Source organism: Coregonus lavaretus (assembly GCF_964263955.1).
Source record: "Coregonus lavaretus genome assembly, chromosome: 14".
Classification (NCBI taxonomy): domain Eukaryota; kingdom Metazoa; phylum Chordata; class Actinopteri; order Salmoniformes; family Salmonidae; genus Coregonus; species Coregonus lavaretus.
In genome coordinates this window covers 29,160,740-29,304,918 of record NC_140001.1, presented here as the reverse complement: position 1 = coordinate 29,304,918, position 144,179 = coordinate 29,160,740, and the positions used below count along the sequence as shown (strand labels likewise).

The window sequence follows — 144,179 nt, the reverse complement described above, 5'->3', positions numbered from 1 at the left end:
AAGGGGGGACTAACTCTATATTAATGCCGATGATTTTGGAATGAGATGTTCGACGAGCAGGTGTTCACATACTTTTGGCCGTGTAGTGTATCATCGCGTGACTCCAAGTTGACTTTGATATGATGGTTATTATATCAATATTTTTTCATAAAGGCACCACCATTTCTCACATAATACATTTTACAGACACAAAAAGATCCCACCATGTCGAACGAACAAATTGTTTGTCAACATTTATACAATTTTGCCACCATGTCGAACGAACAAATTGTCTGTCAATATTTATACAATTGTATAGTCATTTCCTGTTTCCATCAGCCCGGTCGTGACTTTTTTTAATAGGTCAGGTGATTCATCCACGTTAAATGGTTGGATGGAAATCTGGTTAATGATTCTAATATTTTAGCTAGGGCGATAGTTATTTTGGTCACAAGGGTATAACCAACTGTTCCGAGACACCAAGACTACCCCATGGCTATTCTAAATAATACAAAGTTCCCATAGAGGAGTGGAATAATGGAACACCAAATACTATCCACGGTAGGAATTGTAATAAAAACAGGAAAACAATAAAATACAACAACTGACAAAGAAATAAACTACAAATACACTCTACCATTCAAGATAGGGAATGTTGTAAAATAATTTGTATTCGACTTTCTATTTATAGTATTTATAAATAGATAAAAGACATCATTAGAAGAAAGGACAATTATTGAAATAATACATCTTCAAAAATAAGGTGGAATTCTCGGATGATGTTGGGATCTAGAATGCTCCTCTGGACCGTACTCCTCCCAGTCCACCAGGTTCTTGAGCCGACCCCCACTGCATAGGCGGGGCTCCCCTCAATGTCCAAGGGAGACAGAGGGGTGTCGTGGGGGACGACATCAGCCAGGGGACCAGGAACCACCGGCCTGAGGAGGGAAACATGAAAAGATGACGAGATCAGGTAGTTAGCGTGGAGTTACCTCGTTGACCCTCCGGAGGACCTTGAACGGCCCCACAAACCGGGGACTCAGCTTCTTACAGGGCAGGCGGAGTGGGAGGTTCCTGGTGGAGAGCCAGACGCAATCACCAGGATGGAACACGGGAGCCTCACTGCGGTTGTGATCCGCCTGCTCTTTCTGACGGCGAACGGCTCGCTGGAGTCTCATGTGGGCATCGTTCCATACCTCTTCTACACACCTGAACCACTCGTCCACCGCAGGAGCTTCGGTCTGGCTCAGAGTCCACGGAGCCAGGGCCGGCTGATAACCCAGAACACACTGGAAGGGAGTCAGCCCGGTGGAGGAGTGTCGCAATGAATTCTGGGCGTATTCAGCCCAAGGAAGGAATCTTACCCACTCCCCCTGCCGGTCCTGGCAGTGACTCCTCAGGAAGCTCCCCAGCTCCTGGTTCATCCTCTCCACCTGCCCGTTAGATTGAGACTGATACCTGGAAGTGAGGCTGACCGTGACCCCCAGCTTCTCCATGAAAGCCTTCCATACACGTGATGTGAATTCGGGGCCACGATCGGAGACGATATCCTCCGGAAGGCCATAGTGTCGGAAGACCTGCTGGAACAGTGCCTCAGTGACCTGGAGAGAGGTAGGGAGACCAGGGAGAGGGATGAAACTGCATTATTTTGAGAATCTGTCCACAACCACCAAAATTGTGGTGAAACCATCAGAGGAGGGGAGATCAGTGATGAAATCAATGGACAGATGAGACCAGGGACGCTGAGGCACAGGAAGTGGTAGGAGTTTACCTGCTGGAGCGTGCCGGGGAGATTTAGATTGAGTACATACTGAACATGAGTTGACATAGTGTGCAACGTCCTGTGCCAAAGTGGGCCACAAGGCTATAACTCAGAAAGGGATTGAGTAATGCGGGGGATACCTGGGTGTCCAGCGGCGAGGGATGTTTGTACCCAGGTCAGCAACCGATCTCTGACCCCCGTGGGGATGTAGATGCGCTCCGTAGGGCAGGTGGCAGGAGCGGGTTCCCTCTCCAGAGCCTGGCAGATGTCCACATCTACGTCCCAAAACACGAGGCTACAATACGGGAGGACCGATTGATGGGCTGGCGGACACTCACAGGGCCCTCCACCGACGTGTAATCACAGGGTGCGGGAAAGCAGGTCCTCCGACATCCTGGTCCCCAGGCGGTAATCCTCGTCTCTGAACAGGAGATGGTGGGATTATGGAGTTGGAGCCACGCGAGGCCAAGGATGACTGTGCATGGGTGCAAAGGTGATGAGGAAGGGAAGGCTTTCCTGGTGCTTGGGTCCCACGGTGAGGGTGAGTGGAGCTGTGACATGCGTAAAAGTGCCGGATCCCAATGGTCGCATATCCAACGCTTGGACCGGAAACGGAGATGAGAGAGGGTATGAGGTGATGTGCAGGGAGGAGGCAAGGGCCTGGTCAATAAAATTCCCTGCGGCACCGGAATCCACTAGAGCTGTAGAAACAATAGATGAGGGACAGCCAGCTAGTGAAATCGATACAAAAAAGGTTTGGCGGAAAGTGATGTACTCATGCCTAACCCAAGAGACGGATGATCACAGGGCCGTCCCTCTGCTCTTGTGGATTCCGGGTTGGGATGTACCGGACACTGCTGAAGCTGGTGCCCCTCCTGGCCACAATAGGGACAGAGCCCCAACTGTCTCCGACGGCGTTGCTCAGCCGCGGGGAGGCATGTAACCTCTACCTCAATGGGTTCAGGCTCTGACTCAGAACGGTCAAAAAGGAGGGAGAGAGGCGATGGGGGTGCCGACACTCCCGAAGAAAGTTATCCAGACGGATGGCCATCACGATGAGAGCGTCCAAGGTTAGATTGTCGTCTCGGCACGTCAACTCCGTCTGGACCTCTTTGCGCAATCCTCTTCTGAATAGGGTGCAGAGCACCGGCTAATTCCATCCGCTGGATGCTGCCACTGTCCGAAAGGTGAGCGCGTACTCCGCCGTGGTCTGGCCATTCTGCCGTAGTTTGAGTAGGCGCTCACCCCCCCCTGAACAGAGCCATGAACCCCTCATAGGAACCCAGCTCCTCCTTTCCTCTCTCCAAGACATCCATAGCCCAATCCAACGCCCGTCCGGTCAGCAGGGAAATAACCGTGGCAACCTTGGACCTCTCGGTGGTGGGGGCTCCCATCTGATGAGTGAAATAGAGGGAGCAATGGAGTAGGAAGCCACGGAATTTGGCTGGAGACCCGTCATATTTGTCCGGGAGGGACAAACGGGGATCGCTGACCTGGGCAGACTGTTGGATGGGCTGGGGTGCTGGCTCTCTGGGTCGACTTGTGGTAGAGAATCCTCCGCTTGTTGGAGGTGACGCCCCACTGGGAAAGTAGAGACGTTGAAGAACGCGGAGGACCTCATCCATAGCCGTCCCCAGTTGTGCCAGCTGGTTGTGGTGTTGTGAAGTAGGTGTCCCTGTTTGCTGACCATCTCGGAGATGTCTTGATTAACTGCTGCTTCCAATTGTTGATGCTGGGAGTCAGGAAGCAGGTGCAGTTAGTGAGTTTAATAATAATGAACGTAGAACGATACACAACAAGAGAACCATCTGACAAGGAAACATAATCAATGCTGCCTGAAGAGTGATGCTAGGGAGTACTAGATAAAGGGGGAGTAATCAGGGTAGTGATGGAGTCCAGGTATGTCTCATGATGGGGCGCAGGTGTACGTAATGATGGGTTGCCACGACTGGTGGTTGGTAGACAGGTGACATCAAGCGCCGTAGATGGTGAGGGGGAGTAGACGTGACAGTATGAAGTGACTACATTATTACGCATATTATTAGTTAATTGTGGAAATAAATTAAAATATGCACAATTTTTTAATATATATTTTTTAAATAACTCTATACAATACAATCGAGGTGAGGTTGTTGGAAATGCTTTTGGCTGTTAATCTGCTTCTGTTCTGTAGGTGGCACTGTGTGCTCTTTTTAAAGGATGGGTCCCAATCTCTCAAAGGTGCTAGGATCCAGGTGGACAGGGGTTGTCTGCCAGTCACTGGGACAACAACCCAACTTGGGATGGGGAGTGGTTTTTGTGAGTGGAATAATGGAGAACAATTGGAGGTTTACTCAGTAGCAGTGCAAATATCATGGTACAGCTACAGTGCATTCGGAAAGTATTCAGACCCGTTGACTTTTCCCACATTTTGTTACGTTACAGCCTTATGCTAAAATATATGTATTTTTATGTCTCATCAATCTACACACAGTACCCAATAATGACAAAGCAAAAACAGTTATACTTTATTTACAAGTATTCACCCTTTGCTATGAGACTCGAAATTGAGCTCAGGTGCATCCTGTTTCCATTCATCATCCTTGAGATGTTTCTACAACTTGATTGGAGTCCACCTGTAGTAAATTCAATTGATTGGACATGATTTGGAAAGGCACACACCTGTCTATATAAGGTCCCACAGTTGACAGTGCATGTCAGAGCAAAAACCAAGCCATGAGGTTGAAGGAATTGTCCGTAGAGCTCTTAGACAGGATTGTGTCGAGTCACAGATCTGGGGAAGGGTACCAACACTTTTCTGCAGCATTGAAGGTCCCCAAGAACACAGTGGCCTCCATCATTCTTAAATGGAAGAAGTTTGGAACCACCAAGACTCTTCCTAGAGCTGGCCGCCTGGCTAAACTGAGCAATCGGGGGAGAAGACGCCTTGGTCAGGGAGGTGCCCAAGAACCCGATGGTCACTCTGACAGAGCTCCAGAGTTCCTCTGTGGAGATGGGAGAACCTTCCAGAAGGACAACCATCTCTGCAGCACTCCACTAATCAGGCCTTTATGGTAGAGCGGCCAGACGGAAGCCACTCCTCAGTAAAAGGCACATGACAGCCCGCTTGGAGTTTGCCAAAAGGCACCTAAAAGACTCTCAGACCATTAGAAACAAGATTCTCTGGTCTGATGAAACTAAGATTGAACTCTTTGGCCTGAATGCCAAGCGTCACGTCTGGAGGAAACCTGGCACAATCCCTACAGTGAAGCATGTTGGTGGCAGCATCATGATGTGGGAATGTTTTTCAGCGACAGGGACTGGGAGACAAGTCAGGATTGAGGGAAAGATGAACAGAGCAAAGTACAGAGAGATCCTAGGTGAAAACCTGCTCCAGAGCACTCAGGACCTCAGACTGGGGCGAAGGTTCACATTCCAAAAGGACAACAACCCTAAGCACACAGCCAAGACAACGCAGTAGTGGCTTTGGGACAAGTCTCTGAATGTCCTTGAGTGGCCCAGCCAGAGCCCGGACTTGAACCCGATCGAACATCTCTGAAGAGACCTGAAAATAGCTGTGCAGCGACACTCCCCATCCAACCTGACAGAGCTTGAGAGGATCTGCAGAGAAGATGGGAGAAACTCCCCAAATAAAGGTGTGCCAAGCCTGTAGTGTCATTCCCAAGAAGACTCGAGGGTGTAATCGCTGCCAAAGGTGCTTCAACAAAGTACCGAGTAAAGGGTCTGAATACTTATGTAAATGTTATATTTCCGGGGGTTTTCTCCATAAATTTGCAAAAATGTGAAACAACCTGTTTTTGCTTTGTTATTATGGGGTATTGTGTGTAGATTGATGAAGGGGAAAAAAACATTTAATCCATTTGAGAATAAGTCTGTAACGTAACAAAATGTGGAAAAAGTCAAGGGGTTTGAATACTTTCCGAATGCACTGTATGTATATAAATACATATGGGGGATACAACCATCCCACCTCTGCAGATTTTGCTGTGAAGAGACAGAATCATTCGATCATTTGTTTTGGTACTGTCTGTATGTAGCTTGTTTTTTGGTCGCAGGTTCAGGAATGGCGGAAGAATTGCAGCATTTACCTGGAGCTAACTCTGCAAATAGCACTGCTGAGTGATTAGAAAAGTCATAATCAATCAAATCAATAATATTATAATATTCTTAGCAAAACATGTTATATTTAATTTACAATCTGTAAAAACTATGAGAATAGAAAGGTTCAGAACTTTTGTGAAACATCACAGCACAGTTGAAAAATATATGGCAAATACAAATCAAAACTGGATGGTCTTCAGAGATAGATGGGAGGGGTTGAGGGTTGCTGAAGGATGGGACTAAAAACAAACAAAGTTAACTAATGTAAAATATACTGTGTCCGTAAAATGTATATAGTATGTATAAGCTGGAAGTAGAAGTTGTTGTCCCTTAGTTTACTCCAATTAAGGGAGGGGTGGTAGGGTTAGGGGAAAATAATAAAGGAAAATATATTTAAACAAATATATATACACTGCTGGTCATAAGTTTTAGAACACCTACTCATTCAAGGGTTTTTCTTTATTTTTACTATTGTCTACATTGTAGAATAATAGTGAAGACATCAAAACTATGAAATAACACATATGGAATCATGTAGTAACCAAAAAAGTGTTAAACAAATCAAAATATATTTTATATTTGAGATTCGTCACAAATAGCCACCCTTTGCCTTGATGACAGCTTTGCACACTCTTGGCATTCTCTCAACCAGCTTCATGAGGTAGTGACCTGGAATGCATTTCAATTAAACAGGTGTGCCTTCTTAAAAGTTAATTTGTGGAGTTTATTTCCTTCTTAATGCGTTTGAGCCAATCAGTTGTGTTGTGACAAGGTAGGGGGGGGGGGGGGGGGGGGGGGGGGGGTATACAGAAGATAGCCCTATTTGGTAAAAGACCAAGTCCATATTATGGCAAAACAGCTCAAATAAGCAAAGAGAAATGACAGTCCATCATTACTATAAGACATGAAGGTCAGTCAATACGGAACATTTAAAGAACTTTCAAGTTACTTCAAGTGCAGTCTCAAAAACCATCAAACACCATGATGAATCTGGCTCTCATGAGGACCGCCACAGGAATGGAAGACCCAGAGTTACCTCTGCTGCAGAGGATACGTTTATTAGAGTTACCAGCCTTAAAAATTGCAGGCCAAATAAATGCGTCCCTCAACCGATCTGTCTTGTAGGACGTGGAACTCATCTCTAAGTAGCAAGACAGAAGATAGCCCTATTTGGTAAAAGACCAAGTCCATATTATGGCAAAACAGCTCAAATAAGCAAAGAGAAATGACAGTCCATCATTACTATAAGACATGAAGGTCAGTCAATACGGAACATTTAAAGAACTTTCAAGTTACTTCAAGTGCAGTCTCAAAAACCATCAAACACCATGATGAAACTGGCTCTCATGAGGACCGCCACAGGAATGGAAGACCCAGAGTTACCTCTGCTGCAGAGGATACGTTTATTAGAGTTACCAGCCTTAAAAATTGCAGCCCAAATAAATGCGTCCCTCAACCGATCTGTCTTGTAGGACGTGGAACTCATCTCTAAAAATAGAGATTTTGCCAATCCGCCTAAAATGAGTTGCTAATTTAAAAAATCACTCCGCTCTCGGTAGCTATGACACACTGGCTACGATGGCAAACCATGCTTCAGCTAGCAGCCTAGTGCAAGCTTGTTTGAACAGCCATACAGTAGCTAGTTTGCCAGCTTGTTGATGAAGTTGTAAGGCACCAAAGTTATGGGACTGTTCTCAGAAATCAGCATGTATCTGACTCTGACAGCTGGCACTGGGTCTTGCTACTTTGTAACATTTAGCCAACACGATAACGTCACAGAGCGCAGTCAGCTTTGCTGATCCTCTGTAGCTCAGCTGGTAGAGCACGGCGCTTGTAACGCCAAGGTAGTGGGTTCGATCCCCGGGACCACCCATACACAAAAAAATGTATGCACGCACGACTGTAAGTCGCTTTGGATAAAAGCATCTGCTAAATGGCATATTATTATTATTATTACTGTAGAACTCAACGCACTAATCCCGGCAGAAGAACAGATATTATGAAAACGAATTTGTGCATTAGCTAGAACTTCACTACACTAGCTAGCTAGCGAGCTATAGGGGTATTCAGCATTGAGTATGTGAACTGGCTTTGTTGGCATCACTGCCTTTCATTTCATATGGATTGATTAGAGACGGGTTCAGCCAGCAAGCTAGCTAATTTTCTAGCACATTTCAAATTTCAAAAATACTGATTCTACCACCACAAAACACATTAGCTAGATGTAGAATTAGGTAGTGAAGACTTGCTCATGAAAAAAAAAATAACATCAATATTAGCTACAGGTTTCTCGTTTTTGGTAAGATTAACTCTGACTCTTTTGAGGATGAAAGGGGGTTCAGTGGACAATGTCACCTTGGTAACATTTCTGAATTTTAGGACAGCATGTTGTAGCCAAACTTATTTTTAGCTATCCCATGAGTGTTTGCGAGTTATCAGACAGATAAGTGCAGACGGTTGTCGCACTATTTGCCGTGAGACAATGAGTTCCAGGTAGAACCCTTTTTGGTTCCAGGTAGATAAAACCCCAAAGGGTTCTACCTGCAACCAAAAGGGTTCTACCTGGAACTGAAAAGGGTTCTTCAAAGGGTTCTCCTGTGGGGACAGAACCCTTTTAGGTTCTAGATAGCACCTTTTTTTCTATGTGTAGTTCTCAAATTTCAGACGGTATCTCTGGAAAAGATTGGCTTTAGAATGTATGGTGGAAGTTGATGAAAACTGTATAAAAGCATCTGTAGAAAAACATAACAAATGGGTAGATAAACACACTTAGTGTACAAAACATTAGGAACACCTGTTCTTTCCATGACATAGGTGAATCCAGGTGAAAGCTATGATCCCTTATTGATGTCACCTGTTAAATTCACTTCAATCAGTGTAGATGAAGAGGAGGAGACAGGTTGAAGAAGGATTTTTAAGCCTTGAGACAATTGTGACATGGATTGTGTGTGTGTGCCATTCAAAGGGTGAATGGGCAAGACAAAATAATTAAGTTCCTTTGAAAGGGGTATGGTAGTAGGTGCCAGGCGCACCCGTGTCAAGAACCGAGTGTGTCAAGATCTGCAATGATGTTGGGTTTTTCACGCTCAACAGTTTCCCGTATCTAGAATGGTCCACCACCCAATGGACTTCCAGCCAACTTGACACAACTATGGGAAGCATTGGAGTCAACATGGGCCAGCATCCCTGTGGAATGCTTTCGACACCTTGTAGAGTCCATGCCCCGACAAATTGAGACTGCTCTGAGGGCAAAAGGGGGTGCAACTCAATATTAGGCAGGTGTTCCTAATGTTTTGTACACTCAGTGTATGTTTGAGGGGCTTTTATGTTTATTTTTGTGAGTTGTAATCTAATACAGTCATCCCTGTAGTGGTAGGTAGGCTAAATGAAAGTTCATAGATATAACAGCCAAACTACACCACGTATAATGACCCTGGCACAAGCCCCCAAGTCTCCAGGCTTTCAAGCCCCAAAAGAGAACCATGTTTGGGGTGAGAAAAGACAATGCATATTGACATGAAATATGGCAAGCCCTCGACTTGTCTGGAATGTTTCCCAGACTGTCTCCTCAAGAACAAGCAGTTCAAGGCCAACCAGGAAGTCGAGCCTGAATCCCCCACCACACTTTTCCCAAGGAGAGACCGCCTGATGACTTCTCTCTATGAGAAAACCAAGCCATTGTTGTGTCTGTGTGCACTGTTTCATTATTTATAGCTAGACCTTCATTAGGAAATCTAACCTGCAGGGTAAATGAGCGGGCCTCCAGGTACTCCGAGGTGAAAGTGACTTTGCTGAAGTGCGTCAAAGTGGGTCAGATAGGCTGTTCCATGAGGGGGACAGTGCTGCTGCTGTACTGAAAAATGTACACACTTGGCAGGCACACAGCTACTGCCCCAGGTTTAGGTGAATGATTTACATGCATTGGCGAGACTGTTCCCATGAAACATCTGTTAACAACATAGTGTAGAGGGAAAGGGATGTGAAAGTTTTCAAAAGACAAAAATAACATTGTATTAACATTCCACAATTAGGTAATATTCTTAGGCCGGCATTAAATCAATTGCAGATATAGCTTTGACATACGTTCGGTCGACTCTATTACTTAATAACACAGTGTCAACAGGGAAATCTTATGAAAGAGATCTGCGATTTTAGTTAACTGTGTATTCATTCTGTTCCCAGGCTCTGCAGACCTTCAATACTCTGGAGAGCAGTAGCTCTCTTTATCTCAATAGAAATAATGAATACAATAAAGGAAGGTTTAGCAACGAAAACATCTAGATAAATGGGTCATCGTGAATTTGTACCTTCCAGCTACGCCCAAATGATTGCAGTCTTGTTGAAATTGTTTGCTATGGGACATGTTGAACATTAGACAACGTTAGACACGGACACGAATGATCTGCTTGTGTGTTGATACACTGGTGGTTGTTGTGGCTGAGTATTGGCGCTAAACCCTGCTGTTGGAGACCGGCATGCTAGCTGGCTGTGGCGTCTTATGACGAGGTGCCCGGACGTTTTTCACGGAATAATACTGCACCTAGTTAGCTAGCTGAATAAACTAGGTTAGTCTATTCCTAGAAAACATTGAACCGCTGTAGTTTACAACAATTATAGTTTCTGAGGTGGAAGTTGGGAGAGTTATATTTGGGAGTTGTGGTGAGGGAGGCCCCGCTCTCTCCTTTCCCAGATGTTTAGTTAATTTTATTCCGATCTCCTCTGCATTATTGTAGCCATCTGCTGCAGCCTGTCAACTATGCCTCTGCCTATCCCTGTTCTCTCCTCTCCGCACAGGCTACACAAACGCCTCACACCGCGTGGCTGCTGCCTCTCTAACCTGGTGGTCCCTGCACGCACGACCCACGTGGAGTTCCAGGTCTCAGGCAGCCTCTGGAACTGCCGTTCTGCTGCCAACAAGGCAGACTTCATCCCAGCCAATGCTACCCTCCAGTCCCTCGACTTCTTGGCGCTGACGGAAACATGGATTACCACTGAAAACACTGCTACTCCTGCTGCTCTCTCCTCGTCTGACCATGTGTTCTCGCATACCCCGAGAGCATCTGGTCAGCGGGGTGGTGGCACAGGAATCCTCATCTCTCCCAAGTGGACATTCTCAATTTTTCCCCTGACCCATCTGTCTGTCTCCTCATTTGAATTCCATGCTGTCACAGTCACTAGCCCATTTAAGCTTAATATCCTTGTCATCTATCGCCCTCCAGGTTCCCTTGGAGAGTTCATCAATGAGCTTGACGCCTTGATAAGTTCCTTTCCTGAGGATGGCTCACCCCTCACAGTTCTGGGGGATTTCAACCTCCCTACGTCTACATTTGACTCATTTCTCTCTGCCTCCTTCTTTCCACTCCTCTCCTCTTTTGACCTCACCCTCTCACCGTCCCCCCCTACTCACAAGGCAGGCAATACGCTTGACCTCATCTTTACTAGATGCTGTTCTTCTACTAATCTCACTGCAACTCCCCTCCAAGTCTCCGACCACTACTTTGTATCCTTTTCTCTCTCCCTCTCCTCCAACACTACTCACTCTGCCCCTACACAGATGGGAATGCGCCGTCGCAACCTTCGCTCTCTCTCTCCCGCTACTCTCTCCTCTTCCATCCTATCATCTCTTCCCTCTGCTCAATCCTTCTCCCTCCAATCTCCTGATTCTGCCTCCTCAACCCTCCTCTCCTCCCTTTCTGCATCCTTTGACTCTCTATGTCCCCTATCCTCCCGGCCGGCTCGGTCCTCCCCTCCAGCTCAGTGGCTTGATGACTCATTGCGAGCTCACAGAACAGAGCTCCGGGCAGCTGAGCGGAAATGGAAGAAAACTAGACTCCCTGCAGACCTGGCATCTTTTCACTCCCTCCTCTCTACATTTTCTTCATCTGTTTCTGCTGCTAAGGCCACTTTCTACCACTCTAAATTCCAAGCATCCGCCTCTAACCCTAGGAAGCTCTTTGCCACATTCTCCTCCTTGCTGAATCCCCCCCCCCCCTCCCTCTCTGTGGATGACTTCGTCAACCATTTTGAAAAGAAGGTTGACGACATCCGATCCTCGTTTGTTAAGTCAAATGACACTGCTGGTCCTGCTCACACTGCCCTACCCTATGCTTTGACTTCTTTCTCCCCTCTCTCTCCAGATAAAATCTTGCGACTTGTGACGGCAGGCCGCCCAACAACCTGCCCGCTTGACCCTATCCCCTCCTCTCTTCTCCAGACCATCTCCGGTGACCTTCTCCCTTACCTCACCTCACTGATCAACTCATCCTTGACCGCTGGCTATGTCCCTTCCGTCTTCAAGAGAGCGAGAGTTGCACCCCTTCTCAAAAAACCAACACTCGATCCCTCTGATGTCAACAACTACAGACCAGTATCCCTTCTTTCTTTTCTCTCCAATACTATTGAGCATGCCGTCTTTAGCCAACTCTCTTGCTATCTCTCTCAGAATGACCTTCTTGATCCAAACCAGTCAGGTTTCAAGACTGGTCATTCAACTGAGACTGCTCTTCTCTGTGTCACGGAGGCTCTCCGCACTGCTAAAGCTAACTCTCTCTCCTCTGCTCTTGTCCTTCTAGACCTGTCTGCTGCCTTTGATACTGTGAACCATCAGATCCTCCTCTCTACCCTCTCCGAGCTGGGCATCTCCGGCGCGGCTCACTCTTGGATTGCGTCCTACCTGACCGGTCGCTCCTACCAAGTGGCGTGGCGAGAAGCTGTCTCCGCACCACGTGCTCTCACCACTGGTGTCCCCCAGGGCTCAGTTCTAGGCCCTCTCCTATTCTCGCTATACACCAAGTCACTTGGCTCTGTCATATCCTCACATGGCCTCTCCTATCATTGCTACGCTGACGACACACAACTAATCTTCTCCTTTCCCCCTTCTGATAACCAGGTGGTGAATCGCATCTCTGCATGTCTGGCAGACATATCAGTATGGATGACGGATCACCACCTCAAGCTGAACCTCGGCAAGACGGAGCTGCTCTTCCTCCCGGGGAAGGACTGCCCGTTCCATGATCTCGCCATCACGGTTGACAACTCCGTTGTGTCCTCCTCCCAGAGTGCGAAGAGCCTTGGCGTGACCCTGGACAACACCCTGTCGTTCTCCACTAACATCAAGGCGGTGACCCGATCCTGCAGGTTCATGCTCTACAACATTCGGAGAGTACGACCCTGCCTTACACAGGAAGCGGCACAGGTCCTAATCCAGGCACTTGTCATCTCCCGTCTGGATTACTGCAACTCGCTGTTGGCTGGGCTCCCTGCCTGTGCCATTAAACCCCTACAACTCATCCAGAATGCCGCAGCCCGTCTGGTGTTCAACCTTCCCAAGTTCTCTCACGTCACCCCGCTCCTCCGTACACTCCACTGGCTTCCAGTTGAAGCTCGCATCTGCTACAAGACCATGGTGCTTGCCTACGGAGCAGTGAGGGGAACGGCACCTCCGTACCTTCAGGCTCTGATCAGTCCCTACACCCAAACGAGGGCACTGCGTTCATCCACCTCTGGCCTGCTGGCTCCCCTACCTCTGCGGAAGCATAGTTCCCGCTCAGCCCAGTCAAAACTGTTCGCTGCTCTGGCACCCCAATGGTGGAACAAGCTCCCTCACGACGCCAGGACAGCGGAGTCACTCACCACCTTCCGGAGACATTTGAAACCCCACCACTTTAAGGAATACCTGGGATAGGATAAAGTAATCCTTCTACCCCCCCCCCCCCCAAAAAAAAAATAATAATAATAACAAATACATTGTAAAGTGGTTATCCCACTGGCTATAAGGTGAATGCACCTATTTGTAAGTCGCTCTGGATAAGAGCGTCTGCTAAATGACGTAAATGTAAAATGTAAATGTAAATTAGAGCCAGTACCCACTTTCTGTTGAAACATGTCCATTCTGTACCACAATGTGTGTCAAGTTCATGCAAAATGATTCAGAATGTTTTTCATTCATAGTACAAAGTGCTGCTATGTCTTTATCCAGGGTTTGAGGATGAGATCATGCATTCACACAATGTACAGTAAATAGATCCCTATTTCTGAGGTCTGCTCAACCAACCATGGGAAAATGTAACTAGCCATTCCATATTGTGCTCAGAGTCTATTATATAGTACAGTATGATTACAGTATATTAGTTATTTAAATATGTATTTTATGTGTATTTGAGTATTTTCCAATACTGAGGCCCGATTCAAAACGTATTTTCTGTGTATTTAGGTATTTTCAAATACTGAGGCCCGAATCAAAATACACATGCATGCACACACACGATAACATACGCACTATACACACACATGGATTTTGTGTTGTATATATGTGGTAGTGGAGCAGGGGCCTGAGGGCACACACTTAATGTGTTGTGAAATCTGTTGTGAAATTAATTGTAATGTTTTTAAAATTGTATAACTGCCTTAATGTTGCTGGACCCCAGGAAGAGTAGCTGCTACCTTGGCAGGAACTAATGGGGATCCGTAATAAATAGAAATACCTATTACTTCTATTGGAACTACAGTACTTCTCCGAGGCCCTCGTGAGTAAGGCTTTTTAATCTGGTCAACACTCGCCAGGCCGCGGGGCAGGCCGGTATTCCAGGGCACGTTCTCAGAGCATGCGCAGACCAACTGGCAGGCATCTTCAAGCCCATTTTCAACCTCTCCTTGTCCCAGTCTGTAATCCCCGCATTTCAAGCTGACCACCATCATTCCTGTTCCCAATACCTCTAAGGCTATCTGCCACAATGACTACTGCCTTGTAGCTCTCACATCTGTTATCATTAAGTGCTTTGAAAGGCTGGTTATGGCATCAACTCCATCATCCCAGTCACCCTAGACCCACTCCAATTTGCATTCTGCCCCAACAGATCTATAGACGATGCAATCTCAGTTGCACTCCACACTGCCCTATCCCACCTGGACAACAGGAATACCTATGTGAGAATGCTGTTCATTGACTACAGCTCAGCGTTCAACACCATAGTGGCCTCCAAGCTCGTCACCAAGCTCGGGACCCTGGGACTGAACACCTCCCTCTGCAACTGGATCCTGGACTTCCTGACGGGCCGAGCCCAGGTGGCCCAGGTGGTGAGAGTAAGCAACAACACCTCTGCCACGCTGACCCTCAACACGGGGTCCCCCAGGGCTGTGCGAAATGTCCTTTCCTTTCGGGGCCCTGGGTCTGAACCCCGCCCGGAGTATGATTCTATTGCATTGACACGCACGACTCAGCCCTTACTCTACACGGACCGGTGCGGCATAACCATTCAGAGCTGCAGCAGGCCTATATGCAAATAGGTAAGCCTAAATTATGATCAAATAGCCACAGTAGCCTGCTTGACCACTGTCTGAAACTGTAACTTAAAATGGGTACAGCCTCAGTGTTCACAGTAAACGCGTGCTGGAAGTTGCACAGAATTTTAACAACATTCAAGTTCAGCAGACATTAAATTTGCTCAATGCTGCAAAACATTTGAGGGAACATTACCCATGACTGCATGGTCACGCACGTCTCCAACTCAATCATCAAGTTTGCAGATGACACAACAGTGGTATGAGCATTTTTTTTGTCTTAAAGTGACAGTGTTGGATTTTGAGACAGCCTTGAAAAGTGGTTTCTTGCATCAAAAACACAAAAACATTTTCAGTCACCTCCTTGTTTGAAGGACAAGTGGGTAAACAGTTTAATGTCAAGCCCAGTATGTATTTTTTTCTCCAAAAGTCTCATGAAATGTAGGCCTACATTGAACACCACACATTGGCTGCTACTGTAGGCTGAATGATAGAACAGCTATGTATGTACAAATGTTATGGAATGTATTTTCTCCATTATTTTTGATGGTAGTCCACTCTGGTAAGCCTAAATTATGATCAAATAGCCACAGTAGCCTGCTTGACCACTGTCTGAAACTGTAACTTAAAATGGGTACAGCCTCAGTGTTCACAGTAAACGCGTGCTGGAAGTTGTACAGAATTTTAACAACATTCAAGTTCAGCAGACATTACATTTGCTCAATGCTGCAAAACATTTGAGGGAACATTACCCATGACTGCATGGTCACGCACGTCTCCAACTCAATCATCAAGTTTGCAGACGACACAACAGTGGTATGCCTGATTACCTGGTGAGCACCCTGGCGGAGTGGTGCCAGGAAAATAACCTATCACTCAACAAAGGGGGCTGCAGTGGAGAGGGTCAAGAGCTTCAAGTTCCTCGGTGTCCACATCACTGAGGACCTTTCATGGTCCTCTCACGCTAGAACAGTCATGAAGAAGGCACAGCAGCGCCTCCTCTCCCTCAGGAGGCTGAAACGATTTGGCATGGGCCCTCAGATCCTCAGGAACTTTTACAGCTGCACCATTGAGAGCATCCTGACTGGTTGTATCACCATCTGGTATGGCAACTGCACCACCCTCGATCGGAAGGCCTTACAGAGGGTGGTGCGGACGGCCCAGTGCATCACTGGGGGTGAGTTCCCAGCAATCTAGGACGTATATACCAGGCGGTGTCTGAGAAAGGCCCTAAAAATTAACAAAGACTCCAGCCACCCGAGACATGGACTGTTCTCCATGTACCTGTCGGGATGTACAAAACGTCAAAGGTTGAGTAGGGGGTGCTTATATTTTTTTATTTATTTTTTTATTTCACCTTTATTTAACCAGGTAAGCCAGTTGAGAACAAGTTCTCATTTACAACTGCGACCTGGCCAAGACAAAGCAAAGCAGTGCGATAAAAACAACAACACAGAGTTACATATGGGGTAAAAAACATAAAGTCAAAAATACAACAGAAAATATATATACAGTGTGTGCAAATGTAGCAAGTTATGGAGGTAAGGCAATAAATAGGCTATAGTGCAAAATAATTACAATAGTATTAACACTGGAATGCTAGATGTGCAAGAGATTATGTGCAAATAGAGATACTGGGGTGCAAAAGAGCAAAATAAATAACAATATAGGGATGAGGTAGTTGGGTGGGCTAATTTCAGATGGGCTGTGTACAGGTGCAGTGATCGGTAAGGTGCTCTGACAACTGATGCTTAAAGTTAGTGAGGGAGATAAGAGTCTCCAGCTTCAGAGATTTTTGCAATTCGTTCCAGTCATTGGCAGCAGAGAACTGGAAGGAATGGCGGCCAAAGGAGGTGTTGGCTTTGGGAATGACCAGTGAGATATACCTGCTGGAGCGCAGACTACGGGTGGGTGCTGCTATGGTGACCAATGAGCTAAGATAAGGCGGGGATTTGCCTAGCAGTGATTTATAGATGGCCTGGAGCCAGTGGGTTTGGCGACGAATATGTAGTGAGGACCAGCCAACAAGAGCGTACAGGTCACAGTGGTGGGTATTATATGGGGCTTTGGAGACAAAACGGATGGCACTGTGATAGACTACATCCAATTTGCTGAGTAGAGTGTTGGAGGCTATTTTGTAAATGACATCGCCGAAGTCAAGGATCGGTAGGATAGTCAGTTTTACGAGGGCATGTTTGGCAGCATGAGTGAAGGAGGCTTTGTTGCGAAATAGGAAGCCGATTCTAGATTTAACTTTGGATTGGAGATTCTTTATGTGAGTCTGGAAGGAGAGTTTACAGTCTAACCAGACACCTAGGTATTTGTAGTTGTCCACATACTCTAGGTCAGACCCGTCAAGAGTGGTGATTCTAGTCGGGTGGGCGGGTGCCAGCAGCGTTCGATTGAAAAGCATGCATTTAGTTTTACTAGTGTTTAAGAGCAGTTGGAGGCTACTGAAGGAGTGTTGTATGGCATTGAAGCTCGTTTGGAGGTTTGTTAACACAGTGTCCAATGAAGGGCCAGATGTATACAAAATGGTGTCGTCTGCGTAGAGGTGGATCTGAGAGTCACTAATAAGGATATATCTTGTCTAGTAGCCTAGTAATATTGTATTGTGCAGGGTAATCAAATCGCGTTGCTCAGACACGTTGCCTAGTGCTCGCTGGCATAGTTATGTGTTGTAGCCTACATGTGAGCTGAAATTTAGTAGGCTAACTGTGCAAATGATTGAAGGAATTATAGGCTACTGTTGATCGTGATCATTGTACGGGGCTTTTATCCTCACCATTATAGGAAGCTTAGTCCATTGTGGCGCATAGGATGTGTTTTCACTGTCTTGGATGGCTGGCTGTGTGATGTGCAACACTGGTTGTATGAGGACAAGTGGTACGTTGGAACGCAAACCTTATGCATAATGCAGATAACAGTATCGGAAGTACATTTAGACTGAGAATTAATTTGAAATGAAAGCTGTCAGGTGATCGTTTTGATATGCGTAAAATATGTTTTTGGTGAGTATTTGGTGAGGAATGTTGGCGATGTGAAACGATTGTTCTTGTCAATGGTCGTTTGATGTGACAAATCGATGCAGACTGTAAATATAGGTTGCTAAACCCCCATTCATATTTGTCCTGTTTCACTGCATGTACAAGTGTGAGATGTGAAATGGGGAAGGGCTTGCAAGTTAAGTATTTCACTGTACTTGTGCATTTGACAAATAAAACTTTACAAAATAATTTCAAATAATTTCCTATAAATAGCCTACTATTTGAAAGTATTGTCAAATACTTATTTCAAATACTATTTTCAAATACCTGGGTTAAATGCATGGGAGTGTATTTGAGTCAATGAATTTGAGTATTTTCAAATACTTTCGATGTGTATTTCCAAATACATTCCAATATAAAAATATACTTACTTACAAATGTCTTTGAAAGGAATTAAAATGCCCTAAATAGTATTTAAACCCAGGTCTGTACAGTATACCCAGTAAAGGGCTGAAAATAGCCCATATCAATTTATAATGATAAATATAAAACGTAACAATGTATGTTGCAATTCATACAAGGAAATCAGTCAACTGAAATAAATAAATTAGGCCCTAATCTATGGATTTCACATGACTGGGAATACAGATGTGCATCTGTTGGTCACAGATACCTTAAAAAAAAGGTAGGGCCGTGGATCATAAAACCAGTCAGTATCTGGTGTGACCACCATTTGCCTCACGCAGTGCGACACATCGCTTCTCATAGAGTTGATCAGGCTGTTGATTGTGGCCTGTGGAATGTTGTCCCACTTCTCTTCAATGGCTGTTCAAAGTTGCAGGATATTGGCGGGAACTGGAACACGCTGTTGTATATGTTGATCCAGAGCATCCAAAACATGCTCAATGGGTGACATGTCTGGTGTGTATGCAGGCCATGGAAGAACTGGGACATTTTCAGCTTCCAGGAATTGTGTACAGATCCTTGCGACATGGGGCCATGCATTATCATCCTGAAACATGAGGTGATGGCGGCGGATGAATGGCACGACAATGGGACTCAGGATCTCGTCCAGGTATCTCTGTGCATTCAAATTGCCATCGATAAAATGCAATTGTCTTCGTTGTCCGTAGCTTATGCCTGCCCATACCATAACCCCACCCCACCACCACCTTGGGGCACTCTGTTCACAACGTTGACATCAGCAAACCGCTCGCCCACACTACGCCATACACGTGGTCTGCGGATGTGAGGCCAGTTGGACGTGCTGCCAAATTCTCTAAAACGATGTTGGAGGCGTCTTATGGTAAAGTAATGAACATTCAATTCTCTGGCAACAGCTCTGGTGGACATTCCTGCAGTCAGCATGCCAATTGTATGCTCCCTCAAAACTTGAGACATCTGTGGCATTGTGTTGTGTGACAAAACTTCACATTTTAGAGTGGCCTTTTATTGTCCCCAGCACAAGGTGCACCTGTGTAATGATCATGCTGTTTAATCAGCTTCTTGATATGCCACACCTGTCAGGTGGATGGATTATCTTGGCAAAGGAGAAATGCTCACTAACAGGGATGTAAACAAATTTGTTCTGTATTATGTCATATTTCATGTTTTGTGTGGACCCCAGGAAGAGTAGCTGCTGCTTTCGCAAACAGCTAATGGGGGATCCTAATAAATTACCAATAAATACCAATAGTTCACTTACAGTGCATTCGGAAGGTATTCAGACCCCTTGACTTTTTCCAGATATTGTTACGTTACTGCCTTATTCTAAAATGGATTAAATTGTTTTTTCCATCATCAATCTACACACAATATCCCATAATGACAAAAAAACTGAAATATCACATTTACATAAGTATTCAGACCCTTTACTCAGTACTTTGTTGAAGCACCTTTGGCAGCGATTACAGCCTCGAGTCTTCTTGGGTATGACGCTACAAGCTTGGCACACCTGTATTTGGGGAGTTTCTCCCATTCTTCTCTGCAGATCCTCTCAACCTCTGTCAGGTTGGATGGGGAGCATCGCTGCACAGCTATTTTACATTTACATTTACATTTTAGTCATTTAGCAGACGCTCTTATCCAGAGCGACTTACAGTTAGTGAATACATATATATATATATATATTTTTTTATACTGGCCCCCCATGGGAATCGAACCCACAACCCTGGCGTTGCAAACGCCATGCTCTATCAACTGAGCTACATCCCTGCCGGCCATTCCCTCCCCTACCCTGGACGACGCTGGGCCAATTGTGCGCCGCCCATGAGTCTCCCGGTCGCGGCTGGGAGGTCTCTCCAGAGATGTTCGATGAGGTTCAAGTCCGGACTCTGGCTGGGCCACTCAAGGACATTCAGAGACTTGTCACGAAGCCACTCCTGCGTTGTCTTAGCTGTGTGCTTAGGGTTGTTGTCCTGTTGGAAGGTGAACCTTCGCACCAGTCTGAGGTCCTGAGCGCTCTGGAGCAGGTTTTCATCAAGGATCTCTCTGTACTTTGCTCCGTTCATCTTTCCCTCGATCCTGACTAGTCTCCCAGTCCCTGCCGCTGAGAAACATCCCCACAGCATGATGCTGCCACCACCATGCTTCACCGTAGGGATGGTGCCAGGTTTCCTCCAGACGTGACGCTTGGCATTCAGGCCAAAGAGTTCAATTTTGGTTTCATCAGGCCAGAGAATCTTGTCTGAGAGTCTTTAGGTGCCTTTTGGCAAACACCAAGTGGGCTGTCATGTGCCTTTTACTGAGGAGTGGCTTCCATCTGGCACTTTACCATAAAGGCCTGATTGGTGGAGTGCTGTAGAGAGGGTTGTCCTTCTGGAAGGTTCTCTCATCTCCACAGAGGAACTCTGGAGCTCTGTCAGAGTGACCATCGGGTTCTTGGTCACCTCCCTGACCAAGGCCCTTCTGCCCCGATTGCTTAGTTTTGCCTGGCGACCAGCTCTAGGAAGAGTCTTGGTGATTCCAAACTTCTTCCATTTAAGAATGATGGAGGCCACTGTGTTCTGGGGACGTTCAATGCTGCAGAAATGTTTTGGTACCCTTCCCCAGAGCTGTGCCTCGACACAATCCTGTCTCGGAGCTCTACGGACAATTCCTTCGACCTCATGGCTTGGTTTTTGCTCTGACATGCACTGTCAACTGTGGGACCTTATATAGACAGGTGTGTACCTTTCCAAATCATGTCCAATCAGTTGAACGTACCACAGGTGGACTCCAATCAAGTTGTAGAAACATCTCAAGGATGATCAATGGAAACAGGATGCACCTGAGCTCAATTTCGAGTCTCATAGCAAAGAGCATAGAGTCTGAATACTTATTTTTACAGTTTGTAAAAACCTGTTTTCGCTTTGTCATTATGGGGTACTGTGAAGATTGATGAGAAAAAAAATATATTGAATCCATTTTAGAATAAAGCTGTAACGTAACAAAATGTGGAAAAAGTCAAGGGGTCTGAATACTTTCCGAATGCACTGTATACATTGACTGTGACCAACATTACTGGAAGTTGTTAACTACTTTTGTTAAGAGTCATTCCTGCTTTCCTGGAATGTTGACAGGTCTCTTCATGTTTGTTTTTTTAGGATAGGGGAGGGTAGGTTCATTTCTGATGGAGCTCAATGATAACAACACTTCAATGCTATTTGGAAGCTGCACATGTTCTCAACAGAATATTTTTCATAAGGTAAGATTAACTTCTGTTGGAATCTTTACACCAACAGCATGTGTTTGTCGATGTCCTTTAAAATGCAACAATTTTCTGGTGTGTTCCTTTTAACGCTTATCTTTCTCATAAGTTATCAGCCACACTTCTGAACTGTCAGCCGTTTGCTTCCAGACATTAGGACCATCACTATTGCCACTTATAGGCTACAAACAACTTGTTTAATGGCTTTTTAGTTAGTATAACATTTTCTTAAACTAATTGTTTGTTTCTAGGTTGTGAATTTAGTAGCTGAAGTTAAATTGATGTACAGTGCCTTCAGAAAGTATTCACACCCCTTGACTTTTCCCAAATGTTGTTGTGTTACAAGGTGGGATTCAAATGGATTTCATTGTAATTTTTTTTGTAAACGATCTACACAAAATACTCTGTAATGCCAAAGTGGAAAAAAATTATACACAAAATCTACATTTATTCCATTTTAAATTCAGGCTGTAAAACAACAAAATGTGCCCTACCACCTCGATTCAGTCTTATGTTGCAACATTTGAAATTGTGTTTTTTTACATTGGATAAAAGTAGAGACTCAGAGCTGCAAAACAATGGGGAAATGATTCTGCTTTGAAAGTTGTTGAACTTTGAGAAAGTGGCCCCTTAATGTTTTAGTAAACCAACTGTTGCTCTTTGTTGTCTACACCTCTTCAGCATCGTTCACACCCTCTTAAGCCTTAGCCCCACCCATCTCTCTAAGGATTCATATGTGAGGCCATGTGCTAAACAGTGTAAGTAAGGTAGTGTATTAAACAACCGAAGATTTCAATACTAAAAGTGGTGAAAGTAGTAGCCTAACTTCCTAAAACAGGTCGCAAATGTGGAAAAAGTCAAAGGGTGTGAATACTTTTTGAAGGCACTATATGTGTTGCAACATTGAATACGTCCAGTCTTAAGAATAAGTTGTAATGGTCAAGTATGGGCCTACCTACAGCGCATGATGCATGTTTTTATTTTATTAAATATTATTTACTGAATAACTGGAAGGACAGAGCATGTCATGTTCTTTTAGTTAGCATGCAGATGCAGTCATTACATACAGGACCTGTTCTGACTGAATCATTGCATTCCTTTTTTTTAGGGTAAAAGAACAACAAATCATGGTTGACTCACTCAACACATCTGACTATGATGACTACAATGATTCAGTGGCAATACCTTCTCAGTCCCCAGTCATCTATGAGATGTATAAGGTGAAGACTGGCTTTAGATACATGTATGTGTTTGTGTACTCAGCCACCATTCTGTTGGGTCTACTGCTCAACTGTGCTCTTATCTTCATGACTGTAAAATGCAGGTCCAAGAAGAAACGTAGCAAACAAATGTTAATCCTTGGCTTGGCTGTCACCCACCTCGTCTTCTGCCTCTTCACCCCACTTTACCTGATCACTGCCTGGAACAATTTCTCCTGGACATTTGGCAACGTTGTCTGCAAGCTGGGGTCCTACGTGATGTTTATGAACATGTTTTCTGTCTCACTGATGATCACCTTCTGGAATGTGTGTTGGTGTGTCCCTGGATCCTTTGAACACCACATGTCCACCAACATGGTCCTGCTGTCCTGGTTCACTGGGGCCATACTGAGCGCCCCCTCTCTACTGTCCAGGCAGGTTCAGTACACTGCCGATGGACACGTCTGCCTTGACAACTATGATTATACTGAAAGATCCCAGATCTCTGAAGAGGGAAGGGTAAGAATGATGGCAGTGGTGATCTGTCGCTTCATTTTTGGGCTGCTGCTCCCTTTGGGTGTGAGATGTGTCAGCTGTTGCTGCATGAACAGCAGGGGAAACAACCAAGTGAGGTCACAGGTTATTCGACCTGTGACTATTGCCCATTTCCTATGCTGGGCTCCTGTCGTCTGTCTCTCTGTGCTGCAAGTCACAGTGAGGACAGGCAGCAGCTTGTTCACATACGCATTGCCCCCGGCCACTGCCCTGTCAGTCTTAAACAGCTGCATCTCTCCTATCATCTGCATATGGCAGGAGAAGAAGGAACTTAAACGTAACTCTTGCTCACAGCCTGAGAGGACCCCTCAGATGGAGGACAACAAAGAGGAGGGTGAGGAGATGACTTGCCTGAGACACTGACCATAAGGAGGACAATATCCTTGAACAGTGTCACGCCCTGACCTTGGAGATCCGTTTATTCTCTAGTTGGTTAGGTCAGGGTGTGATTTGGGGTGTACTGTCTAGGTTGTCTATTTCTATGTTGGCCGGGTGTGGTTCCCAATCAGAGGCAGCTGTCGATCGTTGTCTCTGATTGGGGATCATACTTAGGCAGCCATGTTCCTACCTTTGTTTGTGGAATCTTTTTCTGGTTTGGCTTGTTGCTGTGCAGCCTGTAGAACTTCTCGTTCTGTTGTCGGTGTTTCTTGAATAAATTAATATGTACGCATACCATGCTGCACCTTGGTCCGATCCTTCACTCAACGTTCGTGACAAACAGTAATGGGAAAACAACATACTGTAAACACAATTTGCAATTTAAGAACAGCTTGAAATGTAGTTGTAAATAATGATATCATGCAAAATATATATTTTTAAATAATTGTAATAAATACTTTTTAAAATTGGGTTTTGTTAACAACTCACTGTATGTATAATTCATTACACATTGTACAGTGAGGGAAAAAAGTATTTGATCCCCTGCTGATTTTGTACGTTTGCCCACTGACAAAGAAATGATCAGTCTATAATTTCAATGGTAGGTTTATTTGAACAGTGAGAGACAGAATAACAACAAAAAAATTCAGAAATACACATGTCAAAAATGTTATAAATTGATTTGCATTTTAATGAGGGAAATAAGTATTTGACCCCCTCTCAATCAGAAAGATTTCTGGCTCCCAGGTGTCTTTTATACAGGTAACGAGCTGAGATTAAGAGCACACTCTTAAAGGGAGTGCTCCTAATCTCAGCTTGTTACCTGTATAAAAGACACCTGTCCACAGAAGCAATCAATCAATCAGATTCCAAACTCTCCACCATGGCCAAGACCAAAGAGCTCTCCAAGGATGTCAGGGACAAGATTGTAGACCTACACAAGGCTGGAATGGGCTACAAGACCATCGCCAAGCAGCTTGGTGAGAAGGTGACAACAGTTGGTGCGATTATTCGCAAATGGAAGAAACACAAAAGACCTGTCAATCTCCCTCGGCCTGGGGCTCCATGCAAGATCTCACCTCGTGGAGTTGCAATGATCATGAGAACGGTGAGGAATCAGCCCAGAACTACACGGGAGGATCTTGTCAATGATCTCAAGGCAGCTGGGACCATAGTCACCAAGAAAACAATTGGTAACACACTACGCCGTGAAGGACTGAAATCCTGCAGCGCCCGCAAGGTCCCCCTGCTCAAGAAAGCACATATACAGGCCCGTCTGAAGTTTGCCAATGAACATCTGAATGATTCAGAGGAGAACTGGGTGAAAGTGTTGTGGTCAGATGGGACCAAAAGCAAGCTCTTTGGCATCAACTCAACTTGTCGTGTTTGGAGGAGGAGGAATGCTGCCTATGACCCCAAGAACACCATCCCCACCGTCAAACATGGAGGCGGCAACATTATGCTTTGGGGGTGTTTTTCTGCTAAGGGGACAGGACAACTTCACCGCATCAAAGGGACGATGGACGGGGCCATGTACCGTCAAATCTTGGGTGAGAACCTCCTTCCCTCAGCTAGGGCATTGAAAATGGGTCGTAGATGGGTATTCCAGCATGACAATGACCCAAAACACACGGCCAAGGCAACAAAGGAGTGGCTCAAGAAGAAGCACATTAGGGTCCTGGAGTGGCCTAGCCAGTCTCCAGACCTTAATCCCATAGAAAATCTGTGGAGGGAGCTGAAGGTTCGAGTTGCCAAACGTCAGGCTCGAAACGTTAATGACTTGGAGAAGATCTGCAAAGAGGAGTGGGACAAAATCCCTCCTGAGATGTGTGCAAACCTGGTGGTACTAAGTTATGTTTTGCAGAGAGGTCAAATACTTATTTCCCTCATTAAAATGCAAATCAATTTATAATATTTTTGACATGCGTTTGTTGTTATTATTCTGTCTCTCACTGTTCAAATAAACCTACCATTAAAATCATAGACTGATCATGTCTTTGTCAGTGGGCAAACGTACAAAATCAACAGGGGATCAAATACTTTTTTCCCTCACTGTATATAAAGCCCTCGAGGTAATACATTACTTCTTGTTTTTAACCTGTGTTTATTTTCAATTCAAATGCTTGTTGAATAAAGATTTGATGAAACACAACCATTAACATTTCTGAAAATAACTATTTTGAATAAAATGTTACAATTTGCCATAGTAAAAATGTGACAAACAATGTGGCATTGTGTGACACAATACTCACAAGGGGCTACCAAGCCAAAATAGAGTACTGAAAGTAGTGGAGTGGAATGGAAATTTTTGGGAAACTGCACAGTCAGCCAGTGCTGTTGTATTGGTCAAAAACGGAGAGGAGTGTTAGGATAGTATATCACAAGTGACAGTCAATGCGGTATTGACAAGCACCACTGGACAGTGACATGTCAGCACCATCAATTGGTCTGTAAGGTAGGCTATTGTCTTTTCCTTCATTTTGGAACCATTGTTTCAGATCATCTAATGTTATGTTTGTGCTATAGATTACATATTAACTTAATTGATTGGATAATTGTCAAGTACTGATTTAGTGAATATAGGCAATATCTAATGCATCTGTAATTGAGGATGTTTTCAACGCTTGCAAAACATATCTTACATTTTCACGTAGGCCTAAAGACATCTATATTTTGTTGAACAGAGGGAGAAATTGACGAAGGTCATTGAAGAAGGCCAAAATGTTAAGCTTTTAACTTTGCTTAAAGATAATGTTTTTAATGGTGAGCGAGCGTTGCGCCTTTTCAATTTTCATTGAAGAAAGGGAGGACATAGTAGTAGGAGGATAGTGAGGAGAGAGTTTGTGACAAAGTAACGATGGGTCTGGAACTCGAACCAAAATTATAGGCACCCTTGATAAAGATTAGCAAAAAAATACTGTAAAACAAATAATGCAAAAACAGAGTTATTTTGTATGCAATTTTTTTGTTGAAAATTATATTATTTTACACTAATACATTTGCTCATTTTACATTTAGATTTGACATTTTAGTCATTTAGCAGACACTCATATCCAGAGTGACTTACAATTAGTGTATGAATCTTAAGATAGCTAGGTGAGACAACCAAATATCACAATCATAGTAAGTACATTTGCCCTGAAAGTATTTATCAGCAAAGTCAGTGCTAGTAGGAAAAGACACGTTTAAAAAAAATTGACTAAAAAATGAGGACCAGTGGAAGCTAAATAGCCCCATAAGATCCACCACAATTATGTGACCGACCGCCTTGATTCGGCCTTATGTAGCAAAATTTGAAATTGTGTTTTTTTACATTGGATAAAAGCAGAGACAGAGCTACAAAATGGTATATCATACACTGCATTTGAGGAACAATGGGAAAGTAATTCTGCTTTGAAAGTTGATAACCCCTCTTGAGAAAATGGCCCTTGAATGTTTTGGTACACCTACTGGAGAGCTCTTCTTTGTCTATACCCATTCAGCATTGTTCACACCCTCTTAAGCCAGCCAAAATTCAAAGTAAACAGAAAGTGTCCAGATACAAATATTTTATAAATATTAGTTGACATTGTAGCAAAAATAGATAGTGTCAATATATATATAAAAAAAGAACAAGTGTCAATGCCAGTAGAAAAATAACTACATAATATACAGTATGTACAATAACAATATCAATGATACTGGTGATAGATCAGGTAGTTATATGCATACAATAAGGGGTAAAGTGGCTGAGCAGCAAGAAAAATAAATAAATAGTAACAGCAATGTATGGCGTGTGTGTGTTAGGAGAAGAGCCATGTGAATAGAGGCACTGCAGATAGTGCTGATGACTGGGAACTCGCCCCCAGTGATGAACTGGTCCGTCCAAACCACGCATGAACAAGGGAATCTATATTTGGAGAGCCTGTTTCTGTCCTGCCCTTGGTGCAGGGCATGTGATGTCCATGGCCTCTTCGTCACAGAACTCCCTGATCTTCTCAAAAATATACATTTGTCTAGCTGTGTCCAGTCCAGGTGATGCTTACACAGGTAGACCATCTATGGGAGGAAGGATGTCAGCGTTGCGCAGCAGCTGAAACCTGGTCCTGACTGAGTCCGAACGCTCCTTGGTGACAACAACGCCAGGCACCAGAGCATCGAAGCTGTAAAACAGGAAATAACAAAAAACACTTAAGACATTACAACCTTGCATAACATCAATTCACCTCCCAAGTTTAGATAAGAAGAATAACCTCATACAATGCAATGAACATGATGTTCACCTGAAGTGCTGGTACTGCTTGATCTGTGGCAGCGGCCTGAAGTATGGAGTCAGGTGTTGTTGCCAGACATAGCTTTCCAACAGCACCATACCATCCTCCAGTCCAACCAGCTGTGGGACGTTGACCCCTGTCACAGTGCTGTCCTTCACAACACCAGCAATCTCAGACAAAGTGTTCACTCTGGTCTTTCTGAAGCGCTGCTTGATGAGGCCAAAGCACCAGTCGGGGGCAAACTTGGTGTGGCCTGTGATCAGGAAGTGAAGGTCCAGACTGTGGTGGAGCTTGTGCATGGTCCACCAGAAACAATACCAGAGCAAAAACTTGTTCTTGTTTTGTTATCACAATTCAGGTCCACACGCGTTTCCCCATCTCTGTAGTTGGTGAAGGATAGTGCACCTGCAAACAACAACAAAAGAACATTAAGATACATTTAAATGAGCTAGTTAGCTATCTAAACAATGAACCATAATCCCAACCCATAGAATACTAGCAATACAAACCGATTGTCATAGCTAGCTAAAGTTAACCAAATAGGTTCAGTGTTAGCTAGTTAACGTTAGGCTATAACTAGCAATGCAAATGGCTTTCTGAGATAATATTACTACACAGATCATACACGTAAATGTTAGCTAGCGAGCCAGCCCCCTAACGTTAGCTAGCTAGCTAACAGTAAGCTTTAACTTGCAATGAAAACAACTTTCTGACAAAATTAGAAACGTATAATATCTGAAACTGTAGCTAGTTGCTTACCCGTATACATGGATGAACGCTTCATGGCAGACTGCAACCCCTTTCATTAAATATGACGTCCTGTGTCATTTCCGTTTGGTTTGTACAGCTTGCTTGGCCCGTTGTGTCAAGTCACTCTGGTTCACACTGATCGTGTGCAATGCCTTAAGAATCATCAGATCTTTCTCCCTCTGTCACGGATGCCATGGTTACCTGAAAAAACTGCAGTTCTAGGGGTGCGTTCGTAAATTCACTCTGGCTATCTATTCTGATTTCAGAGCACTCTCGTCTTAATTAAATTGTTGCCAGCAGCACAGTTACCAACGCTCTGGATAACATGAAAACAGCCTAACCAGCTCTGCTTGGGCGAGTAAAATGGTCAGAGTGAGGTGTTCTCTCATTTGTGTCTGGAAGTAGCTAGCAAGCCAGCCAACTTAAGCCAGTTAGCTTGGGTGCTTGACTGCCATTGTGTGGTCAGATCAACCCTACTCCTCGGCCAGAGCTTTCAGTGTGCGCTCTGAATTTACGAACGGACAATCTGAAACGCTCTGAATTTACAAACGCTCAGACCCCACTCTGAGCGCACTCTGGCACTCCAGATTTAATTTACGAACACACCCCTACACATAACGAGCAGCTCATTTTATAGACAGAAGATGCTACACGGCAGACCAATCCGAAACTCATCTCTCGGCATGTCCAGCCCATTCATTAATTCAGCCAATCATCGCTAGCGGGAAGGTTCCTGTCTTTTCTGTGGCTAAACCAACTAGGCTCGTAATTTAACTACTTAATTCGTATTTACAGATGGCCTACAAGTTTGTTATTAAGGCACATGAAAGTTCAAAAGTCCAGGCATTTCTGCCAAAAAACACATTTTGATAATAATAAAAAAATATATATATATACGTTCAAATGCTTCTCCTTTGAAGTCGTGACTTGCAACATATGCCTAGATTCCTGAAACAAGTCACTATTTTACAGTAGGTATGAGGTACTTTTCTTCATATGCTTCTGTTTTTTTATATACCAAACCCACCACTGGTGTGTGTGGCCAAAGAGCTCTATCTTCATGTCATCTGACCATAGCACACCTGTGGTGGGTTTGGCGTCAGAAAACGGAAGCGTACCAGGACATTTTAGCCAAAAACCTGGATGTCTCTTCCAGGCCACAAGTGGAATTTCCAGCAAGACAATAACCCCAAGCACACATCAAAATCTACAAAGAAATTGTTAATTAACCACAAAAATCAACATTTTGCAATGGCCATCTCAATCTCCGGACTTGAACCCCTTTGAAAACCTTTGGTTTGAATTGAAGAGGGCAGTCCATAAGTGCAGACAAAGGATAAAGGATCTGGAAAGATTCTGAATGGAGGAATGGTCTAAGATCCCTCCCAATGTGTTCTCCAATCTCATAAAACATTTTAGAAAAAGACAGTGTCGTTATCCTCGCAAGGGAAGGGTGCTGGAGTACTGAAAACAAGGGTGCCAATAATTTGAGATTGATTTTGTTACTTATTAAACAAAATCCTCCTTCTCTGAGCAATTGTATTGAGCATGCAATATAGCTCAGTATTTGTATTATTTATTTTATACAGTCTTTTTTGATAATCTTTATCCAGGGTGCCAATCATTTTGGACCTAACGTATAAGGCAGTGCTCTTCACCACTAGACCACCTCAGACTTGTTTGAAGTGGATACGTTCAGAAACAGACATGTAAATTAGCATGGGTAGAAGACAGACTCTGAAGTAAGGGTTGAGAACAAGGGGGATATCAAAACTGTTTCCTAAATACAATATCCTATCTTCACAGGGATTGCAAGCCAAATAACTGCAACACAATGGAGGATTCTGAAACCATTTATGAAGATGTTGATTATGAATATAGGGATTATAGCAATTACACCTATGACAATTCTACTCACGAGGAAGTAGCTTTCAAAACCCACAAGACATGCTTCACAGAGGTTTCATGCATCTCCCTCCTGGTGGTCAATGTAGTCATCTTCCTGCTGGGGGTTTGTGGGAATGGGGTGGTCATCTGGATCGCTGGTCTCAAGATGAAGAAGACGGTCAACACCACCTGGTACCTCAGCCTAGCCGTCTCCGACTTCATATTCTGTACCTTTCTCCCCTTCAACATCATCAACACAGTGACAAAGGACTGGATCTTTGGGCTCTTCATGTGCAAGTTCACCTCTTTCGTGATGTTCCTCAACATGTTCTGCAGCATCTTTCTCCTAGTCGTCATCAGTATTGACCGCTGTGTGTCAGTGATGTTTCCAGTGTGGGCTCAGAACAACCGCACCATGGGTAAGGCCTCTGTGGTGGTGGTTCTGGCCTGGGTTGCCTCTGTCGCCCTCAGCATCCCCTCCATGGTGTTCAGAGACGTCAAGACCCATTTAGGGACGAGCATGTGTTTCAATAACTACACAGACCAACACAGCCACAAGACGATCGCAGTGAGTCGATTCATTGGTGGGTTTGTGCTGCCATTCCTCATCATCATCTTTTGTTATTCTGTCATCATCCTGCGACTGAGAACTAACCGAATGATGAGCAAGTCCTCCAAGCCCTTCAAAGTTATGACTGCCCTGATAGCCACATTCTTCATCTGCTGGCTGCCCTACCATGTCTTTGTACTGCTTGAGCTGAACCACCAAAGCTACGACCTGCACATTATAAGAGCTGGACTTACGGTGGGCACTACGGTAGCCACAGCCAACAGTTTCCTCAACCCAATGCTGTATGTTTTCATGGGCAATGACTTCCTGCACAAACTCAAGAGCTCTATACTGTCTAAGATGGCGAATGCCATCGGAGAGGAGGGCCGCACCACCAGCCGCTACCTCTCAAGGTCCAGCTCCATGGAGGGCAGCCGCAGAACCTCCACACACATCTAAAACTCTATGAGGATGGTGTGGTGTCGAGACAACGATGCTGATATGCTGTGATGACAAGAAATCCGCTGACACTGTCCTTGATTATAATGGTTTATTACATCAAAGATTACAGTATCAATTTACAGACTTCTGCAGACATCTGGAGAACAACTGACCCAATCTCTAATATGTTATTCTCTCCGTCCTTTGTTCCAACCATGGTATTTATAATATGTAACATAATATGGGTGGTTTTTTATAGACCAATCCCTGGCCTTTACGCATCCGAATCTCCTCTGTCTTAGGGAGCCCCTATAGTAATGTTTTCCATATGTTTCCGCAAACACACCATTTGCAAACGTCAGCAAAATCATAAACTGTTTAGATACTACAATGGTAAGGCCTCAGTGGCTGCAGAGACTAAGAACACAATTTTGTTCAGCAATGCTTCGCCTTGTAGAAATGTAATGTAAGGTGTATTTTCACTTACGGGTCTAATGGACTAGTTATATTTGTCATATTTGTATAAATCACAAGTAGTGCTCTTTTTCTCATGTTAAAACATCTACCCATTTGATTTGTTTCCCCCATGAGCTCCAAGATATTTTCCTACCGTCATTTTTTCCAACCAATTTCAATGTCATTATCTCACATACAGCATGTGATGGAGGCCTTATCTTTTGAAGTGACGTGACCTAACATAGGCTTATGACCTATTTACTGTACATATTGAAATAGCAGTACCTCTGTATAATGTATTAACATTTGTGTGTCCCTGTAGATCGAAATGGTTTAACCTTATAAGCAGAAGTCCATTCCTTTCAGTGAGTGACAAAGTTCATAATTCAACGACATCAGTGAAAACAGGAAGTCCTCCTAGTTGACAGCCATGCATCTTGAGAGGAAATCTTTCAACGTCATTATGACCTCTGTGGTAATTTGTGTAAATTAACTTGAAACATATCCCTCTCGCTGAAAGAAAGGCTACTTTCTAAAAGGAAATGAACATCACACGGCTTACAAAGAGCAGAAAGACTATTCACACACTTTGAATTGTACACTGGGTGTACATAACAAGAAGAACACCTTCCTAATATTTGCCCTCAGAACAGCCTCAATTCGTCGGGGCATGGACTCTAGAAGGTTTTGAAAGCGTTCCACAGGGATGCTGGCCTATGTTGACTCCAATGCTTCCCACAGTTGTGTCAAGTTGGCTGGATGTACTTTGGGTGTTGGACTATTCTTGATACACATGGGAAACTGTTGGGCGTGAAAAACCCAGCAGCATTGAAGTTCTTGACACAAACCAGTGCACCTGGCACCTACTACCATACCCTGTTCAAAGGCACTTTTGTCTTGCCCATTCACCCTCTGAATGGCACACACACAATCCATGTCTCAATTGTCTCAAGGCTTAAAAAGCCTTCTTTAACCTGTCTCTTCCCTTTCATCTACACTGATTGAAGTGGATTTAACAAGTGACATCAATAAGGGATCATAGCTTTCACCTGGATTCACTTGGTCAGTCTATGTCATGGAAAGAGCAGGTGTTCATAATGTTTAATGCACTCAGTGTATATACAATGCATTCGGAAAGTATTCAGACCCCTTGACTTTTTCCACATTTTGTTACATTACAGCCTTACTCTAAAACGGATTAAATAAAACATTTTCCTCATCAATCTACACACAATATTCCATAATGACAAAGAAAAAACACGTTTTTAGAAATGTTTGCTAATTTATTTAAAAATAAATACTGAAATATCAAATTCACATAAGTATTCAGACCCTTTACTCAGTACTTTGTTGAAGCACCTTTGGCAGCGATTACAGCCTCGAGTCTTCTTGGGTATCACGCTACAAGCTTGCACTGTCAACTGTGGGACCTTATGTAGACAGGTGTGTGCCTTTCCAAATCATGTCCAATCAATTGAATTTACCACAGGTGGACTCAAATGAAGTTGTAGAAACATCAAGGATGATCAATGGAGACAGGATGCACCTGAGCTCAATTGAGTCTCTGATAGATTAATTATGAATGACTAATTATTACACCCTGAAACTGTGTTTAATGTGTTAGAATGTGTGAGTGTAGGACCAGTAAAGATTTTGACATTGTGTTACTATTTAGCAATGTGAGTAAGAGTTACGCCAGACAACAAAGGACAAGGAGAAAGGATACAGGCAACTGAGAAACGAAGATAACTGAGGAATTTAGGGAGTAGAGAAACTGTTAGGCGTGTAGGCGTGTGTGTGTGTGTATGTGTGTGACCTAATGGTTAGGAGAGCAGTTTTAAAGTGGAAAACTACAGCCCGCCTACAGAGAGGAGGGATGTTTGTATGACGTATGAGTATAAAAGATGGACTCTGAAATTGTGATGGCAGAATTCTCAATGAATAAATCTCTGACTATGCAGACCGGGACTCTGTCTGTTACTTAAATCCCAAAAGACTTACAACCTTTTGGGAGACGCACAGAGACACTGAAATAGTTTGTTGAATAATTCACTTAACAGTCTCATAGCAAAGGGTCTGAATACGTATGTAAATAAGGTATTTTTAATTTTTATATATTATAAATTTGGCAAAACTTCTAAAAACCTGTTTTTGCTTTGTCATAATGGGTTATTGTGTGTAGATTGATCAGGACAATTTTTTATTTCATCAATTTTAGAGTAAGGCTGTAACGTAACAAAATGTGGAAAAAGTCAAGGGGTCTGAATACTTTCCGAATGCATTGCATACATCTGCCTCAGCTATTGCAGACATCCATACACAACATATCGTCCAGCCCTATCCAAAACAAATAATTTGTGGTCGTCTGGATTGCTGGATATAGCGTTTTGGAATAAAACTCTTCATTTGTATTTCCTGCCATACATCACCCATCTTGTGGTGGACAGGTTGTGTAATCAGAGTTTTACCATGCCATGAAATTCAGCCCACCTCACCAACTGTCAGATCATCTGCTGTGACACTAAAAGGTCAAGTGTAATTACATACCCTATAGAGGAGCTGAGAATCATATTGGAAAGCTGTGTGTTTACACTCAGGGTGAACAACACATTTCACACAACCATTGTGTGACTTGATGAATGTGAACTCATTGGAAGTTGGAATTGTTAATGTATTTGTAAAAACACAAGCATTGTTCTGTTCAATCTACCTGTTTAATTTGTTTATCTGATGAATAAGATGAGTAGACTATGATCTTGTATTGCAGGGGTAGGCAACCCTGGTCCTGGAGTGCCGCAGCCGCTTCATGTTTTTGATTTAACAGACCTGGAAGACCAGGTGTGTTGAATTTAGGCAATCACTGAACTGATCAATTAGTTCAGTTGGTCAGGTGTGGTGCCTAATTGGAACAAAATCCTGGTATATGTGTGGCACTCCAGGAACAAGGCTGTCTACCCCTGTTTGTATATTAGACCATGTTTGTAGTTATTTATGGTAAACCACAGAAAGAGAAGCTGCTTGTTGTGGTCCTCTGTAGCTCAGCTGGTAGAGCACGGCGCTTGTAACGCCAAGGTAGTGGGTTCGATCCCCGGGACCACCCATACACAAAAATGTATGCACGCATGACTGTAAGTCGCTTTGGATAAAAGCGTCTGCTAAATGGCATATTATTATTGTTAAAAGGAACTTAACTGGGAAGCAGACTGTCACCTTCTAACTAAAATGCATTTGTAATTCTGCAATGACTGTTTCTGTTGTGTGTGGTGAGTGCCTTTTTCTGATTAAATCCAATGTTTTGAGGAATAGAAAGTTAATTGATTTACACTTATTAGGCTTTATGTTAGCTTATAATCACAATACTGTTTTTGTTTAATGCAAATTGTTTTAATGTATTTAATAATTAAGTCATAAATACCTGTAGTTGTGACAGAAACAAACTGCTGTGTCCAGCCATCTTTATGTGTATGCCATGAACAGTTTATTGAAAAAGTGCATGTAATTACATGAGTTACCCAGGAGTTGCAAAACGGCATGCATCATACATGAACCTGCAGCCTCTAATGTCCAAAGGGCCAAAGTCAATGTTATGTATTGGATGCTGTGCCTGACCAGGTTTAGGTGTAGGCTGAGGTTTCTTTTCTCTTCATTCTAAATTGAGTCTCAATGTCAGTTCCTGAATTTAAATAAATTAAAAAGGAAATAACTCCAACAGTTCATTTCAAAAGCCTAGCTGGAAATAATGTGCATATAAAACTTGTACTTTCAAGTATATCATACATTTTTGTTAATGAAAGATTTTCATGACAAATGGCATTGTAATAATTGTTAGCCGTTTCAACAATTTTTTTTAAATGTTACCGTACTGACATAAAATGGTATGAACTTACACTACCGTTCAAAAGTTTGGGGTCACTTAGAAATGTCCTTGTTTTTGAAAGAAAAGCTATTTTTTTGTCCATTAAAATAACATCAAATTGATCAGAAATACAGTGTAGACATTGTTAATGTTGTAAGTGGCTATTGTAGCTGGAAACGGCTGATTTATTTATGGAATATCTACATAGGCGTACAGAGGCCCATTATCAGCAACCATCAGTCCTGTGTACCAATGGCATGTTGTTTGCTAATCCAAGTTTATCATTTTAAAAGGCTAATTGATCATTAGAAAAGCCTTTTGCAATTATGTTAGCACAGCTGAAAACTTGTGCTGATTAAAGAAGCAATAAAACTGGCCTTCTTGAGACTAGTTGAGTATCTGGAACATCAGCAATTGTGGGTTCGATTACAGGCTCAAAATGGCCAGAAACAAATAACTTTCTTCTGAAACTCGTCAGTCTCTTCTTGTTTTGAGAAATGAAGGCTATTCCATGCGAGAAATTGCCAAGAAACTGAAGATCTCGTACAACGCTGTGTACTACTCCCTTCACAGAACAGCGCAAACTGGCTCTAACCAGAATAGAAAGAGGAGTGGGAGGCCCCGGTGCACAACTGAGCAAGAGGACAAATACATTAGTGTCTAGTTTGAGTTTTGGTGGGTGGCCCTCTCTTGGCAGGTTTGTTGTGGTGCCATATTCTTTCCATTTTTTAATAATGGATTTAATAGTGGTCCGTGGGATGTTCAAAGTTTCTGATATGTTTTTATAACCCAACCCTGATCTGTACTTCTCCACAACTTTGTTCCTGACCTGTTTGGAGAGCTTCTTAGTCTTCATGGTGCCGCTTGCTTAGTGGTGCCCCTTGCTTAGTGGTGTTGCAGACTCTGGGGCCTTTCAGAACAGGTGTATATATACTGAGATCATGTGACAGATCATGTGACACTTAGATTGCACACAGGTGGACTTTATTTAACTAATTATGTGACTTCTGAAGGTAATTGGTTGCACCATATCTTATTTAGGGGCTTCATAGCAAAGGGGGTGAATATACAGTTGAAGTCGGAAGTTTACATACACTTAGGTTGGAGTCATTAAAACTTGTTTTTCAACCACTCCACAAATTTCTTGTTAACAAACTATAGTTTTGGCAAGTCGGTTAGGACATCTACTTTGTGCATGACACAAGTAATCTTTACAATAATTGTTTACAGACAGATTATTTCACTTATAATTCACTGTATCACAATTCCAGTGGGTCAGAAGTTTACATACACTAAGTTGACTGTGCCTTTAAACAGCTTGGAAAATTCCAGAAAATGATGTCATGGCTTTAGAATCTTCTGATAGGCTAATTGACATCATTTGAGTCAATTGGAGGTGTACCTGTGGATGTATTTCAAGGCCTCCCTTCAAACTCAGTGCCTCTTTGCTTGACATCATGGGAAAATCAAAAGAAATCAGCCAAGACCTCAGAAAAGAGGCACTGGTTCATCCTTCGGAGCAATTTCCAAACGCCTGAAGGTACCACGTTCATCTGTACACAAACAATAGTATGCAAGTATAAACACCATGGGACCATGCAGCCGTCATACCACTCAGGAAGGAGACTCATTCTGCTCCTAGAGACGAACGTACTTTGGTGCGAAAAGTGCAAATCAATCCCAGAACAACAGCAAAGGACCTTGTGAAGATGCTGGAGGAAACCGGTACAAAAGTATCTATATCCACTGTAAAACGAGTCCTATATCAACATAACCTGAAAGGCTGCTCAACAAGGAAGAAGCCACTGCTCCAAAACCGCCATAAAAAAGCCAGACTACAGTTTGCAACTGCACATGGGGACAAAAATCTTACTTTTTGGAGAAATGTCCTCTGGTCTGATGAAACAAAAATAGAACTGTTTGGCCATAATGACCATCGTTATGTTTGTAGGAGAAAGGGGGACGCTTGCAAGCCAAAAAACACCATCCCAACCGTGAAGCACGGGGGTGGCAGCATCATGCTGTGGGGGTGCTTTGCTGCAGGAGGGACTGGTGCACTTCACAAAATAGATCATGACATCATGAGGAAGGAAAATGATGTGGATATATTGAAGCAACATCTCAAGACATCAGTCAGGAAGTTAAAGCTTGGTCGCAAATGGGTCTTCCAAATGGACAATGACCCCAAGCATACTTCCAAAGTTGTGGCAAAATGGCTTAAGGACAACAAAGTCAAGGTATTGGAGTGGCCATCACAAAGCCCTGACCTCAATACTATAGAATATTTGTGGGCAGAACTGAAAAAGCGTTTGCGAGCAAGGAGGCCTACAAACCTGACTCAGTTACACCAACTCTGTCAGGAGGAATGGGCCAAAATTCACCCAACTTATTGTGGGAAGCTTGTGGAAGGCTACCCAACACGTTTGACCCAAGTTAAACAATTTAAAGGCAATGCTACCAAATACTAATTGAGTGCATGTAAACTTCTGACCCACTGGGAATGTGATGAAAGAAATAAAAGCTTAAATAAATCATTCTCTCTACTTTTATTTTGACATTTCACATTCTTAAAATAAAGTGGTGATCCTAACTGACCTAAGAGGGAATTTTTACTAGGATTAAATGTCAGAAATTGTGACAAACTGAGTTTAAATGTATTTTGCTAAGGTTTATGTAAACTTCTGACTTTTCTGTTATTTATTTTGTAGAATTTTCTGAAACAAGTTATTTTTTTAAGTTTCTACAAGTGTCTGATTGCCTTTCAATAAATACCGTAATTACAGTACATGTAATATATTGCCAATACAATAACACATTCAGTTCACATATTAAGGTCCATGGTTTGTGACAATAAAATATTGTGTTAATCTATACCAACTGTAATGCAAACTTTTCAATGCTGAGTAAATAACACATTTAAAGTCATGTTTCCTGTAACACCAACACAGTTGTGATAATGGTTTTGTTCAAATGTAGTTGAACGTCTTTTTCAACACCACTCAAGTAACATGGGCAACAATATTGTACTGTATGTTGTCTGTATATTGATAGAGTCAGAAGCATTTGTATTTCCTGCCATACATCACCCATCTTGTGGTGGACAGGTTTTTGTGTAATCAGATTTGTACCATGACATGTAATACAGCACCAACACTCATCTGTCAGGTCATCTGCTGTGACACTGAAAGATCAAGTGTAATTACATATCCTATAGAGGAGCTGAGAATCATATTGGAGAGTCCTGTGTTTACACTTCACAAAACCGCTGACAACAAATATTTTGGATGAGCGTGAAGTCATTGGAACTTCATACAGTACTAATAGTCAAATGTGCAAAATGGGGACTAAATACATAATAACCAACAACTTTGGTGAGTGATTAATAAAACTGTGAATAATAAATGTTTATGTGTTGGTGATCTCAGTGTTGGTGATCTCAGTACTTTGACACTGTATGTATGTAACTGAGCCCTGAAAGAAATACCAGGAATATCCTGGGCATATATTCAGGTCAATGTTACACAATATTATGTGTTCTTCATTGATCAATAGGGGGGTGGGCGGAATTTAATCTTTGTCCTGGTCGAGTGTGTACTTTTACTGTCATACAACATTTATTTCAGATTGCATGTTTATTTGGAATCACAGTCCATTACTTCCATTCTATTACCTTATTTATTGGGTATAATCACATTACATTCATTCCATACAAAATACATTCAAATGTGACACCCCTTTTCAGATAGTGCTAGCCTGTCAATGAAAGCAAAAAACACTCAAAGTTAAGGTCCTATGTCAAAAATAGAAGTGATCTCTCCCATTTACTTGTTGCATTATAAATATATTTTTAATTTTGTTGCACGTACTATAAAAATATATGTGTATATTTTGGAAGGAATTTTTTCTTTCATTGCTCTCTTTCTACATGTGTCCAATAGAGATGTGTGCACATTGTACATCAGTCAACATAATGTGGTGGGTGTACAAAATTGAATGCTTCACTTACAGATTATTTTGATGTATTTTAGCTTTCTATGCTCTGTTGCACAGTACCTATGGCTGGGACTATTATATAGCTTGTTCTGCGATACCAAAGCAATCTAGAAAATGGGGTGTGTCACTTTCAGTATTACTCACCTTCAACAAAAATGATCAAAATCGTATATAAATGCCTTTTGGGCCTTTGGGGTAGTAAGCGTTCAGCTACATGCTACAGCTGTATGAATCTTACAGTGAAACACTTTTTGGATCATATTCAAGTTAAATAAGTGAACACAAATATTTAAATAATCAACCTTCATTTTCTATTAATTATGAAGTCAATCAAACAGACACAATATTCATTTTGATTGATTTTGGTGTGTTTGAGTCATTATAGGCAGGCAAAGTTATAATTTGAAGTGTTAAACTATCTGGGTATGCTTGATAACTCAACAGTATTGAACTAACATGCCTCAGCCACACAGTGAGGTGGCATACTATTATTGATTGTAAACCCTGCCTCTTCCCAGCCTGTATTGAGATCTATGAGCCAAATGGAAATCTGTATATGTTCTCAAACATTCTATCAGTGTATTGCACTGACACAGTACTTGCAATAAATACATAACAACATCCTTGGTATTTTGTTTTCATAAGCTAGAACACCCTCGACATTAGTGTGTCTGGTGATGCATTATGCGGACAGTTTAATATCAAATATCATCAATAATATATTCACATTAAAAATAATATTTGATATTACTAACAATTGTATTTTCCCTACATTTCAACTTAAAGCCAACAGTCAGCTGACAGAAACGTCACCACAAATTTTTTTGCTTCAAACCACCATTATAAGGAAAGCAACTGGTTCTGCAGAGACATTTGGCAGAAGTGGTAGTTTCAAAATAGCGCTGTTTACAGAAAACTACGTTCAATAAATCCACAATAAATGTATTATGCGCAGTGTGGCTGGCTGACCACCTCTGAGGAGACCAAGGATGAACAAGCAGTCGATGAGTCAAGGCTACTTATTGAAAGGGCTGTCTTGACAAGAGCCAGGAGCGTTCCATAGAGCCTGATGGTCCAAATAAACTGTGGAGGGTTTATTATTTAATGTTCCAGAGCTGTTGCCAGTAACCAAAAGGACAGATGTGTTGTACAGATGTAATGACTCAGTAGGACTGATACAGCACAGTTTTAAGTGAGGCCACTGCTTCAGAGAACCAGAGCAGCTGTATGATAGTGCTGTATTACCTCTTCTCATAGGAATACTGCTGAAGCATGAGGAGAAGAGTGAAGATCTGTCCTCATGGTGGGTCCGCAGGGGTGGATGGAGAGACGAGTGTTCAGTCCCATTCATTACCTCTTAGATGGACTCTGGTGTTTTCGCCAACCAAATCAAAGTCCAATGGTACGGTTTTGACCACCTTCTCATTTTAAGTCCAGTAGCTCTCAAACATACAGTATTCAGCAAGTGGAGGTATACATTTTTCATCTCTCTAACAAAACAAAACATTTAGTTGAAAATGACAGATCATTACAAGGTTTTGTGACATTTCAAACCATTTCAAAAAATAGTATTTGTTCTCCTAATCTGTGATAGCAGAAGATCCTATTCGATAACGTACATTATGCATATGAATAGACTTCTTACAGTGCTTTTTCATCACTCCGATTAACAGGAATTTGCTTTTTGTGGTCGGCTGACAGTAATCCAACCAGTATGTACTTGGATGTGCTTCCAACACAGTTACTGTACCTTCATGTTAAATCATAACGCACACACGTGCATAGAGGGAGAAGTGCTTTTCATTGGTCTGTATTTGAGTTTCCTAATGTCAAAGGTCAAATCAAAATCAATATGCAGAGTGCTGTGCTGAATGTATGTTCATCAGCCAAGTAGCTAAATGTCCTTTTTAAAGCAGTATACAGTATGATGCTGTTGTCATAATCAATACGGTTGTGTGTCTGTCAGTCAAACAAATAAAGAAAAGGGATGTGAGAAAGGATACAGAGAAGTGGAGGGGAACAGAGAAGTATATTAAATAAAAAAGGTATTTCCTATACATAGATTTTCAGTTCATGTGACTTTTCTGCCCCAAAGAATTTCTGAAATAATATTTGGACGCCATTTGGACATGGATGCCATTAATTAATCCTAGAATGATGTGTGGGAAGGGAAGGGATAGAGGAACAGAGTGAGAAATGGAGAGAGAGAGAGAGGGAAAGGAGAGGGGATCATATTATCTCGGAGTCGGTCGGTACTCCTTCGGCACCCCGGCCATGTTCCTCTTCTTTAGGGAAGCGTCTACAGTCATGACCAGTTCGTCAATGCTAGTGCGCATCTCAGGTGTGTACGGGTCATAATCCAGTTTACGCAGGCCGGAGCGCTTGAAGTTGCCGTCCTTCTGTCCCTCTACACAGAGCAGGCGGTTCTCGGCCACCTCCAGGCCCAGAAACAGGACCATGTCCTTGAGCTTGGAGAACAGATCCCTCTTCAGCTCCTCAAAGTGGACCACATGGACGTTCCTCCCATAACGCAGCCAGTCCAGTGTGTGGGACGCCCACCAAGGAGAATAGTTCTTCACAAACTCAGGCCACTCTGCAAAACAACACAGAACACAGGAAGCAGATGAAAAATTATAGAGTCGTGTGAGAAGGCCTAAAATCTTAGTTAAGGGTACACAATTGAGCTCCAGGATATATCAGTTATAGCCAGTGTAAATAATTCTAATACAAAGTTAGAAGAAAAAAATAACTATAACTGGGGCACTATTGGCTGTATGAGCAGCCCAGGGAACAGCAGGAAAGAATACAATTTGAATATAATTTGAGAATACAATCTCTGCAGCTCTCTACATCCCCAGGTAACCCTGGGGAGTAGATCCAGCAGAGGCCTCTCCCCCGTCCCCCGTCCCCCATTCCCTCTCCCTGCAGAAGAATCATCAAACGCTGATATTATTTCATTTAAGAGGTCTGGTGCAATTCACCAAGTGTAATCACAGCACATAATGCCTTCTCTAAGACCCAGGCTTCCTGTTATCTTACATTATACCTTAATTTCTCAACATGTATACTCTATAATGTATACTTATGTATGGCACTATCTGCTGTGCTGCTCTTAAAAAAAACAAAGTATAGCCTAGGTCCTAGGCAATACGAGAAACTAAGCTTCACACCACCAAAACCACATAGTAGGCTAAGGTCTTCTTTTACTTCTCATTTTTAGCTCTTTCTTAGTGTCCCAGTTCTCGCCTAGTGTTCTGTTAGTGTTAATGCAGATCGAAGATCTCTGTTCCTGCCGAGTCCAAAACCCCATTACATCATTCAGATATTGAAAGCCTCTGGGGTTGACCACATTAGTTAATAAAAAATACATAATAAGGAATAAGGTTTTGAAGTGTCCGTCCTATATCTAAGAGTTATAAGAAAACTCAGGAAATAGATTTGTTTTGTTTTTACACATATTTAACCCCTTATTTTTGTTGGCACAAAACTACCTCCATATTTCCATTCATTTGTATGGGTTACATTTAGACAAGTCCTGTGACACTTGTGTATCCCCTTTCTATAGAGTGGTCTTATTAGTTTGTAGGCCAAACCGTTTGGATGCTACAGACGTTTTTGTGAGATGAACGATTTTCGGGATGTCTCCTGGTCTGACAAACAGCGCTGTAGCTTTGATATTTTCCACCGCAGATGGACATAGGCGGATGCGGTGGATTGAGACGCAGCCTTGCAAAAAAAAACCAGATATCTCTAGCTTAATCTGCTGGGTTTTGATGGGGATTTTTTTTATTATGTTACTTAGATTGACGCACTGGTGCATCAGTAGACTCTAGGGGGTTTTAATAAAGAGAGAGCCACTAAAAATGGGCATGCAGTAGCATGATGGGGAAAGGGCATATCTACAGTATGCCAAGCCTGTTCATATCTGTTGAATTCACCTAGTCATGACTCATCAATAATGCAGACAATTGAGTAACTCTTTACACCACATACCCTTATTACTGTGTAATTATACTCATGTAATTACTGTTACAAGTATTGTAATTACTAATGATTGTACTTACACTGTACTTACAGCAGTAACCCTATTAATCTTAGCTCTAACCCTAACTCTAGCTTCATGTCCACACCCTGGCTCATCCCAACCCTAACCCTAAGTACAGTATAAGTGCAGTGTAATAATGAGCACTGCAATATAAAGTGTAACCGACAGTTGATTAGATTGATCATTTTAATTGCAAGACAGTGGAAGGACACAATGCACAAATACAGTAGGTCGAAAATAGTAAAAGAATAAGCATTGGCATTCGCTGAGGACGAGAGACTGAATGGTGGAAACAGTGACAACATGTTGTCATCATTGGCTAAAGTCTCACCTTTCCCTCTCCAGTGGGCCTGCGAGGCGAATCCAATATGGCCGCCGTACTTGCGGTTGAACTCAGCCATGAGGGCTTTGTAAGGGTTGCGGATCATGACGATGCTGGCGTCAAAGGCTTCAATCTCCTTCTTGCCACTCTCATGTGTTTTAATGCAGATGGTCCTACCGCTCCGCCAATGGTCTCGCTCACCTTTGAAGCCTTAAAAAAATATATATACAGTACCAGTCAAAAGTTTGGACACAACTACTCAAATCAAGGGTTTTTCTGTATATTTACTATTTTCTACATTGTAGAATAATAGTGAAGACATCAAAACTATGAAATAACACATATGGAATCATGTAGTAACCAAAAAAGTGTTAAACAAATCAAAATATATTTTAGATTCCTCAAAGTAGCCACCCTTTGCCTTGATGACAGCTTTTCACACTCTTGGCATTCTCTCAACCAGCTTCACCTGGAATGCTTTTCCAACAATCTTGAAGGAGTTCCCACATTTGCTGAGCACTTGTTGGTTGCTTTTCCTTCACTCTGCGGTCCAACTCATCCCAAACCATCTCAATTGGGTTGAGGTTGGGTGATTGTGGAGGCCAGGTCATCTGATGCAGCACTCCATCACTCTCCTTCTTGGTCAAATAGTCGTTACACAGCCTGGAGGTGTGTTGGGTCATTGTCTTGGATTGAAAAACAAATGATAGTCCCACTAAGTGGAAACCAGATGGGATGGCGTATTGCTGCAGAATGCTGTGGTAGCCATGCTGGTTAAGTGTGCCTTGAATTCTAAATAAATCACAGACAGTGTCATCAGCAAAGCACCACCACACCATCACACCTCCTCCTCCATGCTTCATGGTGGGAACCACACATGAGGAGACCATCCGTTCACCTACTCTGCGTCTCAGAAAGACACGGCGGTTGGAACCAAAAATCTCAAATTTGGACTCATCAGACCAAAGGACAGATTTCCACCAGTCTAATGTCCATTGCTCGTGTTTCTTGGCCCAAGCAAGTCTCTTTTTCTTATTGGTGTCCTTTAGTAATGGTTTCTTTGTAGCAATTTCATGAAGGCCTGATTCATGCAGTCTCCTCTGAACAGTTGATGTTGAGATGTGTCTGTTACTTGAACTCTGTGAAGCATTTATTTGGGCTGCAATTTCTGAGGCTGGTAACTCTAATGAACTTATCCTCTGCAGCAGAGGTAACTCTGGGTCTTCCTTTCCTGTGGCGGTCCTCATGAGAGCCAGTTTCATCATAGCACTTGATGGTTTTTGCAACTGCACTTGAAGAAATTTCAAAGTTCTTGAAATGTTCCGGATTGACTGACCTTCATGTCTTAAAGTAATGATGGACTGTTGTTTATCTTTGCTTATTTGAGCTGTTCTTGCCATAATATGGACTTGGTCTTTTACCAAATAGGGCCATCTTCTGTATACCCCTACCTTGTCACAACCCAATTGATTGGCTCAAACGCATTAAGAAGGAAAGAAATTCCACAAATTAATTTTTAACAAGGCACACCTGTTAATTGAAATGCATTCCAGGTGCCTCATGAAGCTGGTTGAGAGAATGCCAAGAGTGTGCAAAGCTGTCATCAAGGCATGTTACAGGAGAGGGTCGCAGTTCCGAAGCGACCCACTAGGTGTCATCCTCTGACAACATTAGGCACCTCCTCACTCACAGTCTGGACTAATCAGTATCCTTTTGGTGTCACCTGTGTCTACCTGTTGACCTGTGTATTTATGCCCTCACTTCCCTGTGTTCCCTTGCTCAGTTTTCTCTGTTAGTTTCTCTATGTCCAGCAGTACTACTCAGTGTCTGATCGGAGACCTATGTACAGGTACTTGAGAAGTTTTGTTATTTGTTTCAGTCGTAAGTAGTATATCGTATATGGCTGTCAGCCGGTTATTGGAGACTTATTTGCTCCGCCTTTCTTTTATCGTGATAAGTCCGTTATTTTGTATTTTGGCTTCGGGACCACAAGTAAAGATCCTTGTTTCACCATCTCTTCCTACTGCCTGCTGTATATCCTGCACCGCACCTGGGTCACACCTCACACTAACCCTTACAGAAAACTGAGCCAATATGGACCCAGCGGAGACAGCACAGTATCGGAGCGCATTGGCAACACAGGGAGCTATGCTGAACCAACCCGACCGCAGCCTGCAGCAGATCATCGAGAATCTCCGCCAGCTGACGATCGCCGTGCAGAGCCGGGTGGACACCCAACCAGCCCCAGCAGCCGGCGGAGCGGAAGTCACGGCAGCGGCTCCATTCGCGCCAGTGACATCGCGGGAACCCCGCCTACCACCTCCGGAGAGGTATGACCTACGTCCAGAGGGCTGCAGGGAATTCCTCACCCAGTGTTTGCTGGTATTCAGCCTACAATCCTCCTACTTCCCGACGGAGCAGGGCCGGGTGGCCTACATCATCACTCTGTTGACGGGTTCGGGCCCTTTCCTGGGCTACCGCGGAGTGGGAGAGCCTACCAATCCACCCGGGAGCTACGTAAGGTGTTCGACACCTCTCGGGTGATGTCGGGGCACGAGGCCGTGAGACTACTCCATGGAGTTCCGGACCCGGGCTCGAGAGGCAGGATGGGAGGAGGCCGCCCTGGTCGTCCTTTACGCGCAGGGGCTATCGAAGGGGATGAAGGACGAACTCTCCTTCCGGGAGCTGCCTGAGCGACTGGACGGCCTCGTCGAACTCTCGGTGCGGGTAGACTATCGTCGTCATGAGAGGGCGCATGATAGAGGGATGACGCAAGGCACGCCTCCGTGACCCCCTATCAACCCGGAGACTTTCCTCCTCAGGAGGAGACTATGCAGCTGGGGGGGCGCGCTTGTCCAGGATGGAGAGGCAGAGGCGTCTGCGCCAGGGACGTTGCCTGTACTGCAGCCAGGCAGGTCACCACTGCGACTAATGCCCGGAGAAGCCGGTAAACGGGAAGGCTCGCTAGTATCGGGAGGGGTGCTAGCGAGCCTGAACCAAAACCCCAACTCCAGAGACTCCCAGACTTTTCTCCCCGTCAGGGTTCAGTGGGCCCACGCTACACGTCGGGCGCATGCACTGGTGGATTCTGGGGCCGCGGGAAACCTGATGGATGCGGGGCTGGCCCAAGGGTGGAGTGTTCCATTACTCTCCCTCTCCGAGCTGGTTCTGGTCATTGGCCTGGACGGCCGGCCGTTGTGGTTGGGCTTCATCACCCAGCGCACTGTCCCCGTGCGTGTCCGGGTGGCGGGGGGGGCTATGGGAGGATATCCAGTTTTTCATTGTGGACTCTCTGGAGTGTCCCCTCATCCTCGGGCACCCCTGGCTGGTTGCCCACAAACCCCCAATAGACTGGTCCACGGGGCGGGTCATCCTGGAGGGAGGCTCCGCCCCCGTCCTGTTCCGGTCTCCACCGACCACTCATCAGCCCAAACCACCATCCCAGACCACATACCAGTCCTCACCTCTTCCCCAGGTCCCGCACTCCGAACCGCCTACTGCCCTAGTGGCTGTTACCACCGGGAGGACTGCGGCTACAGACTCAGTCACCGGCCCAGACCTGGGAGGCATTCCCCGGGAGTATTGGGATCTGGGGGAGGTGTTTAGTAAGAGGCGTGCCAAGGGCCTACCTCCTCACAGGCCATACGACTGCGCTATCGATCTCCTGCCGGGCGCCATGCCCACATGAGGGTGATTGTTTTCCTTGTCCCGGCCGGAGACACTGGCCATGAGGGAGTATATCGATGAGGCGCTCGTCGAGGGTCACATCAGTCCCTCTATCTCACCCACGGGCGCGGGCTTCTTCTTCGTGGGGAAAAAGGACGGTGGGCAGCGGCCAGGCATTGATTACCGGGCGCTCAACGACATCACGGTTAAGAACCGCTATCCACTCCCCCTGATGACGACGGTATTTGAGTCATTGCAGGGAGCCCGGGTCTTCACCAAGCTGGAATTACGCAATGCCTACAACCTGGTGAGGATTAGGGAGGGGGACAAGTGGAAGACGGCTTTTAACACAACCAGTGGGCATTACGAGTACCAAGTCATGCCGTTCGGTCTAGCCAACGCGCCTACAGTGTTCCAGGCGTTGGTCAATGACGTGCTCCGGGACCTCCTCGACTACAGCGTCTTCGTGTATTTGGATGACATCCTAATATTCTCAAAGGACATGAGTAAACACCAGCAGCACGTTCGGCAGGTCCTCCAACACCTTCTCTGTCACCAGCTCTATGTCAAGGCGAAGAAGTGCGTGTTCCACAAAGAGACAGTCTCCTTCCTGGGGTTCATCGTCACCCAGGGGGACCTACGGATGGACACAGCCAAGGTCAGCGCGGTACTGGATTGGCCCCAGCCCTCATTCCTCAAGCAACTACAGCGGTTTTTAGGGTTTGTTAATTTTTATAGGTGATTTATTCGCAATTTTAGCTCCTTAGCCGCTCCCCTGACAGCCCTCACCCAGACGAGCGTGCGCTCCTTCGCCTGGACCCCGGAAGCGGGGAACGCATTTGATGCGCTTAAGCGGCGCTTTACATCAGCCCCAGTCCTCGGGCATCCTGATCCATCCCTGCCGTTCATTGTGGAGGTGGATGCTTCAGACATTGTGGTGGGAGCATTCCTGTCCCAGTGGTTCCTCACGGATGGTAAGACTCACCCCTGCACATTTTTCTCCCGGCGGCTGTCCCCGGCGGAGCGGTATTACGACATGGGGAACCGTGAGTTGCTAGTGGTCAAGCTCGCCCTGGGGGAGTGGAGGCATTGGCTAGAGGGGGCTGCCCATCCATTTGTCATATGGACGGACCATAAGAACTTAGCCTACATTCAGGGGGCCAAGAGGCTCAACTCGCGCCATGCCAGGTGGGCGTTGTTCTTCACCAGGTTCCGGTTCACCATCTCATACCGTCCGGGTCGAAGAACACCAATCCTGACGCGCTCTCCCGGCAGTTCGACCCCATGTACCTGGTGGAGAGGGACAACCCCATTGTCCCCAACGCCCTGATTGCTGCACCAGTTTCGTGGGGAATTGATAGGCTGGTCAGAGCAGCGCTACGGCGGGAGCCCAATCCGGGCAGGGGTCCATTGGGAGGATGTACGTAGCCAAAGCTGCGCGCTCGCGACTGCTTCAGTGGGCACACGCGTCCGACCTCACCAGCCATCCGGGGGGCGCCAGGACGTTGGAGTTCCTGCGTAGGATGTTCTGGTGGCCATATGCATGCGCCTTCATGGCTGCTTGCCCGGTGTGCGTGCGCACGAAGAGCTCACGTCAGCCCGCGGCAGGGCTGCTCCGACCCCTGCCTATCCCCAAGCGTCCCTTGTCTCACATCTCTCTGGATTTCATTTCCGCCCTACCCCCCTCTGATGGATACACAGTCATCCTGGTCGTTGTGGACCGGTTCTCAAAGGATGCCCACTTCATTCCCCTTCCCAAACTCCCGTCGGCCTGGGAGACGGCTAAGTTGGTGGTGCAGCACGTTTTCCGGGTCCACGGCCTTCCCCAAGATGTGGTGTCGGATCGGGGCCCTCAGTACACCTCCAGGTTCTGGAAGGCGTTCGCCACCTGCCTCAGCGCCTCCGTCAGCTTGTCTTCCGGCTCCCATCCCCAGTCGAACGGGCAGACGGAGCGCGTCAACCAGGATCTGGAGGGGGAGCTGAGGTGCTACGCCTCCAGCAACCCAGCTACGTGGAGTCAGCGACTGGCGTGGGCAGATTACGCCCACAGCACCCTACTCTGCTCATCCACCGGAATGTCCCCCTTCCAGTGCCAATACGGGTACCAAGCCCCCCTATTCCCCGAGCAAGAGGAGGAGGCGGCGGTTCCATCGTTCCAGGCCCACATCAGTCGCTGTCACTGTTACAGGAGGGAGTCGCAGTTCCGGAGCGACCCACTAGGTGTCATACTCTGACAACCTTAGGCACCTCCTCACTCAAAGTCTGGACTAATCAGTATCCTATTGGTGTCACCTGTTTCTACCTGTTCACCTGTGTATTTATGCCCTCACTTCCCTGTGTTCCCTTGCTCCGTTTTCTCTGTTAGTTTCTCTATGTTCAGCAGTACTACTCAGTGTCTGATCGGAGGCCTAAGTACAGGTACTTGAGAAGTGTTCTTCCTGTTTCGTTATTTGTTTCAGTCGTAGGTAGTATTTCGTATTTTGGATATATGTCATGCAATGAAATGCAAATTAATTACTTAAAAATCATAGAATGTGATTTTCTGGATTGTTGTTTTAGATTCCGTCTCTCACAGTTGAAGTGTACCTATGATAAAAATGACAGACCTCTACATGCTTTGTAAGTAGGAAAACCTGCAAAATCGGCAGTGTATCAAATACTTGTTCTCCCCACTGTATATATATATATATATATATATATATATATATATATATATATATATAGTACCACTCAAAGGTTTGAACACACCTACTGATTCCAGGGTTTTTCTCTATTTGTACTATATATATAACACATATGGAATCATGTAGTAACCAAAAAAGTGAAACAAATCAAAATATATTAAATTTGAGATTCTTCGAAGTAGCCACCCTTTGACTTGATGACAGCTTTGCACACTCTAGGCATTCTCTCAACCAGCTTCATGAGGTACTCACCTGGAATGCATTTAAATTAACAGGTGTGCCTTGTTAAAAGTTAATTTGTGGAATTTCTTTCCTTCTAAATGCGTTTGAGCCAATCAGTTGTGTTGTGACAAGGTAGGGGTGGAATACAGAAGATAGCCCTATTTGTTAAAATACCAAGTTCATATTATGGCAAGAATAGCTAAAATAAGCAAAGAGAAATGACAGTCCATCATTGCTTTAAGACATGAAGGTCAGTCAATCCCGAAAGTTTCAAGAACTTTCAAGAAACCACTACTAAAGGACACCAATAAGAAGAAAATACTTGCTTGGGCCAAGAAACATGAGCAATGGACATTAGACTGGTGGAATTCTGTCCTTTGGTCAGATGAGTCAAAATTTTAGATTTTTGGTTCCAACCGCTGTGTCTTTCTGAGACGCAGAGTAGGTGAACGGATGATCTCTGCATGTGTGGTTCCCACAGTGAAGCATGGAGAAGGAGGTGTGATGGTGTGGTGGTGATTTGCTGGTGACACTGTCAGTGATTTATTTAGAATTCAAGGCACACTTAACCAGCATGGCTACCACAGCATTCTGCAGCGATACACCATCCCATCTGGTTTGCGCTTAGTGGGACTATCATTTGTTTTTCAACAGGACAATGACCCAAAAACACACCTCCAGGTTGTGTAAGGGCTTTTTGACCAAGAAGGAGAGTGATGGAGTGCTGCATCAGATGACCTGGCCTCCACAATCACCTGACCTCAACCCAATTGAGATGGTTTGGGATGAGTTGGACCGCAGAGTGAAGGAAAAGCAGCCAACAAGTGCTCAGCATATGTGGGAACTTCTTCAAGACTGTGGGAAAAGCATTCCTCATGAAGCTGGTTGAGAGAATGCCAAGAGTGTGCAAAGCTGTCATCAAGGCAAAGGGTGGCTACTTTGAAGAATCTAAAATCTAAAATATATTTTGATTTGTTTAACACTTTTGTGTGTACACTTCCATATGTGTTATTTCATAGTTTTGATGTCTTCACTATTATTCTACAATGTAGAAAATAGTAAAAATACAGAAAAACCCTTGAATGAGTAGGTGTGTCCAAACTTTTGACTGGTACTGTATATATATGGAAATGCTTAATAGTGTATTTCTTACTGTGTAAGTGACTGCATGACTTCCCAATGTATGACTTCCCAGTACCCATCATCTGTTACCTCTAGGTGAGGCCTACCGTACCTTTGTTGTAGAGGGAGCCATCAAAGTAGTAGCTGCCTGTGTAGAAGCCGGTGGCCAGCTCTATGAGGTGGCGGGCCCAGGTGTTGCCAGCCCCGGGGAAGCTGGCCAGGGCCATCAGCTGCTTGGAACGTGTGGGCAGGAAGCGCCGGTCCATGCAGCGGTTATCTGAGGGAACACAGGAGAGAACACAGGTCACGTGATACACAATAATGAATGAGCAAATGAAATACACAGACTTATTTGTGTTCCTTCCTAAAAATATTATTATTAACCAGCCACAGATTTGAAATAGCTGGACAGTGAGTGAGAATGTCAAATGGTCTCTGTACTTTAGCTTGACAGTAGGAATCTCAAAGGGCCTCTGTAAGCCCCTGAAGGACTGGTGAACATAGAAAGCTCTTTCAGGGTCATACATCCTAGACCTAGAGCAGACATGTTCCTACTACAGAGGAAAAAACATGGCAAAGGTAATGTATAACGCCTTTGAAATCCAGTCATTGCTTCAAATGTCCTGCACTGTACAACACAAGTCAATGACGTGCTTGTAACAGATGACATTCATATTCTGATTATCTCTGAAACTGACTTAGATAATACCTTTGATGATACAGTGGTAGCAATACATGGTTATAACATCTACCGAAAAGACAGAAATGCCAATGGGGCGGTGTTGAGGTCTCCATTCAGAACCATTCCTGTAAAGGTTAGAGAGGATCTTATGTTAAATACTCTTGAAGTAATATGGCTAGAGGTTCATCTGCCTCACCTAAAGCCCATTCTTGTGGGAAGCTGCTATAGACCACCAAGTGCTAATAGTCAGTATCTGGATAATATGTGTGAAATGCTTGATAATGTATGTGGTATCAACAGAGAGGTATATTTTCTGGGTGATTTAAATATTGACTGGCTTTCATCAAACTGCCCACTCAAGAAAAAGCTTCAAACTGTAACCAGGGCCTGCAACCTGGTTCAGGTTATCAGTCAACCTACCAGGGTAGTTACAAACAGCACAGGAATTAAATCATCAACATGTATTGATGTCACGCCCTGACTCAGGGGACGCTTATATGTTGAGTCAGGGTGTGTATATTCCTTGTTGTGCTTTGTCTATGTTGTCAATCTAGTATGTGTGGATCTATGTTGGCCGGTGTGGTTCCCAATCAGAGGCAGCTGTCGCTCGTTGTCTCTGATTGGGGACCATACTTAGGCAGCCTATTGGCACTGTCTAGTTGTGGGATCTTGTTCCGTGTAAGGTTTGTTGTTCTGTACTATCTTGGACTTCACGTTTCGTTTCCTTTGTTGTTTTGTCGTGTTGTTTATTACGTTAATAAACATGTTCGCATATCACGCTGCGCCTTGGTCTGACCCGTCCTTCAACGAATGTGACAGAAGATCCCACCTAACAAGGACCAAGCAGCGTGCCGAGAAGGAGCAAACGCCTGGGACTCAACAGGAGGTTACGTTAGTAGATGTCCTCCTCGGTTGGGGGAGAATTACGGAGGAGGAGGCCGTCCATTATCGGAGGGCGATGAAGGAGGATGCCCAGGTAGGAGAGGAGAAACGGCGCCAACAGTGCCAACGACGGAGACCCGAGAGGCAACCCCAATAATTTTTTTGGGGGGGGCACACGGTGTGGACGACGAGGCAGCAGGAGGCCGTTAAAGGGCGGATCTGCAGGTTAGGAGAGGAGGCCACCATGTTACGGGGGCTATTGGTTCAGAGGGAGCAGGACTTATTCGGTCAGAGGGAGGCGCTACAGGAGGCTAAAAGGGAGAAGGAATGAGTAGAGGCACGGCGAGAGGAGCTGGTTAGGCAGCAGAAGGAGCGGGGGTTAATAAAGGAACCCAGTCCTGCTCCTCGCACCAAGGAAGTGGTGCGTGTCGCCAGCCCGGCCCGGCCTGTTCCTGCTCCTCGCACCAAGCCAGTGGTGCGCGTCGCCAGCCCGGCCTGACCTGTTCCTCGCACCAAGCCAGTGGTGTGCGTCGCCAGCCCGGCCCGGCCTGTTCCTGCTCCTCGCACCAAGCCAGTGGTGCGCGTCGCCAGCCCGGCCCGGCCTGTTCCTGCTCCTCGCACCAAGCCAGTGGTGCGCGTCGCCAGCCCGGCCCGGCCTGTTCCTGCTCCTCGCACCAAGCCAGTGGTGCGCGTCGCCAGCCCGGCCCGGCCTGTTCCTGCTCCTCGCACCAAGCCAGTGGTGCGCGTCGCCAGCCCGGCCCGGCCTGTTACTGCTCCTCGCACCAAGACAGTGGTGCGTGTCGCCAGTCCGGCACGGCCTGTTCCTGCTCCTCGCACCAAGCCAGTGGTGCGCGTCGCCAGTCCAGCCCGGCCCGTTCCTGCCCCTCGCACCAAGCCAGTGGTGCGTGCTCCTAGTCCGGTCCGGCCCATGCCTGCTCCTTGCACCAGACCAGTGGTGCGTTTATCCAGTCCGGCACGGCCCGTGCCCGTTCCACCGGTGCCTGATCCAGCTCCGGTCAGCTGTTCCACTCCGGAGCTAGAGCAGTCCGCTCCACCGGTGCCTGATCCAGCTCCGGTCAGCTGCTCCACTCCGGAGCCAGAGCAGTCCACTCCACCGGTGCATGATCCAGCTCCGGTCAGCTGCGCCACTCCGGAGCCAGAGCAGTCCGCTCCACCGGTGCCCAGTCCAGCTCCGGTCAGCGGCTCCAGTCCAGACCATGACAACAGCCCCTCTCCAGGTTCGGGGTCTCCCACATCAGGGTCCAGACAGGGCCTGGCGTATCGTGGGAGGAAGGAGAGGGAAAGCAGCGCGCCGAGGTCCAGACCAGACCAGGGGCGCAACAGGGAGGCGGAGAGTGAGAGGTCGTCACGCCCCGAGCCGGATCCGCCTCCGAGGCAGGGACGCTTATATGTTGAGTCAGGGTGTGTATATTCCTTGTTGTGCTTTGTCTATGTTGTCGATCTAGTATGTGTGGATCTATGTTGGCCGGTGTGGTTCCCTATCAGAGGCAGCTGTCGCTCGTTGTCTCTGATTGGGGACCATACTTAGGCAGCCTATTGGCACTGTCTAGTTGTGGGATCTTGTTCCGTGTAAGGTTTGTTGTTCTGTACTACCTTGGACTTCACGTTTCGTTTCCTTTGTTGTTTTGTCGTGTTGTTTATTACGTTAATAAACATGTACGCATATCACGCTGTGCCTTGGTCTGACCCATCCTTCAATGAACGTGACAATTGATCACATCTTTACTAATTCTGCAGAAATGTGCTTTAAAGCAGTATCCAAATCCGTAGGATGTAGTGATCACAATATAGTAGCCATATCTAGGAAAACCAAAGTTCCAAAGGCTGAGCCTAATATAGTGTATAAGAGGTCATACAATACGTTTTGTAGTGATTCTTATGTTGATTATGTAAATAATATTTGCTGGTCTGTGGTGTGTAATGAGGAGCAACCAGACACTGCACTTGACACATTTAGTTACTAATAAGCATGCACCGATTAAGAAAATGACTGTAAAAACAGTTAAATCCCCTTGGATTGATGAGGAATTGAAAAATGGTATGGTTGAGAGGGATGAGGCAAAAGGTATGGCAAATAAGTCTGGCAGCACAACCGATTGGCAAACGTACAGCAAATTGAGAAATCATGTGACTAAACTAAATAAAATAAAATAAAAACTATACTATGAAAAAAAAAGATATAAAGAATGATAGTAAAAAGTTTTGGAGCACCTTAAATGAAATCTTGGGCAAAAAGGCAAACTCGGCTCCATCATTCATTGAATCAGATGGCTCATTCATCACAAAACCCACTGATATTGCCAACTACTTTAATTATTTTTTCATTGGCAAGATTAGCAAACTTAGGCATGACATGCCAGCAACAAACGCTGACACATCACATCCAAGTATTTCTGACCAAATTATGAAAGATAAGCATTGTATTTTTGAATTCCGTAAAGTGAGTGTGGAAGAGGTGAAAAAAGTATTGTTGTCTATCAACAATGACAAGCAAACGGGGTCTGACAACCTGGATAATAATAGCGGACGATATCGCCATTCCTATTTGCCATATCTTCAATTTAAGCCTACTAGAAAGTGTGTGCCCTCAGGCCTGCAGGGAAGCAAAAGTCATTCCACTACCCAAGAATAGTGAAGCCCCCTTTACTGGCTCAAATAGCTGACCAATCAGCCTGTTATCAACCCTTAATAAACTTTTGGAAGAAACGGTGTTTGACCAGATACAATGCTATTTTACAGTAAACAAATTAACAACAGACTTTCAGCACACTTATAGGGAAGGACATTCAACAAGCACAGCACTTACACAAATGACTGATGATTGGCTGAGAGAAATTGATGATAAAAAGATTGTGGGGGCTGTTTTGTTAGACTTCAGTGCAGCTTTTGACATTATCAATCATGGTCTGCTGCTGTAAAAATGTATGTGTTATGGCTTTACACCCCCTGCTATATTGTGGATAAAGAGTTACCTGTCTACCAGAACACAGAGGGTGTTCTTTAATGGAAGCCTCACCAACATAATCCAGGTAGAATCAGGAATTCCCCAGGGCAGCTGTTTAGGCCCCTTACTTTTTTCAATCTTTACTAACAACATGCTTTGAGTAAAGCCAGTGTGTCTAACACTATACACGTTAGCTACTACAGCGACTGCAATGACTGCAACACTTAACAAAGAGCTGCAGTTAGTTTCAGAATGGGTGGCAAGGAATAAGTTAGTCCTAAATATTTCAAAAACTACAAGAATTGTATTTGGGACAAATCATTTTTTAAACCTTAAACCTCAACTAAATATTGTAATGAATAATGTGGAAATTGAGCAAGTTGAGGTGACTAAACTGCTTGGAGTAACCCTGGATTGTAAACTGTCATGGTCAAAACATATTGATACAACAGTAGCTAAGATGGGGAGAAGTCTGACCACAATAAAGCGCTGCTCTACCTTCTTAACAACACTATCAACAAGGCAGGTCCTACCTTTATCGCACCTGGACTACTGTTCAGTAGTGTGGTCAGGTGCCACAAAGAGGGACTTGGGAAAATTACAACTGGCTTAGAACAGAGCAGCACGGCTGGCCTTTAAATGTACATGTAGAGGTAACATTAATAATATGCATGTCAATCTCTCATGGCTCAAAGTAGAGGAGAGATTGACTTCATCACTACTTGTTTTTGTAAGAAGTGTTGACAAGCTGAATGTACCGAGCTGTCTGTTTAACCTTTACGGGATTGGTGTCCCGTATATGGGACGGTTGAGCTAATGTGCGCTAATGTGATTAGCATGACTGTTGTAAGTAACAGCAAACCTTCCAGGACATAAACATGTCTTATATGGGCAGAAAGCTTAAATTCTTGTTAATCTAACTGCACTGTCCAATTTACAGTAGCTATTAAAGTGATAAAATCAATTTTTATATTCAAATGTAGGAGCTGGGTTCTACAGTTTGAACCCCTGCTGTCTCTGGCTCCACACCCACCCCGCCCGGCCATCTAGATATGTGAAAGTTAGTGTATAAGCTAATGATCCATCATGTATGACATTCCTGAGAGTGTGTAAACTTCCATTTTGTATTACCATATCATTTTTGTATGTTCTCTATAGTTATGTACTTGAAAATGTATCAATTGACCAATTCGGCACATTTGGGCAGACTTGAAACAAAATTGTCCAGTATTGCAATGCTTCACTGGATCAATCTGAAACTTTTCACACACACTGCTGCCACCTAGTGGCTAAAATGTAAATTGCGCCTAAACTGCAATATTATATTGTGGCCTTTCTCTTGCATTTCAAAGATGATGGAACAAAAAAATTATAATTTTTTGTTTGCATTATCTTTTACCAGATCTAATGTGTTATATTCTCCTACATTAATTTCACATTTCCACAAACTTCAAAGTGTTTCCTTTCAATAGTATCAAGAATATGCATATCCTTGCTTCTGGTCCTGAGCTACAGGCAGTTAGATTTGGGTATGTCATTTTAGGCTAAAATTCAAAAAAAGGGTCCGATCCTTAAGAGGTTAAACTACAAGCACATAGCTCGGACACCCATGCATACCCCACAAGACATGCCACCAGAGGTCTCTTCACAATTCCCAAGTCCAGAACAGACTATGGGAGGCGCACAGTACTACATAGAGCCATGACTACATGGAACTCTATTCCATATCAGGTAACCGATACAAGCAGTAGAATCAGATTTAAAAAACAGGTAAAAGTACACCTTATGGAACAGTGGGGACTGTGAAGAGACACACACAAAGGTACAGACACACGCATAAGCACACAAGTGCTGGCACACACACTCTACAGACACGTTCATTGTAATATTGTTGTATGGTGGTATTATACATTTTGTATTGCAGATTGTAGTGGTGTAATAATGTTATACGATGTAATGTTGTATCTTTTGTTTTATATGTAATGTAAGTGCCTTAATGTGTTACTTCATAGATGTGTAAGCTTTGTAAATCACCCTTGATACAAGTTCCTGCTTAGCAACAGTGTAATGTGATGTACTGCAAGGCAAAGGACCGTGAGTAACATGACTGCAGTGGTGTAAAGTACTTAAGTAAAAATATATTAAAGTACTACTTAAGTAGTGTTCTGGGGTATCTGGACTTTACTTTACTATTTCTATTTTTTGACAACTTGTACTTTTACTTCACTACATCCCCAAAGAAAATAATGTACTTTTTACTACATACATTTTCCCTAACACTCAAAAGTACTCGTTACGTTTTCAATGTCTAGCAGGACAGGAAAATGGTCAAATTCACAACCTTAGCAAGAGAACATCTCTGGTCATCCCTCTGATCTAGCGGACTCACTAAACACAAATGCTTAGTTTGTAAATTATGTCTGAGTGTTGGAGTGTGCCTCTGGCTATCTGTAAATTATGTCTGAGTGTTGGAGTGTGCCTCTGGCTATCTGTAAATTATGTCTGAGTGTTGGAGTGTGCCCCTGGCTATCCGTAAATAAAAATAAATAAAAATGGTTTGCTTAATATAAGGAATTTTAAATTATTTATACTTTTACTTTTACTTTTGATACTTAAGTGTATTTTAGCAATTACATTTACTTTTAATACTTAAATATATTTCAAACCAAATACTTTGAAACTTTTACTCAAGTAGTATTTTACTGGGTGACTTTCACATTTTACTTGAGTCATTTTCTATTAAGGTATCTTTACTTTTACTCAAGTATGACGATTTAGTACTTTTTCCACCATTGCGTGACTGCAGGACTTGGTTGTTGTGAGTGGAGCCCTGTGCTGTTTATGATGTTGTAACTCTGGTGGCTGTTTAAGGAAGCAAGAGATTGCACAGTACGTCAGTTTGTGTTCTGGGACAGCTGGTGATGCACAGGCCTTCGTCATACTGGAAATGAAAATAAAGGTCACTAAGAAACTCCAAATAGAAATAAAGAAATGTGGAATTTATATAACCAATGTACACTTCCATATGTGTTATTTCATAGCTTTGATGTCTTCACTATTATTCTACGATGTAGAAAATAGTAAAAGTAAAGAAAAACCCTTGAATGAGTAGGTGTTCTAAAACTGTTGACCGGTAGTGTATATTAGGATACCATAAAAAAATAAATACAGTAGGTTTACTTTTAATAATGTATTTGACTGTATAAAAAAAATAGTATCCTTATATAATGCTACTGGTCCAAACCAGTATGTTGTTGTACATTGTTTATTATAGCCTCAATTTCCACTTCTGAATGTAAGAAGAGCTGCTGCAGCAGTAGGGCAGCATTGCTCACAGCCTCTCTGAGCATCCATCCACTGAGATGTGAGAAAACAGCAGTAGGGCAGCATTGCTCACAGCCTCTCTGAGCATCCATCCACTGAGATGTGAGAAAACAGCAGTAGGGCAGCATTGCTCACAGCCTCTCTGAGCATCCATCCACTGAGATGTGAGAAAACAGCAGTAGGGCAGCATTGCTCACAGCCTCTCTGAGCATCCATCCACTGAGATGTGAGAAAACAGCAGTAGGGCAGCATTGCTCACAGCCTCTCTGAGCATCCATCCACTGAGATGTGAGAAAACAGCAGTAGGGCAGCATTGCTCACAGCCTCTCTGAGCATCCATCCACTGAGATGTGAGAAAACAGCAGTAGGGCAGCATTGCTCACAGCCTCTCTGAGCATCCATCCACTGAGATGTGAGAAAACAGCAGTAGGGCAGCATTGCTCACAGCCTTTCTGAGCATCCATCCACTGAGATGTGAGAAAACAGCAGTAGGGCAGCATTGCTCACAGCCTCTCTGAGCGTCCATCCACTGAGATGTGAGAAAACAGCAGTAGGGCAGCATTGCTCACAGCCTCTCTGAGCATCCATCCACTGAGATGTGAGAAAACAGCAGTAGGGCAGCATTGCTCACAGCCTCTCTGAGCATCCATCCACTGAGATGTGAGAAAACAGCAGCAGCAGCAGCATCCATGGTGCTGGTAAAGTGTGGTGTAAAGTGTGGTGTATTGCAGGGCAGCTCTCTAGGCCCTCTACTCTTTTTTATTTTTTACCAATGACCTGCCATGTGTGTCCATGTATGCTGAGGATTTAACCATATGTGCATCAGCAACCACAGCTAATGAGTCACTGAAACCCTTAACAAAGAGTTGCAGTCAGTTTTGGAATGGGTGGCTAGTAATAAACTGGCTATGAACATCTCTAAAACTAAGAGCATTGTATTTGGAACAAATCATTCCTTAACTTCTAGACTTCAGCTGAATCTGGTAATGAATGGTGTGACTGTTGAACAAGTTGAGGAGACTAAATAACTTGGTGTTACCTTAGATTGTAAACAGTCATGGTCAAAACATATAGATACAATGATTGTAAAGATGGGGAGAGATCTGTCCGTAATAAAGAGATGCTCTGCTTTTTTTGACACCACAGTCCACAAAGCAAGTCCTGCAGGCTCTAGTTTGATCTTATCTTGATTATTGTCCAGTCGTGTGGTCCAGTGCTGCAAGAAAATACCTAGTTAAGCTGCAGCTGGACCAGAACAGAGCGGCACGTTTTGCTCTTCATTGTAATCAGAGGGCTGATATTAATACTATGCATGCCAGTCTCTCTTGGTTAAGAGTTGAGGAAAGACTGACTTTTACTTCTTGTTTATATAAGAAACATGAATGTGTTGTAATTTCCAATTTGTTTGCATAGTCAACTTACACACAGCACTGACACACATACTTACCCCACCAGATATGCCACCAGGTCCACAGTCCCCAGATCCAGAACAAATTAAAGGAAATGTACAGTATTATACTGAGTCATGAGTGCATGGAACTCCCTTCCATCTTATTTAGCGCAGGTGAACAGAAAACCTGGTTCCAAAAAACAAATAAAGCAACACCTCACGGCACAACGCCTCTCCCCCATGTGACCTACTTGTTTGTGTGTATGTACTGACATGTACAGTATGTGTAACTTATAGATGCACACACACACTACATGTTCATAAATTTATTTAAATTGTAAAGTATTTTGTCTGTAATGTCTTTTTCGTTATATGTCGGACCCAGTAAGACTAGCTGTCGCCATTGGTGTCGGCTAATGGGGATCCTAATAAATCTAATCATGGTGTGAAAGCAGTGGGCTAGCTGTTTCACAAGAACACTCTCACCCATGCTCAGAAACACTGTACACAAATTGTTTCCTGTACCACTTCCTGCACTCTGACAATATCTTCTACTCAAAGAGCATCAAAACAAATCTACGGAAACCCATCCTTTAATATGAATAACATTGGTAATGGTAATTCATGTAGTTATATCCAGTCACTACAACTAGAGCGGGCTTAGAATGATGAGGTCAGTGGCAGATAGTGGCTTGTTTACCTTGGACCTGTGTCTGGTACACCACAAAGTACTTGTCATTCCCACAGCTCTCAAACTCCTCGCCATGGCACCGATGCAGGCACATGTCCTCATCCTCCATCTCATGGAGGGAGAAGTGGGGGGTGGGGAACCCACAGAGACACCTGTCTCCAGCCAGGACTGCTAGGGACAGCTCCTGGAGGACAGGAAGGAGGGAGGAGAGGGACATCAGAGAGAGAAAGATGATGTATACGCATATGATACACACACACTGTAAAAGATAATGTTGTTGTTTCAACAAATTATTATTAAGTAACTGGCTCCACAGCCTTTTTTGGATTACTCAACTTTTCGGCCCATGTGCTACCTGAACAAAAAAAAAGTTGTTATCCCAAACCTAACTCCAACTTGAGAAAACTTAGCCAAAAACTCAGTAAATTTAAAATGATGTGTTTGCTCAACTTGTCTCACATGTTCATTCAACTATAAGGCTGTGGAACTGGTTACACACACACGCACACACACACACGTACACACACACACACACACAGTGCTTTTAACATACAATGTTTTCAACTTACATATTCGACACACATTGACGTCTTACATCACCAGTTACTTAATAATAAATAGTTAAAACAAATAGATTTTTTTTTACAGTGCAAGCAGGTGCAGGCACACATACACACAACATGTACACACACATGCACATTACACAAACACACTTTCTCTCACTCAGTACCAAGCAAACAGACATCACAATCTCATACATCACAACATGCACATTTCCCTCACCTTCTCTGTGCACATATCCACACACTTCTCCACTGACATGTTCTGGATGACTGCGCTGATGGGCAGGGCCAGGGTGACGTTGTCAGGCCTGTGGAAGCACCCCTTAAAGATGGCGCTCCCATCTGAACCAAAGACAAACACAACATACTAGATTAGTATCAATCACTAACCCATTTTCATGTGTGTTCTGACTGAACAAAGCTTTCAGTTTGACCCCTATAGTATCCACTGACCCCTTCCTTGGCCTCACTAGGAACCTAACACAGAGCATGAGGCCCTGACCCAGCAGCGGCCTGACCTGAGCAGTTACCATCACATCAGGGACTGCCCGGCTCTCCTTCACTGGCTGTCTCAACACCCTTTAGCCCTAGGCTGTCCCTATGGGCTACCACAGTGCACACACTGTAGAACAGCAAATAACAGGCCCAGCCATACTGTAGAACAGCAAATAACAGGCCCAGCCATATTGTAGAACAGTATTTAACAGGGAAGTGCAGCAGTCTGTGTAGGTTATGCACCAAAAGAGGGGAGAAAGCTCACTGGTGTGTACAGACAGCAGGGCACTACAGCCAATGCATTTCCCATGGAAGGTGGTTTGTGTGTTGGAGACCTGGAGGAGTTAGTCATAGTGTGTGAGGGATTAAATGTATTTTAGATGTGACTCCTGCCTCTAGCACTCTCACAGCCGCACATAGGGGAGGAGAGACTATCCAGCACCAGCACCTGCACATTGACTCTCTCTCTCTCTCTCTCTCTCTCTCTCTCTCTCTCTCTCTCTCTCTCTCTCTCTCTCTCTCTCTCTCTCTCTCTCTCTCTCTCTCTCTCTCTCTCTCTCTCTCTCTCTCTCACTCTCTCTCTCTCTCTCTCTCTCTCTCTCTCTCTCTCTCTCTCTCTCTCTCTCTCTCTGTTCAGCTATTTTCTGTCAATAAGTCTGTTTCTTACTTCCCCCTCCCATCCTCTTTAGGTCTTCCTCTATCTCCTGCCGTCTCTCACAAAAGACACCCTTTCCTTTTTTGGTAATGAAATGCTTCATTGGAGCTTCCTCGGCTAGTGTGTCACTTAACTATATACAGTATCAGCCCAAGGCCCGAGAACCAGAGCACCTTTCTAACTGTATTTAGTCTGACTCATCATGGGAATATATCATACATGCAAATATTCAGCTGCATGAAGTGCAAGTATGTTAGCCTAGGTGTAATGTGTGGGGAGACTACACATTATATTTCTGCTTCAGTAATACAAATAGGTATATAGAGATAGGGGAAAGGGACATGATAAGGGGAAAGGAAAGGGGGAAAGAGAGGCAAGAGTTTTTACTCAGAAAATTGGGTCTTATGTCTCTACAAACGTTCTGCTGTTGATCAGAGCGGAAAATGGGAGGCTGCACTGTTTCCCAGGCAATCTGATGATAACAGTCATGTTGCAGAGGACAACAGAGGGCAAAACATCCTCCCGTTAATTTCCTATTTTGAAGCATGCAGCAGGGTTCTTGTCACATGATTACTGCAATCAGGGTCAGAGGTGTCAGAGCACGCACAACCACATTTGAAAAAGAGCAATGCTCAGCAATCTGGAATATGCGGGCTTCAGAAGACAGGAAAAAAAGAGAAATAACAACAATTACAGAACAGTGTTGTTATTTTAACCCTGAATATAAACAAGCTTGGTGCGCCTCTTCCAATAGCTATACTACCATAGATTGTGGATTGGTGGTTATGGGCTTATTGTTTAAGAGACCTAGGAGATAGTAGAGGTGGGGGAGGAGGAAGGGGTGGAGAGGGAATAAAAGGAGAGGGAGGAGGTACACCCTTCCCTGTTGCCTCTGAACATCCTCTCACACTTAACTCCCTGTCCCACCCATAGACATTAAAATCAGTAGATAGTGATAGCGTGGACATCATCCATGTATTCCTATGGAAAACTCCCGATGGCGTATGATGCCGGAAGTATTTGAATTTGAAGTGTGTCATATTGCTGAATGGGCCTAAATGGCATCAAAAAATCGCTAAGGATCATGCAGTCGTTTTCATCCTGCCTGAGAGAGTCAACCGGGAGCCTCCTCGTAGCCTGCCGGCCCATGGTTGGTCTGTGTCAGCACGTGTTCCTGTGTGATGACAAATGTAGTAGTCAGAATGGATCACTATTTAATTACAGTTTTTCTCAATTGCTAAAACACTAAACCCTATTGTCTGAACCAAATGCTCAGTTGCCTGAACCCACTGATTGAATCAATCACTCTTTTGGCAAAACCATAAGCACTTTTCACCTGTTTAGACATAACTTGCCAACACATTTTCATTGTGATGCACCCGTGCTGCATAATGGTGAGCACAGGTGACAAACGTCAAACACAATTAGAGCACAGGTGTCACCACTTGAACACAACAACTCAAAATTGATCACACTTGTGGCTAATGATGTGAGGGAACATATACAGTAAGCCAGTTCAGAGAGCACTGGTTTGTGAGGCCCTACAATGGATAGAAATCTGAGAGGAAGAGTTCGTGTGAGAGGAGGTCGAGGTGGTCGAGGTGGTCAGCGAAGACAAAGAACAGTAATATCTGATGAAATCAGAGCTACTGTGATTGACCATGTTCTTGTCCATGGTATGAGCATGAGGGAGGCTGGACAAAGGGTACAACCAAACATCAGTAGATTCACTGTGTCCACCATAATCCGAAGATTTAGAGAAGAGAACAGGTAATTACCTTTTTTTTACATTATAGTACAGTATGTAAATGTTGACAGCAATTACTGTATGACATACTATATACTGTACCACAGTATACTGTAAGTAAATATATGTTTCAGTACATCACTGTACCAATGTCCTGTAGTATTGTAATGGAGGGTTGGTCTAACTGTTTGTAGGCCTAGTATTCCATGTATATTTTTTGTAACTCCATGTTCTCTTTTTGTAGAATTGAAAGACTGCCACATGGGGGTGGGAGGACAGGTATGTTCTCCCCACACCAAGAGACCCTAATTGTTGATATGGTCCGTGAGAACAATGCCATTAAACTGAGCGAAATTCAGCAGAAGATCATTGAGGACCATTTAAATTTTGAGGGTATCAACAGTGTCAGCCTCTCTACTGTTGATCGTGTCCTCAAGCGCAACAGACTGCGCATGAAACAGCTATACAGAGTGCCCTTTGATCGCAACTCAGACAGAGTCAAAGAGCAAAGATTCCAGTATGTACAGGTTGGCATATATCCAGACACATTCAATGTTGATTACTCTAAGTAGTGATTTACTGTAGTGGCCTAAATCACTTTTTCCGTATCACTTACAAAACTATATATATTTCTACAGAGGGTTTTTTAACTGGATGCAATGGAAATACCCCATCAATACATCTACATGGATGAAGCTGGGTTTAATCTCACCAAAAGGAGAAGGAGAGGCCGTAATGTGATTGGCCATCGGGCCATTGTTGGTGTTCCTGGGCAGCGTGGTGGCAATGTCACATTATGTGCTGCCATCAGCAATCATGGGGTTGTCCACCATCATGCCAACCTGGGGCCCTACAACACTCACCAGCTCCTCATTTTCCTCAATCACATGCGAGATGCTTTGTTAGGGCAGCAGGATGAGCATCCCATCTATGTTGTAGTTTGGGACAATGTGAGTTTTCACAGAGCCCTCCAGGTTAGAGAGTGGTACAATATGAACCAAGGTTTTATCAATCTTTGCCTTCCACCGTACTCCCCTTTCCTCAACCCCATTGAGGAATTCTTCTCCTCATGGCGGTGGAAGGTATATGAACGCCAACCTTACACCAGGGTAAATCTCCTGCAAGCCATGGGACTTGCCTGTGGTGACATAGGTGTGGAGGCATGCCAAGCCTGGATACGGCATGCCAGGGGTTTTTTCCCCCGTTGCCTGGCCAGACAAAATGTGGCCTGTGATGTGGATGAAGTCCTGTGGCCTGACCCAGTACGGAGACATGATGCTGTGTGTCAGGAGTTGCTATGGTAGGTGTGATGTGGAATCAGGCGCAGGAGGCAGAAGTAAAGTCCAACAAAAATACTTTAGTAGATATCACAATAAATATCCAAAACCAGCCCGGAGGCGAGAAAAGCGTGCACAGGCGTATACAAACGGGCGCAATCAACAAGTGCGTAATCTACTCCTAAAACACAAACAAGGAGGAAAGCACAAAATAGCGCACCAAAATACATGCAGCGCAGCAACACGACATGGAACAATTACACACAACACCTAACTAACAACAAGGAAACTAAATAGGGTGCTAAATGAGACATAACACAAAACAGGTGTGACAAACAGACAAAACCAATCAAACAAGAAACATAGAGCGGTGGCAGCTAGTACTCCGGAGACGACGACCGCCGAAACCTGCCCGAACAAGGAGGAGGGGCCGCCTCGGCCGAAACCGTGACACTGTGGCTGAGTGATTGATGCACTTATTTGTATATTTTTGTACTTTATTTTTTACATGGGCTTACTGTACACAAGTGGCAAACGCATAATATTTCTGTTTGTTTTTACAAGTGCTACATGTAAATGCACAAGATTTCTGTTTTGTCTTTTTGTACAAGTGCTAAATGCACAGTTTTTTTTTGTTTTGCAACATGCATTTAGCCTACAGTGAACAATAAACATTTATTTCTCCAGCTTCATGTCCTGAGCATTGTGTTTTCTATTTTTCTACGTAGTGTTTAGTGACTGTTCAGTAGTGTTTTTAATTTTGATTGACTCGGGGCACGATTTGACAACATAGTTCAGTTTTGAGCACAGATTGAACTGTTTTGAGGTGAAAGTTTGGTTTTGCAAGAAGAGTCTGAGGTTTTGTGAATGTAGCTTGAAAATTGGGTTTTGTGTTCACAGTTAAGAGAAAAGGAGAGCAGCTTTCAAGAAATGTGTCTTAGCAATCGAGAAAAACTGTAAATATCTCGATTTGTAGCGAATTTAAAAATAAATCTTGGGGATTGAACTTGATCATTTTTTAGGCCAAAACGGCTGTCCATTTTTTTGGGATTTAGCCGTTATGGCGATCGTAATTTACATAGGCTTTCTAGGGCAGACCAGGGCTTTTGGCACCACTAGGTTGCTACGCAGTAGCCGACCAGCAGAGCTTGTGACTTTGTGCTCCAGACTGGACACTGGGGGCCTGGTCCCACCGCAGCTCACGGCATATCCATTTCCCCTCAGAGGGTTACATGGATAAACAGATAACAGCGTGCAGCTCGTTTAAAGACACCACAGTGACTCTCCTACATTCACTCTCTCTCTCCAGAATCCACTCTCTGTCTCTCTCTGTCTCTCTGTCTGTCACTGTCTCTCTCTCTGTCTGTCTGTTTTTCTATCTCCCCCCTCTCTTTCTCCCTCCTGCCTCTCCCTCTGCTGTTCTCTGGTAATAAATATGGTGGTGGGTAGTGTAGGTGAGGTCCACTCGACTCCACTTTTATTAATGAGAGCTCCTTCGACCCTGTTCACCTCCATCCAGGGTTGTTCTCACAAAAGGAGAGCAGTGTTAAACTGAAAAACACACCTTGCTGGGCTAGGTAGCACAGCTCTCTGGGGGAAAAGTAAACAACTGAACCAGGTTGCACCCGACCCTGGCTTCACTCCAGAACGAAATTATTCACCATCAAACCACCAAAATCAAAATATTTTATTAGCATAATCTGTATAACAACAATATGGATTGCAAAACAGTGCCAGGGACTGTGTAGAATCCTTTCAAGTATCTATTTTACAGTTAGTTAACCTTTAATGTTTTCTTTGCATATTAGCCTATAATATGAGGTAGAAGTCTGTCATGTTCAAAGAGAACAGTGCTGTGGTATGATTGCCTGGCTGCTCCTATCAGTACCCTTCTGGTTGTCATTGTGTGGGGTGCACCATGCCCCCTGAATGGATTACCCATGCCCTTGTGGAGTGTGGTGATGGGTGGTTAAAGCTCACAGCGGCGTGCTGACTCCTGGCTCAGCTCCAGTCTGTAGATGGACAGGCGATTGGCCCCTCCACACAGGTTGCCCTTGTCGCCCTTACACTCCATGTTGCATTCACTCTCAGAGGCGTTGGGAGCCTGGATCTTGTGGCCACAGTAGCACTCCGCCCCAAACTCTAGGCCTGAATACAGGTAGCCCCTGGTGAAAGGGAAACAGAGGGGGTTAACATGTTAATATTATCAATAATGGGGCGGATCACGGGACCCTTGAACGAGATAGCCGCATGAACTGAGAGCTCTTAATCTTACCTCCTATTCAAGTTAAACCCCATTAGCTTTAGTCAAAAAAGCCATGGCGGCTACAAAAGGCGACATTACATGTGACATTTTTACCCGGACTCGAGCAATAGCCATGGAAAAGCCTCCAAGAAAAAGCTAGCTTCAGAAAAAGCTAGCACCATTAGCCAGGAGCATGAGGACCCATCCCTTCCCGAGGCCCAACAACTGCCAACCTCGTCCTCTGTCAAAGACATCCTTTCTGAGCTGAGATCCCAACGTACAGAACTCAACATCAAACTAGATGGCATTAACTCTCAGCTCACTGCGATAGGGGGCAAAGTGACAACCCTGGAAAATGCCTTGCCTGACATCAACAACAAGATAGCCATCAATGTGGGATGCCTGAGTGAGGCAGAGGGGCAAATCCTATCCATGGAAAACTCAATGGCAGACGCAGTGGAAACAATAGAATCTGCTAAAAAGAAAACAGAGCATCTGGAAGAGAAAACGGAGGACCTGGCAAATAGGGGGTGAAGGAATAACTGTGTTCTATTAAACCTGGCTGAAAAAAAGAGGGAAACATGCCTCTGATCCGCTACCTGCAAGACAAACTCCCCGAGTGGCTCCACCTGTCCACCGACAGGCCCATAGAACTGGTGAGAGCTCACCGAGCACTAAGGCCCCCACCAGCAGCCAGACAACCACCGTGCCCAATCACCATACGTTTCCTGAGATTTCGCTGACAAGGAACGAGTGCTACAGGCGGCGAAAATCAACACCATTACCGTGGGAAACGCCAAACTCACCTTGCACCAGGACCTGTCAGCTGGAATACACCGAAAGCGCAGAGAGTTTGATGAGGTGAAGAAACACTTCATTGACCGAGGCATCTTCAGGGGATTCAAATACCCAAACGAGTTCAGGATTATTCACCAAGGAGCCCTGTGACACTTCAAAACTCCTGAAGAGGCAAATAGGTTTTTGAAGGACAATCCTGGCCACTGAGAAATGGACCGATGACTAAAAGTGATTACTGTTATTACTATTGGAGGTAAGACAACATATAGCCGCCGTCCAATGACCCACCTGCTCCGCTAAATGTAATTTTAGCCGTCTGCAAGAGGGTTAGGCCTAGGCCTGCTAAAGTTTTAGCCTACTTTTATTTTCCCTTTTATGTCAAGTGAGAAAATTCACAATTTACAGCCTGTTATCTTGTTTGTAGAACATATAGGCTATTTGGCAGACAAAGTGATCAGACACTGTGTAAATTTTATATTAGGCATATAACTTACTTTTTATATATATATAATTTTCACATAGGCCTTCACCATTAATAGCCTGTCGATTACGACACATCTATAGACCTAACGAGAGGATCAGTGTGTCAATTGTATGTTTATGGTTATGACCGTCTTATTCTGTTGATATTTCATTTTAATAATAACAAACAACTTATTCTATAGATCCCTCTTAGGGATTTGCTCCCTCATTTCTGTTTTATTTAGTCCAAATGATTAGGCCTATGTCCTTTGGGGGATGTATTTGTAGGCTAGGCTATTGATTTTATTTACTTTATTTCTCCCTCTCTTTGTCACGATCGTCGGTGAGAGAGGAGGACCAAGGCGCAGCGTTGAATGCGAACATATTTATTTATATAATGATCACACGAACAAAACAACAAAACGAAAACGTGACGTCCCTGGTTACATACACGAACCAACACGGAACAAGAAACCACAATGAATGAATGCCTAACGGCTACCTAAGTATGACTCCCAATCAGAGACAACGAGCTACAGCCGTCTCCGATTGGGAGCCACCCTGGCCAACATAGATATACAACAACTAGAACCAACACACATGAAAACTCACACCCTGGCTCAACATACTAGAGTCCCCAGAGCCAGGGCGTGACAGTACCCCCCCCTAAAGGCGCGGACTCCGACCGCGCCAACCAAATACCACAGGGGAGGGACCGGGTGGGCACTCCGCCTTGGCGGTGGATCCGGCTCCGGGCATGATCCCCACTCGCTCTCTAACCCCCCAAAGTACCCCTGGTCCGGTCTGGCCCTGCTGACCGGAGCTGGACTGCACACTGGTGGAGCGGATTGCTCTAGCTCCGGCGTGAAGCAGCTGAGCCGTGCTGAACCAGGCACCAGTGGAACAGGCACGGGCTGTGCCGGACTGATGACGCACACCACTGGCTTGGTGTGGGGAGCATGAACGGCCCGAGCCGGGCTGACGAAACGCACCCCTGACTTGGTGCGGGGAGCAGGAGCGGGCCGAACCGGGCTGACGAAACGCACCACTGACTTGGTGCGGGGAGCAGGAACGGGCCGAGCCGGGCTGACGAAGCGCACCACTGACTTGGTGCGGGGAGCAGGAACGGGCCGAGCCGGGCTGACGAAGCGCACCACTGACTTGGTGCGGGGAGCAGGAACGGGCCGAGCCGGGCTGACGAAGCGCACCACTGACTTGGTGCGGGGAGCAGGAACGGGCCGAGCCGGGCTGACGATGCGCACCATTGGCCTGGTACGGGGAGCAGGAACAGGCCGGACCGTACTGGGGACACACACCACTGGTCCTACGCAGGGATCTGGAATGGGCCGGACCGGACTGGTAACACACCCCAGTACCTCTCGCCGTGCCTCTACACCTTCCATCCCCTCTTCGACCAGTGGCCCCCGTAACCTGGCGGCCTCCTCTGCCAACCCGCTGGGCCGCTCTGCCGCGGTCTCCTGCTGGCCCGTCGTCCACGGCGTTAGCCCCCCCCTAAAACATTTCTGGGCGTCTCTCCTACCCGTGGACCAGGTCTCCATGTCCCTCGCCAGCCTTTCGCCCTTCTGCTTCCATGTCAAGCCCTTCTCTTCCTCACCCGGCTTGACCCAGTCGAGGAGGCGAAGGAGATCTGCTAGAGATCTCCCTGGCGATGGCTCCTGGACACGCTGCTTGGTCCAGTCTTGGTGGTTTCTTCTATCACGATCGTCGGTGAGAGAGGAGGACCAAGGCGCAGCGTTGAATGCGAACATATTTATTTATATAATGATCACACGAACAAAACAACAAAACGAAAACGTGACGTCCCTGGTTACATACACAAACCAACACGGAACAAGAAACCACAATGAATGAATGCCTAACGGCTACCTAAGTATGACTCCCAATCAGAGACAACGAGCTACAGCCGTCTCCGATTGGGAGCCACCCTGGCCAACATAGATATACAACAACTAGAACCAACACACATGAAAACTCACACCCTGGCTCAACATACTAGAGTCCCCAGAGCCAGGGCGTGACACTCTTTTTTACTGTGGCCTAGGCGGGGGCTATATTGGCATTCACTTAATGCGGGGCGGAGAGGATGAGTCTCTCTCAGGAGAAGTTGTGTGTTGTGAACTGTTCCCATTTTTCGGAATACAGAATTGTGACTGAGCTTGGGGTTAACAGATCCAACAGGATATGTCGAGTTGTTTGGGAATTCGGCTGGGGTGTTCAGAGATTGTTATTTTATGTACACGGTTTATTTTTATTTTATTTGATCGCAGTTGTAACTATTATCCACCTATACCCAGAGTTGACTTGCACTAGAGTTCAATCACTGTACGATGACGTTGTGTCATGAGCACTCTCTCTCCCTGGTAGCAACATTAATTGCATTCAATTCTCTGCCACTCTGCTCACTCTCTCCCTACTCTGCCTAACGAGCTCCACCTGGCTCCGCCCTGCTCTGCTCTTGTTACCTGGCCAGCTGCACTGCATTTCCCACTCACCATCCTCACCTTGCCTCACTCTGTTCTAATTACTCTGCCAGCTGAACTGCATTTCCCCACTAACCTCTCCCAGTATATCAAGCCCTGTTTTTCAGCCAAGCCCTGTCAGATCGTCTTCAAACCCGGACCAGTAACCTGCCTGTCTGCGCTCTGACTCCTGTTTGTGATACCGATCCTTTCTTGACTGCCTCCTTGTTCTACTGCCCCGTCTATCCCGACCTGCCTTCTGGACCTCGACTACTCTCCGATCTTCAGCCCCTCCGGTCTCCGACCACCAGATGAGCGTGCCCAGACGCTTCACCACCCTCAGCCCGATACGCCGCTCCATCACTGGGGAACACACACACTAAGCACTTGGACTGGACACCCCCGGACATTTGGTGACCCCCGGAGCACAGGTACCCACAGGACCCTGAAAAACCCCAGAGCCCCAAGCACCCCTGGAACCCCTGACACCCCTGGCACTCCTCTTCCCGCCTGAAACCTTCAATAAAGAACTCTGAATTTGAACTTGCGCTCTTGGGTCCTCTTCTGTCCGTGACAGAACGATCTGACCATCATGGACCCAGCGCACTCCCTGACCACGATGGAAGAAGAGCCAGAGATGACTGCCATACAGCGACTGGAACGCTCTGAGGGAGACATAAATCGGATGGCTGGCGACATCGCTTCCCTTCTCCAGCTATTCAACCAGCAGCAACAACAGTTCCAACTGCAGCAACAACAGCTAGCCCAAGCCCTGCAACTACTCTCAAACCCGGCTACTCCACCTGCACCCCCCCCTGGTCCTTCTGTTCCTGTACCGCCGACACTCCTTCATCCCTCCGCTGGAGGTCCCAATGCTGCAGGCCCGGCAGTGCTGCCACCAGATCCCCACGCTCCTGAACCAAAGATTGGGAACCCGGAACGTTTTGATGGCAACCAGAAGCAAGTAAGACCATTCTTGAGCAGCTGCCGAATCCAGTTTGCACTACAGCCCAGGACTTTCTCAACAGAGGGAGCCAAGGTGGGGTATGTCATCACACATCTCACCGGTCGAGCTCGGTTGTGGGGAACGGCGGAATTCGACCGGCAAACCCCAGCCTGTGCCTCCTTCAGTGCCTTTGAGGAGGAGATGTTAAAGGTCTTTGACCTAGGCTCGCCAACAGCCGAAGCGTCACAAGCTCTGCTCACCATCCGTCAGGGCAATCGGACAGTGGCAGACTTCTCCATTGACTTTCGTACCCTGGCCAGTCAAAGCTCGTTTAACCCAGAGGCACTGGTGCAAGCCTTCCTCCATAGCCTGGCGGACTATATCAAAGACGAGCTTGTTTCCCATGACCCGCCCTCAACGCTTGATGCCGCCATTGACCTTGCCGTCCGCATTGACCGCCGTATACAGACCCGGAGGAGGGAGAAGGGCCGTCTCAGTCAACCTGCCATCCGCACTCGGGTCGATACCGCTTCTGTCCAGCCCCTGCCTGTCAAGTCCCATAGCCAACTCAATCAGCCTGAGCCCATGGAGATTGGCCGTGCCTCTCTGACTCCCGAGGAGCGTCGGCGCCGTCTAAGCTCCAACCTTTGCCTCTACTGTGGTGGCGAGAATCACCGTGTCGCCACTTGTCCGGCAAAAGCCGCAGCTCACCAGGTGTAGGGGAGATCCGGGTGAGCTCAACAAGCCTTCAGTCTCCCTCCATCCGAAAGACCCTGCTTCATCTCCGCCTTCAGCTTTCTGACAAGACTCATACATTGGCCGCCCTTGTGGATTCCGGAGCCGAAGCAAACATCATGGACCCTGAGCTTGCACAGCAACTGGGCGTGAACCATCATCAACTGACACAACCCATTCCTGCACGAGCCCTGGATGGGCATCATCTTGGCACTGTCACTCATATCTCCGCCCCTGTGACAATCCTGCTGTCAGGAAACCACCAGGAGTCCATCCAGTTTCACCTCCTACACTCACCTGGCCAACCACTCATTCTTGGATACCCGTGGCTCCGTCAGCACAACCCCCACATCGACTGGGAGACAGGAACAGTCCGTGAGTGGGGAAGGAGTTGTCACCAGACCTGTTTAAGGGGGGCCACCCTGCCCGTTCACCGGGAAAGATCTAGCGCTACCCCCGACATATCCAATGTTCCGGCCTGTTACCACAGCCTGAAAGAGGTGTTCAACAAATCCAAGGCGACATCTCTACCCCCACACAGACCCTATGACTGCGCGATTGATCTCCTGCCTGGCACAGCACCTCCCAAGGGTCGTCTGTATTCACTGTCAGCCCCGGAAAGAAAGGCCATGGAGGACTACATTAATGACTCTCTTGCCGCCGGGATAATTAGACCGTCATCTTCCCCCGCAGGAGCGGGATTCTTCTTTGTCGGCAAGAAGGACGGTTCTCTTCGTCCATGCATAGATTACCGGGGTCTGAACGACATCACGGTTAAGAATCGCTACCCACTGCCCTTACTTTCGTCTGCCTTCGAACTGCTGCAGGGAGCCACTGTATTCACAAAGCTGGACCTTCGCAATGCCTACCATCTGGTGCGGATGAGGGAGGGAGACGAATGGAAGACAGCGTTCAACACACCAACCGGCCACTATGAATATCTCGTCATGCCCTTCGGCCTCACCAATGCCCCAGCAGTTTTTCAAGCCCTAGTGAATGATATCCTCAGGGACATGCTAAATACGTTCGTATTTGTGTACCTTGACGATATTTTAATATTCTCAAAGACTCTGTCAGAACACACGCACCACGTCCAGTTGGTCCTGCGCCGCCTGCTGGAGAACTCTCTTTTCGTGAAGGCAGAGAAGTGCGAGTTCCATGCCAAGACCGTTTCATTCCTGGGGTATGTGGTGACCGAGGGCAGCATTCAGATGGATCTCACGAAGGTGTCGGCTGTCACTTCCTGGCCAGTTCCTGAGTCTCGGAAAAAGTTGCAACAGTTCCTGGGCTTTGCCAACTTTTATAGGAGATTCATCAGAAACTATAGCACAGTGGCTGCACCCCTCACGGCGCTAACCAGCACTAAACAACCGTACCAATGGACATCAGCTGCTGATAAGGCCTTCAATATCCTCAAGACATGTTTCACTTCTGCTCCCATCCTCCAGATGCCAGATGCAGCAAGGCAGTTTGTGGTGGAGGTAGATGCTTCGGACGTGGGAGTGGGTGCAGTGCTTTCTCAAAGAGCAGCTGAGGATGGCAAGATGCACCCCTGTGCCTTCTACTCCCGTCGGCTAACCCCTGCCGAATGCAACTACGACATTGGGAACCGCGAGCTGTTGGCTGTCAAGCTCGCCCTTGAAGAATGGCGGCACTGGTTAGAGGGGTCAAAGGAACCATTCGTAGTGTGGACAGACCACAAGAACCTGGAGTATATCCAAACAGCCAGGAGGCTGAACTCCCGTCAACAGCGGTGGTCTCTGTTCTTTACGCGCTTCAATTTCACGCTCTCCTACCGCCCGGGATCTCGCAACATCAAACCTGATGCTCTTTCCCGGATGTTTCAGAAGGACGAGACCACCGCCATGACAGCCCCCATTCTTCCCAGCCACTTGGTCGTAGCGGCCCTCACCTGGGAGATCGAGAAGCAGGTCATGGAGGCTCTTCGGGACCAGCCAGGTCCAAGCACCAGCGCCCCCAACCGTCTGTTTGTTCCAGCAAATCTCAGGTCACCTGTGATTCAGTGGGGGCACGAATCCCGTCTGGCCTGTCATCCCGGCATCACTCGCACCCTTCATCTGGTCCGCCAGCGGTTCTGGTGGCGGCGGATGAGACGGGATGTCCGAGAATTCATCCGAGCTTGTCCCACTTGTAACCGAAACAAGACCCCCAACCAGCCTCCTGCTGGGTTGCTGCAACCCCTACTCATACCCAAGAGGCCCTGGTCCCACGTTTCACTGGACTTTGTTACGGGCCTTCCGCCCTCTGACGGACACACAGTCATCCTTACCATTGTTGACCGCTTTAGTAAGATGACCCACTTCGTGCCCCTTCCCAAACTACCCTCTGCTAAAGAGACCTCCCAGGTGGTCCTGGAACATGTGTTTCGTATCCATGGCCTACCCCAGGATATAGTGTCAGACCGGGGCCCGCAATTCTCAGCAACCTTTTGGAAGGAGTTCTGTCATCTCCTTGGGGCCACCGCCAGCCTATCGTCTGGATTCCACCCGCAGTCAAACGGCCAGACTGAACGCATGAACCAGGAGCTGGAGAAGGCACTGAGGTGTGTGGCTTCCCAAAATCCCCGGGCCTGGGCTCAACACCTGCTCTGGGTGGAATATGCCCATAATTCACTCACCAGTTCCTCCACCGGGCTCTCCCCCTTTCAGTGTGTCTACGGGTATCAACCTCCACTGTTTGCCAGCCAGGAGGCGGATGCCACCTGTCCGTCTGCTCTTGCGTATGCCCGCCGCTGCCGCCGCACTTGGGCCCAGGCTCGCACTGTGCTCCTGAAGTCTGGAACCAGCTACGCCGTCGGGGCCAACCGACGGAGGACCCCAGCACCTACTTACCGGGTTGGTCAGAAGGTCTGGCTGTCTGCCCGGGATCTGCCGCTGCGGGTTGAATCACGAAAGCTGGCCCCTCGCTTCATTGGTCCTTTTCCTGTGCAGAAAGTCATCAGTCCAACGGCGGTCCGACTTCAGTTGCCCGCTTCCATGCGGGTCCACCCCACCTTCCACGTCTCCAAGGTCAAGCCGGTCCATGAAAGTCCCCTGGTCCCTGCAGCTCCGGCGCCACCTCCTCCGCGCCTCGTAGATGGCGGTCCTGTCTTCACCGTCCGGCGGCTGCTCCGCTCTAGGCGAAGGGGTAGGGGTCTCCAGTACCTCGTTGACTGGGAGGGATATGGTCCAGAGGAGAGGACCTGGATCCCGGCCAGGAGGATAGTGGACCGGACCCTTATCACTGACTTCCACCGACTACATCCTGATCAGCCTGCAATCCGTAGGGGCCGTCCAAGAGGGGTTCCTAGCCGTCCTGCCCGCCCTGCTTCCTGTCCTGTGCCTGACCCTGCTCCTGTCTCAGTGCCTGTCCTGTCTCCCGACCGTGACCCTCCAGCTCCTTCTGAGGATGAGGAGATTCACTCGGACCGCTCGGAGGAGTTCTGACCCGCCGCCTACTCCCCTCCACCCTCCCGGCATGATGTTGTTCTTGGGACTTCTGGGGCCGTCCCTTGGAGGGGGGGTCCTGTCATGAGCACTCTCTCTCCCTGGTAGCAACATTAATTGCATTCAATTCTCTGCCACTCTGCTCACTCTCTCCCTACTCTGCCTAACGAGCTCCACCTGGCTCCGCCCTGCTCTGCTCTTGTTACCTGGCCAGCTGCACTGCATTTCCCACTCACCATCCTCACCTTGCCTCACTCTGTTCTAATTACTCTGCCAGCTGAACTGCATTTCCCCACTAACCTCTCCCAGTATATCAAGCCCTGTTTTTCAGCCAAGCCCTGTCAGATCGTCTTCAAACCCGGACCAGTAACCTGCCTGTCTGCGCTCTGACTCCTGTTTGTGATACCGATCCTTTCTTGACTGCCTCCTTGTTCTACTGCCCCGTCTATCCCGACCTGCCTTCTGGACCTCGACTACTCTCCGATCTTCAGCCCCTCCGGTCTCCGACCACCAGATGAGCGTGCCCAGACGCTTCACCACCCTCAGCCCGATACGCCGCTCCATCACTGGGGAACACACACACTAAGCACTTGGACTGGACACCCCCGGACATTTGGTGACCCCCGGAGCACAGGTACCCACAGGACCCTGAAAAACCCCAGAGCCCCAAGCACCCCTGGAACCCCTGACACCCCTGGCACTCCTCTTCCCGCCTGAAACCTTCAATAAAGAACTCTGAATTTGAACTTGCGCTCTTGGGTCCTCTTCTGTCCGTGACACGTTGACTAGTACCTTAAATCTACATGGAACTGCCATGGGCTAGGTCATGCAATAAAACTGAAAAAGATACTATGTGCTCTCAAAAAGGAAAAAGCAGACATTGCACTATTACAAGAGACACACCTCTGTGATGTTGAACATGCTAAACTCCGCAGAGCTTGTGTGGGACAGGTGTATTTCTTATCTTTCAAATCTAACAGTAGAGGCACAGCCATACTTATCCATAAGCATGTTCCATTCATAATTAACAAAAACATGACTGATCGAGAGGGGAGATTTATTCTGATAACTGGGTCACTGTTTGGGCAACCAATTACTATCTTAAATGTATATGCCCCTAACACAGATACAGTGGCTTGCGAAAGTATTCAACACCCTTGGCATTTTTCCTATTTTGTTGCATTACAACCTGGAATTTAAATAGATTTTTTGGGGGTTTGTATCATTTGATTTACACAACATGCCTACCACTTTGAAGATGCAAAATAAAAAATTTTGTGAAACAAACAAGAAATAAGACAAAAAAACAGAAAACTTGAGCGTGCATAACTATTCACCCCCCCCCCCCCCCCAAAGTCAATACTTTGTAGAGCCACCTTTTGCAGCAATTACAGCTGCAAGTCTCTTGGGGTATGTCTCTATAAGCTTGGCACATCTAGCCACTGGGATTTCTTCCCATTCTTCAAGGCAAAACTGTTCCAGCTCCTCCACAGATCTCAATTGGATTGAGGTCTGGGCGTTGACTAGGCCATTCCAAGACATTTAAATGTTTCCCCTTAAACCACTCAAGTGTTGCTTTCGCAGTATGCTTAGGGTCATTGTCCTGCTGGAAGGTGAACCTCTGTCCCAGTCTCAAATCTCTGGAAGACTGAAACAGGTTTCCCTCAAGAATTTCCCTGTATTTAGCGTCATCCATCATTCCTTCAATTCTGACCAGTTTCCCAGTCCCTGCCGATGAAAAAACATCTCCACAGCATGATGCTGCCACCACCATGCTTCACTGATGTTCAAAGTTTCGGATATTGATTTATAACCCAACCCTGATCTGTACTTCTACACAACTTTGTCCCTGACCTGTTTGGAGAGCTCCTTGGTCTTCATGGTGCCGCTTGTTTGGTGGTGCCCCTTGCTTAGTGGTGTTGCAGACTCTGGGGCCTTTCATAACAGGTGTATATATACTGAGATCATGTGACAGATCATGTGACACTTAGATTGCACAGAGGTGGACTTTATTTAACTAATTATGTGACTTATGAAGGTAATTGGTTGCACCAGATCTTATTTAGGAGATTCATAGCAAAGGGGGTGAATACATATGCATGCACCACTTTTCCGTTATTTATTTTTTAGAATGCTTTGAAACAAGTTATTTTTTTCATTTCACTTCACCAATTTGGACTATTTTGTGTATGTCCATTACATTAAATCCAAATAAAAATCAATTTAAATGAAAGGTTGTAATGCAACAAAATTGGAAAAAAAACGCCAAGGGGGATGAATACTTTTGCAAGGCACTGTACTCTTGCTTTCATGTCGAAAATGATAACCCTGTTCAATGAGAATTGTGTTTCATTTAGAGTGCTGGCTGGAGATTTTAATTGTACCCTCAACTCAACTCTGGACAAATCATCTCAGGTCCCCACCACAAACCCTAGATTGGTAAAGATGTTGAACTTTCTTACTAGAGAGATAGGACTGATAGATATCTGGAGAGAGACTAATGGCTTATCTATGGACTATACATATTACCCCAATGTCCATAACACCTACTCTCGTATAGATTACATTTGTATCCCAAAGATTTTCATAAATTCTGCCACTTGTAAAATCGGACTCATAGCACTTTCAGATTACGCCTTTGTCCGCCTCCGCTTTGACCGCTGTAAAAACATCCCGAGGTCAAAGACCTGGAAATTCAACACCTCCATGTTATCAAACGAAGCATTCCATACATTGGTCTCTACATGGATAGACAACTACACACAAGACAACAAAGACTCCTGTTTCTCCGGCCACAATGTGGGACGCTGCAAAAGCCACACAAAGAGGTCATCTAATTGCATATGCTTCCTCTTAGAAAAAAGCAATGTAAGCACACAGGTTAGATCTTGAGAGGGAAGTGGAACGCTGCAAAAAAAAGAGCAGATTGCTTGAATACCAATTTTAAAAAGAGCAGTCAGAGCAATCATGGCCATCCCAACAGCAGATGACGAGGTCACATATGATCCAAATAAGATAAATGTAACTTTTCATGAATTTTACTGCAAATTATATACTTCTGAGAGAAAACATACAGATGCAGAACTCTGTTCCTTCCTAGAGGGAATCTCGCTACCAAAGCTATCAGAGACCGACCAAGAAGGTCTCAACTCCCCCTTCACTCCAGAGGAGTCCCCAGGCCCAAATGGATTCCACAGAGAGTTCTGCAAAGCTTTTTGGCCCCAGCTTAGCCCTATTTTCATGCCAATGCTGGATGATTTTTGCGAAAACAGAGCTCTCCCAGACTCTATGTACACAGCCCGCATTACAGTGTTGCTCAAAAAAGACAAGGACCCTCTATCCTGCTCGTCCTTCCGATTTCGACTACAAAATAATTACCAAATTGTTCGCCAAAAGACTTAACACTCTTCTTCCCAAAATAATAAAAGCGGACCAAACTGGATTTATTAGAGACAGGTACTCTTCTGAAAACATTTGCCGTCTTTTTGACATTATAGATCAAGTAAATGCACAGAAGACCCCTGTCCTGCTGGCTTCACTGGATGCTGAGAAAGCGTTCGACCGGATGGAGTGGAGCATTCTGTTCTCAGTCTTAGAAAAGTTAAATATGGGCCCAAACTTTATTAAATGGATTAAGTTTCTATATTTTCATCCAAATGCCATGGTGTCTACTAATGGTCTGAACTCTGACAGATTCTCTTTGGGACGTGACACAAGACAAGGATGCTCGCTGTCCCCTCTGCTCTGCTTGTTGGGGGCGGAGCCTTTCTGCAGGCGGCCTTCAGCACAAGATTTTGCTCTATGCGGAGGATGTCTTGCTCTACATATCCAACCCTGAGAAATCCCTCCCTCCCATTTTAGACACAATTGCTCAGTATGGCAAGTTTTCAGGATATAAGATACATTTTAACAAATCCTTTGTTTGCCTTCTCAATCGTACACTCATCAGGTCTATGAAGACACTCTGCCCGTTCCAATGGAAGACACAGGGGTTTCAATACTTTGAAATTTTTGTCAGGTCTTACCAGCGTGTTTCTCCTGTTCTCAAGTTTTGTTTTCTAGTCTTCCCAGTTTTGACCTTTCTGCCTGTCCTGACCCTGAGCCCTCCTGCCGTTCTGTCCCTGATTGACTCTGCCTTGTATTAGGAACCTGTGCCTGCCCTCGACCTGCCCTTTGCCTGCCCCTTTGTTGTAATAAATATTCTGAGAATCAAACTATCCGCCTCCAGTGTCTGCATCTGGGTCATATCCTGAGTCGTGATAAATATAAAAATGAAAGAATCTAATTACACATTTTTGTACAAATTGTATTATACCCTAGTGAGACTCCATATAATGAATACAGACATTTCTCCTGATTGTAAAATATCTACCTCTGAAAGTGGAACCTATATGCATGTATTTTGGAGTTGTAGAGAGATTACCAGATTTAGGCAATCTATACATACTGCTGCACACAAAATATTAGATGTACAGTTTGATATGACCCTGTGTCTCTATCTTCTTAATGCTCAGCAGGACATTGTTCTTGATCCAGACAGAGAAAAGGTGTTTATGACGACCACATACTTTGCTAAAAAATGTATTATCCTACTGTGGCCTTCTAATTCCTCTCCTACATTTAAAATGTGGATTGACCAGATTGTTGATTTCTTCCTCTTTAAAAGCTCACTTATGACCTCTGCAAGAGACAGCCCAGGTCTGATAGACTCTGGTCTCCACTACTCAACTATATTTCAAACTGGACAGAATTAATGGGGTTATTAAGGAAATGTGTATATCTACAGTACATGTTGTGTAAGGTGCTGTAAAACTAATTATTTGCACGTTGTCTCAGCTAAAGCTGGAAATAGCTAACATGAGCACAGATAGTGTTGCTGCAAATTTGTTGTTTGTTTTTAATTTAATTTAATAATATTATTATTTATATCTGCCACATCTGTGAATGTTGAATGTGTTTTGTTTGTTGATTGAAAAACAAGAAAACTTAATAAAACTATATCATCAATAATAACAGAGAGGATCTGGCTCACACAAGAATATTCAACATTGGTTGCAACATGATGAGAAATAACAATGTCCCTACAGCAGAAAGACTCTCAGGGCTTCTAGTGGGGATCTGTCAACATCCTGTCTCACCAACTGCAGTCTGCAATGTCTGACCAGAGGGAAGTGGTCTTGTATTTCAGGATTCGATTATGCATGCAGCAGCAAGACACACGTCACCCTCTCTCACAGCAGTTCTCGCTGCAGTCAGTCCACTAATAGGGTGAATGACTCATAGACAGTCAGTTGGGTAACCAGCAGTAACCTCACTCGCCCTCTCCAAGATGAAGAGAGCCCTCTGGGTGGACAAGGGTGGGATCAGAGAGAGAGTGCATGCATTAATACTGCACCAAGACACCAGAGCTTTTTTAAAGAAATACATTTTCTAGGGTGACGCTGATTAGGAAGTCCATGCAGAGTACAGTATTCTGGAAGGCTCTATCCATCAAACACACATGGCCTGTACACTCCTTGGGGTACAGTAACCTGGAAGTGGCACATGAGGGATGCATATTTGATTCTTCAGAGGCCTTTAGAATACCAATAGATGGCGAACACAACACAGCCTTTACACAAAACAGCTGGGTTGCAGGCATTTGGTTACTTAATTTGGTTGTTTTCTTTTAAATCAGCACGGTTGGGTTGTTGATGCTGGAGTATTGATACTGGGTTATTGAGATATTACCCAGCAGGTCAGATCAGAAGAATGGAGGCGTGGCTTAGTAGGAACGTGGCTTTCAGATAGTTATTTTTGGCCACCTGTGAGAGTAAATGTAATTCCGGTTCATCTGTTCTGTTGTATTGTTATCACATGTTAAGGCTGAATACTGACACTTTTGTAGCTTTAATGAGGCTTACACACGTGTATGAGTTCCTCAAGAGCCTATGCATTTCCCAATGTTGGGATAGTTACCACTTTGTTACAATATGTCAAAAATAATGTTATTAAGTTTATATTAGAATATGTAATGTGCAAAAATATTAAAGGAAAACTAGAATTTGTAGTGTACTAACTTAACATGATGACGTTTAGTCTCACGGGTGGCCAAAAATAACTATCTAAAAGCCACGCCCCTGATATTGCACGACTCCTGAAAATCACCTATGGATTATATTAAAAAATACCCAGCTGCTGGGTCAACCCAGGATGAAAATGAATAAAAACCCAATTTATGGTTAAATTAACCCAAGTTTTGAGGGAGTTTGCAATTGGCATGCTGACTGCAGGAATGTCCTCCAGAGCTGTTGCCAGAGAATTGAATGTTAATTTCTCTACCATAACCCGCCTCCAACGTCGTTTTAGAGAATTTGGCAGTATGTCCAACCGGCCTCCCAACCGCAGACCACGTGTAACCACGCCAGCCCAGGACCTTCACATCTGGCTTTGTCACCTGCGGGATCGTCTGAGACGAGCCACCCGGACAGCTGATGAAACTGTGGGTTTGCGTAACCGAATAATTTCTGCACAAACTGTCAGAATCCATCTCAGGGAAGCTCACCTGCATGCTCGTCGTCCTCACCAGGGTCTTGCCATTACTGCAGTTCGGCATCGTAACCGACATCACTGGGCAAATGCTCACCTTCGATGGCCACTGGCACGCTGGAGAAGTGTGGTCTTCACGGATTAATCCTGGTTTCAACTGTACCGGGCAGATCGCAGTCAGCGTGTATGGTGTCGTGTGGGCGAGCGGTTTGCTGATTTCAACATTGTGAACAGATGTGGGGTTATGGTATGGGCAGGCATAAGCTACGGACAATGAACACAATTGCATTTCATCGATGGCAATCTGAATGCACAGAGATACCATGACGAGATCCTGAGGCCCATTGTTGTGCCATTCATTCACCGCCATCACCTCATGTTTCAGCATGATAATGCACGGCCCCATGTCGCAAGGATCTGTACACAATTCCGTGAAGCTGAAAATGTCCCAGTTCTTCCATGGCCTGCATACTCACCAGACATGTCACCCATTGAGCATGTTTGGGATGCTCTGGATTTACATGTGCAACAGCGTGTTCCTGTTCCCACCAATATCCAGCAACTTCGCACAACAATAATATATTTTTTTATTCTGATTTTTCAGGGAGTGCTGCAGCACCCTTAGCACCCCTACTTTCCACAGCTATGGATTTGTCTGCATATGAGCAGCCTGCTCTGGGAGGGGTTGGAGGAGAGAGAGAGAGAGAGGAGCAGAAGAGGAAGATGAAAACATGCTCTCTACTTCTCCCCTCTCTCTCTCTCTCTTCTCTTGTTTTCCTCCTCTCTTTCTCTAGTAATGGAATGCATTGGGCTGAGCCATTGGGAGAGAGAGAGGGACAGTAGGAGGCAAGGTGGACCGGGAGAAAGAGATTATTTGAAGAAAATATGATAGGAGGAGGACAGAGGCAGGCTAAGAGAGAGAGAAATAGAGAAAGAGAGAGAGAAAGAGAAAGAGAGAAAGAGAGCGAGAAGGAGAGAAAAACAGAGAGAGACAGAGATAAATAATGTGAAAAAAGTATGGAGACTACAGTTATAGAGAGCTAATGTGAAGGAAAGGAAGAGAGAGATGGTAGAGGCTGAGTGTATGATAGCTGGGCCAAGGCCCTATATCCATTAGACAGGACTCATTTCATTCTGCCAGACATGTTAATCTACTACACACTGATCAGGTACACAACCTTTACTCCTCACTCCCACCCTGTGACTGTGTGTGTGTGTGTGTTTGTATATGTTTATATGCGTGCATGAGTGCGTGTGTGTGTTTGTAACATAAGCATTTTATATCCTGTCATTCCTCAGCCAAACACTTACAGTAGCAACCACCAATTAATTAAGAAGTAACAAGGACAGTAAGCACACCAGAGGACATTTGATTGCTTGTTATGTCTTTGTACTGAATCGTCGTGTTTGTGAGTTTTTATATTCCCAGGCCTACCTTTCAGCACAGTTGTCCTGGCAACGGAAGACCGTCATTTTCTTGTAGTCAAAAAAGGACACTCCCCTAAGTGCTCTTTTCGCTGTGTCATCAATATAGCAGCCGATGTACTTTGCTGTAAGAGAGAAGAACATAACATTTCTGATAATAAATCAAATATACACAATTCAAGCAGACCAATTAATATTATAGGAGACAAGGGAGATAGGCAATAATGTAGTTTTGGACAGCACATGACGAAAACATTTTTGTTTTTTTGTTTTGTTTAAAATGTAATTCCATAGCTTATGTGAGAAAAAAATTAACATTTTAGAACATTTCCAATGGTATTTGCTTATTAATACAGCCATGGTAACTTCTGTAGAGACAATCTGTAAATCAGTAAAAAAACTCATCAATCTGCTCCATACAGTGCAGACACACTGCAGGGCAATACTGCTGCTCAAGGAATCAATACCAGACTAGCATGTTTATTTATAAAGACACACAACCCCTTCTAGTGGCCTGCTACTGCAATGGCACTCAGTCCACTTCCTCTCTGACTTATTCAAAGTGAGTAAGGAGGGAGGGAGGGCTGATCATGTCCTTCAGCAATAGGACTGGTTGATCCTTCCAAACCTCCTTCCTGCTCTGTCTGTGAGGTAGCATGCTGGATAGACCAATCCAAAACCCACACCATCTGTCCCCTGCAATCTCCAAATGGGGGGGGGGGGGGTTGAACAATGCACATCCTAACCCACCACATTACTGTAATTGTAATGGTCTAAAAGGCAGTTGAGCGGCAGTCTGCGGTGCTCTGTAGGACCTTGCAGTAATCTTCCTCCCAGACATAGCAGCACAGCAGACTGAGCATGATCACTAATCTGCTTTATGACAAAGGGAAGCAGTGATTTAGCTCTACTGAACTGCACTTCAATGGGGCTGACCTTCCACCTTCCGTTTTTGTGCTGAGTTTATTAAATTAAATAATCAGATCAGCAGCCATACAGGGAAGCAGAGATACTGTATATATCTGCAGGTTGTGACGTAAGCACAGTCATGTGGCAATAAGATTAACAACAGACACATAATATAAATGCTCTACTGTACGAACAAATACTTTGTGTACACAGATGAATGGCAGGAGTGCAGGGCAACCACTCAGCCACCTGTATAGAGTTGTATTCAGGGCTGTGATGATAGGTAGGCATCTCTCTCATTCAGAAGATCTGGTGCTGACAGGTGATGGATAATGGTTCCATTTCAAACAGCTGTGTTTTTCCTCTCGATTTCCCAAACAAATAACAGACGTCAGAAACAATCTGCCTCTCTGAGTTTGACGCCACAGTATGAGCTTACTGTCTCCCCTCTCGAATAATGTTATTATCTTATTATATAATCTTATTATATACTATACAGTAATGTTCTGGCCTCATGAGGGATGTCAACAGATACAATTACTCTGTACTGGATAACAACAATACCCTTGCTGGATTATTCCTTAAAACAGGGTAGATGAGGTGGTTGAATACAGGGAAGACAGTATTTGGTTAATGTTTCTTTCAGACAGTGTGTGTGTGTGCGTGTGCATACGTGTGCGTACCCATGTGTGTATGGTGGGGAGCGGGTTGGGTGTGGCTGCTCTTGACGAGAACATGACAGGGGCCTGGAGTGTGATGAGGGGGCGGTGGGGATGGTGGAGCACTGTGGCACATAGGAGTCGTGGATGAAGGGGAGCTGCGCTGCTTTGAAAGCACTAATTACTCTTTCAGCTAGCGCTCTGCTGTGGTCGTGTGGGGGTTACCACTTCACAGAGAAAGAACAGAGGGAGGAAGAGAGAGAGAGAGAGAGAGAGAGAGAGAGAGAGCAAGGACCTAGACAGAGAGGACATACTACATGGAGACAAACTGAGGGCCTCTCATATGATCTGATAATCCGTAGCAATAATACATGTACTATATAAATCACGTTTTGTGTTTCTCTCAATCAGAAAGATGGAAAACAATCATATACCATATGAATACCATATGAATGCAACAAAAACAATCCCTGTGCAAATCAATTCCACTCAGGAACTGCTTGTGCTTGTAATACCTATTTCTCTAATGCATAGGCTTACTATATGTAGGTATCCTTGCACTATGAAGGTAATACTCATAGAAATAGATTATATCTCTATGGTTATACTACTGTCATCTGGTACAAATCCTACTATATACTTTAAAGTCCAGTATGGGGAATGTAAAGATCAATGAGGAGGATAACATGATTAGATGTGAGGGAATCAGGGCGGTGCGCTGTGCTGTGCTGTGCTCTTCTGGCACTCCCAGTCTGCTACCAGCTGCTCACAGAAGCCAGCCATGTGGAGTCCCATGCTAAATGAATCTACATCACTTCACAGGAGCTCAAGCCAGCTCTTTTTGGGAAAGGTTAATTGCCATGGACATGCTACATATGGCCCATGAAAATGAGCAGTGCAGGATTTTACCCAAGATTGGAGATCTATGCTTAGAAACCATCTGTTAGGAGTGTGAGCCCTTCAAACATCAGTCCGGATTAGCCTAATGGGCAGAGATTGAGCCAATACTTAAATTAGCTTAGTTTTTGAATTATATTTTGTGGTTTGGTTCCAAGTCACTTGTCTGTGGCATCTTGGTATCTAGGTAATACTTACAATGTTACACCAGATGTTGCGAAGGATAGCTCCATTATATGGGTAAACATACATAATAAAATATAGGGAAAACCTGCTATCACTGTAAAGCAAATCAGTACGTTCTGAATATCCCCCTGACAAAACCATGCTCAGTGGCCTGCTGGTGGGTGTTGACTGACTGTGGGCAAGGAGGACCAGGGTGGGTGGCACCACTGAGCTAACTGAGCCCCTGGTTCTAGATCTCCCTGGGAGAGAGTTCTTCATCTCCCTGGAGCTACAAGCTCTCACAGTCTCACGTCAGAATTAGACGTTCATCCATGTTTCTCAATCGTCACATTTTTAAGTTGTTCCAAACATCAAAATTCGAAGTGTTTAAGGTTAAGTTTAGGCATTAACTCCAAATGGTTAAGGTAAGGGTTAAGGTTTGGGATAGGCTTAAAATAAAAATATCAAAAACAACTTTCTATCGCTGGATTCAAACATGCAACCTTTGGAATCAGAGGTGGAAGCTTAAGCCCATCCGCCATCCCCGTCCATAATGTCCTAGCAACACCGAAATCTACTTGAAGGTAACAGTGCTCACTGTTGCCCATAATGGCCAGTTTCCAAATCCCAATGTCCTCAGACATGGATGAAAGTCAAATACTGACTTGTATTACGGGTGACCTGCCTGCCCTGGAGAAGCATCACCTGAAGGGCCAATTACAGTTGAAGTCGGAAGTTTACATACAACTTAGCCAAATACATTTAAACTCAGTTTTTCACAATTCCTGACATTTAATCCTAGTAAAAAATCCCTGTTTTAGGTCAGTTAAGATCACCACTTTATTTTAAGAATGTGAAATGTCAGAATAATAGTAAAGAGAATGATTTATTTCAGCTTTTATTTCTTTCATCGCATTCTCAGTGGGTCAGAAGTTTACATAAACTCAATTAGTATTTGGTAGCATTGCCTTTAAATTGTTTAACTTGGGTCAAACATTTTGGCTAGCCTTCCACAAGCTTCCCACAATAAACATGTTCCACCTAGCCTGACGAGGGTTCAATCTCCTAGCTGCCCGGATGTACTCCAGGTTACGATGGTCAGTCAGAATGAGAAAAGGGTGTTGAGCCCCCTCAAGCCAATGCCTCCACACCTTTAGGGCTTGAACCACAGCTAACAGCTCCCTGTCCCCTACGTCATAATTACGCTCCGCCGGACTGAGCTTCTTAGAATAAAAAACGCAGGGACGGAGCTTAGGAGCGTGCTAAGCGGGGTCCGGGTGCGCCAGCACCGGAGACGAAGTGAACAGGTCCTTCAGTTTACAAAACGCCCTGTCCGCTTCAGCAGACCACTGCAAACGCACCGGGCCCCCCTTCAGCAGGGAAGTAATGGGAGCTGCTACCTGTCCAAAACCCCGGATAAACCTCCGGTAGTAATTGGCAAAACCCAAAAACTGCTGCACCTCTTTAACAGTGGTTGGGGTTTGCCAGTTACGCACGGCTGACACACGGTCAATCTCCATCTTCACCCCTGCCGCTGACAACCGATGACCCAAGAAGGAGATGGACGCCTAAACTGCAATATTCTTTTGTGGCCTTTCTCTTGCATTTCAATGATGGAACCAAAAAATAAATAGAAAACGCATGTTTTTTTGTTTGTATTATCTTTTACCAGATCTAATGTGTTATATTCTCCTACAGTAATTTCACATTTCCACAAACTTCTAAGTGTTTCCTTTCAAATGGTATCAAGAATATGCATATCCTTGCTTCAGGTCCTGAGCTACAGGCAATTGGATTTGGGTATGTCATTTTGGGCGAAAATTTTAAAAAAAAAGGGTCAGATCCTTAAGAGGTTAAAGGGGTGTCCACATGCTTTTGTATATATAGTGTATACCAACCATGTACTGTAGGTACTGTACAACTATCAGTGTCTCGACATAAACTTTTGACTCACCCCGTCCATCGTCCAAATCTTTGGCGTTGCGTCCCTTGAGGGCGCGGTTCCAGGTGCTGGTGTAGTCTATTCCTCGGCCCTCCCTGTCATGACTGTCCTTCCCAGCAGCCCCTTTCGTCCAGGGAGGGCCGTACCTCCGCGGGGTGGGTCTGCGCGTCTCTTTGAACACCCTCCCTTTCATTCCTACCCCCCGGCCGTCTGAGGAGGCCGCCCTGTTCCCTATCCCAGATGCCACCAGGGGGTCCCGGCCCCCATTTGCCCCCGTGGAGCTGTCCCCTACGAAGCCAGAGTGCAGGAATACCAGGCTCCCAGCTGCCAGGTAGAGGAGGATGAAGGAGAAGAAGCGCACAGGTTTCCTGCGGAAGTAGCGTTGGATTTTCAGCAGAGGCCTGGCCATGCTGGCTCCCCCTGCTCAGTCACAACGTCCCAGGGACACCCAACCATAAAGCAGCAGAGCAAGACAGCACTCCCCTTAAGCTACTGAGAGGTCCAATCACACAGGACAGAGAGTCACAAAAATTCTAATTCTGGTTGGGGAAAAATAATTGCCTACAAGGTAAAAAAACACACACAACAAAGGTCTCTTGTGCTCCGGAGTGTGTGTGTATGGTATCTCTGCATGAGGTCTGTCCCCATGAAGGGGTGTGTGTGTGTGTGGTGCTGGAGAGTGTGTCTCTAGTGTGTATCTCTCTACGTTCCCTCTGAGAGAGCATCAGGAGGACAGAGAGCTGACGGTAGGGCCATGGCAGGAAAGGTGAGTGGCTGAGACTGAAAGACGATCACTGCAGCAGTACTGCTTTCTTTCCTGTTATCGACCTCCGGCTGACGCCTCCGCGGCTCCACAGAGGCCCTTTCCCCCGCCGCACAGATGGAAGAAGCTTTTATTCACTCTCCGAGTTGAGACTCTTGTGCCTTTGTGTGGCCAGCCATTTACCGTGACGGTCTGTGAAGGAGGTTGTGGCTCGCCATCTGAAAGTAAAATAAGCCGCATTAAATAAAATCAAAGTCAAATTGTATTTGTCAGATGCTTCGTAAACAACAAGTGTAGTCTAACAGTGAAATGCTTACTTACGGGCCCTTCCCAACAATGCAGAGAGAAAAATAGAACAAATTATATCACACGATAACTTGGCTATATACACGGGGTATCAGTACCGAGTCGAGGGGTACAAGGTAGTTGAGGTAGATACTGTATTCATCCCCCTTGGCGTATTTCCTATTTTGTTGCATTACAACCTGTAATTTAAATTGATTTTTATTTGGATTTCATGTAATGGACATACACAAAATTGTCCAAATTGGTGAAGTGAAATGAAAAAAATAACTTATTTAAATAAATTCAAAAAAATTAATAAAGGAAAAGTGGTGCGTGCATATGTATTCACCCCCTTTGCTATGAAGCCCCTAAATCTGGTGCAACCAATTACCTTCAGAAGTCACATAATTAGTTAAATAAAGTCCACCTGTGTGCAATCTAAGTGTCACATGATCTGTCACATGATCTCAGCATATATACACCTGTTCTGAAAGGCCCCAGAGTCTGCAACACCACTAAGCAAGGGGCACCACCAAGCAAGTGGCACCATGAAGACCAAGGAGCTCTCCAAACAGGTCAGGGACAAAGTTGTGGAGAAGTACAGATCAGGGTTGGGTTATAAAAACATATCCGAAACGTTGAACATCCCACGGAGCACAATTAAATCCATTATAAAAAAATGGAAAAATATGGCACCACAACAAACCTGCCAAGAGTGGGCCGCCCACCAAAACTCACGGACCAGGCAAGGAGGGCATTAATCAGAGAGGCAACAAAGAGACCAAAGATAACCCTGAAGGAGCTGCAAAGCTCCACAGCGGAGATTGGAGTATCTGTCCATAGGACCACTTTAAGCCGTAAACTCCACAGAGCTGGGCTTTACGGAACAATGGCCGGAAAAAAGCCATTGCTTAAAGACAAAAACAAGCAAACAAAAGGCATGTGGGAGACTCCCCGAACATATGGAAGAAGTTACTCTGATCAGATGAGACTAAAATTGAGCTTTTTGGCCATCAAGGAAAACGCTATGTCTGGCGCAAACCCAACACCTCTCATCACCCCGAGAACGCCATCCCCAGTGAAGCATGGTGGTGGCAGCATCATGCTGTGGGGATGTTTTTCATCAGCAGGGACTGGGAAACTGGTCAGAATTGAAGGAATGATGGATGGCGCTAAATACAGAGAAATTCTTGAGGGAAACCTGTTTCAGTCTTCCAGAGATTTAAGACTGGGACAGAGGTTCACCTTCCAGCAGGACAATGACCCTAAGCATACTGCTAAAGCAACACTTGAGTGGTTTAAGGGGAAACATTTAAATGTCTTGGATTGGCCTAGTCAAAGCCCAGACCTCAATCCAACTGAGAATCTGTGGTATGACTTAAAGATTGCTGTACACCAACGGAACCCATCCAACTTGAAGGAGCTGGAGCAGTTTTGCCTTGAAGAATGGGCAGAAATCCCAGTGGCTAGATGTGCCAAGCTTATAGAGACATACCCCAAGAGACTTGCAGCTGTAATTGCTGCAACAGGTGGCTCTACAAAGTATTGACTTTGGGGGTATGTCTCTATTGTTTCACAATAACAAATATTTTTACTTTTTAAAGTGGTAGGTATGTTGTGTAAATCAAATGATACAAACCTCCAAAAAATCCATTTTAATTCCAGGTTGTAAGGCAACAAAATAGGAAAAATGCCAAGGGGGGTGAATACTTTCGCAAGCCACTGTATTTCCATGTTAAAATATTATGGGATGCATTTTCTCCATTGTTTTTGATGGTAGGACACTCTGGTAGGCCTACATTATGATCAAATAGCCACAGTAGCCTACTTAGCCACTGTTAAAACTGTAACTTAAAGCGGGTACAGCCTCAGTGTTCACAATAAACGTGCGCTGGAAGTTGCACAGGATTTTCACAATGTTCAAGTTTGCGCACAGCAGACCTGAAATTTGTTCAGTGGCGAAAAAATGTATGTGGGTGGGGCTAAGGCTTAAGAGAGTGGGAACTATGCTGAATGAGCATATTCAAAAAATACCTCTTGAGCAAGTGTGTAAAACCTTCTGGAACTTAATAACAAGTTATCACATTTCAAATAAGCATAACTGTTAACCCCAACTGCAGTGTATCATATACCATTTTGAAGCTCTGAGTCTGTACTTTTATGAAACATACAAAAAATGTAAATGGTACATAAGACTCAATTGGGAATTGTAGCCACATTTTTGTAGCCACATTTTTGTAGGGGTTGCAACAGACTCTGTACACATAAAGTGAAGGTTTCCCCTGGGATTAAATCTGTTAAAAGAAAGTTACAGTTTTTAATGTAGTAGACATCTCAATCCAATTCAACAACTCAATCATCCCCAAGGGCGATTTGGGAGGGGACACTATTCCCTATTTAGTGCAATAGTGCACTATATAGGGAATAGGGTGCCATTGCACTAGTGCACTATATAGGGAATACGGTGCCATTGCACTAGTGCACTATATAGGGAATAGGGTGCCATTGCACTAGTGCACTATATAGGGAATAGGGTGTCATTTGGGACAGGCTCCAGGCACCTCTGGTTTATTATGAGTGAGCCTCTTCTGAGCTCAGTTTTTCTGTAAGATGATGAGGAATGAGAGGAACCAGGAACAGTCCATATGTTAGTTTGTTAACATTGACTTTATTTAGTTTACTGCTATTTATCACTTATTCAGCTAATATGCTCTGGTATCAATAGGGATCATGAATCAGAGGCGTGTGAAGCTAATAGAATCTGTCATCAGCTCAGGTCAAATTAAGTTTAGACACTCACGTCACAACTCTCTCCACACAGTATGAATGGTAGATCCTCACTGACAAGGCAGGGCCTGGTTGTGTTTGACTGAAGCATGGGGGTGATGAGGTTAGGGAAATGTGAGTACAGTGTCAGAGAATGTAAAGTAAATTCCACTGACAGCCAGGGGTTCACACCTTGGACCCCTGAACTAAAACAACCCATTGGACGTCCATATGAAATGTAACCAGCTGTACAAACAGTAAGGGGAAAGGATCTACAGGTCCCATCATTCAAGCTATAAAGGGCAGTTTAGACTGGCTGACTTATTCTGCCCCCTGTTGTACAACCTACTCTATATTACTAAGCAAGTATTAATATATCAGGGAAGAGCATATCGATTTGATGGAATAGAAAAAACTCTGTCACTCTTTCAGAGTACCACCTTAGTGGGTGGTGATAAGAGAGTGTCCCTATCTGCTCTCTGAGTCAGGCTATTGCCCTTATAAGGCTTGTGTTTACACCCGATGCTTTGTGGGATTAAGGTGTTAAGGTCGGGGGGGGGGGGTTTACCTTGAGGCTGGGAACACGTCTGCGCTGATAAATGGACCTTTTGTCATGTTGGATATTGGCTTTTCATCACTGCAGCTTACAGACTTAGAGGCAGACCTTCATAAAAGGTACTACAGTACATGTAAAAGTACTCCAAGTACTTCCCATCATGCGCTCTTCCTCCTTATTTTCACTTTCTAACCATGGCATGCAGACACAGACAATTATATCTGTCTAGCATTTGTCTACATACTGGGATTGGCATGTAGGCCAGGGGCAAAACATTCCTGGGCAGATTTTTGGGATGGTTGGGGAGAAAGATAAAGGGCACACAACTGGTGGCAGATGGCAGAATGTTACAGTATACACATACGCACACATGCACACACAAGCTTGCAATCACCCTATTAATTATTTGCAAGCACACAATGGAAAAAATGATATTGAACTACAAACTCCACCTGAGAAGAGCATTTCTAATTTGCAGGTTCAAATCCCCGTAATAAGAGTTGATGCAGAGGTCACTGACCTCAAACTAGACATTGAACACAGACAGGTTTTGGATGTAGGGGGGCAGAGAGTGACAGGTGTCCTTAAATTCTCTAATTGCCAATTAGGGTTCTATGACTTGCCGTAAGTTTTCAATGTTTATATGAGCTATAAGAGGCCCTTGAAGTTAGCTGCACTTTCTGAACCTCCTCGAGTATTGTGGTTGGATTGTGTTCATATCTGGCTGACCACTTCAGGAGGTGGTCAGGGACAAATTGTGTGCGGATTTCTCCTCAGTCTGGATGCAATCAGGCTACCAAAAGCCCATTTTTGGGACGACGTCATCAGCATTCTGCCCACAAGTCTCCAGAAAACTTGTGTTTTGGGAGCGAGGCACCTTTTTTCATTAAACATTAGAGGAAATACGTTCCTAGTGTGGGAGGAACGTGTTTGCTGGCTTCATAAATGCTAGCCAGGTAACTTATTTATATTTAAAAAAATGTTTGGCTAGAGTTATGCTAACCTGTTTGCAATCCCTTTAGCTTTGCTAGCTTGCTGGCTAGCTACAGAGTTTCACTGGCTAGTTAGCTACAGTAGATGGCTACTGCCATCAAGTTGTTGTTGTGTTATTATCAGATTTGGCCTGTTCCATCGTTTGCAGAATGCATACTGGCATTTCAATATAGCGCGGAAAAGGGAATCCGGACACAATGTGGACATGGTAGACATTTAAATGTAGGTGTAGATGCATGACGTGTTCGGAATTCCATGATCAGAACTCCATGATCAGAATACAAAAGCTGCATGAACTGTCAAGTCTAAACACGGCGTGATTGGCCATTAATTCACATTCATATTAAATGAGCCAGCAAATATTTAATCAGAGTGGATTCTGGCGGGAGAAATGTCAGAGTTAATCGTTGCCGGGCAGGTGGGCAGCTCAGCGCGTGCTGTGGGCCATGGCTCTGCAGGACACTTCATAAATATACTTCATATCTGCCCTGGGACTTATTGAGCACTAGGCACAGGGTCATCCTGCAGATTGGATGCTGTCACCTCACTCATACCCTTTACAGACAGCCTTTACTGTAAAAATAAATAAATCAGGCTATGTATTTTACAGCCCAATTCATACAGTCCCATTTTTACCATATTCTTCACAGGATAAGCATTTTATATCTCCCATGCACATGCTGGCAAGTGTAGGAGAGGCAGTAGATGTGGGTCGATGTGGGTGAACGTCTATTTGAATAAACCCATTGAATATACACCATCACAAAGAAATCCATTATTATTTTGTTTTAGGCCGGTCCTAAGAAACATTATAAGACTAATAAAATGTAGTAATTTTTTTACGAATAGAATGCCATATTTTTTGTTTAATTATGTTACTGGTCTGTGCAGCCAAATGGCTGCAGCATGTGCATGAAATCACAACCTGGTCTCAGAGCATTTCATGTACGTACAGTTGAAGTCGGAAGTTTACATACACCTTAGCCAAATATATTTAAATTAGTTTTTTCAAAATTTCTGACATTTACTCCTAGTAAAAATTCCCTGTCTTAGGTCAGTTATGATCACCACTTTATTTTAAGAATTTGAAATGTCAGAATAATAGTAGAGAGAATGATTTATCTCAGCTTTTATTTCTTTCATCACATTCCCAGTGTGTCAGAAGTTTACATACACAATTAGTATTTGGTAGCATTGCCTTTAAATTGTTTAACTTGGGTCAAACGTTTCAGGTAGCCTTCCACAAGCTTCCCACAAGAAGTTTGGTGAATTTTGGCCCATTCCTCCTGACAGAGCTGGTGTAACTGATTCAGGTTAGTAGGCCTCTTCTTTTTTTTTTTTTTTTTTGGGGGGGTAGATCAGCTTAATATTGCAGATAGATTGATACTTCCATCAATATAATTGTCTGCATCACTTCCAATCCCCCATGTTTTTTTATATATATATACATACACACACATATACACATACACATACATACATATACATATACATATACATATACATATATATATATATATATATATATATATATATATATATATATATATATATATATACACACAGTGGGGAGAACAAGTATTTGATACACTGCCGATTTTGCAGGTTTTCCTACTTACAAAGCATGTAGAGGTCTGTAATTTTTATCATAGGTACACTTCAACTGTGAGAGACGGAATGTAAAACAAAAATCCAGAAAATCACATTGTATGATTTTTAAGTAATTAATTTGCATTTTATTGCATGATATTAGTATTTGATCACCTACCAACCAGTAAGAATTCCGACTCTCACAGACCTGTTAGTTTTTCTTTAAGAAGCCCTCCTGTTCTCCACTCATTACCTCTATTAACTGCACCTGTTTGAACTCGTTACCTGTATAAAAGACACCTGTCCACACACTCAATCAAACAGACTCCAACCTCTTCACAATGACCAAGACCAGAGAGCTGTGTAAGGACATCAGGGATAAAATTGTAGACCTGCACAAGGCTGGGATGGGCTACAGGACAATAGGCAAGCAGCTTGGTGAGAAGGCAACAACTGTTGGCGCAATTATTAGAAAATGGAAGAAGTTCAAGATGACGGTCAATCACCCTCGGTCTGGGGCTCCATGCAAGATCTCACCTCGTGGGGCATCAATGATCATGAGGAAGGTGAGGGATCAGCCCAGAACTACACGGCAGGACCTGGTCAATGACCTGAAGAGAGCTGGGACCACAGTCTCAAAGAAAACCATTAGTAACACACTACGCCGTCATGGATTAAAATCCTGCAGCGCACGCAAGGTCCCCCTGCTCAAGCCAGCGCATGTCCAGGCCAGTCTGAAGTTTGCCAATGACCATCTGGATGATCCAGAGGAGGAATGGGAGAAGATCATGTGTTCTGATGAGACACAAATAGAGCTTTTTGGTCTAAACTCCACTCGCCGTGTTTGGAGGAAGAAGAAGGATGAGTACAACCCCAAGAACACCATCCCAACCGTGAAGCATGGAGGTGGAAACATCATTCTTTGGGGATGCTTTTCTGCAAAGGGGACAGGACGACTGCACCGTATTGAGGGGAGGATGGATGGGGCCATGTATCGCGAGATCTTGGCCAACAACCTCCTTCCCTCAGTAAGAGCATTGAAGATGGGTCATGGCTGGGTCTTCCAGCATGACAAAGACCCGAAACACACAGCCAGGGCAACTAAGGAGTGGCTCCGTAAGAAGCATCTCAAGGTCCTGGAGTGGCCTAGCCAGTCTACAGACCTGAACCCAATAGAAAATCTTTGGAGGGAGCTGAAAGTCCGTATTGCCCAGCGACAGCCCCGAAACCTGAAGGATCTGGAGAAGGTCTGTATGGAGGAGTGGGCCAAAATCCCTGCTGCAGTGTGTGCAAACCTGGTCAAGACCTACAGGAAACGTATGATCTCTGTAATTGCAAACAAAGGTTTATGCACCAAATATTAAGTTCTGCTTTTCTGATGTATCAAATACTTATGTCATGCAATAAAATGCAAATTAATTACTTAAAAATCATACAATGTGATTTTCTGGATTTTTGTTTTAGATTCCGTCTCTCACAGTTGAAGTGTACCTATGATAAAAAATTACAGACCTCTACATGCTTTGTAAGTAGGAAAACCTGCAAAATCAGCAGTGTATCAAATACTTGTTCTCCCCACTGTATATATATATATATACATACACATACACATACAGTACATACACATATACACACATACACATACATATCCTTTAAAAAAAATATATTCCCCTTTATTACTTTCCAACCCCGCCACCCTTTCCCCACTTGGAGTAAACTAGTGAACAACAACGCCTAGGCCTCTACTTCCAGCCCATACCCACTATCTACATTTTATGGACACAGTCAATGTTACAGTAATTACATTTTGTTTGTTCTTTCTCCTGAACTTCCTCTACCCTCAACCTCTCCGATCATCTTCATGATGTCCATCTGGTTTGCTTCTATATGCCATATCTTTCTAACTGAGCTCCTTCACAAAAGCTCCCAACCTACAACCCATACACTTATTATGGACACAGCGTGCCTACATTATTAGTTATCTTGTTATTGTTTGTTGTTAGTTGTTATTAGTCCCATCCTTCAATTCCATTCAACACCACCCATCTATCTCTTAACACCATCCATATAGGATTTCTATTTGCCATATATATTTCAACTGTACTGTAATGTCTTACAAAAGTTCTGAACCTTTCTATTCTCATTGTTTCTACAGATTGTGAATTGAAAATAAACATTTTTGCTAATAGTATTATTATGTTATTGATCGATTGACTATGACTTTTCAGATCACCCAGTAGTACTATCTGCAGGGTTAGCTCCAGGTAAATATTGCAATCCTTTAGCCATTCCTGGACCTGTGTCCAAAAACAAGCTACAAATGGACAGTACCAAAACAAATGATCTAATGATTATGTCTCTTCGCAGCAAAATCTGCAGAGCTGGGAAGATTGTATCCCCCATATAAATAACATTCTATTGGTAGCAAGAATTTTATATAATAATTTAAATTGAAAGATTCTAAGTTTTGAATCCGGTGTCGTTTTGCGTATAGTTCATAAACACTATGCCATGGGATCGGTACGTCAAAAATCTCTTCCCAACTATTTTGCAATCTATATGGGACGGCTGTCAATCCTTTGGTCCTGAATTGAAACTGATATACCTTATTATTTATCACAGTTTTCCTTAACCAATTATTTCTTTAATGCAAGGCCGACAGACAAGTTCCTTACTTTCTCCTCCTTCCACTTTCCTCTTCTATTTTTGCGGTAAGGCTGCAATTATTTGGTTGTAATTTTGGGTAGAGCAGACATTTCCATATGTTTTTGTTAGCTGCATGTGCGACATAACTCCACCAGTCCTACCGATGATATCATTTACAAAGATTATACCTTTTTTAAACATTTTGTAAAAAAAAAAAGGTTTTTTGTCAATTAGTATATTTGAGTTTAACCACAATATTTGTTGCATTATTTGTTCTGTCGTTTCTGGAGGATTAAATTGAAATTACAACCAACTTTCTATGGCTTGTTTTAGAAATAGTAATATCTGGGAGATGATTTCCTTTTCAAATAACTGAAAGTGAGTGGTTGTAATCTGAATAAAGGGAAAAAGGCCATTCTTGAACATTGGGTGAGACAATCTTACTAATTTGCTAGAGAACCAGTTCGGATTTAAGTATAACTTTTGTATGACTGAAGCTTTTAGTGATAGGTCTAATGCTTTAATATTTAATAATTTCTGTCCTCCGAATTCATATTAATTATATAAATAGGCCCATTTAATTTTGTCTGGCTTGCCGTTCCAAATAAAATGGAATATTTTTTTCTCATATAATTGAAAAAACTGTTCGCTAGGCGTTGGCAAGACCATAAGCAAATACAGTGGGGAGAACAAGTATTTGAAACACTGCCGATTTTGCAGGTTTTCCTACTTACAAAGCATGAAGAGGTCTGTAATTTTTTATCATAGGTACACTTCAACTGTGAGAGACGGAATCTAAAACAAAAATCCAGAAAATCACATTGTATGATTTTTAAGTAATTCATTTGCATTTTATTGCATGAAGTATTTGATACATCAGAAAAGCAGAACTTAATATTTGGTACAGAAACCTTTGTTTGCAATTACAGAGATCATACGTTTCCTGTAGGTCTTGACCAGGTTTGCACACACTGCAGCAGGGATTTTGGCCCACTCCACCATACAGACCTTCTCCGGATCCTTCAGGTTTCGGGGCTGTTGCTGGGCAATACAGACTTTCAGCTCCCTCCAAAGATTTTCTATTGGGTTCAGGTCTGGAGACTGGCTAGACCACTTACGGAGCCACTCCTTAGTTGCCCTGGCTGTGTGTTTCGGGTCGTTGTCATGCTGGAAGACCCAGCCACGACCCATCTTCAATGCTCTTACTGAGGGAAGGAGGTTGTTGGGTTGTTGGCCAAGATCTCGCGATACATGGCCCCATCCATCCTCCCCTCAATACGGTGCAGTCGTCCTGTCCCCTTTGCAGAAAAGCATCCCCAAAGAATGATGTTTCCACCTCCATGCTTCACGGTTGGGATGGTGTTCTTGGGGTTGTACTCATCCTTCTTCTTCCTCCAAACACGGCAAGTGGAGTTTAGACCAAAAAGCTCTATTTTTGTCTAATCAGAACACATGACCTTCTCCCATTCCTCCCCTTGATCATCCAGATGGTCATTGGCCAACTTCAGACGGGCCTGGACATGCGCTGGCTTGAGCAGGGGGACCTTGCGTGCGCTGCAGGATTTTAATCCATGACGGCGTAGTGTGTTACTAATGGTTTTCTTTGAGACTGTGGTCCCAGCTCTCTTCAGGTCATTGACCAGGTCCTGCCGTGTAGTTCTGGGCTGATCCCTCACCTTCCTCATGATCATTGATGCCCCACGAGGTGAGATCTTGCATGGAGCCCCAGACCGAGGGTGATTGACCGTCATCTTGAACTTCTTCCATTTTCTAATAATTGCGCCAACAGTTGTTGCCTTCTCACCAAGCTGCTTGCCTATTGTCCTGTAGCCCATCCCAGCCTTGTGCAGGTCTACAATTTTATCCCTGATGTCCTTACACAGCTCTCTGGTCTTGGCCATTGTGGAGAGGTTGGAGTCTGTTTGATTGAGTGTGTGGACAGGTGTCTTTTATACAGGTAACGAGTTCAAACAGGTGCAGTTAACACAGGTAATGAGTGGAGAACAGGAGGGCTTCTTAAAGAAAAACTAACAGGTCTGTGCGAGCCTGAATTCTTACTGGTTGGTAGGTGATCATATACTTATGTCATGCAATAAATGTAAATTCATTACTTAAAAATCATACAATGTGATTTTCTGGATTTTTGTTTTACATTCCGTCTCTCACAGTTGAAGTGTACCTATGATAAAAATTACAGACCTCTACATGCTTTGTAAGTAGGAAAACCTGCAAAATCGGCAGTGTATCAAATACTTGTTCTCCCCACTGTAGGTAAACTGGGATAATACTAGTTAATCAGGGTGATTTTTCCACAAATTGACAGGCACCCACCTTTCCATGGTAGCAAGATATTATCTATTTTTGCTAACTTTCTATTATAATTCATTGAATTGAGATCATTTATTTCCTTTGGGATATGTATTCCGAGTATATCCACATCACCATCAGACCATTTTATTGGTAAACTACATGGCAATGTAAAAATTGTATTTTTTATTGATCCAATACGTAATATAGTACATTTGTCATAATTTGGTTGTAATCCAGAGAGGTTAGAAAATGTATCTAGATCCTCTATGAGGCTGTGGAGTTATTCTAGTTGTGGATTTAAAAGAAAACATGAATCATCAGCGTACAATGACACCTTTGGTTTTAAGCCCTGGATTTCTAATCCCCTGATATTATTGTTGGATCTGATTTTAATAGCTAACATCTCGATGGCCACAATAAATAGATATGCCGATAGTGGACAACCTTGTTTCACTCCTCTTGACAGTTTAAAACTTTCTGAGAAATAGCCATTATTTACTATTTTACACCTAGGGTTACTATACATGATTTTGACCCATTTTATAAGAGATTCACCAAAATTGAAATGCTCCAGGCATTTATATATAAACCCCAGTCGTACTTTATCAAATGCATTTTCGAAGTCTGCTATGAATAGCAGGCCTGGTTTCTCCGATTTTCCATAATGTTCTATTGTTTCCAATACTTGCCTTATATTATCTCCAATGTATCTTCCTTGTAAAAAACCTGTCTGATTAGAATGAATAATATCCGACAATACCTTTTTAATTCTATGCGCTATACAATTTGCTAGAATTTTTGCATCACAACACTTGTAGGCCTCCTTGCTCGTACTTGTTTTTTCAGTTCTGCCCACAAATGTTCTATAGGATTGAGGTCAGGGATTTGTGATGGCCACTCCAATACCTTGACTTTGTTGTCCTTAAGCCATTTTGCCACAACTTTGGAAGTATGCTTGGGGTCATTGTCCATTAGGAAGACCCATTTGCGACCAAGCTTTAACTTCCTGACTGATGTCTTGAAATGTTGCTTCAATATATCCACATTATTTTCCTTCCTCATGATGCTATCTATTTTGTGAAGTGCACCAGTCCCTCCTGCAGCAAAGCACCCCCACAGCATGATGCTGCCACCCCCATGCTTCACGGTTGGGATGGTGTTCTTCGGCTTGCAAGGCACCCCCTTTTTCCTCCAAACATAATGATGGTCATTATGGCCAAACAGTTCTATTTTTGTTTCATCAAACCAGAGGACATTTCTCCAAAAAGTGTCCCCATGTGCAGTTGCAAACCGTAGTCTGGCTTTTTTATGGCTGTTTTGGAGCAGTGGCTTCTTCCTTGCTGAGAGGCCTTTCAGGTTATGTCGATATAGGACTCGTTTTACTGTGGATATAGATACTTTTGTACCTGCTTCCTCCAGCATCTTCACAAGGTCCTTTGCTGTTGTTCTGGGATTGATTTGCACTTTTCGTATCAAAGTACGTTCATCTCTAGGAGACAGAACGCGTCTCCTTCCTGAGCGGTATGACGGCTGCATGGTCCCATGGTGTTTATACTTGCGTACTATTGTTTGTACAGATGAACTTGGTCCCTTCAAGCGTTTGGAAATTGCTCCCAAGGATGAACCAGACTTGTGGAGGTCTACCATTTCTTTTCTGAGGTCTTGGCTGATTTCTTTTGATTTTCCCATGATGTCAAGCAAAGAGGCACTGAGTTTGAAGGTAGGCCTTGAAATACATCCACAGGTACACCTCCAATTGACTCAAATGATGTCAATTAGCCTATCAGAAGCTTCTAAAGCCATGACATAATTTTCTGGAATTTTCCAAGTTGTTTAAAGGCACAGTCAACTTAGTGTATGTAAACTTCTGACCCACTGGAATTGTGATACTGTGAATTATAAGTGAAATAATCTGTCTGTAAACAATTGTTGGAAAAATGACTTGTGTCATGCAAAAGTATAGTTTGTTAACAACACATTTGTGGAGTGGTTGAAAAACGAGTTTAATGACTCCAACCTAAGTGTATGTAAACTTCCGACTTCAACTGTAAATTCGAGACACTCCATTTAGTATGATATGTTACGTTTTATATGATATTAATTAATTTGTGGATGTCTATCTCCCATTTCGTATGATTATAAGTACGAATTTGCAAAATGTACAATATGTTACTAATTTGCAAAATGTACAATATGTTGCGAATTTGTAAAACGTATATGTTACGAATTCTAGCTAGGTGGCTAATATTAGCTAGCTGGCTAATGTTAGCTAGGCGAGGGGGTAGGGTTAGGGTTAAGGTTAAGTTTAGGAGTTAGGTTAAATGGTTAAGATTAGGGTTAGGGGAAGAGTTAGCTAAAATGGTTAAGGTTAGGGGAAGGGTTAGCTAACATGCTAAGTAGTTGCAAAGTAGCTAAAAAGTAGTAAGTAGTTGAAAAGTTGCTAATTAGCTAAAATGCAAAAGTTGTCCATGATGAGATTCGAACTAGCAACCTCGGTTGCTAGTTCGAAGGAACAGAGACTGATTGGCTGAGATAATGGATGGGCTGGACATGCCGAGAGATGAGTTTGGCTTGGTCTGCCATGTAGCACGCTTCTGTCTATAACATGAGATGCTCAGTATGTGTAGGTAATCCTTTCTAACGCAGCTGTTTTGAAAGACATCACAAAGAACTGAAATAGTGTTGCTCTCCACTTTCTGGAGGACCGAGTTTTGAAATCAGTGGAATGCCCGGTGGAAGCAGAATATGATAGCTAAGGAGGTGGAGAAAATTCTGCCGTTTGATTGCAAATATGCAGAGGGAGTCGAAAAGAGAACACACAGAAGGCTGTTGTATAAAACACCTGTCTCCGGATTACATTTTCAAACTAATGACAACCATAGCATCCGTGACATTTCTAATTTGGTCAGACAGTCATACACTTAGCTAACATTACATGTATGATTTGAATAGTAATATTATTCGTATCTCAGAGCCATTTGCATTGCTAGTTATAGCTTAATGTTAGCTAGCTGGCTAACATTGAACCTAGTTGGTTAGCTAATGGCAGATTCATGCAGGGTAGTAACGTTATGAGTTGGGATTATGGTTCATTGTTTAGCTAGCTAGCTAGCTACATGTCTAAACAAAAGACTCCACTATGCAAGTAACCATTTCACTGTACCGTTTACACCTTCTGTATCATGTGCATGTGACAAATAAACTTGATTTGATATATTGTGTGTTTAACAGAGACGGTAATGTGAAGAAAAACATGGCCTGCACCAAAGTCAAATTAGGTTATAACGTTAGGCCAATGAGACAGTGTCCAAATTCTAAAATTCTCCAGTAGAATGCTCTGCTTTTATTTCATCACACTCACAACCGTAAGCTATTTTCTGTAATTAGCTCGCCATTTACTTGTAAATAATTATCTTGTTGTGAGTTTATTTTCCTGTAATAATGAATACAAATTAGCTAAAGTTAAGACGTTGTCAGATATATGATATGGTCATTGTTTGAACTGGCTAGCCAGCTAACTTAACGTTAGCTAGCTAGCTAACAAGCTAGAAAAAATTAACCAAAACATTGTTTAGAAAGTTGTTTTTAGTTGCCTGGTTTACTAGATTGACATATACTAAAATACACCAGTTATCCTATTTTGGACCACCAGACTGCTGATGTCATGCAGCCTGTAGTTTTTGTGTTTATACTTTTTCATAATGACGACAAGTTTGATGTTGGATGACAATAGAATGTTCATGATGTCACTGCGACAACTGTAAACAGACATGTCGATAGACGTAGTATGAACCAGCCTTTAGTCTTGAAATCTTTGGCTGTTTAGTACACTACCATAATCTATGTTTAGCACATGGCCTCACATGTGAATCCTTAAAGAGATGGGTGGGGCTAAGGCTTAAGAGGGTGAGAACGATGCTGAATGGGTGTAGACAAAGAAAAGCTCTCCAGTAGATGCACCAAAACATTCAAGGGCCATTTTCTCAAAGGTGGGGTTACAAGTTTGTCAACTTTCTAAGCAGAATTGCTTTCCCATTGTTCCTCAACTATAGTGTATGATATACTTGTCTCTACTTTTATCCAATGTAAAAAACACAATTTCAAATTTTGGTAGATAAGACCAAATCGAGCCGGTCAGTCACATTTCAAACTCTTGGGTTTACATTTACTATGTTACGTCTAGTCTATGAGACCAGGCTGGAAATCAATAGTTATTTTGTTAATTAAAAAGAGACAAGACACACTTAGGCTACCCTGATCACAGTCAAACAAATTTTACAGTAGGCTAAGAATATAATTAAATAACTGAATAAAATAAAAATAATATTTATACTGTCATATAAAATTTATATTTTGAAACTGAGCACAAAGCAAGCCAATGCTTTTTGATCCACGTTTAATCTCTTTTCTACCCTCACTCTGCTTTGTTAGGGAGCAGGTGTAGGGTCTTACATTGAGAGTATCTTCATCATGATACCGATAGAAAATAATAGCAATCTATTTTTAAAAGTATTTGATTCTCGTATTTATATTTCACAACCTCTGCGGGCTTTTAGATATGCCTATACAGTTGCTGCAGAAAGTATTAAGACCCCTTGACTTTTTCCACATTTTGTTACGTTACAGCCTTATTCTAAAATTGTTTAAATTGTTCCCCCCCACCCCATCAATGTACACACAATACCCCATAATGACAAAGCAAAAACCGTAAAAAAAAAAAAGTTTGCTAATTTATTAAAAACTGAAATATCACATTTACATAAGTATTCAGACGCTTTACTCAGTACTTTGTTGAAACACCTTTGGCAGTGATTACAGCATCGAGTCTTCTTGGGTATGACGCTAAAAGCTTGGCACACCTGTATTTGGGGAGTTTCTCCCATTATTCTGGGCCACTCAAGGACATTCAGAGACTTGTCCTGAAGCCACTCCTGCTTTGTCTTGGCTGTGTGCTTAGGGTCATTGTCCTGTTGGAAGGTGAAAATTCGCCTCAGTCTGAGGTCCTGAGCAGGTTTTCATCAAGGGTCTCGCTGTACTTTGCACCGTTCATCTATATACACTGAGTGTACAAAACATTAAGAACATGACATATCCATGACAAAGACTGGCCAGGTGAATCCAGTTGAAAGCTATGATTCCTTATTGATGTCACTTGTTAAATCCACTTCAATCAGTGTAGATGAAGGGGAGGAGACAGGTTAAATAAGGATTTTCAAGCCTTGAGACAATTGAGACATGGATTGTGTATGTGTGCCATTCAGAGGGTGAATGGGCAAGACAAAATATTTAATTGCCTTTGAATGGGGTATGGGTTTTTCACGCTCAACAGTTTCCTGTGTGTATCAAGATTGGTCCTCCACCCAATGGACATCCAGCCAACTTGACACAACTGTGGGGAGGGGGGGGGGGGGTATTAGGAAGGTGTTCTTACAGTTTTGTACACTCAGTGTAGCTTCCCCATATGACACTCAGTTACCAATCTCATATAGCTTCACCACATTGCAGATGCATAATGGATTGGAGTGAATGGATGGATTCAGCTTGTTTCCACTGAGTTTTAGAGAAATAATTTGGTTTTAGAGATAGTACCGTGAGTGGCAATGTGAGCATTGTTTGTAGAGTAGTGGAGTGTACAGTATTAGTGGTAAAAGCTGTTAAAGGAGGTGAGGGAGAGAGAAAGTCAGTAGCAGTCTAAAAAGTGTTTATGTCTTTTGGAGAGGTGGCTGAGTTAGCCGTGTTTATATGCCTTGTGTTTGGCCCCAGATGAGGATAATACAGACCGCTTATATAACATTGAATAAAAAACAGATAAATAGATGATTAGATTAAATATAATATAATTATATATAATATAATAATCTGCTTATCTTTTTTCATTCATTATCGTCATTTGTGCTTGTGATGTTTTTGGATTACCTTGTATAAACCACATAAAAAGAAACCTTTCTCTAGATATTATTTTAATGATTTCATGCATCATGAACAGGACAATCTCAAATTGTCACAAAAACATTTTTATGTTCTAATGCCAAGAAAACAAATTGCGTAGAAATGTCCTGGTAATGACATTCTGTTGAGAGAGCGAACAGGAGAACTATGTTGTGCAGAACATCAATAAAATAAAACAAATCAGTCCCAGAAAATAATATATTCCCATGGACAAATAACTACGACATAAAACATATGGTTTGTGGTTTGGCTTGGCCCTTACATATGTATCCAATTTCCGTTATTTTGTATTTTCTTTGCCAAAGGAACCCTATTCCACTCAATTATTGGGAAACAGGGCGACCAAGAGCTCTGAAACAGAGTTGGTTTCAATTTGATTTTAATCGATCCTCTCCCCTGGTTTGTGTTGGGCTTGGCTGTGACTGGCTTCCTCTCTGATGAGATTGCATTCTACAGCAGTGATAACAGCATCACAACATGGCTGAACAGGGGCCAGTTTGGGGCTGGAGAGAATACTTACTTACTTACTTTATTGTCCCCATGGGGAAATTTTGTTGCAGTGTCATGTACACATTTAAAGTGGCGTTAAATACAAAACAAGATTGACAATACAACTTTCAATAACAGTCACGCACCAATAAAAGAGGAGTGTGTGGGGCTGATGAGGGGCCAGTGTGGGGCCCGGAGAGAAGAGTGTGTGGGGCTGATGAGTGGCCAGTGTGGGGCCAGAGAGAGGGGTGTGTGCTTTTCCAGAAATCCTGGTTGGAGGATACCGGATTTCCTGCGTAATCCCTCCTGATTCCAGGAATCCTCCAACTGGGATTTCGGGAAAACCTGGGAATTTATTGAACGTTTCAGGAATTTTGCAACCCTAATCCCAAGACAATGCTTTCACTGAGGTCTGAGAATTGAAGCTGAGATCCGCGTAAGGTGAAACAGCGCCACTGGTTTCCCCCAGATGCAATTGTAATTGTTTTTGTTTTGTTTATGAAAGAAGGAGAGGAGCGTCCAACATCTTGGTAAAATAAATAGTAGTACATGCTCTGCAGTTCTATGCGCATGCAATGATGTGCAATGATGTCAGTGGAAAAAAAACAGTGTTCGTTGTTTGAAGTAACGTCTTTGTTGTTGTAATATCGCAAACGGACGTGGCAGTGTCACCGCTACGGATTCCAGTTTTAAGACCCATTCCAGGCTTAGCTTCTAAGTGACCCAGCTCTTTATACAGTAAGATTAGCACAGATGGTGCCTGTGAGTGTTGCTGGAGCCTTGAAAACGGTTGTGCTCAGGAGGTCCTGGCAATAAGTATTGAGGGGAAGTGGGGCCAGAGCACGGGAGCAGCTCTGTTTGCTCTATATCTGGCAGTGTACAGTAGTAGCCAGCCGCACAGTGCAGGGGTGAGGGTTTCACATCTTCATGCCAACCATTTTGATTAGACCCATATTTGATCCTAGAGTGTGCCAGCCGGCGTCAGCGATTGGCTCAATTCCCATTTCAATTAATTATTGGTAGCCACTCAGAGGCTGTGGAAGCTCATCAGTGGGGCTGTGTGGGAAAATCCCCAGACATATCCTGTCTTTCGTTTGATCGTCCTCTGAAGCTAACACAGCACTTTGAAAACAGCTGGCATGGCCCTTTGCTAGGTGCCCAAAATAGACAGTTATCACTGGTGAACAGTGTTGGGGAGTACATGTAGTTTAACTAGTAATTTAACTACATTTTGTAGTAGCTTGGTAGTAGTTGAACTAAATTCAAATCTAGGTAGTGTTTTCAGTAGTTAATTACTTTTCTGCCATGTAGCGGTGTAGCTAACTACTAGAACTACACACTACTTTATTTGCAATAAAAAAGAAAATATGGGAGAAGTCGGCAAGATTTTCCTTTTTTTTCTGCATCAGACCTGTTTGATTCTCACTTGAAACAGAGTTTTTGTGTTTAATAGACTAACTTACACATTCTGTCATTCTGTCAATCTGACTCCAAAGTGCTCAGTTCTTGCAATTTCTAGTCTTTGACATTTCAGATTTAGTAGTTTGGATGTAGTGAACTACTTTTTAAGGGTAGCTTTCGTGTAGCTTAACTTATTTCAGTGTGAAGTAATTGGTAGCTTGGTAAACTATTTCAGAGTAGCTTCCCCAACACTGCTGGTTAGACACTGTTTATTACAGTTAGTGACATGATTCTTTGGCACAGAAGTTGTACAGATGTGTCTCACACTAGTTGTAGTAGGTACAGTGTCTCACACTAGTTGTAGTTAGGTACAGTGTCTAACACTAGTTGTAGTTAGGTACAGTGTCTAACACTAGTTATAGTTACATCTCACAAACTATCCAGAGGGAGCTCTGCAATTACCACAAGATAGTGAACATCAGCCAGACAGTAGATATCTTGAACACCAGTAATAGTTTGAATACCTACAATCCATCAGATGAGCCATAATTGTCAACATCTGTCTTTGGGAGAGAGATACAGTCTATAGCCTATAGAGATTGGGTGGAAGATTCAGTGCTGTTCTAACTGTGAAAGTATTTAATACCTCGCCTGGTGAGGTTAGCACATAAATAATATTTAATGCTACCAAGGGAAGGAGGAATACCAAAGTACAAATGTAAGAAACTGAAGGATGTGAGGAAACGTTAGTACAGTGTTGAGAAAGACATAAAGAGGTACTACCAATAGCACATTTCTAATGTTTGTAAACAAGTGAATTCTTACACAGTGGCACGCAATGAAGTGGCAGATGCCAATAATGCCCATGCATTTGGCACAAAAAGGATCCAACAGACCAGTCACAGGATGGGGTTTTATGGGAGCCATATAAAGCTTAGAAATTAAGCCCATGGGTGGCAGGGAAAAGGCTCATTGTAATCCTTATAATACTCAATGGACCATTAAGCTCACTGGTGTCCTTTTTACAGTGAAAGAGAAGAGGTAAATAAAAGGCTCTAAAAATAATGTTATCCTATACTGTAGCAACTGGCCCTGTACAGTAGCCTTAGCTGAGTGTGGTGTAATGGAGTAACTACATTGGTTTTGAGAAACATTTTCTGAGCATAATCAAAGGAAAGACATTATCGTTTCCAGCCATTTCTTTTTACTCTGTCGTTTCCATGGCACCATATTGGTGCCTATTGGTGCCATGGAAACTAAATAGTAAAAATAAATGGGTGGAAAGTGATAATAGCTTTCCTTTGATACTAGTGCATTAAGCAAATCAAAATTGGACTGTGCAGGTTCCACCTACCATTTCCACAAAAACAGAATCAGCTTAATTTTTTTTCCACATGACACTAGGCTGTGTGAAAACACAATATATTCATGAAGCTTTTCAATTCAGGGAGGGAAGGAGAGAGGGAGGGAGAGAAGGAAGGAAGGAAGGAAGGAAGGAAGGAAGGAAGGAAGGAAGGAAGGAAGGAAGGAAGGAAGGAAGGAAGGAAGGAAGGAAGGAAGGAAGGAAGGAAGGAAGGAAGGAAGGAAGGAAGGAAGGAAGGAAGGAAGGAAGGAAGGAAGGAAGGAAGGAGAGATAGAGAAAGAGAGGGAGCGAGTGTGATTGAGAGCCTGAGAGAGAATTAACAAAACAGTGCAGCAACCTTTACAGCTTTACAGATTCAGATGAACCAACCCAGAAAAGGAGCCATTAAATCCCAAAAGGAGCCATTGATGGGCCCTGTTATGTGGGCAGCTTGTCTCTCCCTTTTCTGTTTCCCTTCCTCCTTGTTTTGTCCCCTCTTTTTCTGTTGTATGTGTGTTTGTCCCCTTTATGTGGGTGTGTCTGGAGTGGAGCAGGGGGCGTGCTCAGGATCTGCCTCTCCTGTGCAGCTGCGGGTTGTTTCCAGTGATTCCTGCCTACGCAGCTGCATCCTATTCTCTCATCAACCTGCACTACTTATTCCTGGGCATGGCTCTCCACCGGCGCCAGATCGTTGTTCTTACCAGAGCGTTCGGACATACCTCCCAACCTGCCTGCCTTCCTGCCGGTCGGTCTGCCTGCCTGCCTGCCTGCCTGCCTGCCTGCCTGCCTGCCTCAGCCTCTCCTTCCTCCGGAGCCGACTAGCCCACTCTGTTCCTTTACTTCAGTTGTTTTTGGACTAAGTCAATTTGAACTTTTATTAAAACATTTTTGTTTCTTCCACTCCCTTTGTCGTGTTGGTTTCTCTGAGTGCTGGGTTGAACCATAGCCTTAACAGAACGATCTGGCCATGGACCCAACAGAGAAACAGCACGGGGCAAACAAAGACAGCTTCCAACAAGCTATCCAGGCTCAAGGAACGTTGCTAGGACAGCATGACCAGTTGATTCGGACTCTTGTGGAAGATAATCATCAACTGCTGAACCAGGTGACTCAGTTAACTACACACGTCTCTAAATTGTCTGTTATCAGTTCTCCATCTCTCTCTGACCCCCAGTTTGATGCACCCCAAGTTGTTTCCTCGGACACTAGGCAGGCTTCGTTCCGTCGGGAACCCCCTGTCACGTCGCCTGAACCGTTCAATGGAGAATTGGACAAGTGCCGGGGATTTTTGCTTCAGTGTGACTTGATTTTTCGGCAGAGACCACTGTCGTTTTCTACTGATTCATCTAAGGTACATTATGTTCTGGGGCTGTTAAGAGGGAAAGCTCTGGTTTGGGCTGAGGCTGTGTGCTCAGATCAAACTTTGACTGGATTGACTTTTGCTGATTTCTCTGCTAAATTGAAGACTGTTTTTGACCATCCTGACCATGTGGGTAATTCCTCCAAGATACTTTTTAATTTGAGGCAGGGTTCTAACAGTGTGGCAGAGTACTCTATTGAGTTCTGGACGTTGGCAGCGGACTCCAAGTGGAACAATGTGGCACTTCAAGGAGCATTTCTAAACGGTTTGAATGAAGCCATTAAGGATGAACTGGCTGCTCGTGATGAGCCACATGATTTACATTCTCTCGTTTCCCTGTCCATCAAGCTAGACAATCGGTTGCGGGAGAGGCGTCGGGAGAGAGGCGATCGGCCACATCTAGGAGGACGAGTTCCCCAGCCTTCAACCACTCGAGTCTCGCCTCTCCGGAGTCGGCAGCTTCTTGTTCCTGATTCCATCCCGAGCACAGAGGAGGAACCTATGCAAGTGGGTCGAGCTCGACTACCTCCAGCTGAGCGGCAACGGCGCCTCCAGGCGGGTGAGTGCCTGTACTGTGGAGACGCCACACACATTCTGGCTACATGCCCTAAGCGGCCAAAAGACAAGGCTCGCTCGTAACGGTGGGTCTACTTGCGAGCCCAGAGTTAGATCCTGAACCCATCATTCCCCGATTACAAGTACCTGTAACCTTACGTTTCCAGAGTCATTCCCTGCCACTCTCAGCTCTCATAGACTCAGGTGCAGAAGATAACTTTATTAGCCACCAGTTCGTTACACAAGCTCGTATCCCCATGGAGCCACTACCTACCCCCATCCGGGTCACAGCCCTTGATGGGCGCCTCCTCGCGGAGATAACTCATCAAACCACCCCCGTTTCCCTAGTGATTTCTGGCAATCATTGTGAAAGCATTCAGCTAAGAGTTATGTCTGGCTCAGCTACCTCCCTAATCCTTGGCTTCCCCTGGTTGGCTCTTCACAACCCACAAATTGATTGGACACGTCACACCATTCTCAGTTGGAGCACTAACTGCCATTCCGAGTGCCTGAGGTCAGCGGTTCCCCCCACTAAGTGTAACCCAACTCCTCCCTCAGCTCCTCTTGATCTGTCATCTGTCCCCAAAGAATACCATGACTTAGCGGAGGTTTTCAGTAAGGACAAGGCTCTGTCTCTACCACCACATAGGCCTTATGATTGCCCTATTGAACTGCTCCCTGGTGCTCCCTTGCCCTCTAGTCGGTTATACAATCTGTCCCGACCGGAAAGAGAGGCAATGGAGCAGTACATTGGTTATTCTCTGGTCTCGGGCATAATCCGTCCCTCGTCGTCTCCTTTGGGTGCAGGTTTCTTTTTCGTGGAAAAGAAGGACAAGTCGTTACGCCCCTGTATCGATTTCAGGGGTTTAAACAACATAACTGTTAAAAACAAGTATCCCCTTCCACTCATCAACTCAGCTTTTGAACCTCTGCATGGCGCCACAGTGTTTTCCAAGCTCGACCTCAGGAATGCTTATCACCTTGTCCGAATCCGAAAGGGAGATGAGTGGAAAACCGCTTTCAACACTCCACTGGGACATTTTGAGTATTTGGTCATGCCCTTTGGGCTTTCAAATGCCCCTGCGGTTTTCCAAGCCATGGTGAACGATGTTCTTAGGGATTTTTTGAACCGTTTTGTCTTTGTATACCTGGATGATATTCTTGTTTTTTCCAAGTCACCCGAGGAGCATGAGTCACACGTCCGTCAAGTCCTTCAACGGCTTTTGGAGAACAAGCTGTACGTCAAGGCAGAGAAGTGTGAGTTCCACAAACAGTCTACATCGTTCCTTGGATTCATAATTGAGAGCGGGCAGGTGAAGGCGGACCCCGAGAAGATCCGGGCAGTGACGGAATGGCCCACACCCACCACCCGTAAGCAACTTCAACGATTTTTGGGCTTTGCTAACTTCTACCGTAGATTCATTAAGGGTTTTAGTAGAGTGGTGGCACCCCTTACAAGACTCACATCTCCTAAAGTCCCTTTTCGGTGGTCCCCTGAGGCGGAGCAGGCGGTAGGGGTTTTGAAGGAACTGTTTTCCACCTCCCCCGTGTTGATACACCCCAATACCTCTCTGCAGTTTGTTGTGGAGGTGGACGCGTCGGACTCAGGTGTGGGAGCAGTCCTCTCCCAGCGCTCCCCCACTGACCAAAGGCTTCACCCCTGTGCTTTTTTCTCCAAGAAATTGTCACCCACAGAACGGAATTACGACGTTGGAAACCGGGAACTGCTGGCGGTCAAGCTTGCACTGGAAGAATGGCGGCACTGGCTGGATGGAGCTGAATTGCCGTTTGTGGTCTGGACTGACCACAAAAACTTGGCTTACATCCAAGCCACTAAGAGACTCAACTCACGCCAAGCCAGATGGGCCCTGTTTTTTAGTAGGTTTAACTTTATTCTTACATACAGACCGGGGTCAAGAAATGTTAAACCAGATGCTTTGTCCCGCCAGTTTGCTGACCCTTCGGAGACCAGCGAGCCTGAGGCAGTCCTGCCTTCCTCATGCGTCGTGGCGGCTGTTCAGTGGGAGATCGAGTCTCTTGTGAAGACTGCACTTGCCACGGACCCGGGACCGGGTGATGGTCCTCCCAACCTACTCTTTGTTCCCGAGACGGTCCGGTCTCAGGTGTTGCAGTGGATTCACACCTCCCGTTTTGCTGGTCACCCTGGGATGAGACGCACGTTGACGCTGCTTAGGAGACATTTTTGGTGGCCTTCAATGGAAACTGACGTTCGGGCTTTTGTGGCAGCCTGTTCAACCTGTGCTCGGGGCAAAGCCTCCCATCAGTCCCCTTCGGGGCTGCTGCTACCCCTCCCAGTTCCCAGCCGTCCCTGGTCCCACATTGCCATGGATTTTGTCACCGGCCTACCCAAGTCTGAAGGTAATGATACTATACTTACCATTGTGGACAGATTCTCTAAATCTGTCCACTATATAGCATTACCAAAATTACCGTCTGCCAGTGAGACAGCGGACCTCCTAGTCCAACATGTATTCCGTCCCCATGGAATACCTGTGGACATCGTATCTGATAGAGGCCCACAGTTTACTTCCCGTGTTTGGAAGGGTTTCTGTTCTGCTTTGGGTGCTTCCGTTAGTCTGTCCTCAGGGTTTCATCCCCAGACCAACGGTCAAACAGAAAGAGCCAATCAAAACCTCGAAGCAACCCTTCGTTGTGTGGCTGCTCAACATCCATCATCCTGGGCTAAACATCTGCCCTGGATAGAGTACGCCCACAACTCCCTCACCGCCTCTGCCACCGGTCTTTCACCCTTCGAGGTTACCATGGGTTATCAACCCCCTCTGTTTCCTGCTCAGGAGAAGGAATTGGCTGTTCCTTCGGTTCAGGAGAACCTCCGCCGCTGCCAGAGAGTGTGGAGCGACGCTCGGGAAGCATTGCTTCGGACCACCGATAGGAACAAGACAACAGCGGATAGGAGCAGGACTCCCGCACCTGTGTTTCATCCTGGTCAAGAGGTTTGGCTGTCATCTAAGAACGTACCTCTTCGTACCAAATCACGCAAGCTGTCTCCTCGGTACCTGGGTCCGTTTGTGGTGGAATCCATCATTAACCCCGCTGCGGTTCGTTTGAAGTTGCCTTCAGCCATGAAGATACACCCTACCTTCCACGTCTCCCAACTGAAACCTGTGTCCTCCAGCCTTTTGTGTCCGCCGGCTGATCCACCTCCACCTGTTCGCCTCATTGACGACCATCCGGCCTACACCGTCAGTAGGCTCCTGGACTCTCGGAGGCGGGGTAGGGGTCTCCAATACCTAGTCGATTGGGAAGGTTATGGACCAGAGGAGAGGTCTTGGGTCCCTAAGCGTTTTGTGTTGGATCCTCAGCTGATCACGGACTTCCATCACGACAACCCTGACAGGCCTGGTGGGTCGCCAGGTGGCGACCATTGAGGGGGGGGTACTGTTATGTGGGCAGCTTGTCTCTCCCTTTTCTGTTTCCCTTCCTCCTTGTTTTGTCCCCTCTTTTTCTGTTGTATGTGTGTTTGTCCCCTTTATGTGGGTGTGTCTGGAGTGGAGCAGGGGGCGTGCTCAGGATCTGCCTCTCCTGTGCAGCTGCGGGTTGTTTCCAGTGATTCCTGCCTACGCAGCTGCATCCTATTCTCTCATCAACCTGCACTACTTATTCCTGGGCATGGCTCTCCACCGGCGCCAGATCGTTGTTCTTACCAGAGCGTTCGGACATACCTCCCAACCTGCCTGCCTTCCTGCCGGTCGGTCTGCCTGCCTGCCTGCCTGCCTGCCTCAGCCTCTCCTTCCTCCGGAGCCGACTAGCCCACTCTGTTCCTTTACTTCAGTTGTTTTTGGACTAAGACAATTTGAACTTTTATTAAAACATTTTTGTTTCTTCCACTCCCTTTGTCGTGTTGGTTTCTCTGAGTGCTGGGTTGAACCATAGCCTTAACAGGCCCAACAGAGGAGGTTCTTTCATCTTGTCCTCCCTACACGGGTGTCACCCTACAGCCTAAAATCTGAGAAAATACCTCAGATTCCTCCACTCCTCTGAGACTCTGGCCCACCATGCTGTCTCTCCACCCAGCCAGCCCAGCACCCTGCCCCGCGGCCCTAGACGGACATTTGAAAATCACTTGAGTGAATTGGCTCTCTGAGGGCTCCCTTAAAGAAGTAATTATTTGCAGTGATGCTGAATGGGGAAGCTCTGTCAATGGGAGATCAAATGATGTCTTCCACTCACCAGCCCGAACAAAGCGATCATTCAGGGCCCACAGAATATCTGTATTTTTCCCCTGGAGGGAAGCGTTTCCCCTTGCTTCCAGGTTTCCCACTCGCAGGATCCCTTGGCTTTAATTAAGAAATAAATCTCATAGTTACGTTATTCTCTGAAATTCAGTCCACTGTGATTGAAGGAGAGACATTTGTTTTCGGGTCACAGTGGGTTTAGTCAATGGAAATAAAGGGAGAGCAAGGAGGAGGAGAGGATGTGTGTTAGGAAATGAAGGCAATTGCAGAAATTTGCAGCAGCACTTCAGAAATGTCATATTTTAAACACCCTTTAAAAACAGTCTGAACATCTAATTACATATCTGAATACAAGATGAGTTCAGGGTTCCCAACAAATGACTAGCTTTACAGTAGTTATATCATTTCCAAGGGGTAGACAGAGACCCAGCTTAAATCAACACAAATCACGTGCCGATAAACACACACACACACACACACACACACACACACACACACACACACACACACACACACACACACACACACACACACACACACACACACACACACACACACACACACACACACACACACACACACACACACACACACACACACACACACACACACACACACCCCACACACGCACGCATACACACACCACAGTGACTTGGAGTCATTAATTAACTGAAAGGAAGGCTCTTTGTTTTTCCATGTTGACCGAACAGGAAGCCACTTCACTGAGCTTGCTAGAGAGGGGGACACAGCTTGCACTCTTTCCCAGGTTCTACGTTACACCTTATCTTACATCAGCCGTCCTGCCCTTTGCCTCAGTAATAGACCAGATCAGAATCTTTTCCAGGGATTTGTTTCGCATCTAAGCAATGCGTGCATGTCAAAATCCAACATCCTGGCTACTCATTACTCCACACCACTGCCCAGTGGCCTGTGTTCTTAAACACAGTCTGGATTTAACGACCCAACAAACATGGGCAAAGGTATCTGGATGTTGCTGGCATACGCCTTGGCAGAGAGAGATGGTCCCATCCACCTCAGCCTTATTTTCACTCCACTTAGCAAGCCAATCAGACGGCAACAAACATATTGATCTATATTGACTGAGCGAGAGAAAGAGAGAGAGAAAGAGATGGTGGTGCATTCACAAGCAAACCAATGTGACGGTGCTCAATGCATGTCAAGCAATGGTAGTTTGAAAGAGTAAAAGAGCTTGTGTTGTACTTATATGGTATGTTTTTTTCTTCTTTATTTGGCTATATTGTCTCTTCTGACGTATTCTTTTGAATGTATATTTCAGATTTCAGAAAATGACAGAATGCACTTTTAGATGAAATTAGAATGTGAAAACTTGAATGACAAACTGAAACCTGACTTCAACAGCAGCCAATGATCCCCTAAAGCCCAGACTCAGCTAAAGAGCCAAGAAGTCATCTTACCTCACCTGGGCTCACCTGACCTGTCTGTTTAATTCTGTACAGAATGAATCACCAAACCCCATATCCTGTCCTGTCCATTGACACGCACAAATGCACGCATTTATGCTAATATTATGCTAATTCGATTTCCACGGGGCGCGGACATCAACTCTAGGTGGTTTAAACTGTGAGGGTCGTAAGGAACAACCTATTTTAACAGCCTGGGAGTCTAATGAAACCCAAAAGGCACATCCAAAGTTGGCACATATAAAGTTAAAAGTTGCAGCAGAAAATGGCCACTGGGACAAAAATGACTTGGCACAGTGTGAGCTAAATACAGTATTACTTGAGCATATTATACTGTACTGTACATGAATCAGCCGCAAGAGCAGAGATTTACTGAGCTACATTTCAGCTTTCAAAATCGTCCTTCATTGTAGACTGCTTGAAAGGCACAATGTATAGAAAGCACACGTCCTCACAATGTCCATGGACTCTCTACTCTGTCTAAAGATCTCCTCAAGGATAACCAGACCAGCCTGGTGACTATTTTGAGCAATAGAGATTGAGCAGACTGCAGAGGCCATGGCCTAAACCTTAGCACACAAAAATAGTGTATGATGAGAATGAGAAGCGTGCGAACCTGACTCTCACCCTGACTCTCACTGCTTTATCTCTGCAGTGGATCGCCTCTAAAGGGTCAGGCTATATTGGCTTTTAATATGAGCTCTGCAATGGTGAACAATCATGTCAGGCAGTGGCCAGGACCCACTGGGCTGGATGCACTTGTTTGGGGGGAGAGAGGGGGATGGGATGTAGGGTTGGGTTTGAAGGTTCTGTGAACATGCCTCCTCTTGCGGAACAGTCACTGAACCATGGGCCTCCTCATCACGCCAATCTGCCTGAAAAGGCAGAGTAGTGCCGGCAGCCGGATATCATCACAGCCACATCAATTAAAGAGGGGCCATCATTAGAGTGAGTCCCTGCTGCTCACTGCTGTTTCTATTTCTGGACAGACTGTTGTTATTGTTGTAACTCTTTTTGCCTCTTCACTCAGACAGGAAGGAAGACGCTAACAGGTTGCTTAATAATGAAGAGGAGCATAGTGAAATCTACTGTAACCTCAATCTCCAATCCAATACGGGAAGTTAAGAATTAGTATCCAAAAAAGTGCATTGCTGTTGCACGCTACTCATTTAGTTTAGGTGCTGCCCTTTAGAGGTTAAATTCCCAGATTCTCAGTAAACTGATTAAACAAAAGGAAAAGGTGCAACTCTACTGATCAGTTAAGAATTAGTATCATTGATTTTCAGGTCTCAGAATGCACATCCCTTTTCTGTCCATGCAACAAAATGTCACATGACATGGGATTGAGAAAAAGGAAATCAAGAAACTGCAGTTTTTGCATTTTATGGGAGGTTATGTACAGTGGGTATCATAAGTATCCACCCCCTTGGATTTCTTCACATTTTATTGTGTTACAAAGTGGGATTAAAATGGATTTGACATTTTTTGTCAACAATCTATGTCCGCAAAAAATGTAACATTTCTTAACAATTGATGAACAATGAAACACTAATACAGTGGGGAGAACAAGTATTTGATACACTGCCGATTTTGCAGGTTTTCCTACTTACAAAGCATGTAGTGGTCTGTAATTTTTTATCATAGGTACACTTCAACTGTGAGAGACGGAATCTAAAACAAAAATCCAGAAAATCACATTGTATGATTTTTATGTAATTAATTTGCATTTTATTGCATGACATAAGTATTTGATACATCAGAAAAGCAGAACTTAATATTTGGTACAGAAACCTTTGTTTGCAATTACAGAGATCATACGTTTCCTGTAGGCCTTGACCAGGTTTGCACACACTGCAGCAGGGATTTTGGCCCACTCCTCCATACCTTCTCCAGATCCTTCAGGTTTCGGGGCTGTCGCTGGGCAATACGGACTTTCAGCTCCCTCCCAAAGATTTTCTATTGGGTTCAGGTCTGGAGACTGGCTAGGCCACTCCAGGACCTTGAGATGCTTCTTACGGAGCCACTGCTTAGTTGCCCTGGCTGTGTGTTTCGGGTCGTTGTCATGCTGGAAGACCCAGCCACGACCCATCTTCAATGCTCTTACTGAGGGAAGGAGGTTGTTGGCCAAGATCTCGCGATACATGGCCCCATCAATCCTCCCCTCAATACGGTGCAGTCGTCCTGTCCCCTTTGCAGAAAAGCATCCCCAAATAATGATGTTTTCACCTCCATGCTTCACGGTTGGGATGGTGTTCTTGGGGTTGTACTCATCCTTCTTCTTCCTCCAAACACGGCGAGTGGAGTTTAGACCAAAAAGCTCTATTTTTGTCTCATCAGACCACATGACCTTCTCCCATTCCTCCTCTGGATCATCCAGATGGTCATTGGCAAACTTTAGATGGGCCTGGACATGCGCTGGCTTGAGCAGGGGGACCTTGTGTGCGCTGCAGGATTTTAATCCATGACGGCGTAGTGTGTTACTAATGGTTTTCTTTGAGACTGTGGTCCCAGCTCTCTTCAGGTCATTGACCAGGTCCTGCCGTGTAGTTCTGGGCTGATCCCTCACCTTCCTCATGATCATTGATGCCCCACGAGGTGAGATCTTGCATGGAGCCCCAGACCGAGGATGATTGACCGTCATCTTGAACTTCTTCCATTTTCTAATAATTGCGCCAACAGTTGTTGCCTTCTCACCAAGCTGCTTGCCTATTGTCCTGTAGCCCATCCCAGCCTTGTGCAGGTCTACAATGTTATCCCTGATGTCCTTACACAGCTCTCTGGTCTTGGCCATTGTGGAGAGGTTGGAGTCTGTTTGATTGAGTGTGTGGATAGGTGTTTTTTATACAGGTAATGAGTTCAAACAGGTGCAGTTAATACAGGTAATGAGTGGAGAACAGGAGGGCTTCTTAAAGAAAAACTAACAGGTCTGTGAGAGCCGGAATTCTTACTGGTTGGTAGCTAATCAAATACTTATGTCATGCAATAAAATGCAAATTAATTACTTAAAAATCATACAATGTTATTTTCTGGGTTTTTGTTTTAGATTCCGTCTCTCACAGTTGAAGTGTACCTATGATAAATTATAGACCTCTACATGCTTTGTAAGTAGGAAAACCTGCAAAATCGGCAGTGTATCAAATACTTGTTCTCCCCACTGTATATCAACCTCAGATTGCAATTCTATAACAAACATTTGGCAAAACACAACACACAATTCTCTACCTTTGGCACAACCTTCACAAATAACATCTCTTGTGTGCAAATTAAAAGCAACACTGTTCAACAAGCTAAGCTCAATTACCAATTGATCACTTTCACTCTTCACATGTGCAAACACTAATTGCGTAAATGTTCACTTTGCAATCAGACCTTTGGTATTGATAAAAATGCCACAGGTGAGTACTCCTGTGTTTGGAGAACAATGGAAGCAAACTTGGTAGAGGTGGAGGTGGGGGTAGAGGTAGTGGTGGAGGTGGGGGTAGAGGTAGAGGTGGAGGTGGGGGTAGAGGTAGAGGTGGAGGTGGGGGTAGAGGTAGAGGTGGAGGTGGGGGTAGAGGTAGAGGTGGAGGTGGGGGTAGAGGTAGAGGTGGAGGTGGGGGTAGAGGTAGAGGTAGAGGTGGGGGTAGAGGTAGAGGTGGAGGTGGGGGTAGAGGTAGAGGTAGAGGTGGGGGTAGAGGTAGAGGTGGAGGTGGAGGTAGGTGGTAGAGGTAGAGGTAGAGGTATAGAGGTAGAGGTAGGTAGAGGTAGAGGTAGGGTAGAGGTAGAGGTAGCGGTAGAGGTTGAGGTAGAGGTGGAGGTGGAGTTGGAGGAAGACCAAGAACAAGGAGAGTAATCTCTGATTAAATTCAGGCGACTGTGGTGGATCATGTGGTCAACATGGTTTGACCTTGAGAGAGGCTGGGCAGAGAGTGCAGCCCAATCTGAGCCGCTTCACTGTAGCATCCATCATCCAGACGTTCCAAAATGAGAATAGATACAGTATGTACTGCAGACATGGGACCTATCTACTACTTTTACTACTTGACAGTACAACATAAAGCACAGTAAAGACTGTAGATTCCAATACATACAGAAAGGGGAAACAGAGTAAATGTTTCATGTATTACTGTATGTATGAAATTGGGTGCTATACTACTTTGTAACATGTTTATCTTGTATACTGTACTACTGTAGTGTTTACTGTACTGTATGCTATTTTGTTTTTGTACAACTGAAAGACGACAACCACGTGGTGGTAGAACGCATCTATTTACAGACAAATAACAGGCTGCCATTGTGCAAATGGTTAATAATTCCATAAGACTGAGGAAAATCCAACAACAGATTATTGAAAACCCTGCCATCTTCCATAACATCAGACTGAGCTCATCAACCATAGCCCGCATCCTGCATTTGTGTTCCTTTCTTTTTTGAGTACACACAAACAATATACAGTATAACAACAAATTCTTAGTCTTTACACTGAAATAGGTTCTGATAGTAGTGATTTGAATATGCCACATTAGTGTGATCTCGTTTGTCACTAAGTTAGATTCATTTGATGTGTGTGTGTGTCTCATTTGTATGCAGAGTTTCATTTTGGGAGCAGTGAGTACATGATTTTGATTGCTGGGTTTAATTTTGTTTCTGTTTTGTGTTTTGTGTTTAGAGTTTTGAGTACCTGAGATGTAGTTTCAGCAAACGTGTGTTAACAATTGGGAAAAACTGTAACTCTTTTCTGGATATCTTCAGAACTACCCACAATGAACTATTTCTCAACGCCATATGGAGGATCTACTCTGTGCTAATGAGTTCGTATGCTAGCTCAGTAGCTAGCTCAAGTTGGCTAATGTTGGCCACACCGCATGCTCTTCACAGACTTTGTGGCTGTGTTATCTAGTGGGAACCCGTTAGCACTGCAGGCTCTGGTGCCTTCTTGCCGTGGGCTCAAAACGAAAGAGAAAATCATACCTGCTTGCTTTAATTGTGTAACTGTGGTACCTCGTCTGTTCTCCCTTTTGTTTTGTCAACTTTTTCGGCATGTTCTCTGTGTAGTAGGCTATGGGAGTTTTGTAACTTTTTCCACCTTGGCATAGTGCTAGCGCGCCAGCTGACGGACATCTGGAATCTATCTATTTTGGAAAATAGCTCATGTTAATTGGATAAATAGCTTACGTTAGCTGGCTGGCTAGCTTGCTAAGATAACTGCATATAGCTAACATTATATGATATTTGGTTAGATGGCGTTATGTATGTCCAAAACGTTGGTTTACTTTAATGTAGCTGTAAGCTAGGTGTTGATAGCAACTGGCTGACTAATGTAACGTTAGCAGGCTGGTAGGGCTAGCGTTAGCAGGCTAGTAGGGATAACGTTAGCAGGCTAGTTGGCTAGCAACCTTGCAAGTTGATTTGTAACAAAAAATGTATAAAGTATTTGCTTGTAAGTTGGCAGAAAATTGAATTGAAACCAGTATTCATGAGTGCAAATGATTTGGTTTAATTTGAAGTTATACATTTGAAGTTATTTCTGTTGGAATTTACATTATAGGTACATTACTTTTGTATTCTTTGGAATTCTGATCCGCTTTATGTAATAACTCCAATAATAGAAATGTAAGGTGTAACTTTGTATTGGGACTTTTGATGTGTATACTAATGCAAATCCACATGTTACATGTGTTTACATTTATGCTAACTACCCTTTAAGTCAAAACTGAAACTGAACATACCCTGTCTTCTTGGTAAGCAACTCCAGTGTAGATTTGATGCAACCACCACCATGCTTGAAAATAAGAATGAAAAATGGCGCAGCCATTTTACGGACTCCTGACTATTTTGTGTGTTTTTTTGCTTCTGGACATCATAACAGTGATCACTAGCTTCGATTTGGATGAAGATTTCTACTTCAATGAGTCGGCGGCACAGAACATACTGCTCACCCCGGACCAGGCCCTAATCACCGACACTCGGAAGAGAAAGAGACAGTGCGGGTACCCTGATGAAGCTACTGCGAGAGTAAATAATCTGCCTCTCCCCTTTGTTCTGTTGGCAAATGTACAATTACTGGAGAACAAACTCTGTTCAAGACTATCCTATCAACAGGACCTGAAGAATCCTATCATCGGGACATGAAGAACTGTAATATCCTATGTTTCTCAGAAACTTGGCTGAACAAGGACATGGATAATATTCTAACTGGTTTTTCTATGCATTGGCAGGAACGAACAGCAGCATCGGGTAAGCTCAAGGGGGGTGGTGTGTGTCTCTTTGTTAACAACAGCTGGTGCGCAATCTCTAATATTAAGGAAGTCTAGAGGTTCTGCTCTCCTGAGTTAGAATAACTCATGATAAGCTGTAGACCAAACTATTTACCAAGAGTTTTCATCTATATTTTTTGTAGCTGTCTATTTACCACCACAAACCGATGCTGGCATTAAGACCACACTCAACGAGCTGTATAGGCCCATAAGCAAACAACAAAATGCTCATTCAGAGGTGGCACTCCTAGTTGCTGATGATTTTATTGCAGGAAAACTAATTTCTACAGGACTAAGATCGAATCCTACTACACTGGCTCTGACGCTCTTTGGATGTGGCGGGGCTTGCAAACTATCACGGATTACAAAGGGAAACCCAGCCGCGAGCTGCCCAGTGATGCAAGCTTACCAGATGAGCTAAATGCCTTCTATGCTCGCTTCGAGGCAAGCAACACTGAACCATGCATGAATGCACCAACTGTTCCCGGACGACTGTGTGATCATGCTCTCCGTAGCAGATGTGAGTAAGACCTTTAAACAGGTTTACATTCAGATTACCAGTTCGCATACCACCCCAACAGATCCACAGATGACACAATCTCTATTGCACTCCACACTGCCCTTTCCCACTTGGACAAAAGGAACACCTACCTGAGAATGCTGTTAATTGACTACAGCTCAGTGTTCAACACTATAGTGCCCTCCAAGCTCATCACTAAGCTAAGGACCCTGGGACTGAACACCTCCCTCTGCAACTGGATCCTGGACTTCCTGACGGGATGCCCCCAGGTGGTGAGAATAGGCAATAACACAGCACGCCCCCATTCACATTGACAGGGCTGTAGTGGAATGGATGGAGAGCTTCAAGTTCCTCGGTGTCCACATCACTAAGGATCTTTCATGGTCCAAACACACCAACACAGTAATGAAGAGGGCATGACAATGCCTCTTCCCCCTCAGGAGGCTGAAAATAATTGGCATGGGCCCTCAGATCCTCAAAAAGTTATACAGCTGCACCATTGAGCGCATCTTGACTGCCTGCATCACCACTTGGTATGGCAACTGCGTGGCATCCGGCCGCAAAGTGCTACAGAGGGTAGTGCGGACGGCCCAGTACATCACTGGGGCCGAGCTCCCTGCCATTCAGGACCTCTATACCAGGCAGTGTCAGAGGAAGGCCCTAAAAACTGTTAAAGACTCCAGCCACCCAAGTCATAGACTGTTCTCTCTGCTACCCCACGGCAAGCGGTACTGATGCACCAATTCTAGAACCAACAGGACCCTGAAAAGCTTCTACCCCTAACCCATAAGACTGCTAAATAGTTAGTTAAATAGTTAAACAAATAGCTACCCGGACTATCTGCATTTATCCTTTTTGCACTAACTTTTTTGACTCATCACATACGCTGCTACTACAGTTTACTATCTGTCACTTTATTACTAGTTATATGTACATATCTACCTCAATTATGTCTTACCCCTGCACATCAACTCAGTACTGGCACCCCTTGTATATAGCCAAGTTATCGTTACTCATTGTGAATCTATTATTACGTTTTACTTTTCTATTATTTCTTTATTTTCTTTCTCTCGTCATTGTTGGGAAGGGCCCCTAAGTAAGTATTTCACTGTTAGTCCAGACCTGTTGTTTACGAAGCATGTGACTAATACAAATTGATTTGATTTGAAATAAGGAGGTAGTTACTCAGTGACTCTTTGCATTTAGGCCAAAAAGTTGATTTCTTTGTAGAGTTTTATTGCAGTATAACTTTAGTGCTTTGTTGCATACAGGATGCATGTTTTGTAGGATTTTTATTCACTATATTTACATTGTTCTTTTCACTCTGTCATTTTGGTCAGTGGTTCTCAACTGGTTTTGCTTCAGGAACCAAACTGAACCAGGTTGTCTTAGTTGCGACCAAATATTTGCATTGTGAAAAATAATCACCAAAATACAATCTGGAAAACTATTTTTAATGGTATATTGATAGTAAATGTAGCAATTATATGACGAGGGAACAATATTCCCACCTCATTCATTGTCAATAATACAATTTTGCTCATATGTTAACAAACACATTGGTTTGAGATCAAAAATCAACCCAAATTGCACTACTAATAGCTCTACACTGACAGACTGACCAGGTGAATCCAGGTAAAAGCTATGGTCCCTTATTGATGTCACTTGTTAAATCCACTTAAATCAGACCCCTTGAAGGGGAGGAGACAGGTTAAAGAAGGATTTTAAAACCTTTAGACAATTGAGACATGGATTGTGTATGTGTCCCATTCAGAGGGTGAACGGGCAACGCATTTTCCCGTGTGTATCAAGAATGGTCCACCACCCAAAGGACATCCAGCCAACATTACACAACTGTGGGTAGCAGTGGAATGCTTTCCACACCTTGTAGAGTCCATGCTGACTGATTGAGGTTGTTATGAGGGCAAATGGGGGTGCAACTCAATATCAGGAAGGTATTCCTAATGTTTTGTGCACTCAGTGTATATGGAAAATACTGTGATTGAAGAACAATTGTTCAGAGATTAAATTATTTTAAAATGTATGTTCATTATAATTTCTACACTATTTCTACCTGGTTTGAGTCGTTTAAGTTCAGATTTTTATTTATTTAGTTTTTCTCAGACACCCGCGGCCCATTCAAAACCTCCCTCGACCCAAATTTGGGTCACGACCCACCAGTTGAGAATCGCTGATTTAGGTAATTATTGTGGAGTAATGACAATGTTGTTGATCCATTCTCAGTTTTCTCCCATCACAGCCATTGAACTCTGTAGCTATTTTAAAAACACCAAAGGCCTCATTGTGACATCCCTGAGCAGTTTCCTTCCTGTACTGCTTGAATCTGTTCAGAAGGACAACTGGGTGGTTTAATACATCACCCACAGCATAATTATTAACTTGACCATGCTTAAAGGGATATTCAATGTCTGATTTGTTATTGTTACCCATCTACCAATCACTGCCCTTCTTTATGAGTCTTTCAAAAGCTCCCTGGTCTTTGTAGTTGAATCTGTGCTTGAAATTCAATACTTGACTGAGGGGACTTACAGATATTGTATGTATGGGGGACAGAGGAAGGGGTAGTCATTCAAAAATCATGTCAATCCCTATTATTTTACACAGAGTGAGTCCATGTAACTTTTATGTGATTTGTTAAGCCAAATTTTACTCCTGAACAAATTTAAGCTTGCCTAAACATAGGGGGTGAATATTTATGCAACGACTTTATTTAAGTGATTTAATTTGTATTAATTTGTAAAAAATTAATAAAATAAGAATTGTCTTTTCATTTTGACATTACAGTATTTTGTGTAGATCAATGACAAAAAAATCAATTAAATCCATTTAAATCCCACTTTGTATCGCAACAAAATGTGAAAAAAATCCAGGGGGGCTGAATACTTACAATACCCATGTATGTGTTGTGTGTGCATTGGCGAGTGGTGTGATATATAATATAATATAATATAATATGCCATTTAGCAGACGCTTTTATCCAAAGCGACTTACAGTCATGCGTGCATACATTTTTTTTTTGTGTATGGGTGGTCCCGGGGATCGAACCCACTAGCTTGGCGTTACAAGTGCCGTGCTCTACCAGCTGAGCTACAGAGGACCACTGATATGAGTGTGTGCTGCTGCTGCAGAGGGGAGAATACATGCAGCTGGGCTGCAGACAGGCAATATGACAGCTGCCGAGCCGTGCTGTGGGTTCACAGGACTGAGGAAGCTTCTGTACTGCAGCCTCTCTCACAGGATGAATACAATATGAAGTGCACATAGCACTCCAGTCCCAGCTCAAACGCAGAGAGAGCGAGAGAGAGACATTGAGAGAGAGAGAGGTGTAGTAGAGACGAGGAGGAAAATAGTATAAAAGTTTCAAGTTTTAATGTCACGTGTACACGTACCGTGAAATGCTTTTCTTGCAAGCTCTTATCCCAACAATGCAGTAATCAATATCAATGTAGTGCTATAAAATAAAGAAAAGTAGAACAAAAACACACAAGAAATAAAAATAAAAATAAGAAGAACACGAGAAAGTAAGTAAGCTATATACAGGGTCAGTTCCAATACCCTATTTACAATGTGCAGGGATACAGCCTTATTCTAAAATTGATTAAATAGTTTTTTCCCTTCATCAATCTACACACAATACCCCATAATGACAAAGCAAAAACAGGTTTTTAGAAAGTCACACAGCCTTTTCCCAGCCCAGGTATAATCATACCAGCAACACTTGAGGTTACATTCCCCATGACTAGCAATAGCAATTAGGGTTGCAAAGGGAGGGTATATTACTGGAAACTTTCAAGGTTTAACAGTAAACTACAAGAATGTTGGTATATTTCAAGGATTTTATGTAATCATCACAAGACATCTAGTGGCCCTTTTGGGTTCTTCAGATTATCACAGGCGTCTGTAATTATCTCTGGCCCTCTGTGTGGCCTTATCACATGTAAAATATATGAAATAATTAAATAAGATGATAATTACATTTACATTTTAGTCATTTAGCAGACGCTCTTATCCAGAGCGACTTACAGGAGCAATTAGGGTTAGGTGCCTTGCTCAAGGGCACATTAACGTCATTTAGCAGACGCTCTTAGCCAGAGCGACTCGCAAATTGGTGCGTTCACCCTATAGCCAGTGGGATAACCACTTTACAATTTGGGGGGGTTAGAAGGAACACTTTATCCTATCCCAGGTATTCCTTAAAGAGGTGGGGTTTCAAATGTCTCCGGAAGGTGGTGAGTGACTCCGCTGTCCTGGCGTCGTGAGGGAGCTTGTTCCACCATTGGGGTGCCAGGGCAGCGAACAGTTTTGACTGGGCTGAGCGGGAGCTATGCTTCCGCAGAGGAAGGGGAGCCAGCAGGCCAGAGGTGGATGAACGCAATGCCCTCGTTTGGGTGTAGGGACTGATCAGAGCCTGAAGGTACAGAGGTGCCGTTCCCCTCACTGCTCCATAGGCAAGCACCATGGTCTTGTAGCGGATGCGAGCTTCAACTGGAAGCCAGTGGAGTGTGCGGAGGAGGGGGGTGACGTGAGAGAACTTGGGAAGGTTGAACACCAGACGGGCTGCGGCATTCTGGATGAGTTGTAGGGGTTTAATGGCACAGGCAGGGAGGCCAGCCAACAGCGAGTTGCAGTAGTCCAGACGGGAGATGACAAGTGCAGACGGGAGATGACAAGTATATTTTTTTTTTTTACAAATGACAAAGCTTTAAAACTTTATCCTAAATATAACCCATCAACTTAGTGAATACCATTCGTGTTTAATATGAGGGTTTAAGCATGAAATATTTTTTTTTTAACACATTTATTTTACTATGTCAATATGTATTTGTTGTCAATGTTTTGGCGTCAAACTGGTGGCTGGTTGTGAAAAAAGTAAATAGTTGGACGAGTTGCAGAGGTAATTTAAAATAATGCCATTGTTGATTAGATGCTTTTTTCATTAATTTTATTTTCAACCATATGGTCTATCTACTAGAAACTCATGGACACTATGGACACAGATATACAAAATGAATACTATCTATGAATACATTTTTAAAAAAGTTATTAAATGATAAATTACCTAATTACGATAGATTGCCATAGATGTTCTGTTAATTACCAACAATACTGAAGATTCTGACAACTCTGGTAAATTACCAGTAGCTTTGCAACCCTAATAGGAATATAGCACTCCCAGCCCTGGAATCAGTCTAACCTTGCAGCAAGGTCCATGTGTATGGGTGATTGCTTCCGGCAGGGAGTCAGTGAGGCGCTGAGTGAGCTGAGTCATCCTCAGAGCACATCTATAAGTGACCTGTTACTGACAGATGCACAGTTACCACAGAGTAGAGTAGACACAGGAGCTGATGGGAGCCATCATGGCATGGTCCCTGGCTGCCACGTGGCCGACCAGGCACAGTGTAATAATGTGACACTCCCACACATCTCACCAGACTTGTGTGACTTCACTGACAGATGGATAATGAATATATGCCTTGTGAATGTAACCTGCATGAGCGTGCTTACTGATCCCCACCAGACCGGAAACTAGGCTAATACTTAAGACATGCTTAGAGCCTTATCCTATTTGATGTTTCTAGTGCAGGAGCCAACTCTTCGTATTAGAACAATGTGAAACGCTAGCAATGGCGGGTCTTATTGTAAATAGACAGAGCTTGGCTACTGCCTTACATTACATTACAAAATCCTAGTCATGAATAGCATAAAACATGTTGTAAGAACATTTAAGGTTCTCCGCACCCTTCATGTACTTGTTCCCAATGGTGCACACACGTTTAACTACTTACCCATGGTAATTACACAGCGGTAACAGGCCTACTGTATGTAGAGAATCTTAGCAGGAACAGTGGGATGCACCCCGTGATTTTGCCAGGAATTTCACTTCACAGCATTCGGACAAAGCTGCATGGAAGCTGTGACAGCCCAATTAGGGCCCAGTGAGCAGAGAGGAGAGGAGATCTGAGGCTGCTGCTGCCTCTCCCTGTACAGGCTGGAAGAGAGACCTACAGGGGATCTCTTCTCTTCTCCCGTGTGGCTCAGTTGGTAGAGCATTGCGCTTGCAATGCCAGGGTTGTGGGTTTGATTCCCATGGGGGACCGGTACCAAAGAAAAAGTATGATAATGTATGCACTCACTACTGTAAGTCGCTCTGGATTAGAGCGTCTGCTAAATTACTCAAATGTATATATCCTTTATCAGACCAACCACTGGTGTTGCATGGGAGGGAGGCAGGGAGTATTATGAGGAGGGCTTCTGAATATGGGTTTAGCTCCGCTGTGCCAGTCCGTTTCCTACTGTCCAGATATCTCTGGGTGGCATTGCAGATTCACCATGGTTCTCTACATAATTAAGCCTTAAATTGGTCAAATAGATTATTGTGCATGAAGATTATTGTGAACATGAGGTATGTGTAATTTACTACAGACCATACTATAGTTGCATTATTTTAACAGCAAGGGGAATATCTGGGTAATATCTGCATCGATGACGTCGTCCCCACAGTGACCGTACGTACATACCCCAACCAGAAGCCATGGATTACAGGCAACATCCGCACTGAGCTAAAGGGTAGAGCTGCTGCCTTCAAGGAGCGGGACTCTAACCCGGAAACTTATAAGAAATCCCGCTATGCCCTCCGACGAGCCATCAAACAGGCAAAGAGTCAATACAGGACTAAGATTGAATCGTACTACACCGGCTCTGACGCTCGTCGGATGTGGCAGGGCTTGAAAACTATTACAGACTACAAAGGGAAGCACAGCCGCGAGCTGCCCAGTGACACAAGCCTACCAGATGAGCTAAATCACTTCTATGCTCGCTTCGAGGCAAGCAACACTGAAGCATGCATGAGAGCATCAGCTGTTCTGGATGACTATGTGATCAAGCTGTCTGTAGCCAATGTGAGTAAGACCTTTAAACAGGTCAACATTCACAAGGCCGCAGGGCCAGAGAGATTACCAAGACGTGTACTCCGAGCATGCGCTGACCAACTGGCAAGTGTCTTCACTGACATTTTTGACATGTCCCTGACTGAGTCTGTAATACCAACATGTTTCAAGCAGACCACCATAGTCCCTGTGCCCAAGAACACTAAGATAACCTGCCTAAATGACTACCGACCCATAGCACGTCTGTAGCCATGAAGTGCTTTGAAAGGCTGGTCATGGCTCACATCAACACCATTATCCCAGAAACCCTAGACCCACTCCAATTTGCATAGATCCGCAGATGATGCAATCTCTATTGCACTCCACACTGCCCTTTCCCACCTGGACAAGAGGAACACCTATGTGAGAATGCTATTCATTGACTACAGCTCAGCGTTCAACACCATAGTGCCCTCAAAGCTCATCACTAAGCTAAGGACCCTGGGACTAAACACCTCCCTCTGCCCCCAGGTGGTAAGGGTAGGTGACAACACATCTGCCACGCTGATCCTCAACACGGGGGCCCCTCAGGGGTGCGTGCTCAGTCCCCTCCTGTACTCCCTGTTCACCCATGACTGCATGGCCAGGCACGACTCCAACACCATCATTAAGTTTGCCAACGATACAACAGTGGTAGGCCTGATCACCGACAATGATGAGACAGCCTATAGGGAGGAGGTCAGAGACCTGGCCGTGTGGTGCCAGGATAACAACCTCTCCCTCAACGTGCTCAAGACAAAGGAGATGATTGTGGACTACAGGGGAAAAAAGAGGACTGAGCCCACATTCTCATCGACGGGGCTGTAGTGGAACAGGTTGAGAGCTTCAAGTTCCTTGGTGTCCACATCACCAACAAACTATCATGGTCCAAACACACCAAGACAGTCGTGAAGAGGGCACGACAAAGCCTATTCCCCCTCAGGAGACTGAAAAGATTTGGCATGGGTCCTCAGATCCTCAAAAAGTTATACAGCTGCACCATCAAGAGCATCCTGACTGGTTGCATCACCGCCTGGTATGGCAACTGCTCGGCCTCCGACCGCAAGGCACTACAGAGGGTAGTGCGTACGGCCCAGTACATCACTGGGGCCAAGCTTCCTGCCATCCAGGACCTCTATACCAGGCAGTGTCAGAGGAAGGCCCTAAAAATTATCAAAGACTCCAGCCACCCTAGTCATAGACTGTTCTCTCTGCTACCGCACGGCAAGCAGTACCGGAGCGCCAGGTCTAGGTCCAAAAGGCTTCTTAACAGCTTCTACCCCCAAGCCATAAGACTCCTGAACAGCTAATCATGGCTACCCGGACTATTTGCATTGCCCCCCCACCCCACCCCACCCCACCCCAACCCCCTCTTTTACGCTGCTGCCACTCTGTTTATTATTTATGCATAGTCAATTTAACACTACCCACATGTACATATTACCTCAATTACCTCGACTAACCGGTGCCCCCCTCACATTGACTCTGTACCGGTACCCCCTGTATATAACCTCCCTACTGTTATTTTATTTTACTGCTGCTCTTTAATTATTTGCTATTTAAAAAAAAATCTTAAACTGCATTGTTGGTTATGGGCTTGTAAGTAAGCATTTCACTGTAATGTCTACACCTTTTGTATTCAGCGCGTGTGGCAAATACAAATTGATTTGATTTGATTGTAACTTGTTACCAAACAGAGCCCGAATTAATCAGGCAGAAACTGTAGCTCAAAACAAAAAGATACATTATTAAATAAATGCAGTGTTTATCTTTCCTCCCACATCATCCAGCGCTCATCAGCCTAAGGAGCCATTAATTACTTTAATATGGGAATTAATTTGCAGAATGGAATATAATACTGTGGAAATCGCCAGGCTTTGGTAGTTGTGTGTTAAATATCAATGGGGCTTTGGCTCAGCATTACCCCAAGATAAATTGCTCTCTGAGTTAAACACTGGCGCCAGTAACTACAATACATCTCCCTTCTCCAAGACGCAATGAAAGTGGAACCAGAGAACTAAAAGTCTGTGTTTTAGGAGGATTGGTGTTGGCAGATGGCGCCCTCTTGGTAAACCAGGTAGAGAAAACAGGTTCCAGTACTTTCACGCAGACGAAGGCTTGTTTGTGTGTCAGCAAGTTCAAGAATTAACAAGAGGGTCTGTTATTGTAGGTCAGCAATTACAATTGGCTGATGTTCTAATCTCTATGACTGGCCATATCTCAAGGTCAGCCATTCATTGACTACATAATGGACTGTTCTTTCTTTCTTTCCCCTCACTCTAATTCTCTAGTCTCCCCACTCTTTCTTCTTCTCGCTCTCTCTCTCTGTCACACACGCACACATACACTTCTTAATGTCGAGCCCTCAAGCTCCCCTTGGCAGTTAGTGTTGGTCATTTACAATGATGTGAGAGTCAGCCTGAATGACACTGTAGAGGACAGACAGGGAGTTGGAGGATGGAGCAGAGAGCTGGCGAGACTAAGAGGAGCCAGTGCTAATACCACATCTGGGACCTGATTCTTAATCAACCCTGAAAACTCGGTAACACTTTATTTGACACTTAGCGTCATAACAAGTTATGACACGGTCATAACCATGTCATAATTTGTCATAACAGCTGACATAACTTGTCATAACCTGTCATAATATGGTCATAACACTATCGTGACATATATATTTAGACCATTTGTAACATATATTGCATTATTTTATGGCTGGTTATGACACCTACATTAGAGTGTCAAAACCCACAAAACCTACCATACAAGGCAAAACATTCCATTACACCGTAGCCTACAGTATGTTTGTTATATAAAATTTTCTGAAATTGACCATATTAAATTATCATTGTAATTGCACACAAATTGATGTCAGACATGCACCTGTTGTATGGGATGAATGCAGGAGCAGGACAAGACACCCTGTTTTTGACTGATGACTGACATAAGGACATGTACGTGATAGGCCTATCTGGCTTATATGATTATGATGGTCATAATGTTTCTTGACAGTGTCATAAAGTGTATTTTCTTAGTCCAAGTAAAGTGACACGTGATGGTCATAATGCTTCATGACAGTGTCATAAAGTGTATTTTCTGCAAGTTATTTAAAACATGATGTAAAAACATAACTGTAAATATAATTCATTACTACAACAACAAATGACTTAAGAAACAGGAAAAAAACACATTTGAATAAATGTGGGTTTTGACACTCTTATGTAACCAGCCATAAAATAATGTAATATATGTCACAACAGGTGTAAATATATGTGTCATGCCAGTGTCATGACCATATTATGACAGGTTACGACAAGTTATGTCAGATGTTATGTCATAACGTGTTATGACGCTGGGTGTCAAGTAAAGTGTTACCGAAAACTCTCAGCATATTCTCGATTTCATACGTCATAATTCTGTTTTTATTGGTTTCTGTGAAGTTTCACATGACAAGGCATGAATTGACGGCCTTGGGAAGGTCCTTCTACAGTGGCTGACTGTCGGACCTAATCAACCATTTTGGGTTAATAACCATGTGTGTGTCAGGAAAGAGCTTAACAACATACTCATTATCTACTTCAACTCTGCCAACTGAGAAGACCTGGCATCAACCTCACATAACCAGTTGATTGATGGATGATGTGAATTCTGGGTATTATGAGCATACAGGTACTGGTCTGTCCTGATGACTTCCTCTGTAATACAATGTCTAATAGATGACTGACAAAGCCATATGAACAAATTCAAATCATCAAAACACAATACCAATTCAAGTTCAATTATCCAATAAGGACCGGAGAGTATGAGCCTGCTGAACAACATTACAGTATATACTGTAAACAAGCCTCTAAACACAACTGTGGATTCTAAACACAAGTGGATTCATTGTATCTCCACACACTGACTAGAAGTGTTAGAGTAATGACCTTGGTTAATGACGCTAATGATGACAAATCATCTCCTTGTTTCTGTGACGGTGCATGTGTCCCTGCCCTTTCTACGGTGTCCCGCATTCATCCATCGCCATGGGATGCCTCTAACACTGCTGATCCATCATCCTTCCTCCTTGGCCAGGCAGACACTGTTGGAGATGTTAACAAAGTAGAGTGACAGACTCCCCATCGCGCAGGGAAAAACACTTGTGATTCACTGACAGCTACATCCCAGCATGCTGGACCCCCAGCCACACACCACCACCACCCCCTTCCTAAAACCATACGATAGTCACGGGCGGGTGGGCTAAACAACATCCTCTCCCTCAGTGCCTTGCTGTATCTGCGTCTGTTGGAGGATGCCCAACGGAGAAGCAGGTGTTACTCTGAGTGGACAGGTCTGGGTTCACATCCTTCAGAGAGGGGCGTGAGGAACATCTGTCCACACACTGGCTCTTGAAACTCCTCATAGAGCATCAACATTAGCATAACCAAAACATTAAAGCGTTTGATGAGGATGAAATGTATAAAGGAGACACGTAAGTATGCACACACGCATGCACAAGGTCATACTCCATTAGGACATCATCTTGTTACTTAAATCTTGTATTTGCGGGTTTTCCCAACCCCACAGTATGGCCTTTCCCCACACAATGTTACCCTACCACCTGTCCAGGCAGCTATTACTTGAGTATTATTTACTGAAAAAGCCCACTGTTGTGGATTATCCCGGTCAAGGCAAAAACTCTGGCCAAGATATGTACGCAGCAAGGCTAGCCCTCCTCAGGCCTTCCCAGTAACTGATCTGTTCCCAGGCCTTCCCTATTGCAGATAATCCCCACTCCAAAATCATCTTGTCCTTTGAGGAAACATTAGCAGGGAAATTGATCATTTTCCTCTGTGCCACAAAGGAGAACAAGAAACATATAGACCTTTTTAGTTGCTTTTTGAGGAGGCACGGAAGTGAACCCTGGAACCCCAAAGAACTTCCAGTGCATTTGTAAACATCTGTTCTGTCACGGCTGTAAACAGCTAGCTAGCTAAGCAAGCTAACTTAGTCTAGTTGTTTTCTCAAGTTGACCATAGTATTCACGGGTGGGATGGTCATTATGACCGGCGATGAAGCTATTTTTGAAATGTACGTTTATAGATTTCCCAACGAAGCATCGCAGCGGGCTGCATTGCCAGCATGGATAGAAACGTTAGCAGCAGGAGGTGGCGGCACCAGGATGATGTGTAGCACATGGGTCAAGTTACCATATATTCTAGGTAATGTCAGCTAGGATAGACAGCAATCCAATATTTGGTTTGTTTATGACACAAACGTAAGCTTGATCTGCTAAAAACAACAATGTTAGCTACCAAGCTAGTAGCTAAGCTAGCTAGCTAATGAACAGATTTCCAGTCCCAAAAAGAGAACTATGACAATACAAAAACAGAATTGCAATGAAATATCAAATGTTGTATCTCTTGAGAATAATTACCGAAGTCCTGAACTAATTTCTGTGTTTCCTCAGATACAGAGACCTGTGAAAGCTGCTAAACCCTGTCCGTGGATGAAGGTCCCAAAGAAAGTCCCAAGTCCTGGAGAGACTGAAGGGGATATCCATATCCATATACAGTGGGGAAAAAAGTATTTAGTCAGCCACCAATTGTGCAAGTTCTCACACTTAAAAAGATGAGAGAGGCCTGTAATTTTCATCATAGGTACACGTCAACTATGACAGACAAATTGAGAGAAAAAAAATCCAGAAAATCACATTGTAGGATTTTTAATGAATTTATTTGCAAATTATGGTGGAAAATAAGTATTTGGTCACCTACAAACAAGCAAGATTTCTGGCTCTCACAGACCTGTAACTTCTTCTTTAAGAGACTCCTCTGTCCTCCACTCGTTACCTGTATTAATGGCACCTGTTTGAACTTGTTATCAGTATAAAAGACACCTGTCCACAACCTCAAACAGTCACACTCCAAACTCCACTATGGCCAAGACCAAAGAGCTGTCAAAAGACACCAGAAACAAAATTGTAGACCTGCACCAGGCTGGGAAGACTGAATCTGCAATAGGTAAGCAGCTTGGTTTGAAGAAATCAACTGTGGGAGCAATTATTAGGAAATGGAAGACATACAAGACCACTGATAATCTCCCTCGATCTGGGGCTCCACGCAAGATCTCACCCTGTGGGGTCAAAATGATCACAAGAACGGTGAGCAAAAATCCCAGAACCACACGGGGGGACCTAGTGAATGACCTGCAGAGAGCTGGGACCAAAGTAACAAAGCCTACCATCAGTAACACACTACGCCGCCAGGGACTCAAATCCTGCAGTGCCAGACGTGTCCCCCTGCTTAAGCCAGTACATGTCCAGGCCCGTCTGAAGTTTGCTAGCGTGCATTTGGATGATCCAGAAGAGGATTGGGAGAATGTCATATGGTCAGATGAAACCAAAATATAACTTTTTGGTAAAAACTCTACTCGTCGTGTTTGGAGGACAAAGAATGCTGAGTTGCATCCAAAGAACACCATACCTACTGTGAAGCATGGGGGTGGAAACATCATGCTTTGGGGCTGTTTTTCTGCAAAGGGACCAGGACGACTGATCCGTGTAAAGGAAAGAATGAATGGGGCCATGTATCGTGAGATTTTGAGTGAAAACCTCCTTCCATTAGCAAGGGCATTGAAGATGAAACGTGGCTGGGTCTTTCAGCATGACAATGATCCCAAACACACCGCCCGGGCAACGAAGGAGTGGCTTCGTAAGAAGCATTTCAATGTCCTGGAGTGGCCTAGCCAGTCTCCAGATCTCAACCCCATAGAAAATCTTTGGAGGGAGTTGAAAGTCCATGTTGCCCAGCGACAGCCCCAAAACATCACTGCTCTAGAGGAGATCTGCATGGAGGAATGGGCCAAAATACCAGCAACAGTGTGTGAAAACCTTGTGAAGACTTACAGAAAACGTTTGACCTGTGTCATTGCCAACAAAGGGTATATAACAAAGTATTGAGAAACTTTTGTTATTGACCAAATACTTATTTTCCACCATAATTTGCAAATAAATTCATTAAAAATCCTACAATGTGATTTTCTGGATTTTTTTTTCTCATTTTGTCTGTCATAGTTGACGTGTACCTATGATGAAAATTACAGGCCTCTCTCATCTTTTTAAGTGGGAGAACTTGCACAATTGGTGGCTGACTAAATACTTTTTTCCCCCACTGTATATGCTATTGGTTTACTGTTAGAATTTGTTGTAGGACTACAAAAATACTGTTAAAAGTAACAATGCATAGACCTAGAACATGCATGGCCAACCAGCTACTGGGTGTGCAAGTTTCTGTTCCAGCCCAGCCCTGACATTCTGCTTATTATTTGTATTTAATTCTGCTACATTGACTCAGATCACACAGTCGGTGGATGAGTTACACTATCGGTTTTGATTCTGTTCCTCAATTCTTTTGTTATTTTCTGGTTTTCGTTTCTGTTCCCTTAACTGGTTCCAGGGCCTTTTGCAATTATAACAAATTATAACACATTTCATGCAATTGTCCTTATTTTGCCATGGGGCAGAGAGAAAACAATTGCAGTTTTAAAGCTAATTTCCTGCAATTCTACCCGTTTTGCCAAAACTTATGCCATGTTAATGATATCTGAGTGAGAGTAACTAACAAAATCAATGGGGCCCCCCTGGAGGTCAGGGCCCCTGGGCACCTGCCCTGCGTGCACGGTCGCTATTCGGCCATGATTAATACAAGTTTAGATACAGTAGCTGGCTAGACTAACTTAACAATGTAAAAGTTGTTAGCTGACATGGTAATTGAGTGACTGTCAGTGACTGACATAACAAGAGAAAAACTGCTGATGGACAACCAAATTTCGAAATTGCACCTTGTGTATTCTACTATTCTAAATCTCAACAGTAAGATTAACTTCCCAAATAAATAAATAAAATATATATATAGTTTTTGGTCGGGGGTCTCTTCATGGCTGATGGCTCTAAGCGACTGCTTATATCGCTTATGCATGGAGCCAGCCCTGGTTATATTAGAACCAATCACAGAGATGTCATTGTACATAGATGTTTCTGTCATTTCCCACAGACATGACATGACTGAGCCATCACTATATGAGTCCTACATCTCTACTTATAGAGATCATAGATGAGACAATGCCTAATTTACCTGTCAGAATTTGGAGGAATGAAACTGTTTTCATTCAGATGATGGACATGTCTTATTCACTGTTCTTTACTTCAACCCCTGATTTACCTCTTTATAACTGACAGGCCATAGATCTGCTGTTCTGTCTGTCTATGATTCTTATTCTGCACCAAAACAGCATTTGACAATGAGTACAGAGAAAACCATTAACTCCCTGTGCCACTTCACTGAGACACTGCACTGATGAAACCCAGAGAACAGTAAGGAGCCATTGTCCACATACCAGAGCTTAAGCACTCAACACTGAAGCTCTGTTTTTATAGCCAGGCTATTTCTGTATACACTCTAATGAGAATCTTGGCATCCGTTCATGATAATGAAATATCAATAGAGAGCACATCATCAAACATACATACAGTACAGAACAGTACAGTGCCTTCCCATAACGCAGCAGGGTTCAGAGGGTTTCATTGCTATGACCAGCTCAGCCATGGATGTTCTCTTTTATGTCAGCTCCTCTGGTGATATTCACAGACCAGAGCCACTGGTTATGATCCATGAGGAGTCACTGAGAGTTCACCAAGAGGATAAAGAAGGAAGCCATATAAACTCTGAAGGAATTCAAAGCCTTCTTCTTCACTATGCTGCTGCTGCTGCTGCTGATATCTGGTCATGGCTCTACAGAGAGCTGCATATCTGAGGGGCTTTAAAGTGTTCCATTGGGCTGGGTGCTAAGCCTGCTAGCAATAAACCCATACTACAAAATACTGTACCATGCATGTTATTACCATGGTTAGTTACCATGTAGGGTGACCCAGCCCCCAAAGTGACTATTTACACTGTATGCAATGATTCCTCTGTGTTGTGTTAGTTATTCAACATTCTCTGTGTTGATCTCACCAACCCCCATTGTCACACCTCTGAGAAGCAGAGGTTATGTTGTCTTTACAGGTCTGTAGGTCTGACATCTGATTGGAGGTTAACTAGTAATGCTGTTGGTCAACAACTCAGATTTTGAATCCAAACAACTGAGGCTTATAAAAGGTCTTAGATTAATTGTCTCACTCTCTTTTTTGTTCCTGATCTGCGCTGGTAAGATACAGTCTCTCCTCTTTCATTATAATAATAATATGCTATTTAGCAGACGCTTTTATCCAAAGCGACTTACAGTCATGCGTGCATACATTTTTGTGTATGGGTGGTCCCGGGGATCGAACCCACTACCTTGGCGTTACAAGCGCCGTGCTCTACGGGCTTTGGCTATGGGCTTTGGCACAAGCCATGGTTTCTTTGTCTCTCTCTCTCTCCCTCTCTGATCATGCTTAGAATAATGCCTTGTAATGCTTGTTAATGCTTTGTAACTTAAGCTTCACGCCTTGTATGTAATTTCATTCATTTTACAAAGTAATTAAATACACTTGTATTTAGAATTCCATTCTCAGACATTTAGTGATTGCCTATTACTGTAACTCAACTATAGTCTCTTGCATATTGCTAAATCATGTCTATGGAGTCAGATAATTCATTTAATGGGCCTATTGCTTAGTCTTATTATGAGTCGCATGTGAGGTATATATAAATGCACATATAAAATATTACTTCACTACAACCATTCCATTAACAGTCCTTGAGAGCACCTGGCTGCCTCTTTTCCCTGTCTAACTGCAAGGGGGCGAGAGGAACATTATTCAGATATACGGTTGCTGTTTGGCACAGCATCACTCTGAATCCAAACTCCCTTGAGCATTCCTGTCTCTAGCCTGTCCCCCCACTGTCTCAGACTCAGGCTAGTAGATGGCTGCAGGGTGGGACGGCTACTGCCAGCTATACTAAAGCTAGATAATGATTTCATTTGTCAAAATGAGTGACTTGTAATTCATCCATTTCTTCTAAAAGTACAAGGTGTTGACACATATATAATATATACAACTTGTCATTAATAGTGGGTGCCCGGTTTTATACCCACTTTCTCCAGAGTGTAATAACTATAGGCTACTGGACTATGGCAGCATTCTGAGCAATTCCCAGCATTAATAACTGGGCAGTTCAGCAGCCTTGTGATCATTTTTAAAGACTTAACATATTGCTGTTCTGTTATTCTGACCCAAGAAAGTTAGGGTTAGGGTTAAATGTGGGAATGTTTGCTCACTTCCAGTACTGAATAACTGTGCCTCAGGAGAGCACCTGCTGACAGATGATGCTTCATTATGAATACCACCGAATATCACTCAGTAATTTCCCCATTACTGAGCTGCCACAAAGGGGAATACATCTAACACATCTCTAACCATGTCATTAGCCCCAGTAACAGAATAACAGAGGATGAAGGAAGGGAAGGCAGGAGGTCAGGAAGGCAGAAAGGCAGGCAGGTTTCCTCTGCTCTCTGAGGTGGATCTGCAAGTCATTCTGCTAGTTAAACATTAGCAGGAGGGCTCTAATGAAAGTCTAGCTGCCTCACACTTTGGGTAAAGTGAGAGTGCCGATGTGTTGATTCTCATGGCCACACAATATTTACATAGAGCCAGCCCTCCAGAACAGGCAGGGGGATAATTACATGCAGCCTAGCTGAGCCACACTGACTGGGCATGATTACACACACTGAGATGAGTTGGCTACTGGTGCAGAGGGCACTCTCAAATTTCCATTAGCACACTTAACTAATCCAAATAAACCTTGCATGTATCAGGTTTTGTGAGATCCAGAGGAGCTGATCGTTTTACACAAACACACACACACACACATACACACACAAAATCAAACAACCTCTTCCTGACTTGACTTTGTCTAATTTATTACAGACTATAGACAGCTCCTCTTGGTTTGTGCGAATATATGCATGGATTTAATGGATTTAATTGTAATTTTTGGCAACGATTTACACAAAATACTCTGTAATGTCAAAGTGGAAGAAAAATTCTAACATTTGTAAAGAAATTATGAAAACTAAAACACTAACATATCTTGATTAAATAAGTATTCAACCCTCTGAGTCAATACATGTTAGAATCACCTTTGGCAGCGATTACAGCTGTGAGTCTTTCTGGGTAAGTCTCTAAGAGCTTTGCACACCTGGATTGTACAATATTTGCACATTATTCTTTTTCAAATTCTTCAAGCTCTGTCAAGTTGGTTGTTGTGTTTTAGGTTATTGTCCTGCTGAAAGGTGAATTTGTCTCCCAGTGTCTGATGGAAAGCATACTGAACCAGGTTTTCCTCTTGGATTTTGCCTGTGCTTAGTTCTATTCCGTTTATTTTTA

General features: G+C 44.2%; 3 protein-coding genes across 3 annotated transcripts; 2 read left to right on the top strand and 1 right to left on the bottom strand.

Annotated features, from left to right (window-relative positions):
* The first annotated feature begins 21,723 nt into the window (after positions 1-21,723).
* Positions 21,724-24,219, top strand: LOC311141864 (chemerin-like receptor 1). Its single transcript, XM_084177361.1, has 2 exons — positions 21,724-21,793; positions 22,905-24,219. Exons 1-2 carry the CDS (start codon positions 21,729-21,731, stop codon positions 23,911-23,913), a joined length of 1,074 nt encoding a protein of 357 aa, XP_084033487.1. The 5' UTR covers positions 21,724-21,728; the 3' UTR covers positions 23,914-24,219.
* A 2,105-nt stretch (positions 24,220-26,324) lies between these two features.
* On the top strand, positions 26,325-34,454 carry LOC311141933 (chemerin-like receptor 1). Its single transcript, XM_084177449.1, has 2 exons — positions 26,325-26,383; positions 30,738-34,454. The coding sequence occupies exon 2, from the start codon at positions 30,766-30,768 to the stop codon at positions 31,825-31,827; it is 1,062 nt and encodes a 353-aa protein (XP_084033575.1). The 5' UTR covers positions 26,325-26,383; positions 30,738-30,765; the 3' UTR covers positions 31,828-34,454.
* Positions 34,455-42,348: 7,894 nt separating this feature from the next.
* LOC311141233 (sialate:O-sulfotransferase 2-like) lies at positions 42,349-90,892 on the bottom strand (the record flags this gene model as incomplete). Its single annotated transcript, XM_084176494.1, has 8 exons — positions 42,349-42,707; positions 44,491-44,691; positions 52,288-52,452; positions 62,119-62,293; positions 62,893-63,014; positions 68,827-69,011; positions 85,922-86,036; positions 90,496-90,892. The coding sequence occupies 8 exons, from the start codon at positions 90,890-90,892 to the stop codon at positions 42,349-42,351; spliced, it is 1,719 nt and encodes a 572-aa protein (XP_084032620.1).
* Positions 90,893-144,179: the final 53,287 nt, after the last annotated feature.

Coding starts and splice junctions, on each gene's coding strand:
- LOC311141864 (XM_084177361.1), top strand. CDS start 21,729: ATGATAACAACACTTCAATGCTATTTGGAAGCTGCACATGTTCTCAAC. Junction 21,794..22,904: donor AACAGAATATTTTTCATAAG/GTAAGATTAACT, acceptor CCTTTTTTTTAG/GGTAAAAGAACAACAAATCA.
- LOC311141933 (XM_084177449.1), top strand. CDS start 30,766: ATGGAGGATTCTGAAACCATTTATGAAGATGTTGATTATGAATATAGG.